Source organism: Callospermophilus lateralis, chromosome 11 (assembly GCF_048772815.1).
Source record: "Callospermophilus lateralis isolate mCalLat2 chromosome 11, mCalLat2.hap1, whole genome shotgun sequence".
NCBI classification, from domain to species: Eukaryota; Metazoa; Chordata; class Mammalia; order Rodentia; family Sciuridae; genus Callospermophilus; species Callospermophilus lateralis.
The window spans coordinates 14,168,692-14,283,523 of NC_135315.1; the positions used below are offsets into that span (position 1 = coordinate 14,168,692).

General features: G+C 35.3%; 1 protein-coding gene across 3 annotated transcripts; it reads left to right on the plus strand.

Annotated features, from left to right (window-relative positions):
* Window positions 1-6,329: 6,329 nt before the first annotated feature.
* On the plus strand, window positions 6,330-112,823 carry Smurf2 (SMAD specific E3 ubiquitin protein ligase 2). Of its 3 annotated transcripts, XM_077110498.1 has the most exons (21): window positions 6,527-6,603; window positions 15,243-15,338; window positions 15,419-15,601; window positions 47,696-47,734; window positions 54,465-54,573; window positions 60,232-60,365; window positions 63,132-63,197; window positions 65,978-66,062; window positions 68,452-68,535; window positions 71,688-71,890; window positions 74,420-74,504; window positions 80,407-80,565; window positions 90,483-90,678; window positions 92,132-92,235; window positions 101,123-101,237; window positions 103,173-103,351; window positions 104,506-104,643; window positions 107,478-107,598; window positions 110,430-110,631; window positions 111,848-111,923; window positions 112,258-112,823. In XM_077110498.1, the coding sequence occupies exons 3-21, from the start codon at window positions 15,583-15,585 to the stop codon at window positions 112,355-112,357; spliced, it is 2,214 nt and encodes a 737-aa protein (XP_076966613.1). In that variant the 5' UTR covers window positions 6,527-6,603; window positions 15,243-15,338; window positions 15,419-15,582; the 3' UTR covers window positions 112,358-112,823. The 3 variants fall into 3 exon arrangements, with proteins under 3 accessions (XP_076725838.1, XP_076966613.1, XP_076966614.1); XM_077110499.1 differs by lacking the exon at window positions 15,243-15,338 and having other exon boundaries at window positions 6,534-6,603; XM_076869723.1 differs by lacking the exons at window positions 15,243-15,338; window positions 15,419-15,601 and having other exon boundaries at window positions 6,330-6,603.
* Window positions 112,824-114,832: the final 2,009 nt, after the last annotated feature.

A 114,832-nucleotide genomic window follows, 5' to 3' on the forward strand; every position in this document is an offset into this window, starting at 1 on the left:
GGGATTCTAGTAGTGCTGCCTTTTAGTGAAAAAGTCCAAACCACAGGCTGGTTGCTGGTGGTTTGGACCTTATCTGGAGAAGAACAGGCAAGCCTGAAGAGGGAAGGGGTTCCAAATGGAGATAAAGTGAATGCAAAGAACAGGTCACACTAAAATTTGGAATCCCTTGGAGATGAAGTTTAATAAGTACACCTGGCCAGAAGTGCTGGCAGAGAATTTGTTCATGCCTCTGTATCTCCTTCAGGGTGAGGAAGCTTGTTTTCAGCTTCTCTCAGTCTGCTTTATCAGTCTCTTTGGAGAGAACCATTTCCTCTTTTATTGATCTATTTGAAAGGCCTTAAAAAGACTTCCTCGGTTGCTAACTCTATGCCCTCTCAACTCAGGTCCCACGGCTCAGTTTTCCAGGGGGATCCATCACACATTCCAAGGAGAGAAAAATCTGGTGTCAGGCATGATGGTGCATGCCTGTAATCCCAGCTACTCAGGAGGCTAAAGCAGAAGAGTAGCAAATTTGAGGTCAGGCTGGGCAGCTGAGGCAAGACCATGTCTCAAAATAGAAAATGAAAAAGGGATGGGGATGTAACTCAGTGGGAGACTATCCCCGAGTTCAATTCCCAGTACTGAAATTAGAGAAAAAGGAAAAAGGATCATCATCATGGTCACCACCATCATCATCTGTTTGACTTCTTGGTTAGCTATCCACCCTTAGCTCCATTGAGGTCAGGCTTGCCTATGACAAACATGGCTACCCAGACATGTCCCTGGTGGAAGGCAGTTGTTCTCAAAGTGGATTATCTGCACCAGCAATATTAGAAAGCAAATTCATGGGCCTCTTCCCAACCAAGTAAATGGGAACTTCTGGGGTTGGAATCCAGGATGTTATTTCAGAGTCATAGGTGAGGGCAGGTTTCCTTAGAAGGGGATGTGTGTAGGGACTGCCAGTTCAGAATGCCAAGATAGAGGGCAAGGAGATCTGTAGTGATGGAGCCCAGTTCTGCTGAGAGGTGGGGATCATAGAAGTGGCCCTAGAGAACAGCTCAGAATGTGACTTAATCCTAACTCTGTCAGAACGGGACTGTGTTGTCCATGACGGTTTTTATGAACCCAAATTTGAGTTCAAAAAAACTAGGACAGGCAGAGGCAGAGGATAAAATGAGTATAAAGGTGGGCGGGAAGGTTAGGTTGATGGCAGTAACTACGGGGGGTGCTGTTTTATCAGTTTCAAGCTCAATTGCAAGAAACTAGACCTAAGGTTAAATTAAGTTAAATCCATGATATTTTAAAAATGAAAAAAAAAATGTTGATTTTTACACAGTGGTATAAACTGCTGAGTGCCCAAGGCTTGCTTTTCCAATAGTGCATACACTGTATTAAATTTGAAATTGACACTATAAAAATAGCTTTACAGGAGTACCACTATTAACATAACCTTACCTCAGACAGACTTTTTATTGCTGGAGACAACTCTTCCATGTGAAAAAACATATTAATGGCTGGAGCAGAAGAAATACCAACTACAGATGGTAAGCATTTTCTTGCAAAGTCACATCAAATTTAACATTAGCTCTGGAAAACAGGAACATGTTTAAAACAAAAGATTTTAAGTAGTTGCATAACTGTGTAGATTTTCACCTATGGTCCAGGAGACCATCATAAAGAGTACCATTTTAAGTGCTTAGTAAAATACATTAATGAAAAAGTACAAAGCTTTTGCTCAAAAATTATATTTAATCATTGCTATTATAGCATTTTCATTGGAAGTTTCTACTAAATGGTATTTATGGAAAAAATTGATTTTATTGCTATGAAATAGGTGATGTTAGTATACTTGAGACAGATGCCTGAAATAATGATTTGATAAAAAGTATACAATTCTACCCCAGAGCAAATTAAGAGCCATAAGGGAGAGTTGGGGTTGTGGCTCAGTGGTAGAGTGCCCTTCTAGCATGCAGGAGGCACTGGGTTCAATCCTCAGCACCATATTAATGTAAAATAAAGATATTGTGTCCACCTAAAACTTAAAAATAAATATTTTTTAAAAAAGCCATAAGGGAATAAGATGCCTTTGAAAAGATTTTCTGCATTTCCCCATCCATTAAGGGTATGTACAGCCACAATTTATGTTCGAAGTGGATTTCTATTTTAGGGAGAAAGCGAAGGCTGAATTTCATAAGAATTCTAATTCCTCCTTTTCTAAAAAACACATCTAAACGTGTTGCTATGTTGAAGTGAGGTAGTACATTGAATGCTGAAATTTAATCTGATGAAGGTTGAGCTTTTCTTAATAGTGTAACTCAGGATACTGCGTTGACCCTGAGGAGCAGCATCACCTGAGAACTTGTTAGAAATGTAAATACCAGTGTTCAATTCTAGTCGGACCCCATCATGCCTTCCGCAGTGGGATGCACCAATCTGTTTAGCAAGCTCCTCAGGTGATTCTGATGCATGCTGAAGTTTGAGAACCACTGGAGTTAGTAGTCCCTAATTGGTTGTGGGTCAGAGTCCCCTATGAAGTTTTATAAGCACTCCTGAAACCAACTTCAAGAAATTCTGATTCAGAAGACCTGGGATGGGCTTAGGAACCTGTATTTTCAACACCAAATAATCTAAGGAGCTACTAAGCTTTTTAACCAAAAGCATTATTAGCTAAATTAAGTCTATGTCAATACAAGTTCTCCATCTCTCCCTCGTTCGCTATTTTTATTCCTTTCCTTCTTTTCCTTCCCCAAATTCTCTTCTACTAGTCTGAGCTTTAATTATTACTTTTTTCCATCACAGTATCTTTCAAGGCCTAGTATAGTGTTGTGGTACATAGAAAGAGCTCAAAAAGTATTGGATGAGGGCTGGGGTTTGTAGCTCAGTGGTAAAGTGCTTGCCTAGCATGAGTGAGGCCCTGGGTTTGATTCTCAGCACCATATAAAATCAAATAAACAAAAGTTAAATTCTTTAAAAAAAAGGTCTTGGATGATCTGGCTTGGTGGTACACATACATCTGTAATCCCAGCGGCTCTGGAGGCTGAAGCAGGCGTTCAAAGCCAGCCTCAGCAATTTAGTGAGGCCCTAAGCAACTCAGTGAGTTCCTGTTTCTAAATAAAATACAAAAAAAAAAAAAAGGGCTGGGGATGTGACTCAGTAGTTAAGTGCCCCTGGGTTCAATCCTTGGTACCAAAAAAAAAAAAAAAAAAAAAAAAGGTGAATGAATGAATCTCATAGAATTTATTGTAGAATGGCCCTATCTTCATGTTCAATGCTATTTTCCTTTTCTGAAAGATTTTTCTGCTTGAATGAATATAAGCAATATTATGTAAGATTCTCAACCCCCAGTTAATTTTCTTCTTTGTCCTTCTGAAGTTCCAGGTATCAATTGATAATTTCCTGCATATTTTCATTATAATGTACACTTTCAAAATATCTTAAAGGAGGGGGGGGACATATATATATGTGTTTTTTTTTCTTTTCTTTTTATTAGACATATTTATTCTTTTTTTGTTCTTTTTGGTTATACATCAATGTTTTTTGATATATTATACATACATGGAGTATAACTTCCTGTTCTTGTGGTTGTATGTGATGTGGAGTTACACTGGTCATGTATTCATTTTAGGAAAGTTATGTCTGATAGATTCTACTCTCACCCTGCTTAAAGTGGATCAAAGACCTAGGCATTAGACCAGAGACTCTGCACCTACCAGAAGAAAAAGTAGGCCCCAATCTTCATCATGTTGGCTTAGGAACTGACTTCCTCAACAAGACTTCTAAAGCGCAAGAAGTAAAATCAAGACTCAATAAATGGGATGGTATAAAATTAAAAATCTTCACAACAAAGGGAACAATCAAGAATGTGAAGAGAGCACCTACTGAATGGGAGAAAAATCTTTGCCAACTGTACCTCAGAGCATTAATCTCCAGGACATATAAATATATAAAAATTCATATAAATTTATAAATATATATGAATATATATATATGTGTGTGTGTGTGTGTGTGTGTGTGTGTGTTAGTTGGTTAGTTTAAAGGCTTCTGGCCCAAGCATCTCTGTAGTCTGGGCCTGTACTAGTTGAGGCCATTAAATTCATTGAATTAAGAGATGCATTCAAAATGACTTTCCTATTAGTACTATTCCACTTTGTCATTTGTCTTACTTTATTATAAACCTCTGATTACTTATTTTACATTAAATATTTTTTTAAATATTTATTTTTTAGTTGTAGTTGGACACAATACCTTTATTTTACTTATTCATTTTTATGTGGTGCTGAGGATCCAACCCAGGGTCCCACACATGCGAGGTGAGCGCTCTACCGCTGAGCCACAACCCCAACCCTCCATTAAATATTTAAAATCTGTCAAATAACATTTAACATGGTAAGAATAACAACAATAATAAAATGAACATCTTTTAAAAAGATTATTCCTGGTATATTGAATGATTTTAAAATATTATTCTTATCTGAATTTTTGTTTTAAACTATAGGTTTAAACTTACAAGCAAGTCTAAACAGAGTTCCTCCTTTGCATATTATGCCTGGATCCATTTCCCTGTACTGTCATTTATACATTTGAATGTACTACTTTAAATTTCACAACAAGCAGTCTTCTCCCAGGCTCCCTATCACCTAAAATACTAACTTATATTACCTAATACAAAGCTACAAATTATGTCAGTGGGTGTTTGGAACAAAGTGTGTGCCATAAGGCAAATGTGTATGTATTCATCAGTTTGCTAAGTTCATTGTCACTGTTTAGCCTCTTACATACTGAGAGCACCTATTGTTTAAATTGATTCTTGTATCATCAGATCTTCTGTAGTACAAGGAAGCATTTCTAAAGAACTGTGTTCACTGCTTTGCACATACTAGGTACTTAGCATTTATTGAATGAATTTCTAGCACTGTCCCTTATATTTTTAGTCTGACTTCTGGAACATTATATAATTTGAGGATCCCTTTAGTTGTAGGGGTGTCTCCAGACCGATGAAACGCTCTTGGAGGTAACTTCATCTGGAGAATGAAGTGACGTCCCTGATGAATTAAATGCAACAAATTACATTGATTAGAATTAAAATATATTAGACTTTATTAAACATTTTTCATTTCAGTAGGTATAACTGCCTTAAGCAAAGCTAACAAAGCACACATACACAAATTTCTCACGCTGTAGTTTTCATTGTAGTACTTTGGCACTACATACAACTTTTATTCTGATTTTAAACTGCATTGTACATAAACTCTTCATGTTACATGATGGTCCTAATTGCCATTTAAATGACTATAAAAAATCCATACAGTTGATGTAACTCACCATTAGGCTCTTTTCCCATCCCCTTTTTGTTATTAGCCAAAACTTTGCAAAGAATATTTTCTGTATTATTTGTCAAGAATAAATTCCTAGCAGTGCAATTACAGGGTCAAAGGGTAAGTCATATTTATTTTTATTTTTTTCGACTTTTTCCTCCCAAGATAACGAAACAAACAGTACTGTACAAAAAGCTTTTCACAAGTCTCTCTAAGGCTTATCTTATTAACAATCGTTTATGGTATTAGTATCATCTCCCTATCCTTGTGCTGCAGCTGGAAAAAGAACCTGGGCCGGAGAGTAACCTGATCTCGTCCACCAGGTGAGTCCAGGGTGGAGGAGGCAACTACAATACTAGGAGCAAAGCACTCCAGGGGATTTGCTGTAACACTGAGTATGGAATATAGTCCCTTCGCTCGCCTGAGAGACGATAAATTGGGAATGGGGGGTGGGGGTGGGCAACCGAGTCGGTTCTAACTTTGCTCGCCTTGGCCTCTTAGAGCACCCTGCACGCAAGTGGGCGTATAATAAATGCGGTCTTTTCTGCGCGGACACAAGCGCTCCTTAAACGGGCTGCACACAGTACCTCTAGGTGCCGCCAAGCTGCCGCAGTTTTGCGGCTTTGCGGGATCCTACGCTAAGCCCCGAGCCCGACCCAGGGCAGCAGCGCATTCGTTCCCCGCGGGCCCGCGCCCCGGGCACCCGGCGCGCGCCCGCGCCTCGCCCAGGCCCCGCCCCGCCAGCTCCGCCTCCTGTCTCCTCCCCGCCCCCCGAGCCGACGAGTGGTGGCGGCGGCGGCCCCAGGACCCGGTTCCCTCAGACAAGAGGGCGGGTGAAGGAGGAAGCGGCCGAGCCCCGGGTCCTGCTCCGGCGCGCCGAGCACCGCCTGCCTCAGCCGACTAGCCTCGTCGGCTCTGGGGTTCGCCGAGCCGGGTGGAGGGGAAAGGCCGCGGCGGCCGCGAGGCGGCGGCGGGGGCGCGGGCGGCGGCGGCGCGGCCGCGGCTGCCGCTTTGTTGTGCGGCCGGGGCCGGGGAAGGAGAAGTGGGAGGAGGGGGGAGCTCAGCGTCCCGCTCCCCCAGCGGCTCATGGCGACGACGCTCGGCACATCCGGGACCCTCCGGCCCAGGCGGCCGCGGCGCCGGCTGCTCGGGCCCCAGCCCCGGCCGCTGTGGTGACTCCGCCGCGCCTTGCCGTCGCCCCCGCCCCGCCCGCCGGCCCGGAGCGCCGCCGCCGCCGCCGCCCCCGCCGCCGGGGACATGTCTAACCCCGGAGGCCGGAGGAACGGGCCCGTCAAGCTGCGCCTGACAGGTGAGGGGGGCGGCGGGCGGCGGGGCAGCGGCGGGGTGGGCCAGCCGGCGGGGGGTGCCTGTGGCCTTGGGCAGGGCCAGGGTCGCGATCAATGGTGCTTCGGGGGTCGCAGCGTGGGAAGGCCTAGTTCAGGGAGAGTCGTGGGACGACCACTCGCACGGGTTTGGAAATTCTTGAAAAAGCCAGGAGGTCTTTTGTGGAGGGGAGGGGTACGCCGGGCCGAATCTCTGGCGGATCTGAGGTCGGGACGTCTGGGCGGAGGAGCTCGCCTCTCTCCCCCACCGCGACCGCGAGCAGCCCCTGGGCTGCTGCCCAGGTGGGGTCGTGAAGGGGATTATTGAATCCGGTTGCTGACTGCGCGCAGTAAACACTCCTTAAAGATGGAGTGCTTAACGGGAGGGTGTGTGTGTGTGTTCCCGGGTTGTTAACTTGGACACCCACTTATGCCCGCGTGCAAAACCTTGACTCTCTGCTGCCGGCCAGTGTGGCCAGTGCCACACACCTTAAACGCACGTCTAAGGAGAGGGAAGGAGACTGAGGTTGACTTTTTCCGGTGTGTCTGCCTGATCCCACAACTTGGGCTTATTGTACACTCTGTGTTTTGGAAGTGTTTGATTGTAGGGTAGCATGTTTTGGGTTGTTCCTTGTAGGCCGCAGAATGTGGCTCACAGTCTGACTTTAGATCTGCTGTAGAAACACTTTTTTTTTGCGGGGGGCGGGGGGTAACATTTCTAAGTATGTGCTCCATACAAACTTTCAAGCAAACTTTCTCTCATTCTCTCCCCTCTCCCCCTTCCCTTTTCTAAATGGAAAAGAATGTCCAGAGGGGTTTGCTAGATAGAAGACTATTCTTACAAAGTGTTTACAATTCCATGTGCATGAAATCTTTAACGTTACAGGTATGTTTTGTTTACGTTGCCGTTTTTAGTATTATATGAACTTGTCAGCTTCATTTTAAGGAAAAAAATTATTTGGTTTGAAAGTGTAATTGAAATCAGTGTAGTTACAGTAGTTTCATCATTTACCATTGATAAGTTGTCCCCGATTATGTTCGGATGTGTGTTGAGTAAATTTTCCTTAGAGGATTTGTGTGGATGTGCCCGAGTGTAAGAATAAACTGTAATTATGTTTGCCCACAGTAGACTTTGAGATTTATATGGACTAATTTTCTAGTTGAATACTCATGGCACATCCCGGTCCACTGGCTGAACTTTCTAGATAAAAACTTGCATTGAGTTTGGTATTTGAGAATTTGGTATTTGAGCTTGAATGTATGTTGCCTGCAATTAAAAAAAAAAAATTACTTTCTTTACAGTTTTGCTTTCTTTAGGGAATATTGCAAAGAATCATTAACTAAGTGGTTCTTAATAGAAACCCTAGGTTGGGGGATGCATGTCCTTACCTTCCTTTCAATTTCCTTACTTTGGGGAAGTCAGTGGAAACCTTTATAAGGGATCTTTGTTGCTTTAGTTTATCTGTTGTTGTTCTTATCAGGAGTCAGTTCTGTGCTAGCAGTCCTGGAAGGAATCTCTGAATCCTAGGTGTGCAAAAACTATTGAAACAGAATGTTGTCATTTATTTCCCTCTAGGCTATATACATACAGAGAAAATAAGGGAGAAAACAGGGATTTTGATTTTCTGCAGGTAATATGAGTTTTGAGGCTTTTAGTGTGATTCACTAGATCTTGAAGTATTTTTCTGTGGCTTCCTTACTGCATGTGATTCATTATAAAAAATTCATAAGCAAAGTTTGTTAGGAAAGATTACACTTAGTTTTGGGGGTGGGGAAAGGAAACATTGAACTAAATAGAATGATTTTGTATATTTAGATTTTTCTGAAGAATTTTAAATACAATTGTAAAACAGCCCACATACTCTTATAGTTTCTTAAAGCCATTGGGAATTTGCCTCTGAATAGTTTTAAAGTTTGACAAATATTAACAACACCCCCTCCCCCACCATGTCTTTTGGTTACATATGATGGAATTTCTCCTGTTTTGCCAGAAAAGTTATCTTATATTTTTTCAGTTTTGTTCATCATTTACAAATTAGATAGTATAGATTTTAACAAATAGATCTCAAGAACTGGATTCAATTAGCAGCTTTTTAGGACATAAACATTAAAGAGTTAGATGGAAAAGATTGTTTTGACTGACTGGATAAATGACAGGGCTGTGTTTGATGTTCATCCAGGAATTGGTCTGGAGCTGGTGCCCAACTTCTCAGTCCATCTTGAGGAGCCAAATAAAATATTTAACCTAGGCCTCATTTTATTTTATTTTTTTAAAAAGTTGATTCTTTGTTAAGACCTTAAGAAATGTTTGGCATACCTTTAGACGAAGCGTTTAACAGTTCATTTAGATCTGGGTTTCCTAATGGAAGGAAAAAAATTACCAAAAAAAAAAAACAAAAAAAAAAAAAACCCCAACCCAAAACAAAACAAAACCCTCAGAAAACAGCACATCCCACAGTGAATTTTGTTTGCTTTACAGTACATTTGGGTTGTAAGATGTTTTGAAATTATTATTCTGTGCTTTCAGTTCATACCATACTAATATTTAAATTTGTAGTGTGCCTTTTATTCCAAAGTGCTTTATGAACTCAATTATATCCTTAATGTATAATTGCTCATTTACTGAAAGGTGGTAACAATTCTTTATTTACTTTTTAGATGCTAACATATCTTGCAGGAACACACACACTCTGAAGGATAAGTATTTAAGTCACGATATCTCTGTCCACAATAGATAATAAGAGTTTTCCACATATTGTTCCTAAAACCACAATTAATTAATGAACTGTGGTATTTTTTTTTTTGGTGCTAAGAAAGTCAGGCTAATCCCAAATTTGAGCTTCCTTAGAACATTGATGGTTAAAATCTGATTTGGTCCATCAAATTACTTTTTTTTTTTTTTTTTTTTTTTAGGGGGAGAGAGAATTTCAATATTTACTTTTTAGTTTTCGGTGGACACAACATCTTTGTTTGTATGTGGTGCTGAGGCTTGAACCTGGGCCGCATGCATGCCAGGCGAGTGGGCTACCGCTTGAGCCACATCCCCTGCCCTCAAATTACTTCTTTATGACACATTAACACTTGATCATTAAAATGGTCTGTGTGGCAATACTATCAATTTTTGACTAGTATTTCTAGTGCAAATTGATTCTACAAAGTGTAATTGGTATAGAATGCTTATCTGATACAGGGTTTTCTTACAACAGTAAGAAATGGTTTGTATAGAAAGTACTCTTTATGTTTGCTTATAGTAAAAACAAAAAGGAGAGCATATATATATATTTTTAAATACCATATTGTTTTTAAAAAAACAAAGGCTGGAAAAAGCAGTTCAGTGTAATTTCTATTATTTTAAATTCTTAGATATGGAGAAATAGTAGGTTATTTCTCTAGAACATTTATTTGAGACTTTTTGTAAGTTTGATGTTTTTGTATGCTATTTCTCATCTTATTATCTTATAAAAATCTTGGTAGTAAGGTTAACTGGATCTATAAATTAAAGAAAATTAATTTTAAATTCCTACTTTATTCTGGTTAATGTTATTTAATTGTGTATTTTATTGATAACAAACCTTTAAAAATTACAACTTGATTGCACCTTGCAGGTTTCTGTACCCCATAATGACTTCTTTTAGGGGACATTAGTGATTGATTTGAAAGTCCCCAGTTCATATTATTTTCTTGGTTTCTGAGGAGGAAGCCAGTGTGGCTTTGCTCTTTCCTTTTCTCTTAAGTTCTCTCTTGTTGTCCTTTGGATAGGGAGCAGAACATGCCTAGGTGCTTCACACAGTTTGGGTTTCTTGGTGAGTGAAGTGTGTGTGTGAGTGTGTGTGTGTGTGTCTGTGTGTTTTAATCATGGCTTCTACTTTTTTCTGTTAGTTGACTATTATCGTCACAACATTTATTTAGCATATAATTCAATTTTCAAGGTAAATGAAAGGTCACACTTAAGGAACACAAATATTTTATTTTAGTCATTTTTGGTGAGAGCCTTTTAAAGATATAGTATTCCTACTTTTTAAAAATAGGCCATACTTAACAGACTGTAATGTTGTCCTTGTGATTCATTATTATGAATATAAATTGTTGTATAATTACAATAGGGCAGAGTGAGAATATCATCATGGTCTGTACTATTTGACCCTGGCTAAATATGATATGTTGTTTAACTTTGTGTTCTTACTGATTTTTCTCTCTTGACTTTTTTTTTTTTTTTTTGCTGTTACTTTCATGTTAGGAATCCTGGATCCTTGTAATACACTATTGTAATCAGCATTATTACATATTTATGACACAAATGTATTAAGTGCAAGACATTGTCATGTTCACATCTATTATCACTTTTTAATTCTCACAATAGCTCTGTGAAATAAGAGATTAAGTACATGTTAGAACCCAAATTATCTGTCTCTATAGAAAGGCTGTTTAAAATGAATTAAGAGTTGTGTGGATAAACAAAATAAATACATTACATTCATTTGGAATTACCTTCACCCCTTGCAGTTCTTTCTTACCTTTTAAGGTTCAACTCAAGGATTACCATTATCCCTAGAACTTTTCCTGACCTGTATTGACCCCTATGACTCTTAAGAAATTCTTTCTCCATTATCAAACCTAACTCCTGGTAGGCATTTATTGTAAATATGTACGCTGTAAAGTCCATGAAGGCAAGGTCCTTGTGTCAGCATGGATTATGAGCTTTTTAGTTTTTTATTGAATGAATGCAGAGATACAAGTAGTTCTGTATATAGTTGTACATGATTTGTTATGGCTAATGCACTGGATGTGAGTCATGAGATGAGGCTATTGACAAATTAGCCTATTTAGGATATTCCTATAGGTTTCCAAGAAGTTCGATTAAAAATAAAACTTATTTTAAGATGGTGGGAACCATTAAAGTATTAGAAGCTTTGGTATATTTTCTAATTAAAAACAGTCCGAGGGGCTGGGACTGTAGCTCAGTGGCAGAGTGCTTGCCTAGCATGTGTGAGGCACTGGGTTTGATCCTAAGTACCACATAAAAATAAGCAAATAAAGGCATTCTGTTAATCTACAACTAAAATAAATAAATAAATAAAATAATAAAATTAAAAAAAAAAGGTTTATTAAAAAAAAAAAAAACAGTCTGGGAATGACTCGGAGGATAGGATTCCAATAGGATCTGTGAAGACCGGCTCTAAGATAATCAGTTTAGGGGGTTTGATAGTGACTATTGTTCAGGTTTTTTTTTTTTTTTTTTGTTCTAACACTTCCAAATTTTGTTATTACAAATAATTTCTGTAAACATCTTGGTATAGATAACTTTAATTTTAAAAAAATTACTATGTTTTAGGATATTTCCAAAGAAAGTGTGTTTGTTACTGGGTTTAGGTGTATTGATATTTTTTAGGTTCTTGACTAAATTTTCTTTAGGCTGATTTCTAAAAGAGTTGTGCCTATTAGAGCAGTAATGAATGAATAGTGTCTTTAAAAACAAAACAAAAAAACTATCCCATCATAAGAATTGGCTTTTATTTTAAAAAGTCTTTGTTAGTTTGTTATTTATGTTTTATGTTAGTTTTATTATTTAAACGTTTACTTATGAAGTTGAATATTTTCTTCTGCTTACTAATTATATTTTTCATTGTTGAGTTGTTTGACCTTGTTCTAGGTATCTGTTAGGGACTTAGTGTTTTTCTTATTGATCTGCCTGAGACTTTAAAATATATTAATCTGTTGTCATATTTGATACAAACATCTCTATTGTACTCTTTGTCTTTTAATTTTGACTGTTTTTGGACATGCAGAAATTTGTTATTTTAGGAGTCAAATTTGTTCGACTTTTGTGAAGTTTTTTTTTTGTTATTTTTATTTTATTTGTTGTAATTGTTATTTTTATACTTAGGAAGTCCCATTTCTTTGAGAAACTTGGTATTTAAATTCATTTTATTTTAGTGTTTTTAAAAAATGGTGTAAGAAGCTAGGAGTGGTGATGCATGCCTAAAATTCCACTGAGGCAGGAGGATCGAAAGTTTAAGACCAGACTCAGTATTTTAGTGAGACTGTTTAAAAGTAAAGAGTAAAAAAAGGACTGGAAATGTAGCTTGGTGGCAGAGCATCCCTTAGTGTTCAATCCCCAGTAACTCCCCCCAAGAGATTTAAGAAACCATTTACCTTCAAATTGCCATTTTAGCCTGCTCATCAATATTTATTAACCAATTCTTCTTTTCCACAGTGTTTGTGATATTTATTTCAGTTTAATTACTGAGAGTCAAATCTGTCTCTTGATAATGCTATAGTGTTTTTATTATTATAGCATTATAATTTAATTTAATATTCTCACTGTGGCATAGGAGTGTAGGTCAGTCAGTGGTAGAGTGCATTTGTTTAGCATTCTGAGACCCTGGGTTTAAATTGCCAGCCCCCCAAACCCTCCCACAAAAAAATCCCATTAGGCCAAAATATTTTTTTTTTCACTAATTTGCTCTGTGTGTGTGTGTGTGTGTGTATGCATGCACACGCACACACGGGATACATGTGTTTTACCAGGAATAGAATCAGGAGCTCTACCACTGCCTCATCCCCTAAGTTGCCCCAGGCTGGCCTTGAATTTGAGCTCCTCCTGCCCCAGCTTCCTGAGTCTGGGATTATAGGCCTGTGGCACTGTGCCTGGCTCACTCATTTGCTTTTTGGTATAAATATGGAACTTTAAAGAGAAATTTTATTTGTATTATTATGAGAATTGCACTTTGTGAAAACAAGGTATTTAAGTGTACTTTGTTTTCTCACCCAAGAGACTGCTTTTTTAAATTTTATTTTATTTTTTTACATTTCTTCAAGATTTGATCCATTTTGATTAGGATAGTTTTATAATTTTCTTCTTGTATTTTAACTTAATTTCAGCTAACTTATATTTCTGGTACTTATTGTTATTTTCTAATCTTAGCTATAACTTGTACGTAGGAATGCAGTTACATGTTTTTTTGCTTTATTAGAGCAATTTTCCCAGGTAGACATTGAGCTTATTAATATTTCACTTGATGCTAGTTTTTCTAGTGATCAGTTTTTGGCATTTTATTTTTTAAATAATTTTCAGTTGTGATGGACACAATACCTTTATTTATTTTTTTATGTGTTGCTGCTGGTCGAACCCAGTGCCTCACACATGCTAGGCAAGTGCTCTATCACTGAGCTACAGCCCCAGCCAAGTTTTGGGTACATTTTACAATTGACCATAAATATCAAAAAATTTTTTTGCTGGCCATAGTAATGCATGCCTCGAACTTGCAATCTTCTAGCCTCAGCCCCCTGAGTAGCTGGGATTATAGGTTTGAGCCACATGCCCAGCTGATAATTTTTATTACAGTGCCATGAATGGAGAAATAGTGTATGTGAAAAATATAAGAAATCAGAATAAGCCTAGTTTGTGCCTTACATTTTTCTTTTTAAAATTTTTATTGCATACCTCAAATTTTCAAATTAGTTTTCATTTCTTACTGATGAATGTGGATTGCCGCAAGTTTGACTTTAATAAAGTTTACCTGTCTACCAGCCATCAGCCCCTTCAAATCAGTTTTGGAAAAGGTGGGATATAAAGAAAAACATATCTGTTATTACACATTATGCACATGTATTGAAACATCCCACTATACCCCATAAATATGTACAATTATTATGTGTCAATTAAAAAAGAGTAAATATCTAAAATGTGACCACAGAAAGGGTTGTTCTGTTAAATGTGGGTTGGATTATGAGTACTTACTGCTTTTGCTTATTTTTTTCTACAAGTCAAAAGAAAGAAAATTATATTAAAATCTAACTAGACTATTTTGGCGACTGCATTCCTGAGAACTGTCACAAAGCAGAAACCCATAATGGAGATTATATTTGTCTATCTTCCTTCCTTCCTGCCTTTCTTTCTTTCTTCTTTGTACATGATAGCAGAATGCATTTCAGTTCATAGTATACAAATGGAGCACAGTTTTCCATTTCTTTGCTTGTACACAAAATAGAGTCACACCATTCATGTCTTTATACATGTACCTAGGGTTGTATTTTCTCTGTAAGATATACTTGGTAATTTTGTGGAAGGCAGTCAGAATATTGTGGAAAGAGTATAGAATCTGGAGACAGAAAATTTGGGTTCACATCCTAATTATGCCACTTACAAGTTTTGTGCCCTGAAGCAAATCACGCATTTTCTCTGTGCCTGTGCCTTTAGTTATAAATGCATGTTTAAAGTGACAGTGTTATTTTAAAAATTTGCAAGATAAGAAATAGTGTATGTGAAAAATACTGTTTAATCTGTAAAGTTTTATATTAATGTATTTTGTTATTTTTGACCAAGATTGTGTTAAAATAAATCAGAGCCAATTTTCTATTTTATATGAGCAGATACAGATTACAGTGACTAATACAGATATTGATTTAAATGATATGCATTGCTGGTGGGACTGCAAATTGGTGCAACCACTCTGGAAAGCAGTAGGAGATTCTTTAGAAAACTTGGAATGGAATCACCATTGACCAAGTTTAAGTCTTTAGGCATATATCCTAAAGACTTAAAATCAGTATAGTGTAGTGATATGGCCACATCAGTGTTTATAGCAGCTCAATTCACAATACCTATGCTATGGAACCAACCTAGGTGCCCTTCAACAGATGAATGGATAAAGAAACTGGTGTATATACACATTGGAATATTACTCAGTCATAAAGAAGAATGAAATTATGGCATTTGCTGGTAAGTGGAGACTATTATGCTGAGTGAAATAAGCTAATCCTCAAAACCCAAAGATCATATATGTTCTCTCTGATATGCAGATGCTGACTCACAATTGGAGGGCTATGGAGCCGGAGGTTCATGGATTGGATGGGGAAATGGGGAACATGGCAATGGAAAAGACAGAATGAATTGGACAAAACTTTCCCGTGTTCGTATATGAATACATGATCAGTGTAACTCCACATCATGTATAACCACAAGAATGGGAAGTTATACTCCATGTATGTATAACATGTCAAAATACATTCTACTGACATGTGTAACTAAAAAAGAATAAATAAAAAAATTGAAAAAAATGATCTGTCTATTAAGATAGGCATAAAATATTTTGTGTACCTTGGAGTACCAGTGTATCGTAAGGTGTTTAAATAACTGTATTTGTGCTATTGTATGCAACCATTGTGTGAAGTATAAAAAAAAAAATGCTGGTGTTACTTAAAAATCATTTATGTATAAACTTTTTGGAATAAGAGTAGGATGCATGAAATATTTGAGAATACACGTTAATGCAGTGGTGATGATTATGTGCTGAAATAGTTATCTTTTTTTTTTATTTTTTTATTAGAGATTTCACCCAGGTGCGCTTTACCCCTGGGATACATTCCCAGTCCTTTTTTTTTTTTTTTTTTTTTTTTTTTTTTAATTTTGAGACAGTGTTTCACTAAATTGCTGAGGCTGGCCTGGAACTTGTGATCTTCTTGCCTTAGCCTCCTGAGTCCCTGGGATTTCAGGCATGTGTCACCACACCCAGCTAAATACTGTATCTTAAAGTACTCTAGCAGACAAACAATTGTACTTCTCTCTTCCTTCCCTCCCCAAATTTTTGTTAATAAGCAGACCTTTGGAGGATAGTTTTTAGATAATTTAGGATTGGGGATGGAGGCTGTAGATGGGACCTCTGTTTGGAGCAAGTATTTATGATTTGATTTATTTCCATGTAGTGGGGCTGGCACTTTCAAAAATAGCCTGTAGTTTCACCTCTTGCCAGTAGATGGAGATATTTCTGTGCAGGTAGGTAGATGTCAAGTTTGAGGAAGGCTTGTGAAACTGAAACCCAAGGTCTATATCAGTGTATTTGGGTTAAATTTAATTGAAGGATTAGAAACTGAAACATGACCCAAGCTTCTAATGAAAATCCATACTTCAGTATAGTTTTCTTACATAAAGTCTTTAAATACTACATGCTGTAAAAGGAGAAACAAAAATTATTTCATTCTATAAGAATTACAAACTAATTAATTCTACTTTTATTTTTGTATGATCCTTCATTATTGGGTTTTGAACTAACTTTTTTCTTCCAGTGAGGAATAAAACATGTTGGTTGGATTGGGAATTTTGTAAAGGAAGGATGGAAAAATCCTTAAAATTTAAGATAAGTAATGTGACATTCGATATATTCAAAATACTATCTCCACATAGTATTTGATACATAATGTATCCTCAGTAAATGTGAATTAAAGAGTGATGAAATTCATAGAGGCTTTCATTGTTGTTAAGACCTCACTTAAAACAAATAATAAGATTTTTCTTTGTGATATCATTGAATTAACTGACATCTATATCTTAGTAATTAATTTTGATGACATTAAGATATAACAATAGCGGACTGCCAGGAGCAATGATGCATGCCTGTGATTTCAGGGGCTCTGGAGGTTGAGGCAGGAGGATCAAGAGTTCAAAGCCAGTCTCAGCAATGGCTAGGGGCTCAGCAACTCAAGTGAGACTGTCTCTAAATAAAATACAAAATAGGGCTGGGGATGTGGCTCAGTAGTTCATATTCCCTGAGTTCAATCCCTGGTACCTCGCCCCCACAAAAGAAGACTGAGGAGTTCTTTTGTTAATATTTGATTTGATTAACAGAACTCCTTTACTATGCTCTTCAAATTTAGCTTCTTAACAAAATAAAGACCAGACTGATATCCACTAGACATACATCTGTAGAGTATCACCTAAAAAATTTCACTGGTATGAGTAGTCTGTCAATATTAGGAAGATGATTTAGTAATTTGATAATTATTTCAGAGCTCTGTGGGGTTTTTTGTTTTTGTTTGTGGTACTGAGGCTTGAATCTAGGACCTAGTGCATGCTAGGCAAATACTGTGCCACTGAGATACATCCCCTGTACTTTTAAAAATTTTATTTTGAAGCAGGGTCTTGCTAACTTGCCCAGGCTGGCCTTGAACTTGTGATCCTTCGGCTTCAGCCTTCCCAGTGTGCACCATCATTCTTGGCTAAGAACTCTGATTTTAAAGTGTTTGCTTTTTTGGGGCTGGGGTCGTAGCTCAGTGGAAGTGTGCTTGCCTAGCATGTGTGAGACACTGGGTTCAATATAAATAAAATAAAGGTACACTGACAAGTAAAAAAATATTTTAAAAATTTTTAATTTTTTGCTTTTAAAATTTCTCATTTCCTTACTATTCAGATCTTGTCTTTGTATTCTGAACTGGAAAAAGTGAGATGGACACCTTTAATTTGATAAAAAGGGTTTTAAAAACTTTTTTTTTTTTTTTTTTTTTTTAAAGAGAGAGTGTGAGAGGGGGAGAGAGAGAATTTTTTAATATTTATTTTTTAGTTTTCGGCGGACACAACATCTTTGTTTGTATGTGGTGCTGAGGATTGAACCCGGGCCACATGCATGCCAGGCGAGCCTGCTACCGCTTGAGCCACATCCCCAGCCCTTAAAAACTCTTATGAAGAAATTAATAATAGATTCTCAAGGGAATAGTTGGTACCAATTTTTAAAATTTAGGATAGGTACATCAAAAGTTCTTTGTAATAAAATTTGAATTCTTGTATAATTTAGTTTCCTATTTTCTAGTTGTTTTACACTTTTCTTATTTTTAGCTTATGTAGGAAACTGATATTTTTATTACTTTAAAATGAGGGTTTGATGATAGTTTAATTTCCTCTGATTTCTAGTTTAGTTGGCTCTTAATTCTGTTTTCCCTATCCATGAAGAAGACTTGGACTAGGGTAAAATTTGTTCATGTTTTCCTATTCATTCAGTAAACATTTGCTAAGAGTCTTACATGTATCTAACACCGAGGTTTAGGCCTGAGATTGGAAGAAGAGGTTAGGACAGTGATCTTGCTGTCAGAGAACTTGCAGTGAAAACAGACTGATGAGAGGACTTGATGGATGAAATAACTAAATAGTGTTACAGTTAGAAATATGTAGTGGGGTGAAATAAAAGAATGAAAGCTCATGGATATTTTTAGGGGGACTTTGTTTCTAATTTCTAAAAATTGAACAGTCTATCATATTTTCTACCCTCCTTTTTATAAAAGAAAGGTACATTGCTCATCTATCCCAAATGGGACATTGTCCTGTGGTAAGAGGGCCTTACAGGCCACCAGAGACAAATCCAAATATTAGTGAAGTAGGTTGAGAAGGCATGGCTCCAATGACTGGGTAACTTTTTTTTTGGGGGGGTGGTGGTGGTACTGGGGAAGGCACTTAGGGCCTCATGCTTGCTAGACAAGTACTCTACCACTGATCTGTACCCCCAAACATGGGTAACAGCTTTTCACATGACAATGGTAATTCCATTCTTTAATTTTCAACAGAATGGAAGAACTTAATCAAGTTGTTAGGGAAATCAAATGCCTTTATTTTCCAGAAAATTTTTAATAATTACAGATTTTTGTTATTTCTTGACATATGTAACTCAATTAAATTTTTTTTTTTTAAATTTCTTGACATATGTAAGTCAGTTAAATTTTTTTTTTTTTTTTTTAAAGCCAAGGATTGAACTCAGGGACACTTGACCACTGAGCCACATCCCTAGCCCTATTTTGTATTTAGAGACAGGGTCTCACTGAGTTGCTTAGTGCTAAATTACTAATGCTGGCCTTGAACTTGCAGTCCTCCTACCTCAGCCTTCTGAGATTCTGGGATTGCATGTGCCACCATGCCCAGCTTTATTAGTCTTTTTTAAAAAATAAACTTTAGGGCTGGAGTTGTAGTTCAGTGGTTAGAGTGCTTGTCTTGCATGTGTGAGGCACTGGGTTCTATCCTTAGTACCACATAAATATAAAAAATAAAGGTATTGTATCCATCTATAACTAAATATTTTAAAAAATAAACTTTAAATTTTAGAATTAAGATTTACAGAATGATTATGAAGTTACCACGGAAAATTCGTATATTTCCCATACTCAGTTTTTGCTCTTATTAATTAATCTTACATTAGTATTGTACATTTATCACAGTTAATGAACCAGTAAGGGTACACTGTTATTAACTGAAATCCATACATTAGTCAGATTATTTTTTCCCTATTTCTCATTGTTTTTATCCCTAATAGATTGGAACTTCTTGCAGGGCAGAAGTAAGTGTGTGTGTGTGTGTGTGTGTGTGTGTGTGTGTGTGTGTTGCATTTACCTGGTATATGAACACTTACTTCTTCCTCACTTGGTGAGAAAATTGTTTAGGGAGGTCATATATGAATTTTCCGAGTCCCATAGCAAGTTCATTTTGAATTGGTACTGGAGTCATATTTTGTCTTATCCAGTTTGCTAAGTACAAAGGTGGATTTATTGTGAAAAATAATGGATATTAATTTTTAGGACCCAATCTGAGGGTCTGGGAAGTACTCTAGCAATCTGTTTACATGGTCCTTTTTAAAATAATGTTTTCTTGGTGTAGAGTACATGCATAGAAAAAGTACAAAAATTTTAAGCATATGTAGTTTAGCATTTTTCAGAAGCTGAACACATTTATATAACCAGCATATAGATCAAGAAACAGAAAATTGCCAATATGTGATTACAGATTTTTGAAGTTTGCAAACTTACTTTAATCAGTCAGCTAAGATTGCTGTCTTTTTACTCCAACTTCCCCTCTGTTACACTTATCGTGTTGGGTGGCAGTGGAATGAATGGTTGTGGGCATTTTGGGATCTGACTGTGAGGAAAGTGATTTGGGAATACATTTGGTTGGGTTTTAGCAGGTTATATTTCTGTGGTTCACAGTCTGTCTATATTTAATCAGGGCATTGCTAGCCATCCCATATAGGGATGGTTTCTAAAAATACTACCTGTTTTGCTAACCCATTTGGTATTGTGGCATAAACCTGCAGAGCTAGAGGTAATATAGTGGTATGAATGTGTCTTATGTCATATGTCATTTGACACATGAAGTATAATGAGTACAGGGAAAATAAGGTTTTATACTAGTTGGTGGAAAATTTTTCCAGTTCTTATAGCTTTATTTGAAAAACACTTTTAAGAGTTTTCCCAAGTTTGACAATCCTAAAGTTTACAAAGCAGTACAGAAAATGACCCTTTGCTTAAAGAAACTTCTAAGCCATCAATTAACAACAAAAATGTGTTCAATTAGCCCAACATGGTATTGCACACATGTAATCCCAGTGGCTTGGGAGGCTGAGGCAGGAGGATCAAGAGTTCAGAGCCAGCCTCAGCAATTTATTGAGGCACTAAGTGAGACCCTGTCTCTAAATAAAGTACAAAATAGGGCTGGGGATGTGATCAGTGGTCAAGTGCCTCTGAGTTCAAGTGCCCCTTGTGCCACACCCCCCCCCAACAAAAAAAGTTTAACTATGCTAGATGAAAGACTGAATTATTTTTCTGTTCGCCCAATAGAAAATGACATAAAACTCATGAAAAATTATGGTACTGATATAAAGATTGACATATAAATCAGTGGAGTAGAACTGAGTACAGAAAGAAATTTGTACATCTGTGGTTGTTATGGTTTGAATTTTAAATGTCCTCCAGAAACTGATGTGTTGAAGACTTGGTCCTAACTTTGGCAGCAATGTTGAGAGGTGGGGCTTTTGGGAAGTGGTTGGATCATGAGGGGTATGACTTCATTAATGGATTAATTCAATGATAGCTTCCTAACTTAATGGGTGGGTAGCAGGTAGTGGTAGAAACTCCAGAGTTGGAATCCTAATTGGAGGAAGTAGGTCATTGGGGATGTGCCCTTGAAGGGTATAACTTGTCCCCAGCATCTTCTGTCTCTCTCAGCCACCATGAGGTAAGGATCTCTGCCATGTGCTGTCTGCCATGATGTTCTCCTTCACCACAGGTCTGTAGTGATGGGACTAGGTATCCATGGACTGAAACTTCTCAAACTATGAGCCAAAAACCTTGTTTATCTCAGGTATTTTGTCACAGTGATAGGAAGCTGGCTAACATGGTAGCTAGTTGATTTTTGATGAGGGTGCCCAGATTCAACGAAGAAAGATGACCTTTATCAATAGTGTTAGAATAACTAGATATTCCCTTATGCAAGAAAAATTGAATTCCTCCCTCATACCATATACAAAATTAACTCAAAATGGATTAAAGATAAAACATAAAAACTAAATCCATAAAACTCTTAGATGGGAATACAAGACCTTGGATAGGCAGTGATTTCTAAAAATCGACACTAAAAGTGCAAGCAGCCAAAGAACAAAATAGGTAATTGTGTTTCATCAAAATTAAAGATCTTATTCCTCAAAGGACACCATCAAGAAAGTGAAAAAACAATTTACAGAATGGGAGAAAATATTTGCAAATCATGTTTGATAAGTATCTATTATATAGAATATATAAAGAACTTTTACAGCTTAAAAATGAAAGGAAAAGCGATCCAATTAAAAAATGGCAAAGGATTTGAATAGATGTTTCTCCAAAGAAGATATTTCAGTGTCCAATAAATGTGAAAAGATGCTGAAATATTATAAACCTTAGCCAGGCTTGGTGGTTCATGCTGGAAATCCCAGCGGCTCAGGAGGCTAAGGCAAGAGATCCTGAGTTAAAAGTCAAGCTTCAGCAACTTAGTGAGACCCCATCTCTAAATAAAATACAAAAAAAGGGAGGCGGTGCTGGGAATGTGGCTCAGGGGTTAAGTGCCCCTGTGTTCAATCCCTGGTAGCAAAAACAAAACAACAACAACAAAAAACAAACAAACAACCCAAAAAGTACATATCCCCCCACACACCTCTTAGGAAAATGCAAATCATAATTACAAATCAGATAACTAGTTTATACTCACCAAAGTCTATAATAAAACTAGAGGCCATTATGTTAAGCAAAATAAATCAAACTCTGGTCAAGGAACAACTGTTTTCTCTCATGCAAAAATCTATAGAAGAAAAAGAAAGGTGGGGGCAGATCTCATGATAATCAAAGGGAGATCAACAAAGGAAAGGAACCCAGTGTTGGGAGGTGGGGTAGTGCTGGGGAGTGATACTGGCTAAATTATATTATTATATTTGTGCATATATGAATATGTAGCAATAAATCCTATCATTATGTACAACAAAATGCACTAGTAAAAATGTGAAAAAAAGGGGTTGGGGGTTATAGCTCAGCCATAGAGCGCTTGCCTTGCACATGTGAGGCACTGGGTTCAATCCTCAGCAACACATATAAATAAATAAATAAAGATGTTGTGTCCATCTTAAAAATCTTTAAAAAAATGTGAAAAAAGTCTACAATTAAAAAAAAAAAACCGGAAAATAAGTATTCTAACAGATGTGGAGAAATTGGAATCTTATGCATTATTAGTGGGAATGTAAAATGGTTCAACTACTGTAGTAAACAGTTTGGCAATTCCTCAGAAAGTTAACACAGAATTACCATCTGACTCATCAATTCCATTCCTAGGTATACATAGAGAATTGAAGACACATTCTCATAAAAACTTGTGCATTGTAGCTTTATTCATAAAAGCCAAAACAGATGGGTGGAAACAACCCATATATACAGTAACTGATGAATGGATTAAAAAAAGATGGCATATTTATGCAGTGGAATATTACTTAGCTGTTAGCAAGGAATATAGTACCAATATATGCTAAGCATGGATGGACCTGTTTGAAAGACGTCAGACACATGGGGTTCCACTTGGCAAATCCATAGAGACAGAAAGTAGATTTCTGGTTACCAGAGGATGGGGAGGGAGAGTGATTTATAATAGGTGGTATAGTTTTTTCTTGGGATAATAGGGATGTTCTGGAATTAGGTAATGGTGATGATGGTTCAGCATTGTGAATATATTAAAAGCTATTAAATTGTATAGTTTAAAATGGTGGATTTCATGTTTATATAACTTTAATCTCAAAACAAATTTCAAAAAGCCTGTAACAAAAATATGTTATTTTCTGGTTTTTATAATGTTTGTGATATTTGTCAGCTTATTAAAATTTGTGAGTTATTATCTTACTCTTAAGTTGAATATCTACTCTCATGCCTAATTCTGTATTATTAATAAAGTAGGGTCCTCATACTGTATAAATTCTAGTCTTCATATACCTGCATGTACCCCAGGATGTATATTAGGATCATATAAAATTGTTGAAGAACTTGTCTTATTTTTAAGCATGGGGGATTAAACCACCATGTTTGTTTGTGCTCTAACCCCAAACCCCATTTAATGAGATAAAGGGATTAAAAATAGTATGAAGATGGGCTGGGGATGTGGCTCAAGTGGTAGCACGCTCGCCTGGCATGCGTGCGGCCCGGGTTCGATCCTCAGCACCACATACAAAGATGTTGTATCCGCCGAGAACTAAAAAATAAACATTAAAAGAAAAATAGTATGAAGATACAGGAGCAGGCCAGATACTTGGGAGGCTTTGGTGGGAGAATCACTTGAGTCCATAAGTTCAAGACCAGCTTGGTCAACATAGCAAGACCCTTTCTCAATAACAAGAAAAACAAAACTGAGCTGGATGTGTGGCTCACACCTGTAATCCCAGCAGCTCATGAGGCTGAAGCAGGAGGATCATGAGTTCAAAGCCAGCCTCAGCAACTTAGTGAGACCCTGTCTCAAAATACAAGAGACCTGGGGTTGTGGCTCAGTGGCAGAGCGCTTGCCTGGCACACGTGAGGCACTGGGTTCAGTCCTCAGCACCACATTAAAAAAAAAAAAAGAAAGAAAGAAAAATAGAAAAAAGAACAGGAGACAGTAAATAAGTAATGTCAAAAAATTTCAAGAAATAATTACAGAAGGTTATTTAGCTGAGAAAATGGAATATAAAATATCCGTAGAGTAAGATATAAAGTCCTTACAGAATTCCAGCTAGTTCATATCACAAATCTCTAGAAAGACTGAAGAATTGGAGGCAGCAGTGTCTCTGAGGGTTGTAGGTGAGCTATGTGACTGAAAGCTAGAAGTGATTTAAAGTCTGTGAAAGGTTCTGTATATACCTCATCCAGGTCAGGCCAGTGACTGTTCTTCTCCCATCCTCAAAAAGCTCAAGACTTATTTTGTGGAGAAAGATAACCAAATGGATTCCAGACCCTAGAGATACTTGGCACTGTAGAAGTGGGAGGAAAAATGCTCACCTGAAAATGAGGAGACTGGCTACATCTTACATGGTGAAACTCTCAGCCACCTTGCACTCCAAGCCAAGTGTGTTTTTTAACCTTTATGAACATTTTTTTTTCCTGTAAAAAAAAAAAAAAATTGGACAGCCTCAGAAGAAACACTTCTGAAATTTGGAGTTTCCCACAGAAATAGCCAGGTCACCTTGCCATACACTCTGTAATGGAAGCCATCAGTTGCCAAGTGGGGAAGGAGAGGTCTTACCACCCAGACATTAATTAGACTTTTCACTTTCACATTAGAAATGGCATCAGCTTCTCAACAGCAGTACCAGAGGGAGGAAATGATGGAGCAATGTCTTCAAATTTCTGAGGGAAGATAATTTCTAGCCCAGAACCTAACCACATGTTTAGTCAAGGGTGAAGGCAGAATAAAGGCATTTTGGAACATGTCACATTTCAAGAAATTATTGCCAACTGTCCCTTCTTAGGAAGCTGTTGAAGGGGAATGCTAACCAAAAAGAGGGGCCATACTGTGGAAAAGGAATATAAGGGTGATTGGATTCTTGTATACAAAGGGAAAGATGGAGGCAAAGGGAAGCTTAGGGATAATAAACCTAAAGAACAAACTAATCCTGGTTAGGAGACTGGAAATCTATGCAAAGTCTTGTGTTTTTTCTTGGGAGGGAGTCTGCATTAGGATTCTTGTTTACAAATGGCTAAAACCCACTGTGTTGCCAGCAATGAACATTATCCATATTTTAGATAAGAAAAATTCATAGATAAGAGAAATAGTATATTGAAATTTTTTTGAAGTTGATTTGTTTTCTGGTGCTAGGAATAGAAACCAGGTCTTTGTGCATCTAGGCAAGAGCTATACTACTGAGCTATTGCTCCCCTCCACCATTTTTGAATTTGGAAGTCTTTTATTATTAGTGAACCTGATCACTTTTATTTACTGTTGGGAATTTTTCTTTCTTTTTATTGCTGAAATACTCTCTTATGGAACATTGAAACTTTGAGCTGGCTGAGATCCAGGAAATTACCTGAATCGGTGCTTTGTAAATCTTCAAGGCTCCAGGTGGTTTTTGTGAATCCCTTGGATTATGTGTAAAATTGTTTATGTGACTAGTTTCCCCCCTTGGGCATGGGGCTCAACTTTTTCATATTACAGAAAAGAAGCTCAGAGAAGTTAAGAGACTTACTCAAAAGTGGTCTCTTTAATCATGTTTTGATCGCATGCCACTCTTAGATCATGCCATCTTCAGATTCCTGAATTGGTGTGGTTTTGGTTACATGATCAACTTAAAATTTCTTGAACAATGTGTATTAATAACTAGGATCTAAGAACTAATAAGAGTTTCTTTATTTTGCTCTGGCGATAACTGGGAATTGAAGCCAGGGGTGCTCTTCACAAGCTATGTCCCCAGTCCTTTTTATTTTATTTTTTAATATTTTATTTTTTGGTTATAGTTGGACACAATACTTTTATTTTAAATATCTATTTTTTATGTGGTGCTGAGGATCGAACCCAGGGCCTTGCATGTGCTAGGTGAGCACTCTACTACTGAGCAACAACCCTAGCCCACCCTTTTTATTTTTTAAGATGGGATCTCACTAAGTTGCTGAAGCCAGCCTTGAACTTCAGTCCTCCTCCCTTAGCCTCCTGAGTAGCTGAGATTACAGGTGTATTACAGAGTAATATACTATGTTAAAAAATCTTTTGAAAAAATCACTAAAAATAGTCCTGAGCATTTTAGAGAATAAGATTTTTATTCTCTGTGAGGAAAAAATTGTGGAAAAAGTTATAGAAAAAATTTTACTTTAAAAATAATTTTTTCATTGTAGATGGACACAATAACTTTATTTTATTTATTTTTATGTCGTGCTGAAGTTTGAGCCCAGTGCCTTACACATGCTAGGCAAGTGCTCTTACTGAGCAAACAACTGCAGCCCCTTGAAAAATTCTTTGAATGTCTTTTTTTTTCTTCTTTTTTTGGTCAGTTATGGGGATTGAATTCAGGACCTTGTGCACACCAGGCAAGTGTTCTACCACAGAGCTATACCTTAGCCCTAGAAAGATTCTTTAAGTCTGCATCTCTGCCTATCTCTCTTCCTCCTTCCCGTGTACAAATTTTACATTAATTTTTGGAATTGTCAAAGAATGAGTGTCAGAGACAACTTTAGCATTGTTTAATCTATAAGGTTGATTTTTTTTCCCCTTGAAATATAAATCTTGTGTCCTAGTTACCTTAAATAATGTGTTTGGATATACATTACAAACTCTCAAGCTTTTAGTTAATTTTGGAGATGAAATTTAAGGACTACTAAATACCTTTTTGTAACTTGTCCCTTGAACTGTTACTGTGCATAGTGCTATGTTTTGTCTCTTCTGTTATAGAGACTGGAAACCTCTTGGGGACAGGGATTTAGTTTAAGGAATTTGTATCAAGTATATAAGGGAATTCTTCTTCTTTTTTTTTTTTGGTACTGGGGATCTAATCCAGGAGTGCTTTACCACTGAGTCTCATCCCCAGGACCCTGCCACCTTTTTTTTTTTTTTTTTTTGGTTTGAGACAGAGTCTCAGTAAGTTGCTGAGGCTGGCCTTGAATTTGTAATTCTCCTGCCTCAGACTCCTGAGTTGCTGGGATTATAGGATGTGCTACTGTGCTCAGCACATAAGGGGAATTCTAAGGTTCTTATTAAATAATTAAAGTTATTAGGATGTAGAGTTGTTTCTTACTACCTGTGGGGGATTGAGTCCAGGACTCTACGCAGATACTAAAATCCATGGATGCTCAAGTTCCTCATGTACAATGATGTACTATTTATGTGTAACCCTCACACATCCTCCCATCTATTGTAATCATCTATAGATTACTTGTAATAACTAATACAGTGTGAATGCTGTGTAAATAGTTTATTGTTTAGGGAATAATGGCAAGAAAAATTTATACATGTTCAATACAAATGCAGAGTTTTCTTCCTGAATGTTTTTATTTGTGGTTGGTTGAATCCTTGGAAGCAGAACCTGTTGAGATGGAAGGCTGATTGTATTTTAAAGATTGAAAGTTGTTTTTGTGAAGTTTTTTAAAAACCTGATTACAAAATAGTATACATACATTTTAGAAATTTTGAAAGTCACCATAAAGTGCTAGAAAAATAAATGACTACTGAAAGATAACCTTACATTTTGGAATATATTGAAACACTTTCTTTTTGAACAGGTCCTAGCTCAAAAATATACCTTAATAGGGAATTTTTTTTTTTTTTAAAGAGAGAGTGAGAGAGGAGAGTGAGAGAGGAGAGAGAGAGAATTTTAATATTTATTTCTTAGTTATTGGCGGATACAACATCTTTGTTTGCATGTGGTGCTGAGGATCGAACCCGGGCTGCACGCATGCCAGGCGAGCGCGCTACCGCTTGAGCCACATCCCCAGCCCCAATAGGGAATTTTTTAAAAAATATTTTTTAGTTGTCAATGGATCTTTTAATTAATTAATTAATTTATTTATATGTGGTGCTGAGGATCAGACTCATGCATATCAGATAAGCACTCTACCACTGAGCCACAACTCCAGTCCGGGAAATTTACTTTCTCTAAGTTTATAAGTGATTTATATTGATATGAAGTCAAGGAAAGTTTTGTTTTGTTTCCTATTTAAAAATTTTAAAAATTTGAGGGGAAAGATCAGAGTTACCCTGAGGTCGTGTTATTTGGCTTGAACTATGAAGAACAAGACTTGTGATTTATTCTGATAGTGTGATTGATTTGAAATGGCTTGAAGAAATCAGGTGTTACTCAGTTTTTATGTCTTTGGTACATAATTTTAAGTTTTTAAAGCTAAATATGTGTGACTAATTTAGCTTGTACCAAGGACTGTACAATGAAAAAAAATTAATTTCTTTCCTTTTTTTTATTTTAATGGACACAGTACCTTTATTTTATTTTTATGTGGTGCTAAGGATCGAACCCAGTGCCTCACACATGCTAGGCAAGTGCTATACCACTGAGCCACAACCTCAGCCCTCTCTCCTTTCTTAAATGTGGCCCCAGATGTAGTCAGTTACCAGTGCCTTCCCCTACCTTGTAAACTACCAAATACTTAAGTAGACGATGCTTTCTGGTTTTTATCTGCCTATCCATTCATTCCCTCTTCTTTTGGTAACTTTTGTCCTACTTTTCCTTTTGGAAATCTTTCCTGTCCTACTATTAGCACAAGTAATATTCATGGTCTCAGCTTACTTCTTAGAGCCAAGCTGTTCTAATCTCCAGTTGGAGAGAGAAGTGTAATCAACATTAAAAAGTAGAAAGTGCAAGGTTATATATAGTTATGTATGGTTATGTATGATAGGCTAAGGAGTCTGGATTTTAATCAGAAGGTAGGATTAGTGTAATGTGTCCAAGCAAGGGGTTTATAATTGCTCCACCTTTCCTCCACTGAGCCATGTTCCCAGGCCCCATTTCTATTATTTGTCTTTGAAATTTCTCTTGACCTATCCCTTTGTTTCCAGTCTTAACTCATTTTACTATGGTAATTCAGTCCTTTTGACTTCAGACTGAGATTGTTGCTGTAATTAACAAACCGGTGTTTTCTCTGGGCTACAGGAGAAAGGACTTATATATGGCATTCTGGACACCCCAGATCATTCTAATCATGTCCTCTCAGAAACTTTTAGTAGTTCCCTGTTGTTAAGAGGATCAGATTCAGGTTCCTTAACCTATCATTCAAACAGGCCATTCCAAAAATTAACCCCATTCTATCTTTTAAGTCTTCTTTTTTTTTTTCCCTTTATTTAATAGGTTCTAGCAAACTTGAAATGTTTCTTTTCACCCTCTCATATAATCCTACCCTTTTTGTTTTTAAATTTTGTGTGTTTCTTTTTTCTGGGTTGTCCTTTCTCTGCTTCTTCCTCATTCTTTGAGTTCAGTTAAAATTATACCTCCCTTGTGCAGGCTCTTCAAATAATTTAGAAGCTAACTTGAGCTCTTACCTCTGAAATCTCAGAAAAACTCTTTGTACTTAATAAAGTACTTGTCATATAATGCTTTCTGCTGTTTTTCTTAACTGCTAGATGATACAGCTTAATAGTGTTTATTTTTCCATACACAGTGCTTTCATATGATTGTGTGCTTGATAAATATTTTTTGTCCTGTTAATTGAACTTTCCTATTTTGAACTACATTTTGTACTTACTCTAAATGTTTTGGGAATTCAATTTAGTGCTGCATGTTTAACATTAATTTATTTGTAGCTATTTTGTTTCTAATCCATGGCATTTCAGATAAACTACAGAATTTTTCAAAAGGCAGGAAATACATCAAATATATAGTTCTAGAATTCCTCCAGAGTGTTTACATTATGTTTTTTTTTTAATATTTATATTTTAGTTGTAGTTGGACACAATACCTTTATTTTTTTATGTGGTGCTGGGGATCGAACCCAGGGTCTTACACATGCTAGGCTTGCGCTGTGCCGCTGAGCCACAGCCCTAGCCCCTGTTTTTTTTTTCCCCTAAGTGATTTAGTGACAAGCCACTTTACTTACTTATTTTATTTTTTAATTTTTTGTGGTGCTGGGGATTGAACCCATGGCCTTATGCATGCGAGGCAAGCACTCTACTAACTGAGCTATATCCCCAGCAGAGGGGGGGATGTGGCTCAAGCGGTAGCGTGCTCGCCTGGCATGCGTGCGGCCCTGGGCTGGATCCTCAGCACCACATACAAAGATGTTGATCCGCCAATAACTAAAAAATAAATCTTAACATTCTCTCTCTCTCTCTCTCTCTAAAAAAAAATTTTTCTTTGAAGTTGTATTTCCTCTGTTTCAGGGGACCCGGATCAACTTTCATATCAACTCCTTTTTTTTTTTTTTAGAGAGAGAGAGAGAATTTTTTTAATATTTATTTTTTAGTATTCGGCGGACACAACATCTTTGTTTGTATGTGGTGCTGAGGATCGAACCCGGGCTGCACCCATGCCAGGCGAGGGCCCTACCGCTTGAGCCACATCCCCAGCCCCTCATATCAACTCTTAATACCTGGGTATAGAGAAATCAGTTACTATCAATAGGGATTCCATCTTCTATTCTAATAATAAATTATACATCAATTTCGGTAGCTCCCTGTTGTTGCTGGAGATCAAACCCAGGGCCTCTTGTGAACTAAGCAAGTGCTTTTCCACTGAGCTACATCCCTATTCCCCTGTGTGTATTAATTGCCATATTTTGGGAAATTATGTACCTAAGTCATCTCACTTAATCTTCAAAGCAATGTGAAGTAGGTGGGTATGCATATGACATATCACAAGAAAATACTGATCTCAAAGAGGTTGAATAATTTGTTCAAGGGCTCACAGTGAGTTAGGTGTTGGGGGAGATGGAATTTGAACCCAACTGTGTTTTACTTCTGTCTCTAAGCTCTGTATTATAGTGTAGTCCTAAATTGTGTAGCTCTTTTTTAAAAGAATATTTATTTTTTTTAGTTGTAGTACCTTTATTTTTATTTATTTATCTCTATGTGGTGTTTAGGATCGAACCCAGGGCCCACTGCTGAGCCACAACCCCAGCCCCTGTTTAGCTCTTTTGACAGAAGTTTGGAGGCCTTTGAACACTTGGTTTTTATTTGTTTTTCCCCCTAAGCAGTTACTGTTTGTCTAATTCCCCCCACCCTTTTTTAAGGGCAGATGAAGTGTTTCTGACCTTTTTTAGAACCAGGTTTTAGGTCATATAGTCTGTGATTTTAATTAAGAGAGTTTTTTGTTTGTTTTTTCCTTTTTCCCTGTGTCTCTTTTTCACAGCTGCTTGTCAATTGGAGATTCATTTGATTTAATCTGCACATATCTGTGGGAGGGTTGAGGCTAAGAGTATGTTGGGGCATGCATGGTCAGTTATTAATCTTGTGTGGATTTCACAGGACACTTCAGCCAGTCTAACTTCAGACCTCTGAGCTGATGGAGAAGTAGAAACTTCTGGAGATTAAGAGCTTCGCCTTTTTTCCCTTTTATATATAGAGAGGCTTAGAATAATAGGATGGAATGGTTAATTGATGATGAGAGGCAGTGTATGATACTAAAGTGCTGATCCTCTCTAATCTTTAACTTCCTTCTGTAGAGTGAGAATGTATTAATCCAGAGAGATTAATGTGCTAACCCATATAAAGTACCTGAGAAGTAGAAAACACTCAATGAATGTTAGTTATTATTGTGCAGATACTTCTCATGTCCAGTAAAGAGTGTGTGATCATAAGGGCAGGAGTTGAATTTAGGGTGTTTTTGAGTTTCTCTGTTTTTTGTTTATTTTGTTTCACATTTTTTTTGGGGGGGAGGGAGGTGATTAAGTACATTTTGTGTTCTGAATGTATATCATAGGAGTCAGGCTGATTTTCAGATACCAGTTAAGACACATTCCTTATCTGTCCAGGTTTGATAAGGTTAATTCTAGAGCTGTTATCTGGTGCTATCAAGTACCCTTTTCCACTTCTTTTAGAATTTAAATATCCATGTGTCTCTCATGTTTAAAATTCCTGCCTTAGTAAATTTCCTTTAATTTCCACCATTCTTCTTTTCAGGTTGGACTTCTAGAAAAGAACAGCCTTGCTTTCCTTTCTGTGTTTTCACTTCTCATTTAAGCAGCTACTCAGATTTTGTCCATTACTCTTGTAATACTGTTCTTGGTGAGGATGCCGTTCTTAAGTGATTTAACAGACTTTTCTGATTTACTTGCTTTTTCAGGGACACCCAAGACCTAATTGAGTGCTGGTGAAAGTAGGGCCTCTGGGTGCATGTTGTAAGTTCTCCCAAGTCATACAGAGAAAGCCCTTAACTGGGACCTTTAAGAAGCCTGTAAAAGCAACTGTTCTCATCATCAGTTAAACTATTGAGAGGCAGACTCTGAGTAGCTCTTATAATTTTCTAACAACAGTTTAAAAAAATATTTGTGCTAATAAACTTGTTACAACTCTGAATGGACCATTATTTGTGACCCATTTCCCCTGCCATAGTTGTTCTAGTGGCTTTAAATATAAATTTTTAGGTTTGATAATATTAACAGACAGTTCTCTTGTTTTACTGCTCATATCTAACCTGTTGCACCAGTTTGGGTGTGGTGGTAGGAACTAATTTCTTGTGTTTTGGCCAGTAAGCACTCTGTATAGACTTACAGAGTAACTGGCTTTTCTTCTTTTGTGGATTTAATTCGAACAGGATCATATGTTTTTAGAAACTCCCAAAAGGCTGATAATCTCTCAAATGATTTTCTACTTCATGTAGGCAAGAAGACTTTGGAAGCAGCTTGTAAATAAATAAAACAACTTCTAGAATTTTTATTAACTGCTTCATCTGCTTTAACTTTATACTTCGTCTCCTTGGGGCACAAGCAGGTGCTTTTTTCTTCCATTCACCCCAGGTGACCAGCCTGTCATTTTATTGTCCTTTTATAAATCTACTCCATTTACTGAGGTCAGATTTATAACTAGTCTTCATATTGAGAGAGTTTCTGTATGTATGTAATTAAAACATAGGTAGTTTCATGTATCTTAGCATGTGACTTGTTTAATACAGCTCCTTCTGGGTACTTTTTTCACTTGTTTTTTGAGATTCCAAAAAACCCATAACACTTAGGGTTGTTTTCTTTGTTAAGTTTTCTCTATATCTTCCTCAGGGTTTAAGATTACTTTATTTGTTTCCTTTTTTATGTGGTGCTGAGGGTTGAACCCAGTGCCTCACACATGTGACGCAGGTACTCTGTCACTGAGCTATGGCCCCAGCCCCCAAATTCATTTTTTTTTTATAGATTTCAAGTCAAAACTACTGTCAATTCAGCTCTTTCTGTAGTTCTGAATAGGCTTTCCTTTGTTGAGGAAAGTTTGTTTACCTTTTTATTACTATGATTGATTCTCCTAGCTTTTGTTTTTCTTAGTTCTGTTTTTTAATTTGCTTTTTGTCTCCTTTTGCTGTATTATTCTTAAAATTTTGTTAACATAGTGTTCATTTTAACCTTTTTTTTTTTTTTTTTTTTTTTAGTATTGGTTTACCTGGTAGATTTTTCTTTCTACTGCAGTATTATTAAAAAGTCATCTTTGCTGGGCATGGTGGCGCATACCTGTAATCCCAGCAGTTTGGAGGCTGACGCAGGAGGATCTCAGGTTCAAAGCCAGCCTCTGCAAAAGCAAGATATTAAGGAACTCAGTGAGACCCTGTCTCTAAATAAAATACAAAAGAGGCTGGGGATGTGGCTCAGTGGTTGAATGTCCTTGAGTTCAATCCCCAGTATCCCTGCCAATGTTATCTTAAAGATTTTCCCCTTGGACATAAATCTTCATCTCTAAGATAGCTTCTCAGGATATCAGTTGGTTCCCCTGGAAATTTAATCTCTTTGGAAATTTAGGGTTTATCTTGGACTGGTTGTCCCTTTAATTCCAATGCAGTGATACTTGCTTTAACTTGCCTAAGAGTTCTTGTATAATCTTTACAATTTATAATTAGGTTTTGGCGAGAGGTGAAGTTGCCATAGCAGATGAGGGGAGCTCTGTTCTCTCTAGATTTTACTGATAAGTAAATAGCAAAATGTAGTGAAAACAGTTAATTCTGTTATATATTTTATATATCTTAAAATTTTATAGTTTATTATTATTTCTTGGTGGTACTCGGGGTTGAACCCAGATGACATCTCCCACTGAGTCACACTCCATCCCTTTTTTTGAGGGATTTTATTTTGAGACAGGGCCTTATTAAGTTGCCCAGGCTGGCCTTGAATTTGCAATCTCCTGCTTTAGCCTCAGGAGTCGCTGGAATCACTGACATATGTCACTATGTTCGGATTCAAAAAAATCACACATTTTAAATGTGTGAAATGTATTGTCAAGTACACCTAAAAATCATTTCAAAATTGTAGTGGAAATAGTATGAATTTTGAAGTAAGAAATTTGGATTTTAATCTTTTTTCTACTTGGTAGTTTTGAAGTTCTTAGTCTCAGTTTTCTTATAAGGAAAGTTATATCCACCTTATTCAATTGATGTGCTATTAAAAGTCCAGTTTATGTGAAAGATGGTACCTAGAAGATAGTGAGCATCTTATTTACTCACTAAAGTTTTTGTTTTCATCCTTAAGAAACAGACCTCAGACCATTAGAGTAGTGACATTCCAACATGCTGAGAACATAATTCATTTGGGTAAGAGATATTGAGTACTTGATACGTGTCAGGGACTGTGGTAGAAGAGATGTTAAGACATTATTTATAAGGTAGCTTACAGTATGGTATTTCACTATACTTTAGAGATAAACACAATATCCTGAGAAGACTAGGAAAGGAAAATCTAATTTGACCAGGTTAGTAGAGATCTGAGTTAAGATCACTTTCTGAGTAGAGGTTAAACGATGATTGTGCTCAGTTTTTAAGGATTAATAGGATTTATTCAGGTATATAAGCTGAGGAATAATGAAGAGGCATTTTGCATTGAAGGAAAATGATAAGTGAAAGGTACTTGTGGAGGAAATAGTGTGAGATTGTATTGGACATCAGGGACCATATCATAAAGTCCCATGTGTGTTTAGGTGTGTTGGAAAGCCTTGAGGGTATTTACGCAAGCAGGTGAAACAGTCTTGAGTTCTGTGTTAGAAAACTTACTGTAAAGGTACATGGATGATGAATACAGATTAACTTTCAGGTTTTCTTGATGACTGTGTGGATTGATGATGCTGTTAAATTTGAGGGGAAAAAGGAAAGATGAGTTAATATTTAATAATGGGGAGAACCTTAGAAATAGTTATTGAAGGGAAAAAGACTTATTAGAGAGCAAAAATTGAGCACCCAATAAAGTAGTTTTACTGCCCAGCAGGGAACCTGATCTGACAGAGTAGTTTCTGGGAGAGAGAAATGGAGTAGGTCTTTTAAAACTAAACAACCACAAAATGTCCCTGTTCCCTTTTTGGAAAGCAAAATCTCTGCATGTTTTGATAGGCTGGTGATACATATATATTTGTTGACCAGATAAGCAGTGGCTTGTGTATGTGTCTTAATTGAATGTGCCCATGACAAAATTATAGGGTGTAGCTAATTGCCAGTGCATAGACTAACCAGGAATTAAATAAATTAAGCTCAGTACCTCTGTGCTAAGAGAAAACAGTGGTTACTTCTTATTTGAATTAACTCACCAGCATAATACTGTAACATAATCTTTTTAAAAAAGGAACAGATGATTCTGTTTTCTGATAGTTTGTATAGGAGCTGTCTTTATCTGTCCTTAACTTGATCTGGGGTTATGGGGCAAGTTCTGTGTTTCTTGGGGTCATTTACTTTTGAAGGCCTTTTAAGACTCAGTAAGAAGATCCTTTAAGGGCATAGAAATCCACTGTTCCAGACTGGTAGCTTGCTTTAACATAAACCCATGTATGGGCCTCTTGAAGCTTGCCTGTTGTAGCCACTGAGAGGGGGACCTGAAATGAGCCTCTTAAGTGCAGTCCTTTCCAGTGAGGAAAGTTAGCTACTTTGGGGCCATAATACTGAGTGTATCAGGTTTGGAATGATGGTATAGCCATTAATGTTACTGACAAAATTTAGGCTAGGAAAACTAGGGTACTCTGAAACTTCAGAGATAATATCAACAGTAGGGTGTCTGTTTTAAGAGGATGTTATAAAGTTTCTGTTTAACTCTTCCAGTGAAATAAATTCTCCAATGATTTAACAGAAAAATAGGGACTCCCCATGTGTGTTAAGCAATGAACCTACTTCAGTGCCTGCATGTGCAGTAGTTACACTATGTCTTGTATGAGGAATGTCTCTGTCATTTTTAAGATTAAATCATATTCAACAACAATATTAAACCAGAGTTGACAAAAGGGGGAATTTTGGTGTGGGGGGGAGAGAGACAGAGAGAGAGAGAGAGAGAGAGAGAGAGTGAGCGCGCGAGAAGGAGGAAGAGAGAGAGAGAGAGAGAGAGAGAGAGAGAGAAACTTTTACTGGGGAAAACAAAAAATTCTGTGGAAAATCCCACCCAATGAAGATTAAGGGGGGCAGCATCCCAAGGTCAGGGTCGACAATTGGGTCCTTGGGGTAGTGGCCAGACAGACCTCTGCACGGACAAGCCCTCGGACCTAGAGAAGGGTGGGGAAAACACTGACACTGCTGTGCCTAAGCGCCTCTCTGCCCAGCCAGGGAGGTAACTCAAATCACGTTCGAGGATGGCCTGCCACAATTCTCCTCTTCACCATGCAAGGAAACAGCAAGAGTTCTATATTTGTAGAGTTCCTTGACTTGCCTTTTAGTAGTGACTTGTCTGCAATCCAGGAAGAAGGCTCTCTCTAGACATTTAATCTTACTGGCACCTGATCTTGGATTTTCCATCTTCTAGAACTTATTTCCATATAAATAAGTGTTTGTTGTTTAAGTTAATAGACTGTACTATTTGTTTTGGCAGCCCAAGCTAAGATAAACTTCTTGTCAAACTTAGACTCCTTTATTTCTTTCTTAAGGTACTTGCAGCCTGAGTGAATTTCTTTAGAAATTTTAGAGTAGGAAGAATGACAGTTAATATTTATTGAGTATTATGTAGAAGGTGCAAAATGTTTTATGTGTTTCAGTTTGTTTAATCTTTAAAACAACACTGTGAGGTGATACTTAGTGTCCTCATTTTATCCTCATTTTCAGATGAGGGTCTCTGAAGCAAAGTGACATTAAGTAGTTTTCAGGGCATTCTGATCCTCAGTGTTTATGGTGCTTATAGTATAAGTCATACTGTCTCAAAAAAAAAAAAAAAAAGAGAGGTAAAGAAAAAGGAGGGAAAGGGAAATTGCTTGGAAATGAAAGGAGACCCTCATTGTTATGCAAAATTACATATAAGAGTTTGTGAGGGGAATGGGAAAAAAATAAGAAGAGAAATGAATTACAGTAGATGGGGTAGAGAGAGAAGATGGGAGGGGAGGGGAGGGGGGATAGTAGAGGATAGGAAAGGTAGCAGAACAGTTACTATTATGGTATTATGTAAAAATGTGGATGTGTAACCGATGTGATTCTGAAATCTTTGTAATGTTTTGAATAAAAAAAAAAAAAAAGAAAATACAAATGTAAAAAAAAAAATAAAAAAAAAAATAAAATAAAAGAAACCAGGAAAAAAAAAAAAAAAAAAAAAAAGAAAAAGGAGGAAAACTTGGGTGTGGCCCAGAAAGTGATATAGATCTTTCCCTACATATAAACTAAGTATTTAGGCTTCATGGAAAGGGCTAAATACTTGAATCTTAAAATACAATCTTCCTTCCCTTGGTATGTGGCTTCTTTTACTGTTTGGCTTAATTTAGGTATTCTCTTTCAACTTCTTGGACAACCATCAGTTAGGAGTGGGTCCGTTTGATTTATTGTTTTCTTTTCTCTTTATTTTTTCTTTTCTGAGACACAGGCTGGCCTCCAAACTTGCTATTGTCATGCCTTAGCCTTTGGAGTCTGAAATTACAGGCTGGGCTGAGTGGGTCTTTTTGAATGAAGGTGTCCCTTGAAGGAGGTGGTGACTGAGTCTCAATTAGGATCATGTTTGGTCTGCAAACAGCATAGGAGATGCTTAAAACATTGTGAATTTGTAAATGGAAGATGGTACCTTTATGAAAATATTCATTCACAAGTTGGAGAAAATATTTCACAGAACTATGGATTTAAGATATATAGCTAAAATACTTTCAGATAGGTTTTCAAAACATAGCTTCTGTAATGCGTTTGCTATGTGCAAGGTATCAATAGAGTACACACTATGTATTTATCTCATGTTGAATGTGCTGTTTGGCTTAAGTTTAACCTGTGAATCAGATCTTTATTATTATGCCAGTTGAAAGACATGTTAAAATTCTGATACTGTAAGGAAACATTGTTACTATGGCGAGAACAAATAATATCTGCATTTATTATGCCAAAGTAGATTATTATTTTTGTATTGAAAAAGTTCAACTTGCACTTAATTAAAAAAAATCATTTGTATACCCTTGTCTTGTTTTATTCATTAAAAAAAAAAAAAAAAGAACAATTGTGCTAAGCATGGTGGTGCATGCCTGTAATCCTTGCTATTTGGGAGGCTGAGTCAGGAGGATGGCAAGTTTGAGGCCAGCCTGGGCAACTTAGTGAGATTCTGTCTTAAAATAAAAAAATAAAAACAAAACAAAAGAAGGACTGGAGTATAGTCAGAGGACAAGTATTTCTAGGTTCATTGCCTAGCATCCCCACACTCCACACAATTTTTTTTTTTTTTTTTTGACTGGAGATTTAACCCAGAGGCAGTTTACCACTGAACTACATTTCCAGCCCTTTTTATTTTTTAGTGTGAGACAGCTAAGTTGCTCAGGGCCTAAGTTGCTGAGACTGGCCTTGAACTTGTAATCCTCCTGTCTCAGCCTATAGGCATGTGCTTCCGTGCCTGGCATCCCCACCCGGCCTCTCCCAATTAAAAAAAAAAATTAAAAATAAAAACCAAACTTGTTTGGGAAGTTTTTTGTTGTTGTTTTTTTTTAAATCCCAAATCTCCATGTTTATTGAAATTTAAAAAAATTAAAAGGTTGATGTGAGTGGTTTAAAAAGGTCCTTTTAAATTTAAATCAGAACCAATTTTGCCTTTGGTGAAATGTTTAAATGGTGATATTACTTGTTTATTTTTGTCAGGTTTAACCTCATTATGAAAGAACTTGTTTTTAATATGTCATTTAACATACCAATTATATTAAATATCTGCCAGGTACTAAGTTAAACTTAGGAGGCCTAGTTTATTCTGCAACATGCATGAAAGAAATTGCTAAAATTCCTTGATTAAATGTAGTGGTAAAAAAAAAATGTAGCTGTAACATGACATTTAGCTAAATAAAGCATGGCTATTGTGATTATAGAGGTAAATTGCTATATGTATTGAAAGAGTAGAATTACTGATTTTTTGGAGAAGGTCCTTCTGTAACCTAGGTTTCAATAAACAATTTTATGAACCTTGGTCACCAATAATTGCTTTAACCTAAGTAGGATCCTGTAAGAAGGAAGATCAGACTTGGGAGAGTATGCTTCATTCATATGGTGATTAAGACTTTGGGTTTTATTAGACTACTTGAGTTGGAATTTCAACTGTGTCACTTATAGTATAATGTTTTAATAAATCTGTGTCTGACTCTCAGTTTCTTCATCCTAAGAAATATAGATACTAACTTCACAAATGACTGATACACACTTGCACATAGTAACTATTTGATAAATATTATCCAGTGTCTTTATATTCCCTGTTAAAATTGTATTTTATTAAATGTACTATTTAAATAGACATTTTCTAAAAGCATATAAGAAAATATTTTTCGTGAAAATTTTTTTTTGGAATTGGAGATTGAACCCAGGGATACTTTACCACTGAGCTACAGCCCCAGTCCTTTTTATTTGTTTTTAAAAATTTATTTATTTATTTTGATTAGGTATATATGACAGCAGAATGCATTTTGATTGATTTGTACACAGTTGCAGCACAATTTTTCATTTCTCTGATTGTATACGATGTAGCCACTTACCATATATGTGGTCATATGGTAATAATGTCCATCACATTCCACCATCTTTCCTGCCCCCATAGCCTACTCCCCTCCACTCCCTCCCCCTTGCCCAATCAGTGTTTCCCTATTTTCCTGAAAGCCCCCATCCCCAGCATCACTTTTCAGAGAGAACATTTGGTCTTTGGGTTTTGGTGAATGGCTTACTTTGCTTAGCATGATATTCTCTAGCTCCATCTATTTACCTGCAAATGCCATAATTTTATTCTCTTTTAATGTGGAGTAATATTCCATTGTGTATGTGTACCACAGTTTCTTTATCCATTCATCTGTTGAAGGGCATCTAGTTTGCTTCCACAGTTTAGCTATTGTGAATTGAGCTGCTATAAACATTGATGTGGCTGCGTTACTATAGTATGCTGATTTTAAGTCCTTTGGGTATAGATCAAAGAGTGGGATAGCTGGGACAAATGGTGTTTCCATTCAAGTTTTCTAAGGAATCTCCATATTGCTTTCCAGAATAATTACACCAATTTGCAGTCCCACTAGCAATGTATAAATGTGCCTTTTCCCCTATGTCCTTACCAACACTTATTGTTGCTTGTATTCTTGATAGCTGCCATTCTGACTGGAGTGAAATAAAATCTTAAAGTACTTTTGATATTCATTTCTGTAATTACTAGAGATGTTGAAAATTTATTCATGTATTTGTTGATTGATTGTATATCTTCTTCCGAAAAGTGTCTGTTTAGTACCTTAGCCCATTTATTGATTGGGTTGTTTGTTTTTTGGTGTTGAGTGTTTTTTTTTTTTTTTTTAAATATTTTAGTTGTAGTTGGACACAATATCTTTATTTCACTTATTTATTTTTATGTGGTGCTGAGGATCGAACCCAGGGTCTTGCATGTGTGAGGCGAGTGCTCTACTGCTGAGCCACAACCCCAGCCCTGGTGTTAAGTTTTTTGAGTTCTGTATATATCCTGGACAGTGTAGTGCTTTACCTGACGTACATGTGGCAAAAATTTACTCCCAAAATGTAGGCTCTCTCTTCACCTCATTAATTGTTTTCTTTTGCTGAGAAGAAGCTTTTTAGTTTGTGAATCCATCCCATTTATTAATTCTTGATTTTATTTCTTATACTTTAGGAGTCTTGTTAAGGAAGTTGGGGCCTAATCTGACGTGATAAAGATTTGGGCCTACTATTTATTTAAAAAAAAATTTTTTTTTTAGTTGTAGATGGACATATACCTTTATTTATTTTTATGTGGTGCTGAGGATCGAACCTAGTGCCCACACATGCTAGGCAAGCGTTTTACCACTGAGCTACAACTCCAGCCCCTTATTTTTTATTTTGAAAGAGAGTCTTGCCAAGTTGTTGAGGGTCTCATTACGTTATTGAGTCTGGCCTAGAGTAAAATTCTCTTGCCTCAGCCTTCTAAGTTGCTAGACTTAGCGGTATGTGCCACTGCACTCAGCTACTTGTGAATATTTTTACATAATTTCTAATGGCTGTCTAATAGTATTTCAACATGCCATGATTTACTTAGTGGCTTCATTATTGTTAGGCTCATAAGGTTGTATCTGATATTAATGCTCACTGCAACATTTTTTTTTTTTAAACACTGAATCGCTCACTTTTATTTTATTTTATTTTTTTAAGAGAGAGAGAGGGAGGGAATTTTAATATTTATTTTTTAGTTTCCGGCGGACACAACATCTTTCTTTGTATGTGGTGCTGAGGATCGAACCCGGGCCGCAAGCACGCCAGGCGAGCGCTACCGCTTGAGCCACATCCCCAGCCCTGCAACATTTTATAATAATTCTTTTATTTGTGAATCTTTGTGTAGTGTATCTGTGGTACAGATACACTAAAACATGTAAAAATTATATTGTCTCTAAGTTTTCTGTAGAACTCAAATTTCATTTTTATTTCATGTTGGGGTTGAAGTAGAGGTTGTTTCTTGGAACAGAAAGATCTAACTTGTTGTATGGATGATCAGAAAAGGTGCATCTTAGAATATATTTGTAAATCACTGGGGTAACTTGCTGAAATTCATATTGAAGTGTTATTCTGAATTTCAGTTTTATTTTTTCAATGATAATATAAGTTCAAAGAACATCCAGAGAAATATGGAGATGTTTACTCTATTAAAAAATAGTCTATACAACTTTTGAGTTGCAGAAACAGTGTTATACAATCTCTTTTTGTGGGGCAAAGGAAAATAGGATGTCTGAGCTCCCCCTCTTTCTTTTTTCCTTTCTCTCAGGCAGTCTCATTCCAATCAGCAATGTAATTGGAATGCAGCTCCATTCTGGAGGAGGAAGGGAAATTTTTGGCAAGGAGATGCTGTGCAGTTGGGAGCTTTATTCACATTAAGTACAGACAGTCATTCATTATGAATCTAGCTCAATAAAAAAACAGCATAGAATTTTATTCCTACAGCTGGAATTTACTCTGTTCTTATTACCTGGTGTTTTGCATGTAGATAATTCCTTTTTCATGCCCCCCCCAAAAAAAAAGAAAGAAATTGTTGACTTAATTTAAATGATAATATTTATTGTCAACTGTACTTCTGCAGATGGTTTTATTGCTGCCTCAAATAAAATACACAAAAGAGATTTTACAAAATTATTAAACGTTTCTTGAGGAAAACAAAACAACCAAAGGTATTCATGACAAAATATTTGAATTGTAGCTGACCTGTGAGTTCTAAGGGCAAAGGATCATGTCTTATTTATCTTTGTAGCTAAGGAATCTATTCTAGTACATGGCACAAAGTGAATGTTCAGGAAATATTGAACGAAAAAAATGTAGGAAGCACTCTACCACTGAGTCATAACCTCAGCCCTCTTTTTTATGTTTCTTTAAGAAGACAAATAAAAATAAAGTTAAGAAATGTAGGAAGTATCCCCTTCTCATTAAGCATCTCAAGATGATTATTGCTGTATTCATGTGAAATAAACATTATCCGTATACTTTAGCATAGCTTATCTTAATTTATTCTTAATCATTTCAAATCATTTATCTAAGAATGGGCAAGTGGGCTAAATACAACAAGATAGGTTTTGGGAATGTAGACTTAAGAGTGAAAAATACTTTGAAGGAAGATAATAACATGATCAAAGTAGTATTATAAATTTAATGTACTGTGCATCTACAGATGGTTTGAGACATTGTCCCTAGTGAATTCTGTAGCTGGTGAGGCATTGTGTTCGATCCTCAGCACCACATAAAATGAATAAATGAAATAAAGATATTGTCTCCATCTACAACTAAAAAGTATTTTAAAAAATGAAAGAAACATAAAAAAGAAATAAAACCTCCTCCAGACTGCCACTCCTCCTGAGCCTCAGAACTCCCTTAGTATTACTTTTGATTATTAAAAAAAGTCTATGTACATTCCTCAGAATAATCTCATACACATTCTTAATTGAAAATTCATTATTGTGAAGTAATCAGGAGTTGTCATATTGAAATTCATAAATTTTTTGAGCATTTCACTAAACTCCTATAATTGGTACTTATATGGATGAAAGGCCACAGAGCTGTTGGTGTAGTCTCTGAGATAAATCCCCAGGAAACCAAAACAGTTCAGTAAAATCTGTAATGTGTGAAAATAGTTTATTTATACAAATAAATAAAATTACCAGTTCTTAGATCATGTTTGGTAATCTTCTTTTTAAAAATTACAAATAAGAGTGTTTGCTTCCAGGGCATAAAATAATTATGCAAAACTGGCTGGAGCTGATGAGAATCCAGCATTAAGGATAGCAGTTTGACAATTTTGATAATTTAATATTTTAAACTAAGTCTTGTTTCTTTTAGGACCCTGATGTTATCTTTCCTAGTCTCTTAATTAATAAAATACAATTTCTCTTCACAAACTTTCAAACTTGTTTTAATGTTCATTTTAATTTTTTAATTGCCCTTAACAGCATCTGATTTGTGATTTTCAAAAGAAGGTATTAAACATGACCTGAAAGTGTGTTTAAAATAGATTTCATAAGTCAAAATCATGATTATATCAGAATTGGTAATTTATCCGCTATATAGTTTAAAAAATATCCTGTTTAATGAAACTATTTTTGAGTTATTTTGGAGTCAGTTTCATTCATTCTGTAGATACTGAGTGCTCATTAGATGCCAGATAAAAAGAGATAAGGGAGACATGATTTGTACAATATGGAGTTTGCTATCGCCATAGTTATAAAGAAAAATTTAAACTTAAAAAATTATAATGAAATGTGAAAAGTGCTTGTCATAAGTATGGGGAAAATACAAGTCTGTCAAGGGTTAAGAGAAACATGCTGTAAAAGATTTCCTTCCCTTTTTGAGACTTAAAAGATGAGCAGGTGAAGAAGCCTGGCGGAATGTTTTTGAGACAGTGGAAATGGCATCTCAGGGCTGTGGTCATGTGAGAAATGGGAGTGCCTCTGAGAAAGTGAAAGTTTAGTATGGCTGGATTTTATACTTGGGGATTTGATGGGGAGTTTTGATGAAAAAAAATGAGGACAAAGTGGTAATAGAAGCCAGAGCTTTTTTTTTTTTTTTTTTCCCTTATATTTATTTATTTTTATGTGGTGCTAAGGATTGAGCTCAGGGCCCTGAATGTGTGAGGCCAGTGCCACGAAGCTAGAGCTTTTGAAGGGCATTGAAGCCAATATAATTTTGGGTCAGAAGACCATTCTTTAAGGATGGGAGGAAGGGAAATGGGTGAGAGCACATTTTTAGAAAGATCACTTTGGGTCAAGTATGTATAACTGGTGGGGGTGAGCCTTGAGGCAGGAGACTTAATTAGGAGGCTATGGCAATTTTCTAGACACTAGTTGATAGTGACCTTGAACTAAGGTGCTGTGGTACTTGTTCTAGAGAGAAGTGGACAGATGAGGGATATGTCAGAGAGAGAATTGATTAGAATTGGTAATTGCCAAGAGATGGGGGAGAGAGAGGAATAGTGAAGGTTGCTGTGTCAGTTTCTGACTTGGGCAAAAGAGAGGAAAGCAAGGCTGTTTATTGAATGAAACTGGAGGGAGGAGCAGGTTTGGGGGCAGAGGAGGATGGTGATTTCATTTGTGAACATATTTAGTTTTGTGGACTTGAAGTTCAGGATATAGCTAAGATTTTGGTTTTGAGATTGAGGTATCATTAAAACCATAGAGTAAAGGAGTAAAGACTCAGGAGAATATATGGAAAAGTGACTCTTCAAAATTATATTTCTTTTTTTTAATATTTATTTATGTATGTATCTTTTTTAGTTTTAGTGAATACATTAGTTTGTTTTTATGTAGTACTGAGGATCGAACCTAGTGCCTCATGCATGCTAGGCGAGCACTCTACCGCTGAGCCACCATCCCAGCCCTTCAAAATTATATTTCTAGAAGGAGGAAGAGTGTTATCAATTTGTGAATTCTCTTCCAGGAAAGTTAGGAGTTCCTTTTCCTAGAAAAATACACATACTGATAGCAATTTACATATAATTACAAAGTTTACCAAAAAATGGGCATCTGTAATCCTCGGGTTATGGAGTAAAAAGAGAGGACCTGGGACAAAACCCTAAAGAACCTCAACTTTTATGGATGGAATATAAGAAGATCTGGCAAGGAAGACTTAGAATGAGTTTTATGCACTATATGAATGTGCTTTTAAACAGAACAAAAAGAGAGCTTCCAGAAGAGAGAGTAGTCAATAATGGTAAATGCCTCTGAGGGTCCGGCGTGATAAGGAATGGAAATATCCTTTAGATGGATTTAATAATTAGGTCCCTAAGCCTTTGGAGAAAAGCATTTTGTGATGAGGGAATAAGACAAATTAAGTGGATTGAGGTGTTGGAATGAGGTAAAGAAGTAAAATCAAAGTGTAGACAGTTCTTTTGAAGAAGTATCATAAGAAAGGGAACAGGTTGCTAGAGGGAAACTTGCTTAAGACTTGAATAAATTTAAATGCTGACAAGTGGAGGCAAGGTAGATGTGCGAGGTGGCACTCGAGGTCCCTGAGAACATGGTAGAGTGTATATGAGATCTAGAGACCGGAGAGTGGGCATTGTAAGTGAAAGGGGGGAAAAAAGTATGAAAAGAGTAAGTTTGTGACAAGAAATTAGAGAAATTTTCATTTTTAAAAAATTTCTTTAAAATAGGAATTGAAATGGTTTCACTTAATGAATTATGGGATGGGTCGTAGCTTAGAAAAATCATTGCCTCATTAATATCAAGGATTATAATTTTGGATTTGAATGTATGTTTATATGATGATAAAAATTTGGGGAGAGATTCTTTTGAATCCAGTTTGTAATTTGGTATGTCTTAGGTATAGCTCTGGTTTCCATGATTTTTTGTTTTTAAAAACTTTTTAAAAACATGGTCTGAGATTCTGACAAGTAAATCATTGTGCTTACTTGCTATTTCATTTATTTACTGATAACATCTGTTTTCGAAATAATATTATTTATTTATTTAGAGAATTTTAATATTTTATTTTTTTTAGTTTTTGGCAGACACAACATCTTTGTTTGTATGTGGTGCTGAGGATTGAGCCAGGGCCGCACGCATTCCAGGCGAGCGCGCTACTGCTTGAGCCACATCCCCAGCCCCAAAATAATATTATTTATATTTCTAAAGTGATTGCTTAAATTTAGACTTTTCCCCAAGTTTATTTTGTCAAATGAGTTTTATACTCTAAACTTCCAGTAATTATAATTAATGAAACAGATCACTAAAACTGCAAATAGAAGTGGATACAAATTAGCCGTACATTACATATATATTGTATAGATTTAATTAAGAATATATGAAAATGGACCTTTTTCTCTAATGAAGTTGATTTAAAGACATGTAAGTTTATGGCTCTATATAACTAGCAATTTTTAATTTGAAATATAATTTATATACTGTAAAATTTATCCTTGTAAAGTGTTCAATTCAATATACTTTTAATATACTCATGTACTTCTATTTAAGTAATACTTTAATGCAAGAAAATTCAGAATTGTGATCTCTAGCTTTAATATACTAATTTTAAATTTTAAAAGATTAGGCCCATCATGTTATTGAGCTGATGATTTAGGGGATGGTAATTTATTTCTCCTACAAAGTTTCTGTGGCATTTTGATAGTAACAACATGTTATTTTTAAAATGTCATGTTTGTCTTGTGTATGATCCTCTTAAATGTAAAATTATTTTATCCTTAAAATAGATATGACAACCTGAATTTATGTATATTTCCCTTAGAATTATTTTTCTCATTGCCATTGGATTTTTTTAATAGGTCTTGATGAAGATAGGAATTGGATCTTGATTAAAAATATCAGATTTATACATTTCTTGCCCTCAGCTGTTACTGGTGATCATTGCTAAAGTTGCAACCATTGCTGTTCAGCTGTCTTTTGTTTGTTAGTCTTTAATGAAAGTTTGTGGTCATATTTCATACAAGCACTGCAGTAAGGGTTTAATTATCCACTGTTGTTTTCAGTGTTTTAAAATGAAACAGTGCAATCTTACCATTTTATTTTAATTTTTCCCATGTATTTTTTTGTTTCCTTTACAGTACTCTGTGCAAAAAACTTGGTGAAAAAGGATTTTTTCCGTAAGTAAATTAACTTTAAATATAAATCTTGCATATCTTTTGTAAATTTTTTTAGGTAATATTTTCAGAATTGCCTAGTTTAGGAATTTCTCTATTCAGAGATATACTCAGTGTTTTTTTAAGATTAAATTATTTATTTATTCTAATTTGTTATATATGTCGGCAGAATGCAATTCATTTCATATTATGCATATAGAGCTTAATTTTTCAAGTCTCTGGTTGTACACAAAGTATTTTCAAACCATTCTTGTCTTCACTCAAGTACTTAGGGTAATGATGTCTAACTAATTTCATGTCTTTCCTACCCCCATGTCTCCTCCCTTCCCCTCCCTCCCCTTTCCCCTATCTAAAGTTCCTCCATTCTTCCCATGCTCCCCCCCCCCCAACCCATTACCATTATAAGTCAGCATCCTCATATCAAATAAAATATTTGGCCTTTGGTTTTTTTGGGATTGCTTACTTCTCTTAGTATTATATTCTCCAACTCCATCCATTTACCTGAAAATGCCAAGATTTTATTCTCCTTTAATGCTGAGTAATATTCCATTGAGTATATTCACCAGAGTTTCCCTATCCATACATCTACCGCCTCTGGGTTGGTTCCACAATTTAGCTATTGTGAATTGTGCTGCTATAAACACTGATGTGGCTGTATCCCTGTAGTATGCTGTTTTAAGTCCTTTGGATGTAAACTGAGGAGTGGGATAGCTGGATCAAATGGTGGTTCCATTCCCAGTTTTTCAAGGAATCTCCATACTGCTTTCCAGATTGGCTGCACCAATTTGCAGTCCCACCAGCAATGTATGAGTGTGCCTTTTCTCCCCATATCCTCATCAACAATTATTGTTGTTTTATACTCAGTGTTATTTTATGAATGCTTTGGTTCAAAGCCATTAAGCATCACATTTTTCTAGGGGATTTTGTGCTTTTTACCCTTAATCCCTTTCCTTTTATTTACCCTTACAGATATTTATATGAATGTGTGTATATGCAGATGTGTGTAATACATGTGAAAGTTGTGCATATTACTAGGTTTTTAGAAAATTTTTAAGAAAATATTTTTTGAATACTTTTTTCTTTTTTCACATTTTGTAGGGAATTTTACCAATAAATTTTAGAATTTAATGGGAGGTTAAAAAAAAGTTATTGAGCCTTCTTAGAATTTACAGAGTTGTAGGAATGAAATCTGTCACATTTGATTGTAGATTGTAGATGTGCTTATGTGTAGTGAATTAACTATGAATATGGCAAACAAGTGGTTGTAAAATTTTTTGTGGCTTTCTTTAGGGTTAAGTTTTGTGAGAGAGGATTGGGAAGTACCTTTTTTGTGTGAAAAATCTTACCCTTGTAATTTCATGCTTTACAATAGTTATTATTGAGTAAAAATGACACAATTTTTAGTAAAAATGTCTTACTCAACAGAATTTTATATGTAAAATATTTGAAATTAGAAACAGAAGCAATTCATTAGATTTTAAAATTTAAGGCCTGTCACTCAGGAAAAACACGCTGTGTGTACAGATTTGGTATGGTATAATTTTCAGGTGTTTGAGTGTTTTTTTTTTTTTTTTTTAAAAAAAGCTCCTGATATGTTTTTTTTTTTTTTTTTTTTTTTTGGTACCAGGGATTGAAAACTGGGGTACTTAACCACTGAGTGACATCCCTGACCATCTTTTTTATGTTTTTTATTTTGAGACAGGATCTCACTAAATTGCTGAGGCTGACTCTGAACTTGGGATCCTTCTTCCTCAGCCTCCTGAGCTGCTGGGATTACAGGCGTGCCCACTGTGTTTTAAAATTATACTTACTTTATTCCACATGGAATAAAATTCCTAGAGTAGAACCTGAATTGAGGTTTTAAAAATAACAATCTATAAAGTTACATCTTTTCATGTGCCTTTGTGTTTACATGGGAAAGCCATTTAATAGAATAATTTGAAACATAGGAAGAAAATTGCAAGCAGTCTTTAATTCAGATACCATGAGCTCTTGATCATACAAGATGTCACAGCAAGGGGAGAGCTCAGCGGCCATAGAACTCCCCGTCTCTCCTTGCGGCCACCAGTTTATAATTTATCATGCTGCAATCAATGACCCACTTCCTCCTTGATACTAATAACCTAATAACCAAGGTGAGCTTTTTTTCTTAACTTTCCTTAAGGTTGATCTGATAGGATTTATCCTAGTAAAACTGCAGAGCAGCAGATAAGATTAGATAGGCTGGTGATAAGGAGAAAAGGGATGAAGTGAGGGAGCACTCTTACAGCTACTTCTGTACCTTCTAGGACATCTGCTATGGCTTGAAGATAAAACCTTCAATGTTGTCTCTCAACCTTCCTTTTCAGATTCATTTCCTTCCGCCATAGTCCCAAGGCATGGCTTCTTCAATAAAATGTCCAGATAGTTTTCCTTGAAAATCTAGAGGAATCTTACTTCAATTCTTTGTAAGCCTCTGAGAATTGAGTGCAATCCTTTATGGGACCTTCCTTAAGTTGTAGTTGAAAGAAAGAAGGCTGTCTTCCTTATTCATTAGTGTAGGCAGTAAAAATGATAATTTTAAAAGTGTGAACCTGGGCCTGGGGTTGTAGCTCAGTGGTAGAGTGCTTGCCTAGCATATGTGAGGCACTGGATTCAATCCTCAGCACCACATAAAAATAAGTAATTAAATAAAACAAAGGTATTGTGTCCATTTATAGCTAAAAATAATAATAATTTAAGAAAAAAGAGTGAGATTTGCTATAGGGATAATAAGATCAGGGAAAACTGTGATTATTTTTAAAACTCAGAATGGGAGATACCTAATGGCGGGGGAAGGGAAACAGGAGAGCTTATCTTAGGCCTTCAGAAAGGAGTCAGCCAGGGGAGGAAATATCTTGCAGATTCACACTGACCATGGTTCTAGATCTCTGCTGTGATAGATTCACACCTGTATTTTGGGATATTTTTGACCTCTTTATAAGTTGAGACTTGTCCACATTAATTTCAGAGAAAATTGAGTTTGTAAATTTTTAAATTTGAATATATGATTGATCAGAAGCAGTTATTATTTTTAAATTTTTTTTTAGTTGTAGTTGGACACAATATCTTTATTTATTTTTATGTGGTGCTGAGAATCGAACCCAGTGCCTCACACGTGCTCTACCACTGAGCTTCAGCCCCAGCCCAGAATGCAGTTATTATTAATAGTAAAACATAGGTAAGTTTTGCTTGTGATTTAGTTTAAATTGTGTTCAATGAGAAAAGTAAATTTTACTATGGAAAATAACTATGGAGTGAGGAAATAGATAAATATTTTTTTACTATGTTGAAAAAAATTCTGCCATGTATTGTCTTTTGTAAAGTAATTTGCATGTGAGATACCAGTTGTTCCAAGGCTTAATAACTGTTAATTACCTTGCTAGCAAAGTTTTGTTAACTCATATTTTGAAACTGTTTTCCAGATCATTGTCTCTTAAAAAAAAAAATACTCCCCCCTTTCCCCAAAATTTCAGCAGGAAAATTTTCAACCATGAGGAAACATGTAAATTCTACTACTGTTAGTTTTATCATGTATCTATCCATATGTCCATTATCTATTTTCTTTAGAGATATTGTCTTTGTTTTCTCTTTCTCTCTCTCTCTCTCTCACCAGGGATTGAACCCAGGGGCGCTTAACCACTGAGCCACATCCAGTCCTTTTTTATTTTATTTAGAGACAGGGTTTTGCTGAGTTGCTTAGCACCTCACTTTTATTGAGGCTGGCTTTGAACTCCTATCCTCCTGCCTCAGCCTCTCAAGCTGCTGGGATTACAGGCGTGCATCACTGTGCCTGGCTATTTTTTTCTCTTTTTAATGCAACATTCAAAAAATATTTTTGTGTAAGATGATGTATTAAAATATTTTATAGAAGCCAAATCAAAGTCATTCAGAAGCAAGATGTGTTCGTTAAATGTTTTCTTTTTGTCTTTATTCTATCAAAAATAAAGTTTTGTTTCTTTTGGAAAGAAATCCAATTTTAAGTTAAAATACTTATTTCAGGGCTAGAGGTGTACTCAGAGGTAGATTGCTTGCCTAGCATGTATGAGGCATTGGGTTCGACCCTCAGCACCATATAAAAATAAAAATAAATAGTCTTGCTTCTCTAGAACAACTGCATATATATATATATATATATCATTATTCTTTCCATTCACTGAGTACATTTGTGTAGTAAGGAGGTTCTTGAAATTATGGGGAGAACTGAGAAGTTTTTAAAATGCAGAAAACACTTTAGCCACTTTATATTTACCACTAGAGGTCTCACTAGTGTCAGAAAACTTGATCACTTTTGTCCACATTAGAGTAAGTTTACTCTCAAATTTTTGTAGAATAACAATCAGGTTGAAACCCAGGTGTTTTTTTTTTTCTTTTTTTTTCTTGTTTTTTTTTGTGTGTGTGTGTGTCTAGAGCTTATATTTTGGTTTGTTGTGTCATTTAACAAAAGAAAAACAAAGGCACCCGGGACTCAGACTTTTCTATTTCATTAAGGATATGGATGCCACACCTGGAGGTTTGTGTGGAAATAGTTATTTCTCTTAATCCTAAATTCTCTAACTAATTAAATAACACCCAAAGGAAAAGCCAGAAATGTGATTTTTGTTTGCTTTTGTTTCCATACGTGCATACATTTATATGTTTACTTAGTAGAATCAAGAGAACAAGTTAGAGTGGACTCTTCCCAGAAAATACTTAATTGCTATTGAAGGAAGAGGTAAAAATATTCTTCCATTAAACACTTTTACAAATGGTTAGGTATTACTGAAATAATATGAATAGGATTAAACTTTAAAAGTAATATAATTAAATAGATTTAATATCCTAACTTAAGTTTTTTTAAAACTTAATGCTTAAAGTTTGGTTTTTCCCTTGTTTATTTGAAGGTGACAGATCATGGAGAACTGGATAAAGTGATTTTTTTCTTTTTGGGGGGCAGGGGTGGGGTACTGAGATGAAACCCAGGAGTACTTAACCATTGAGCAACATCCCCAGCCCTTTTTAATATTTTATTTAGAGACAGGATCTTGCTGAGTTGCTAAATGCCTCTCTAAGTTGCTGAAGCTGGCTTTGAACTCACGATCGTCTTGCCTCAGCCTCCTGAGCTTCTGGGATCACAGGTGTGAGCCACTGTGCCCAGCTTTGGATAACTGATTTCTGTCTGTCTATGAATCTTGAAAAATTAGATCTTAACTTAAAAAATTACTGTAGATCTTGAGATGCAAAATTTTTCCAGTTATCAACACCTACTAGCATTTTGTTCTAGTGTTTTCAGCCTTTTTCATGAAGAAGTCTGCTCTCACTATATCTAATGTCTAAATTGTCATTTTTGTTTCTTAAATGCTTTTAGTTCCTCCTCTGATTTTCTTCTTTTTGTCGAAAGCACCACTGACTGTTTTTGTGGTGACATCTTTAACACTAGTTTCTTATTAATAGAGTAGGTCTTTTAACTGTCATTTCCTATCCCTTTTCATGTGATTTCCCTAATTCCAGGCTTCTCATCCTGCTGTAGGATTATATAACAACTTCCCAGAAATCTCTGGGCCTATGATCTTTCCTTTCCCTAGTCTACCCTGAATACTACTAACAGAAAAATATGACTGTATTTACAGCCATGCTCAAGAACTTGTAGCCTTGCTGATAAGCTAAATTATTCCAAACCTATTTTCTGACTTTTAAGCTTCTCTTACTAGTTCAGTCTTATCTCTCCAAATAATACTTACTTTTAGCACAAATACCTTGTTTAGATTTCTCTAAGCCCTTTAAATATTATTATACCCTCCTTGGCATTCTTTATTTACTATTTAAATAATAAAGCCCTATCACCCTTTATATACTATTTGAAGTTGAACTGTCCTCCTGGTTTCCTGAGCTCTTACTTGTTGTACTTATTGTTTAAACATGTGGTAAATGGGAAGTATAGTGGTTGAGAGCAAGTATTCAAAAGCCAGCCTGCATATGTATGGGTTTAGAATCTAAACTTCAGACTCTGAAGTTTAGCACACTTATTACTGTGGGCTAGTTAACGAATCCTTTGGTGCTTCAGTTTCTTTATCAGTAAAATAGGGATAATAACAGTATCTACCTCATAGGGTTATTATGAGGATTAAGGATATATATAAAGCATTTAGAATATTACCTGATATAGTATTATAAGTGTTTGCTATTTTAATCAGTACAGCCAAACACTTGTTTTTGTTATGTTTTATATATCCATTATGACAGTAAGCTCCTTTATGGCAGATTTTACCCTTCTTGTTTAGTCTGTAATTGCTCATGGTTAGTTATCCAGTAAAATTTGTTGGTTAATTTGATTATCTGTAGCCCATGTTCTTGTGTGAAAACCTATATTTAAAGAACTCTAAGGAGCTACCAAGGGAGCCATTTGGAAAGGGTGAGCCATGAACCTTCCTGAGGTCAAAGGGCTGGTAATAGTCCTTGGAAACTTCCACATTATGAGGTAAACTCTATACTTTGGTACTTTAATTGAGAATGTTTTGAGGCAGGAACAAGAAAAAATATACTTTTGGTATTTGATGTGGAAGTGACTTTAAGTGGCTTAAAGTAGGCCACTTTCATCTGTAGCTGAATGTTAAACTTTTGAAAAATAATGGAATAATCTTTTGTTTTGTAGCAAATGGTAATTTTTATGTAATTAATCTTTTATCTTACATGGTAAAATATTCTTTAAAACACTAATCTTCCTCTTTCTTCACAGGCCTTCCTGATCCATTTGCTAAAGTGGTGGTTGATGGATCTGGGCAATGCCATTCTACAGATACTGTGAAGAATACACTCGATCCAAAGTGGAATCAGCATTATGACCTGTAGGTTTAAATGATTAACTTGAAATAAAATACAGAATTAATATTATATGAAAAGAATCATAGAAAATTGTCTGAGTTAGAAAAGGTATAATTTGGTGTTCACAGGAAAGGTACAAAACCCAGTTCCTGGAAAGGTGCTTTGGCCTATTAATACCTGGTTTTGAAAGATGCAGTACCCCTAAAAAGCCTGTGAAGAATAAAATGGCCAGGCATAGTGGCCTATAATATTAGCTACTAGGGATACTGAGGCAGGAACATTGCAAGTTTGAGGTCAGCCTCAGTAATTTAGTGAGATGTTCAGCAACACAATGAGATCCTGTGTCAGAGTTTAAAAAAATAAATAAAAACAATGGGGATATAGCTCACTGGTAAAGCATGCCTGGATTCAATCCCCAGTACCAACAAAAAAAAAGGAAAACTGGCTCATAATATAGAACCTCCCCCATTTTCAATGAAATAAAAGTATTAATTTACTCTATGCCAATTAAAAGTATAGAATTAGGAATCAGAATTGCTTCTCTGGGTGTCTACTTTAAATTATATTTTAATCATAGTATATTCACCTTTTAAAAAAGGCACATGGTACTGTAAGGTTTTTAGTGGAAAACAGTATTCTCGGTCCCATTCTCATTCCCGATTCTCAAACTAACTGCTTTAATGAGTTTGGATGTTTATTCTGATATTTTCTTCTATTTCAAAATATTTTATAGCATCTCCATTTTTTTTTTTTTTTTGTTTCTGGTTTTAGATTTTTTTTTTTTTTTTAGAGAGAATTTTTTTTTAAAAAACATTTATTTTTCAGTTTTCGGTGGACACATATCTTTATTTTTTTATTTTATGTGGTGCCGAGGATCGAACCCAGCGCCCCCCACATGCCAGGCGAGCGCATTACCGCTTGAGCCACAACCCCAGCCCTGGTTTTAGATGTTTTAAGATTTCCTACCTGAGAAGATGATTAAGCTTTTAAAACTAATACCACTCATCCCCACTCCCATAATGATACTCATTTGCCCCTTCCTTTCTCTTAGCTCTGTAGTAATATGAACCTTTGTAGTTAAATCATTGTTCTGTGATTACATGAATATGATTATGTAAATATTCAGAGCTGTATCACATGGTGTACAAGAATTATTTTTTCTGTCTTGACCACTTTTGTTTCTGAAGTTAATAGTTATCTCTTTCATTTGTCTTGTTTTCTGTCTCATTAATTAATTCCCAAATTCTGCTATGGAAGTAAATATCCTCACCATACATTCAGTCCTATTAGATATTCCATTGGATTTTTCTTCTTGGAGATATCCTTCCAGGGCCCTCTGTCCTTTTACTCTAATCTGGTTTGGTAGTTCTCTAAGAATTGCCTTGCAGTTGTCCTGGGATTTGCCTTTGTCATTATGTCAGGAATTGCCTTTGTTTCTTCTAGCTCCAGTGACTTCCTCTGTTTTGCTTACTCCCCTGTTTTGGTGAAGTCTATCTTCCACTGTCATTTTGAGAGTGCAAAAATAAAAAAAATTTTTTGAGATGTGATCTAATAATATATTTTGCCTTTTTACCTGATAGTTTGGGTATAGACTGTAAGGTCAGATATAACTTTTTTTTTTTTTTTTAAGAGAGAGAGGGAATTTTTTTTAAACATTTAATTTTAGTTTTCGGCGGACACAGCATCTTTGTTTGTATGTGGTGCTGAGGATCGAACCCGGGCCGCACGCATGCCAGGCGAGCGTGCTACCGCTTGAGCCACATCCCCAGCCCCAGATATAACTTTTGTTCCAAATTTCAAATTCATTACTCCATTATCTTTAAGGTCTAGATTAGCATCAATAGAAATATGTGAGCCACAAGTGGGAATTCATCTGTAATTTTAAATTTTCCAGTAGCCATATTGAAAAACAAAAGCAGAAGAAATTAAGCATAATATATTTTATTTAATTTCAGTGTCTAAAATATTGACATTTTGACATACACTCAATATAAAATATTGAGCTATCATATCATATATTGTCTTTGAAATCAGAGGTTTATTTTCTCTCTACCTAACATCCCACTTCAGTTTGGTCTAACCACATTTGAAATATTCACTAATCCCATGTGGCTGGAATAGCATGGGTTTTGGATTAGTACAAGTTTAGATTATTGCTAATGGCATCCTAATTTTGGTCTTTTGTGATTATTGTGTTTTTTTTTTTTTAACATTTAGTTTTTAGTTAGACACAGTATCATCTTTATTTTGTTTATTTATTTTTATGTGGTGCTGAGAATTGAACCAAGGGCCTTGAGACATGCTAGGCGAGCGCTCTACTGCTGAGCCACAACCCAGCCCTGATTATTGTTTTTCATATGAAAAATTTTAGGGCATTTTCTCTATTCCTCTGTTGCTAATGCTTATTATTTTTCTTAAAAAATTATAGTGATCTTAGTGGGTATGAATTGATAACTTCATTGTGATTTTAACTAACAATGTTGAGCATTTTTTTTTTTTTTTTTTTTTTTGGTATTGGCAATTGAACCCAGGGATACTTTACCACTGAGCTACATTCTTACATCATCAGCCCTTTTATTTTTCATTTTGAGACAGGGTCTTGATGAGTTACATAGGGCCTTACTAAGTTGAGAGGCTAGAGTTGAACTTGGGATTCTCCTACCTCAGCTTCCTAAATTGCTGGGATTACAGGTGTGAAGCCACTGTGCCCCACTGCAATATTGAGCAACTTTTCATGTACTTCTTAGATTCCTTTCTGTGTGTGTGTGCATGTGTGTGTGTGCTGGGGATTGAACCCAAGACCTTGCACATATCAGGTAAGCACCTCACCAGTGAGCCACATCCCCAGCCCTAGATTTCATCTTGCTTGTTTCCAAGATACACCTTGAAAGGGAAAAGATCAAGGAAATGCTTAGAATCATTTTGCAAAATCTTTACCTTAAATTGGCTAAGTTTACAAATTCTGATAATTATATTTTAGCCAAAAATCTTTAATGTAGATATCATATTTTGGTCTATATGATAATGTTATGTTTTCATATAGAAGTATCCCTCATGACAGAATGTCCTGAGGCTTATTTATAAATCATATATTTTTCGAAGAAGTTTTAGTAGAACCTAATAGAAGCCTCTGTTTAACTTTCAGTTATAAAATGATTGACTTTTATGTGCTATATGTTATATTGAATGAAGTTTCCTTAAATTGAGAACAGATACTTCACTAGGTGTAAAAAAATTATTATAGTTCTGATTCATTTCTGGCTCAGGATATTTGGACAGAATGTTTGAGACATGTACACTTAAGCAATATAGTACAATTAATAATTTTTAGTAATTCATAGTTTGACTATTTTCCAGAAGGTCTATAATTACCAAATGTGTATTACAGCTTAATGTAGAGATTTCCAATCTTTTCACATCATAGTGTACATAAAACCTAAATAGAATTTCTCAAAAGAAGAAACACAAATGGCCAACAAATATGTGAAAAAATGTTCAGCATCTTTAGCAATCAGGGGAATGCAAATCAAGACTACACAAAAATTTCATCTTAACTCCAATCAGAGTGGCAATTATCAAGAACACATATAATAGTAAATGCTTGTGAAGATGTGTTGAAAAAGATACACTGATACATTGTTGTTGAGACTCAAATTAGTACAGCTACTCTGGAAAACAGTGTGGAAATTCCTTAAAAACTAGAAATGGAACCACCATATGACCCAGCTATCCTCCTCCTTTGTATTTGTCCAAAAGAACTATAGTCAGCATACTGCAGTGATATAGCCACTTCAGTGTTTATTGCAGCACAATTCACTGTAGCCAAATTATGGAATCAGCCCAGATGTCTGTCAATAGATGAATGGATCAAGAAAATGTGGTATAATGGAGTTTTACTCAGCCATAAAGAATGAAATGATGGCATTTGCTGGTAAATGAATAGAAATGGAGAACATCATGCTAAGTGAATTAAGCCTGACTCAGAAAATCAGGGAATGTATTCTCCTATATGTAGAAGCTAGAGCAAAATATGGGAAAGAAGGTTGGCCAGGGGAATTAGATATCATAAATGTATAGGGAAGATCAGTGGAGTAGAAGGTAGAGAATGAGGAGGGAGGAAGAGAAAGGGAAGGAAATATGGAATGAATTTAATAAAATCATGTTACATGCATATATAAAGGTAACAAAGGGCATTTTGCCTTTATGCATATTTAGAAAGTACCAATCAAAATTAAATAAGCAGCTAAAGGAAGACCAGTAGAGTAGAGGAAGGAGAATAGGGGGAGGGAGAAGGAGAGGATCAACCAGGGTGGGGAGAAAGGGGATTGAAATAAAATTCCTTGCATGTATGATTTTGTCAAAATGAACTCAACTACTATGTATAATGCTTTAATTTTAAAAAACTCCAAAACTTAAAAATTTTTTTTTTTTTAAATTTCTGATACCTTTAAAATCGGTATTTCAGCATATGTACAGTTCAGGCCAGCTAGTTGGGAAACTGATTTAACATGTTTTTTTTTTTTTTTTAATGTTTGGTTTGAGGTGATTTATTTGTTTAATGCTTGATCCTGGTTCTGGAATTTTGACGTAGCATGCAGTAGATACATACCAAGATATATGTTATAGATGTGTTGGGAAATTGGTGTTTGTGTCTTGATTGATATTTTAGTTCATATCTTTTCATTTGTAAGCATTGGAGGCCAAATTCAAATTGACTTCATTTTTAGAAAAGAAATGATTGGTTTGTATAATTAAGAACCCTGGGTGGACATTCTTTAGGTATAGCTGGATCCAAGGACTCAAGTATGCCTTCCATGTTCTTATTTAAAAGTTTTAGCCCTCATTTAAGTGGTTTATACTTTTTTATATAGTAAGTAATTTTTTTTAAACTAAATGATACTTTTATGATCAAGGTTGCTGGACCAAAAATTTGACATCTTAGAGTCTTGAAATGAAGTTAGTTTATACTGATATAATTATGTTATATGTTTTTGCATGGGTTGATTCCATGTTAACAATTGGCTGTGGTGGAGCTTTTATGTAATTGCAGACATATGCATAGACAAGAACAGTAACGCTTTTCCCTGCTCTGCTTGTCTGCAGGCAGTAAAGTGAAATCTACAAGAGTCCTGCTCGCTCAAGGCCTGCATACAGGGAAGAAGCAGGGGAAAAGCGTTACAAACAGCTTTTGTTCTACAACATTTAAAAATATAACAGGTAGGTCAGATTTTTGGTCTGTCAGCCTTGACAATGTCCCTTGAAAGTGAAGTAAGTCTCTGAGGTCATGTGATTGAACTATATTTTAAGAGTAACCAATAGAAGTACTTTTTAGGATTTTTGTTCTTAGAAAGAAATAATTGTTATAAACTCCCTTGTTACTAGACACTAGCTGCAAGAGCTTTTATTTTTTATTTTATTTTTTTAAACTAACAAGCATTGTTGCCCATGCTGAGAGTAGCAGGTATGACAAGGATATATTAAAGATTATTTCTATATATTTTAAGATTTTTAAAAATTTAAATTCAGACCTGGAGATTGATTGAAATCAAAACATATTTTGCATGACCTAGCTAGCCATACTTTGAAATATATTTGTAACTTCAGAATATAAAAAGGACAAAAGATAAATTTTATACCACTTGTAACTACCAAGTTACCTATGTAGCCATCTTATTTTTTAGGTATATTGGAAAGTCTGATTCAGTTACAATCAGTGTATGGAATCACAAGAAGATCCATAAAAAACAAGGTGCTGGATTTCTTGGTTGTGTTCGTCTTCTTTCCAATGCTATCAACCGCCTCAAAGACACTGGTTGTGAGTAGATACTAGTGATTTTTGAATTTAAAAATGTTATTAATTTATTATTATGTTATTTTAATTGTTACAGTGATTTTAATTATATTATGTTATAGGGGTTCAGAGATCTAACTTCTGTATGTCTGAAACATTGGTGAAAATTCCTGGTCTGTATTTATTTTGTGAACTTCAGAAGGATGAAAAGAAAGGTGTTAAAAGAACATATGCCTTTTTAAATTTCTTAGCATCTTTTTCTGGTTTTGGTGGATCTGTGAGATGAAATTCAGTTTTTATTTAGGTGATTGGAGTGTTTAAGGTGGCAGTTAAGGGAGAATTTTTAGTAGATAAGATTGTTATATAAAACTGCTGAACAAAATTGAAAGTTAAAGAAAGATAAGACATTATTTTGAGTACAACATAGTTGTATTAACTACTTAACTATAAATTAGGTTTAGTTTATCATCAGCCTGGCCTTTAGGAGATTATACCAAAATCAGGATGTTAGAAGTTATATCCATAACAGATGGACAGATTGATTTTTAACAAGTGTAATTCATGTAATTGACAAAGCTGAGAGTGGCATGTATGATAAAGATATATTAAAAATTATTTCTATATTTTTGTAATGTCTTCCCATTGGGACATAGATGGAAATATGTTTTTCTTTCTTTTTTTAATATTTATTTTTTGGTGTAGATGTACACAACACAATGTCTTTATTTAAAAAACAAAAAACAAAAAACAAAAAACAATGTCTTTATTTTTATGTGGTGCTGAGGATCGAACCCAGGTCCCGCCCGTGCTAGGTGAGCGCTCCACCGCTGAGCCACAATCCCAGCCTGGAAATATCTTTTTCAACAGATTTTTTTGTTGTTGTTTCTACAAAATTCTTTTTTATACAATATAAAAAAATATTGTTATTATCATGAAATTTTGGCCCAGATGCCTGTACTAATAAACTCATAAAATTTAACTAAGGAACTTAAATTTAAAAAACAGTAAATATAGCATTGAATATATATTAAGAGATGAACTCTTTTAATGGACTGCAATACCACAGCCCAGATTTACAAATGTTCACTTGTTAAGAAAAAGGGAGAAAATAGAACTAGAAATTCTGAATCACAGGAATTTAAAGGAATCTGAAAAATCCTTAAATTTCTGGGTTAACAGGGTGATGACCAACAGGAAAGAGAGATTGGGTTTGGAAAAGGTCTATATGTAAAAACAAACGTTTATTTCCCAATCCAGCAGGCAAACGTAAAACTTACAGACCAAATGTCTGGCATTATCCCTTGTTCAGGTTACACAATGTTTATTGAACCTTGGTGATACAAAGATGAAAAAGGCATGGATCTTGTTGACTGAGAAGTAAAAGCAAAAGCCTCTGACAAAGGGTGTATGCCACATTGGAAGAACTGAATAGGAGAAGAGGGAACATGCTCTGCAGACATCCACTGTATAGCCAACCCAGTAGCATCATTTATTTTGCAGAGGGAAAAAACATTTGTGTTTTTGTCTGGATAGCCAGCAGTTGTAGTTGGGGTACAGAATTTTCTTTGTGCTGCTTGTAAATGTTTTACAGCATTAATTTATTTGAGCTTTTTGATATGTAGTAATAGTATCAACTATTTTTTTTTTTTTTAAACCGGGATTGAACTCTGGGGGCACTAACCACTGAGCAACACCACTGGCCTTGTTTTCCATTTTATTAGAGACAGGGCCTCACTGAGTTGCTTAGTGCCTTGCTAAATTGCAGAGATTGGCTTTGAACTCGTGATCCTCCTGCCTCTGCCTCCTAAGTCGCTGGGATTACAGGCGTGTGCCATGGGCTAGTATCAGCCATTTTTAAGCACCAGATGTAGTGTTCTTCCAGATTGAATTGGAGGATACAAAGACTAAGATATGGTCTCCTCCTTTTACCAATTCATGATTATTTAAGAAGCAAGTTTTAAAATAACTTAGCTATATGTGTTATAATCAAAGTAAAACCAACATGCTAATGGGTGACATTGTTCCTTAGAGGGCCAGGTAAAAGTTGCATTTGTTTTACAATAGAGGCACTGAAGAGAATAAATTTGTTGCCCGTAAATGATTAGTGGCAGAACTAAATCAAACCCAGATCTTAAGTTTTCCTTTGGCTTCTTACTAATATTTATTGTGTGTATGTGTCATTTGGAATGGTTGCATAAAAATAATAATAATAATGTCAACTAACATTTATTGAACACTTACATGCCAGATATTGTACTGAGATTTGTAATTATCTCATTTAATCCTTAAAAAATCTAAGGTAAGGGGCTGGGATTATGGTTCAGAGGTAGAGCGCTCGCCTCACACATGCAAGGCCCTGGGTTCCATCCTCAGCACCACATAAAAATAAATAAATAAATAAAGTTATAAAAAAAAAATCTAAGGCAAGTTTTATCATATATCAGAAAACCAAGGCTCAGGTTGTTTAAGACCAACAGCTATTAAGATGTAAGCCACAACTAAAACTGAAGTAGTCTGAAAGCTTTGAAAAGAAAAAACTACCTATTGACAATGTAATACACCACTGTTGTTGTGATTTTTGAAGTCCTAATTACCAACACTTGTTGAGATATTTATACTAATTATATATACAGCTAAGAGTATTTTAAAGTTTGTTTTATAATTAAAACATGATTAATTCCTTAAGTGATCTGATTTCTAATGGATTATGTAAATTGTCACTTAATAGATGTTAGAATTTCTAATACCAGTTAATTAAAATTTTTTCTTGTTGTTGTTGATTTGAAATAGATCAGAGGTTGGATCTATGCAAACTTGGGCCAAATGACAATGATACAGTTAGAGGACAGATAGTAGGTAAGTGTACAATTAAAATTTATGTGAATTTTGACCTCATTCAGAATATAATAATTCAAATATATAATTCAAAATATAATAAATTCTAATTCAAAATATAATAAATACAGCTTCACTGTATTGGCATTAATTAAAGATGAGTCATGAAAAATGCTACAATATATACAGAATCCAGGTTAACTTAATTTAAAAAAAATCTTAATATAAAAAAAATTTGTGCCAAATGCTAGAGAAAATGCAGAGAAAACTGGATCATTTGTGCTTTTTGGGGTAAATATAAAATAATACAGCCACTCTGGAAGACAGTTTGGCAGCTTCTTAAAATAAAATTTTCAGTAAATCATTAAAAAAAAAAATTGTAGTTTCTAGTGTTGTTATTTTGTTTCTTTAAGCCAGGAATTCTTTCAAAGTACTCAAATATGGTAGAGCACTGGGGTAAACTTGGGAGATGGTTATTAAAGTTTTCTGAAAATTCTTGAACTAGTTTTTGAGTAATATTGAACTTTTTAAATTTAATGCTTTGTTTAATATTGAATGCTTTACAGTTTTGAAAATGGTGCTAAAAAAATAGAATGAACAATAGCAGTGTAACACTAAATGGAAATAAGGGTAAAATTCCACCTGAGTCATAAGGCACTCAGTTAGAAATGGGCTAATAGACTGTCTTAAGTTGTCCTAGAGAAAAAGGCTTTATACAATATTTCTGGAGACTTTTCTTAAGAATTTGTATACTGAATGCCTATTGCGGAGCTGCCTCTTTGGCCTCCCTGGAGAAGACACAAGCACACAAAGCACCAGAAGACAAGACCCAAGCACTGATGTGCAGGAAGCCCTATGTGCAGTGGGCATGGGGCTAATCCTTGATGCAATCACATGGAAACCATATGAAATAGAAGGAGGCTACTTAATATGAAGTTGTAAACCTGCAGAGTTTAATAAATTGATTGCAAGTTAAAACAACAACAACAACAACAAAAAAAAAAAGAATTGGTATACTGAGATTTGATGAAGATGCACAGTGTAGTAGGACACTGAGGAAGGCACTTTTGAAGCTTCTTTAATTAAAAGAAGAAAATGCAATTGGAATCTTATACTTCTTGATAGAGCAGAATTTAGACTAAACTGATTTTATTATGAGTCTGCCAGAAAGGTTTTAGTTCCTGAGTATTTGGAAGACTTCATTTTACAAGGCAATGCATTAGTTTCATAGTTGGGGAACTGCCACAGTAGCCACATAACAAAGCTCTTTTGGGGCTTATCCCAAGGAAGTATTTGCATTACAGAATTATTGACAATGCTTGTCATTCTTTAATTGAGAAAGGTGTAAAAAACATGTCAAAAATAAATCCTGGGGGCTGGGGATGTGGCTCAAGCGGTAACGCGCTCACCTGGCATGTGCAGGGGCGCTGGGTTCGATCCTCAGCACCACATACAAATAAAGAGATGTTGTGTCCGCCAAAAACTGAAAAAAAAAATTTTTTTTTTTTAAATTCTTTTTCTCTCTCTCTAAAAAAAAAATCGTGGCATACAGTCCTTTTACATGCAATAGCTTCTACTGTATTTGATTTGATACATGCAATAGCTTCTACTGTATTTGATTTGATGTTAGGTAATGCTTGCCAACTAATATCTAGGAGTAACAAAATCATTTTACTGGGTATAAATTTACATTTATAAAAATAGGATACTTTGTTTTACATTAGAAATACTGGAGTATACTACATAGAAAACAAATGTTTTAATCCCCCACTCCGCCCCCCCAGTACTGGGGATTGAACCCAGGAGTCCTCTACCTCTTGGCTACATCCTCATCTTTTTGAGACTGGGTCTCATTAAGTTGCCCTAGCAGATCTTTTTTTTTTTTTTTTTTTTAAGAGAGAGAGGTAGAGAGAGAGAATTTTTTAATATTTATTTTTTAGTTATCGGCGGGCACAACATCTTTGTTTGTATGTGGTGCTGAGGATCGAACCCGGGCCGGGCGAGCGTGCTACCGCTTGAGCCACATCCCCAGTCCCAGCAGATCTTGAATTTGAAATTCTCCTGCTTCAATCTCCCCAGTAGCTGAGATTATGTGAAAATAAACTACAGATTTTACTAAGGTATTAAAAAAAGCTAAGCCAGATGCCTTCTAAAGATAGATATTTTAGATTGTAATAGTTCTTTCTATGAATCTTAGTAATGTTTCTGTTGTTTAATAGTAGGGCATCAAACGTTTTACTGTGTGTGTGTGTGTGTCTCTCTCTCTCTCTCTTTCAACCTTAGGTTGGTAAGTATTTTGTCCAAGGTTTCAGTGCCAAACTAGTTGATAGAGCCCACTCTACAGTTCATATGTCCTGTTTATAGTGATGGTATTACAATTCTCTAGAGTAATAGGATGACATATTGTTAAAACTCACAGAGTGTAAGGACTGGCTTATTGCCAAATTTGGGGTATTTTTAAAAGATGGTCAGATTATCAAGAATTAAACCCAAATGAATGTGAGCTTTTCTAACCTCTTTATACATGAGTATACCATTAATGTGTTGTGTCTCTTAAGTCCAATAGTGACCTTGGATTGCCCCATTACAATAAATCAGACTTTTCTCCATGAACATGAGAAAGTGTAGAAAACCTTAATATTTTTTAACATTACTCTTAAAGAGCAAAATTATGTGAAAATAAACTACAGATTTTACTAAGGTATTAAAAAAAGCCAAGCTAGATGCCTTCAAAGATAGATATTTTAGATTGTAATAGTTTTTTCTATGAATCTTAGTAATGTTTCTATTGTTTACAATAGTAAGTCTTCAGTCCAGAGACCGAATAGGCACAGGAGGACAAGTTGTGGACTGCAGTCGTTTGTTTGATAATGATTTACCAGATGGGTAAGCTGATATCACTAAAATCATTAGAGAAATATATAAAGATTATCTGTAAAATAATAAAGTCGATATTTACTATATGCTTTAGAAATTTGCTTGATCAATTTCATAATGAAGGTTTTCTTTCTAATTGGAAAATTAGAAGGATCTTGTCATAACAAATTTATAAAATAAGCTATGAGTTTGGTCTGTTAAACTCGATTTTTTTATTAAAAAAGTTTTGACAAAGAAGCAAGTGAAAATATTTTGCTAAATATAACTCTTCTACACATATTATCTATTAAAGGAAAAACTTTTTTTGCTTGATTAAATTATTCCAAAGAGACCATGCAGGTACTAAATTTGAAACATTGCTCTATTTAGAGGGTTGGAAAAGATAATTTGGGTAATAGTAATTATGACAAAGTAGCATTTATTGAATATGTATGGATCAAATACTGTTATAAGCACTTTATAAACATTACATCATTTAATTCTTAAAACATCTTGGAAGGTAGTGTAGAACATACAATTCTGGTGTTTGATCACTTGGGTTCCAGTCCTTACTCTTCTGTTTATTGGCTTTATGACCTTAATTGATTTATTTAACTTCTGTAAGCTTCAGTTTATAATTATTTATTTTTTAAGAAGGATGATTGATAATAGGTCATACCCTATAAATTGTTGAGAAAATTAAATGAAATCATTTACTTAAAGCACTTTAGTATCTTGCATATAGTGTTTAATTTTAGCTACTATTGTTTCTGTTATTACTATTATTGCCACTCTTTCATTTTACATATAAAAAAACTCAGGCTCAGAGAAGTAAAGTAACTTGTCTAAGCTCACATAGTAATGGCAGAGCTGGAGCACAAACCTAAGTTTTAATTCCTAAGCTCTTGATCTTTATCACTACTCTTTATCTATTTAAAAAAAATATTTTTAGTTGTAGATGCACACAACACCTTTATTTTATATATTCATTTTTTATGTTGTGCTGAGGATGGATCCCAGTGCCTCACAGGTGCTAGGCGAGTGCTCTGCCACTGAGCCCCAGCCCCAGCCCTATCACTACTCTTTATCTTTGATACTAATTTTGTCTTTAATTTTTTTTAACTTTCAAAGTATTTTTAGTTAACTTTAAAGAAGTGTAATTTACATACAATAAATTGGATCCATTTGAAGTATATAATTGGTTTTGTTTCAATTCAAATTATTTTTGATGGATTTTTTTTTTTCTACCTGGGATTAAACTCGGGGACATTCAACCACTGAGCTACTTTGTTGTTCCCCAGCCCTTTGTTATATTTTATTTAGAGATAGGGTCTTGCTGAGTTGCTTAGTGCCTCACTGAGTTGCTGAGGCTGGCTTTACACTTGCTATCCTCCTGCCTCAGCCTCCCCAGCTGCTGGGATTATAGGCGTGTTCCATCTCACCCAACTTTTGACAGAAATGTTTACATCTAAGCTGTGGTATTTGCTCAATTTATTTAAACTATTAAAAATTGCTATAATTAACTCTGTTTATAGACCACTTCAGCTTTTTGATATGTTTGTTAAGTCTTTCCTGGATGTGAGGTAGAATATGATACTTTTGAAGGGGAGGTTTAGATTGAAATCATTAATTAATATTGAGAGATTATAGCAATATGGGCAATAAAGTTCATTAGTCTAACTTGCCCATGACTATTATACTATGGTGGGGGGAGGAACCCCTAACATCTTTTTCATTTTCTGCTAAAAAGTTAATCTCCCCAAAACTCTGCTAATATTTTGGTGAAAATATTACGTATCTGTAGTCCTTTGCCTTTTTCATTATATGATTTGCAATAAAAAGTTGAGGGATAAGTGGCATTCTTGATTTTTTAAAAAATTAGTTTGGTAGAGTGCTTGACTCACATGCACAAGGCCCTAGGTTCAATTCCCAGCACCATCAAAAAAAAAAAAAAAAAAATTAGTTTGGATAGATTGCTTTGAAAGCTTTTTAAATATATGCTTTTTGAAATTTGACTTTAAAAAATTGAGAGTGATTTTTCTTTTTAGGCCACCTGGATTCCAATGCTTAGTTTTGTGCTTACTAGCTACATTAATTTATGGTTAAACATTTTTAATAGTGCCATTTTTCACGAAATTAGTATAATTTGAGTGTTACATCATTGAAAATTCTCACTGTAGCTGATGGAAAGATATTTGTCACATCTCAGTGTAAATATTTTAGAAGCTCAGCATTTCATAAAATATATCATGTAGTTCTAAAGTAAATTGAAGAAAAAATCTTTATTCTGTGATTTGATCCTTCCATTTGGTCTGATTTGTGATAGTAGATAACCTTTGTGATCACAGTGAAAATCTTCAGTGTCCTAGTTTCCTATTAAATCCTATTAATGCCTTATCTTTCAATATTTTTATTTAAGCTGGGAAGAAAGGCGAACTGCCTCTGGAAGAATTCAGTATCTTAACCACATAACAAGAACTACACAATGGGAACGCCCAACACGGTAAGAACATATAGATATTTCTGATAGTTTTTGCAAGTCACTTTCTTGAACTTCCTTTCTTTTTATCTCTCATCTTTACTAGATTGTTTTCGTAGATTTTAGAGCAGATATTTGCTATCATTTCTAAAAAGTAATCATCGGGGGCTGGGGTTGTGGCTCAGTGGTGGTGTGCTTGCCTTGCATGCATGGGGCACTGGCTTCGATCCTCAGTACCACATAAATTGATAAAGTGAAGGTATTGTGTCCATCTACAACTAAAAAAAAAAAAAAAAGTAAATCATCAACAGTTGGATGCAGTGGTACACGCCTGTAATCTCAGCGGCTTGTGAAGCCCAGGCAGGAGGATCTTGAGTTCAAAGCCAGCCTCAGCATTGCGGCCCTAAGCAACTCACGAGACAGTCTATAATATAAAAAAAAGAGCTGGGTTCTGGATCCCTGGTACCCACCCCCCAAATAGTAATAATCATCAAGAAAGATTATTTGACCGATCATCCTGGTATTGGAGCGCCAGGGCCTATGGTATTACTTAATAAACATTAATTGATCTGGGCATGGTGGTCTATGCCTATAATCCCAGCAACTCAGGAGGCTGGGGCAGGAGGATTATAGGTTTGAGGCCAGCCTCAGCAAATAAGCAAGGCTCTAAACAACTTAGTGAGACCCTGACTCAAAAAATAAAAAGGGCTAGGGATGTGACTCAGTGGTAAAGTATCTCTGGGTTCAATTCCCCAGTACCAATATATATCTTTATTAATTGATCACTTGAATAAATTGAATAATCATTTTATTTCTGGGTATCTGTGGGGTTTTTTTTTTTTTTTTTGAGCTTGTGGTTACATCTGTTATTGAATGGTCATTATAAAATACGTGTACAGGGTCTCTATTCTTTCAGTCACATAAAGAGGTCATATTATATCAAGTCCAAGTAAGGTCTGTGATCAAGATAAGAACACTATGGAGGGGCACCTATCTTAGAGTGGGTGATGAGGAGCTGGTTGAAGTTGCAAAGGAAAACTGTGAAGGAGGTGACTCTAAACCTTGAAGAATGGTAGACATATAGTCCCTTTTTTATGGAGCTTAATTTATAAAGACATCAGGGTGCAAGCTCATTTTTGAGAACTATAAAGACATGCTTTTAAAGTAACTGAAAATGAATAGGGTAAGTGACTTAGTTCTCCTTGCCCACTTTAAAAAAAATATTTTTAGTTGTAGGTGGACATAATATCTTTATTTATTTATTTTTATGTGGCGCTAAGGATTGACCCCAGTGGCTCACATGTGCAAGGCAAGCACTCTACCACTGAACCACAACACTAGCCCACCTTTTCCTCTTTTTTTAAAAAAATTTATTTCTTACATACATGACAATAGTGGAGTGCATTACATTCATAATTATCCATTCGCCTTTTCCGATTTTAAAAAGCAAAATCAGGGGGCTGGGATGTGCAGCTCATGCGGTAGCGCGCTCGCCTGGCATGGGTGCGGCCCGGGTTTGATCCTCAGCACCACATACAAACAAAGATGTTGTGTCCGCCAAAAACTAAAAATAAATAAATAAATAAATTAATTTAAAAAAAGCAAAATCAAAGCTTATTTGTCATCTCTGTTCAGTGTTTTGTTTGCTTTTTTTCTTCTGCTGGGCAGGACTGGCACCAGGAATAGATTATCGAATGCTTTTCATTAGCTTTACCTCTTTTACTTATTGGGAATTAATTGATTAGCTCATTGGAATCATAAAATTTCTCTATTACATTGTAATTGTCAAGTGAAGCTTAGTTTATGTTGCCTTTTTTAAAGATGTTGCATTTGTAGCATAAACTGTCAAGGATTTTATTGAAGTTGAAAAACATATTTATTGTAAGTGAGCATAAGTGAATGGGTGTGTGTGTCAGTGTTTAAATGAAGCCTATTTCCTTCTAATTCATTTAGTTGATAGAATTAATTTCCACATGTATAAAATGTTGGTTCTTATAAATGTTATTGTAAAAATGAATTCTTGAATATTTTGTTTTGGAAGACTTCCAATAAGTCTGAAAGCTCCTTGATAGAGACAAATAGCTTCTTTCCTTTATTCATTCAATAGGTATTTATTGAGCTACTTGTACTAACCCAACAAGCACTAGATGATAGTAGGGAATAAAATCAGCAGACTACCCACCCCCCTTTTCAATAAATATTCTAGTGGGGGAATATGAACAAAAAAAGATTGTAAAAAATGAAAAATAGCAGAGATAACTGCTGTGTTGAGGAACTAAGGCAAGGTATGGATGTTCCTCAACTTGATTGGATAATATCTGATAAACCCATTGTAAGTTAAAAATACCTTAAGTCAGAAATTCATTGAATATACTTAACATACCACACGCAACATAGTGTACTGTAGACTATCTGTCATTTACTTTTGTGATCATATGCCTGACTGGCAGCTGCAGTTCCCTGCCAAATGTCTAGCATTTTGAGAGTATGCTATGTGTATTACTTGCTAGCCCAGGAAAAGATAAAAATTTGAAGTACTATTGCTATAAACATTGGTTGCTTTTGCACTATTGTAAAGTAAAAAAAATCATAAGGTGAACTATCATAGGTTGGGTTCTGTCTGGACTATCAAATGACTGGATGACTTCTTTAGAAGATTGGAAAGACCTCTTAAGGAGGCATCAAGTGTAAATTATGATTTGAATGATAAAAAAGAACCAAGCCCAGGGATAATAGGAGAAATGAGTATTTTAGGTGGAACGAAAAGGTACTGTTTTTGAGGACTAAAGGTAAAATGACTTTTGAGAAGTTCAAGGAACAGAAAGAGTATTAGTTTGGTTGAAGCTAAGTTGGGAGGGAGAATGGTGGGAAATCAGGTCTGAGAGGTCGGTTATATTACGTCAAGTTAGGCTTTGTAATCCAGTATTCAAATCTATAAATATCTGGACTTTATATAAAAAGCAATTAAAACCAATATTTAAATATAAAATTGGCATGCTAATCACTTGCATTTCTCTGGCGCCTAAAGCTTTCAGGCTTGCTTTTGCCAGAGTTCTTAAATCATTATGTTTGTATCAGTCATTCCATTTTCTTATGTGATAAGTGATTGTTACTGTAGAGAACTCTACTTTTGATATCTAAATTGATAACTTTGTTTCCTTGTTACTTTTCAATAGACCGGCATCTGAATATTCTAGTCCTGGCAGACCTCTTAGCTGCTTTGTTGATGAGAATACTCCAATTAGTGGAACAAATGGTGCAACATGTGGACAGTCTTCAGATCCCAGGCTGGCAGAGAGGAGAGTCAGGTCTCAACGACATAGAAATTATATGAGCAGGACACATTTACACACTCCTCCAGACCTACCAGAAGGCTATGGTATGACTACTAGCAAAGGAAAAATAAAATGTGGCTTACTAATTTTAGTTTCTAAGAACAAAAATTAACTTAAAAATTTATTAATCTGGGCTTAGAGATTCTGCATGAAAATAAAAGCAAATATAAAACCTCCCAACTTTGAAAAATCTTTCAAGTGTTAGAAGACTACCTAACCAATGTTTGACTAATTACTTTAGCTTTTATGCTCTTTTAAAATTAAATGTGACTAATACCTTATCACAAGGTATTGTGAGAAACCTGAATCATAGTGAGACAACTCTGCAAGTAGGCACTATATAAAGGTATGGTAGCATTATTATTGATAAAGGTCATCTGAAGTTAGACATACAGTGTGGTTTTTGGTTTTGGATAAACATATTTAGGAATAGTTTCAAAGGCGTATTTCTTATGGTGTTTATTGTTCTTTGTTATCTATAATTATAGTGATTTAGTCACTTTTTTGTATAAGATGATTTTACTCTTAGGTAATTTGCTGGAATTATAGAATTTCATGTGGAAGATAATGTGAATCTTCTAATTGAATACAGACTTTCTAAATCACTCCTTGCAAACGCTAACATTTTATGAACTTGACTGGCATCGCTTGCTTGCTAAAAAGCTAACTAAATTTTTGCCCTGTTAGCACTGACTGTAGATAAATTATTTTGGGCTGATGGTGACACCTAATGACCAACATTGGGAATTGCCTGATCTAAGTTTTCTTATTTTTAGTTGAGTTATTTAAAAAACTATTCTGCAAATTCATGATTCTAATTTTATTTTAAAACATATTTTATAGGAGGCAGCAACTTGGGAAGTGTGAGGCAGGAGGATTGCAAGTGCAAAGTCAGCTTCAACAACTTGCAACTTAGTGAGACTCTGTCTCAAAATAAAAAATAAAAAAGGGCTGGGGATTTGGCTCAGTAGTATAAAGTGCCCTATGTTCAATCCCTGGTACCAAAAAACAACAACAAATAACATATTTTAGCTCTTTTTTTTTTTTTTTGCTTTTGGCACTGGGAATTGAAGCCAGTTGTTCTTTACCACTGAACCACATCCAATGCCCTTTTTATTTTTATTTCGAGACAGGGTCTCACTAAGTACATAAGGCCTCATTAGGTTTCTGAGATTGGCCTTGAACTTGTAATCCTCCACCTCAGCCTCCCAAGTCACTGGGATTATAAGCATACACCATTGTGCAGGGCCATTTTTAGCTCTATAATTTGGAAAAGAAAAAAACTGTCCACTAACTGTGCTATGCCTCAGAGAATACTTTAGAGTATGTGAAACAGACAAACCTCAGTTCACATCCTAGCTTTGCCATGTTACACTGAGCATAGTATTTAGCCTCTGTGAACATATGGGGAACGTAATAGTACCAATAGTGTAGGTTTATTGCATGAATAAATGATATTTTATGTGAAGTATCTGAAAGAGTGGCATAGAAAGTGCTCAATAAAATTTAGCTGTTATTGTCAATGTATAGATCTTAAAATAAAGTATCTTTTGCCATTTATCTTTGAAATTATAAGGCAAGCTATTTGGAATAGGAGTAGTTATACTTTTATAATATTGTGTGATCTCTAGGTTAAAAAAAAATTTTGTACAACTAAAACAGAAATAAGGTTGATACCAAGGCTGAAATTATTACTGTCATCTGTAACTGAATTTAAACATTTTTATGTTTAAAATTTTTTAAAGTTTGCAATTTAAGTTTATTGACTTAATTAGAAGCTTATAAATAAATTTCTGCTAATAAATATTAACAATGGTTTTGTTGTATATTGAATTTTTAAAAACTTTAAAAAAATATTTATTTTTTTAGTCGTAGTTAGACACAATACATTTATTTATTTTTTAATGTGGTGCTGAGGATCGAACCCAGGGCCTCGCATGTGCTAGGCAAGCGCTCTACCACTGAGCCACAATCCCAGCCCTTTACCTGTTTGTGATTTTATAATGTGTTCATTGTAGCTCATCTTTTGTGTGTGTCTGTTTTAGCCTAAATATAGTTGAAAGAATACATTTCTGGCCCAGCATGGTGGTGTATGTCTTTAATCTCAGCAACTCAGAGGCTGAGGAGGAGGGTCATAAGTTTGAGGCTAGCCTTAGCAACATAGGCCCTAAGCAACTTAGTGAGACTCTATCACAAAATAAAACATAAAAAGGGCTGGGGATTGGCTCAGTGGTTAAGTGCTCCTGAGTTCAGTCTCTAGTTCCAAAAAAAGAGATCACTTCTTTACCTTTTGACTTGTTTACTTATTGGTGTTGTGACAGTCTTAATTTCTATTTTCCATTACAATTCCACTACATTATAAGTTTAGTTAGGTTTTAGGTATCAGGTCTATAACTTTCATATAATTGTTTCTAGGAAACAGAAAAAGTGATTTGTGAAGCTGGTTTTCATAATGAAATAGACTGGTAATTTGGAAATTTTTCCCTATTAGTATGTCATCCCAGAGTATGTAAAAGTATTTGATTTGGACATTCTGAATTTTGTTCTTCTTATTAGTTTTCTTTATTTTACAGAACAGAGGACAACGCAACAAGGTCAGGTATATTTCTTACACACTCAAACTGGTGTGAGCACATGGCATGATCCAAGAGTACCTAGGTAAGAATATATTTTAAGTACTCTTATACAATGAATATACATCTTACTTTGGGTTTCTTGCAGTTTTTAAAAAAGATATTTAACTTTTAAAAATAGTTTATACATATGTTTGACTCTGACAGTCATTTGAGTTTGACATTCAGTAGAAAGTCTTACCTGTTTCTCTGAAGTCTCACCAGTTCCCCCTACCAGTGTCCAGTCCCCTTTTCTGATCCCTTTAAAAAAAAGTGAGACAGCTGAGCATTGTGGCATAAGCAATCTCACCTATTCCCTTTTTTTGGTACCAGGGATTGAACTCAGGGGCACTCAACAACTGAGCCACATCCCCAGCCCTATTTTGTATTTTATTTAGAGACAGGGTCTCACTGAGTTGTTTAGCGCTTCACTTTTGCTGAGGCTGGCTTTGAATTTTTGATCTTCCTGCCTCAGCCTCCCGAGCTGCTGGGATTACAGGCATGCACCACTGCCCCCAGTTTGCAATCTCATTTTAAATGAGGTAGGAGGATCAAGTTCAATTCCAGTCTCAATAATTTAACAAGGCCCTGTTTTGGGGAAAAGGAAACAAAAAGAGGTGGGGCAGGGCTGGGGATGTAGCTCAGTGGTAAAACACCACTGTGTTCAATCCCAAGTATCCAAAAAAAAAGGCAAGCCAAAACATGGGCTAAAACATTGCGTTTAAAATAGGTAGAGATTAAAGATGGTGGAATGAGATGGACATCATTACCCTAAGTACATGTGTGAAGACATGAATGGTGTGACTCTACTTTGTGTACAACCAGAGACGTGAAAAATTGTGCTCTTTATGTGTACTATGAATTGAAATGCATTCTCCTGTCATGTATAACAAATTAGAAAAAATAAATTAATTTTTAAAAAGATGGGAAAAAATAGGTAGGAGATGATAAGTTTTATTTCTGGTCAGGCTTTTTTATTAAGTTAAAAAATTTTAATCTCGTACAAATTATTCAGTGATCTTCTATGTGTTCCTTAATAGTTTCATTTTGTTGCAGAAAAGAAAACAAGTGGCTGAGCATGGTGGCACACACTTATAATCCCAATTCTGTAGACTGAGACAGGATCATGGCAAGTTCAAGGCCAGCCTCTGCAATTTAGTGAGACCTTCTCTTGATATAAAAAATAAAGGGTTGGGGATATAACTCAGTGGTAGAACACTTGCCGAGCATGCACAAGGCCCCGAGTTCGACCTCCAGTACTGCAAATAAACAAACTAAAAAGAGCTGAGGATCTAGTTTAGTTGTAGAGCTCCCCTGGCTTCTATCCCCAGTACTAGAAAAAGAATAAAGAAAACAGCTTAGGTTAATTCCAATTCCATTTTATTTAAAAATTAAAACTTATACATTTGAACTGTAGGCATTGCATTTGTTAACCAAAATATCAGTTGTATTCTGACTTCAAGAAGATGGAATGATATACAAATCAATTTAATAATTAGTATAATTTTAAATACATTCTGGTACTAAATATTGAGTTTTTCAAACATTTAGGTTTTTTTTTTTTTCTTTTCCTTTTTTTTTTTTTTTGAAACTGGGGATTGAACCCAGAGGCACTTTACCACTGAGATAAGTCCCTAGACCTTTTTATATTTTATTTTGAGACATGGTCCCCCTGAGTTGCCCAGGCTGTCCTTGAATTTGCAATTCTTCCTCAGCTTTCCCAGTAGACCTGGGATTATAGGCATGCTTCACTGCTAGCTTGTGTTATTTTCTTTTATTTTTAAATATTTATTTATTTTTTTTAGTTATAGGTAGACACAATGTCTTTATTTTATATTTATGTGGTGCTGAGCATCGAACCTGGTGCCTCACGCATGCTAGGCGAGCGCTTTACCTCTGAGCCACAATCCCAGCCCAGCTTGAGTTATTTTCTAATGAGCATGTACAAAGTACCAAGTAGTGCAGCCTGATTTGCCAAAAAGCTTTGAATTCAAAATTAAGTTCTAAATCAACTTTCGGTGGTACATGTGTACCTTTGTAAAGTGAGGATGTTTTGTATATCAACCCCCTCAACATAAAAAAACCCAGGGAGTGTCAAGAGAACGTTCCTTCCTAAAGCTGACTCAGACTTCTGTCTGTAACTGAATCAAAAAACAGATGTGACTAGCTGATGTTGGGTTGCCCTGATACCTGCTATTTATTTATAAATAAAACGATTATAATGAAAATATTTGATTATATAATTTAATTAGACTCTTTTGAGGGTGGCAGCCAGCAAAATATGCTATCACTAATCACTGTATCAAGTTGCCATTTCTTGGTGGTATAAATGTTAAATTTTAACTAGTAGTAGAGAGAGAATTTTGAATCTTATAAGTTAAGCTTGGGAAAAAAATTTAAGGTCCTAACTTTTAGAAATCAGAATTTGTTAAATTATGAAAGGAAGTGTTTGGATTCTGTTTATCAAATTGAAGATAAATAATGAGCTTTTCTTTAAAATTATTTATAGTCATTGGTAAGACGTATATAGAAGAAAAATGATTTTGCGGTAGCGAGAAAGATAAACTTGAATTATCATTTAAAGATATCCATACACTTAAATTTATCTGAGAAGTCCCATTTTATTATGCTTTGCATTTCTGTTTAAAGTAATGATTAAGGCCTAATTATTCATTTTATTGCATATTGGCTATAGTTTTGAAGTTCAGATTCATTTATTGATTGTATCAAGGATTAACCCAGGGGTGTTCTACCAGTGATCCACATCCCCAGCCCTTTTTATTTTGAGACAGAGTATCACTGAGTTGCTTAGGGCCTTGCTAAATCATTGAGTCTAGCTTTGAACTTGTAATTCTCCTGCCTCAGCCTCCTGAGTTGTTGAGATTACAGGCATGCACCACTGTGCCTGGCTCAGATTTGTATTTTTACGGCTGCATAACATTCCATTTTTCTGTAATCAGTTCCCAGTTGGACATAAAAATTATTTTCAGTTTTTTACGTTTTTAGTCAGTCCTCTCCCATGTATGACTGTAGATCAATAAAATTCTAAATAAAATAATATAAAATTAGTTTCTACATTATATCAATAGAATTCTCATTCTTTGATTTCTATCATTGTTTTTTACTTCTAAAAGTTCCATTTAAGAAAATATCACCATTTATTTTTATTTTTAAAAAATTTTTTCTTTTTTAGTTGTAAATGAACCTTTATTTTATGTATTTATATATAGTGCTGAGGATCAAACCCAGGGCCTCACACATGCTAGGCGGGTGCTCCACCACCAAGCCACAATCCAGCCCCTTCATTTATTTTTTAATAATGTTTCATTGATAGTTCATTTTTTAATGGTACCTTTTAATTTTTTAAAAAACTGCATATCATCGCTGTTCTCTTTTGGTTTCTGACAGTGCTTGGGGATCTGATTCTGGTTTATTGTTTCTCCTGACTTTAACAGTGTTGTTCTTTTCTGAAGAGTTTGGTGATTTTAGATTGTGAATTTATTATTTGATCTTGATTAGTTGGGGTTCTCGAGACCTGAAGTAGAATTTTAGGTAGTTTACCTGGAATTACCTCATTATTTTGAGATCTCAGTTTTTGGGGGAAGTTATTAGTTTCCTTTCCCAACCTTGCTGATGGCCTTTCTCTCTCCACACTGGCCACTCAGGTACCAGCTCCACCTTCATTTTCCTCCCTCCCTTCCCTCTTTTTCTCCCTCCCTCCCTACCTCTTTTAGTAGGATTCTTGGAGCTTTCCCTTGCTTCTTTTGTGACTAGCTATGTCTTCAAATATTATGTTTCCCTTTAAACTTTAGTTGTTTTGTAGTAGGAGGATATCTCTCTCTCTCTCTCTCTCTCTCTCTCTCTCTCTCTCATATTGGGGATTGAACCCATGGTGCTCAACTACTGATCCACATCCCAGCCCTTTTTATATTTTATTTAGAGACAGGGTCTCACTAAGTTGCTTAAGGCCTTGCTGATTTGCTGAGGCTGTCTCTGAACTCACCATCCTCCTCCCTCAGCATCCTGAGCCCTGGAGGAGGTCAGGAGAATCCTCTTGGAGCACCTCTAAACAAAAGTCAAAGTCATCATTTCAACAAATCTATGAGGGCCCATATGTGCCCATCATCATGTTTCACCCAGAACAAGCTGTTACTTGAGGGGCGGGGGGCGGAAATCTTTGTCTAGTTTAACTTTTAAAACGTGATTTTGAAGAATCTTATCAGCACAATTATGTTCTAGTCTAAATTTACATTAGACACGCTGCTTTTATCTTTTCAAGCCCCCTTCCCCCAAGCCCCTAAAAGACCACAAAAGGCAAACAGTTTTAGTGTCTAGATGCTTGAGCTTTCTTGGTCACTTTCAAAGAGTGGCAGTTCCTTAGCATTTACAGGTAATTCCAGTAGCCTGAAGTGGTTCACTTGGGCTTGAAATGACCTGAGCATATTACTCATTGTTACATGAGGCTTTAGTGGGGTCGTGGAAGACAGTGACTTCATTGTCCCAGAAGATGATGACAGTAAGTTTGGGATCTGCACTCTGAAAGATTTTTGTTCTAACAGTGTAGAGGACAGGATTTTATAGTCCTTATTGCTGGTTTCATTATGAATAACCCAAGGGAAGCAATGTCTAGTGTCAGGTATAGGACATGCCTACTCTGAGCATATTAACTTCCTTGCACCTTAATGTGTTTAATAACTTGAGGCTCCTTATCTTATTCTTTAAGGTCCTATAAATCCTTGTTTATATATAATAGTATTTTAAGTGTGTGCAATATAATAACTGTGGCCTTTGGTTCATTAAAATGCATTAACTGGGCTGGGGTTGTGGCTCAGTGGTAGAGTGCTTGCCTAGCATATGCAAGGCACTGGGTTCAATTCTCAGAACCACATAAAAACATAAATAAAGATATTGTATCCATATATAGCTTTAAAAAAAAAAGTCTATTAACTGCCTGTAATCCCAGCGGCTTGGGAGGCTAAGGCAGGAGCATTGAGAGTTGAAAGCCAGAGTCAACAAAAGCTGAGGTGCTAAGCAACTCAGTGAGACCCTGTCTCTAAATAAAATACAAAATAGGGCTGGGGATGTGGCTTGGGAGTGCCCCTGAGTTCAATCTCTGGTACCCCCACCCCCTCCCCCCCAAAAGTTTATTAGCTTTTTTCATTGCAGCAGTAGTAAGCCTTAGTGTTTGTTCTTTTGGTATATCAAACAGGTTCTTTATTCACAAGTTCACAGACTTCAAAAGTCAAAATGAACTAGTTATCCTTTAAAAAAAAAAGCTGTGATTATTTTCAAGATCATAATTTCTTCTTCTTCTTTTTTTTTGTATTTGGGATTTAACTCAGAACTGCTTTACCACTGAGCCTTTTTATTTATTTTTTTTATTTTGAGACAGGGTTTCATTAAGTTGTGTAGGGCCTTGATAAGTTGCTAGCCTTGAACTTGTGATAGGATCATAATTTCAAAAACATTTCCAGTTTTGCTTTGTTGAAGAGCTTAAAATTACTCATGGAATAGACATTATTTACACATATTTTTGATGTAGTAAAGAAAGAAATAGTTGGGAAATTTTAGAAAACATTTAATTCCTTTTATCACTGATACTTGTAACACAGTATTTTCTGTCAAACAAATATTGAAGTATAGTTTATGTTGGCAACTGTTGTGATTACTTTTATATTAATTTAAAATCTGTGTTACATTAAAGTCGAGAAACTAACCTACTAAAAATGTAGGCTTTGTGATAAGTTCTTCTGAGCTGTTTATGGATTGGATTTTGAACATGCAAGTTTGTTAAACCACTGGGAATTAAAAGATTCCAGCTCAACATCTCAAGTTTCTGAAACAATACATTTTCTCAGACTTCATGGAATTGTTGTATGTCATTTACACTTGCTTGGCTCAGCAGGCACAGCAATGAGGTATTTTTTACTTTATATTTGTTTTTGCAGGGATCTTAGCAACATCAATTGTGAAGAGCTTGGTCCTTTGCCTCCTGGATGGGAGATCCGTAATACTGCAACAGGCAGAGTTTATTTCGTTGACCATAACAACAGAACAACACAATTTACAGATCCTCGACTCTCTGCCAACTTGCATTTAGTTTTAAAGTAAGTTTTTTGAAACAATACATATAAAAATACCTGCTGGAACAAGAGGAAATTGATGGATACTTTCTATAATAAATGTGAAAGAATGTCTCCTCTCTTCAATTTATGAGTTATTTTTACTGATCAAATTTTATGTAAGAGTGTGACAGAGTTTACTCAGACATATGAGTATTTTAATTCTACTATGCTTCAGTAGGAACTGATCTTGAAATGTTTGGTAAAGGTATGTATTGAAAGTACTCAAGTTGAGGGGCTAGGGATGTGGCTCAAGTGGTAGCGCACTCGCCTAGCATGTGTGAGGCACTGGGTTCGATTCTCAGCACCACATAAAAACAAAATAAAGATATTGTGACCACCTAAAACTTAAAAAAAAGAAAAGAAAAGAAAGTACTCAAGTGAGAGGGTGTTTTTTCCTGATAGGCAGTAGCTTGACAGAAGTTGAGGCTGAACAGTGTATTTTTGTGTTGCTGTTGCAACAAAACTGCTGTTAGTGGCTTTTCAATAGCTTTTATTATTTGTGAAGTGTTGTTCTTTTGCTTTATATATATTAGCAATATTTTTCCCGACAAATTCCTTGAGGTAGTTACTGCCATTTATATGTATAAGGAAACTGAAATCTAGAGGTTGACTTTCTGTATGTTGCCAGGCAGTAAGTGGCCATGTCCAGATTCATACCGAACATCCTGGCTTTAGTTGGCTGTTAACTATGTTATTGAGCATTATTTGTAGGTGTTATTTGTATCTTTGCTTTTCTTTTTTCTTTAGCTGTCTAGTTTTTTCCTAACTTTGTTAGTTCCTACGTTGTCTTCTGAGGAAGGGGAGGGGTAAATAAAGAGAGAAAAGGAAACTTCATTACTAAGCAAAGCACCAAAGTATCTTTTTCAACAATTTTGATGAAACTGTTGTGTGTGTGTGTATGAGTGGGGAAAGGGAGAGAGAGAGAGACCGACTCCACGTCTGAGCTACATCTCCAGCCCCGGCAAAAACACTTTGACAATAGTATATCAACAAGGTTCTTGGCCTTAGACTTTGAAGAACAAGGTTCTCTCTGACTCCAGAATAACTTACTCTATCATGTCTAAAAAATATTACATGGTCTGTCTTCCTCATTCCTAACATACATCGTAAGTACTCAAAAGTCAAGTACTTATGAAGAATGTTAAAATTTTAAAACAAACTGTACAAGTTGGCACACTCTTGTAACCACTGCTTGGGAGGCTGAGGCAAAAGAATTGAAAGTTTGAAACCAGCCTAGGCAGCATAGCAAGCCCCTATCTCATAATAAAAGTGTTTTGAAAGGTTCGGAATGTAGCTTTGTGGTAAAGCATTTGCCTAGCAAGTATGAGACCCTGGGTTTTATGCCCAGTAACCAGTCCACCCCTCTTCCCACCTTCAAGTAGTTAAATAACTCAGAATGGAAAATATCTTTGATTCATTAATTTTTTTGGAGCTGGGTTTCATAAAGCAAAACATTTAAATGAGAGGTATCTAGCAGTTGTTTACGAGAACAGAATGAAGCATTTAAAATATCTATGGTTCCTTCATTTAAATGTATACAGTTATCTTAGCAGTCTCATTATGTCAATAGATCTTACTTTATTGTGGATAGAAGATTCTAAAATTTTGGTTACAAATTCACGAGTATTTGGCAGGTTTACAGTTTGTAAGCACTTGAAGAAATACTGAGAAGTATGGATGTGCAATCTACCCTTTGAATAACACTGCTCTGGGGCACTTGCCTAGTGGTTGAATTACAATATCATAGAGTATTTTTTTCTCCCATTCTAATATGGAAGCACAATTTTTCTAGAGTCTTTTACCAGCATTTTATGAGTTCCTGTTGCTTGGGAACCTTACTAGTATTTGGTATTTGCTTACTAATGCTTTGTAATTATAATTTGCCAGCATTTTCCTAATTTTTAACGAGATTTAACACCTTCTCATATGTTTATTGGCTGCTTGGATTTCTTTTCTTTTTTTGGTAGAGGTCCTCTTTACATCTTTTGACCATGGACTAATCAGATCGAACAGTTTTTTGTTGGCCTGTTGATCAGTTGTATGACATTTCATATAAATAGTTTACATCCTTTACTTACTTTTCTAATATGCCCTTTAAATTTTAAAATTTGAAGTGTAGATGAATTTTTGATGCATTTATAGTTTTTTTCTTTACTGGGTAAGTCTTTAATCTGTTGGGACTTTTTCCTTTGTGTGTGGATTTAAGTGGCATATGGGAGTAACTAACTGGGATTTGGGGGAGATGATAAGGAATACATGAGATGTTGACATTCTCTATAGAGAGCTTTGTTTTGTTTTAGTATTATCATTATTTGTTACCTTCCTGCTTCCCCTACCCCACTGGACCCTGAATTACTTAAGAAGAGTGCCCATATTCTCTACATTTTTCCTTCTTTAGTATGTAACATACCCAAGTTTTTGGTAGATGTGTATTTATTGAAAACTCAGAATTCTGGCTCTTTTGGAGGCCCAGAAAAGCCTCAGGAGGTACTCTATTCTATTTTCTGTCCTCAGAATCACCTCTTTAGGTAGTAGGAGTTTGGAGTTTGACTTGATGTTGCCAGTGAACATTTCAGTAGAATAGTTATAGGTATTCTGTCTTGTGAGTAGTTAGTTGTATCAAATAACTGAATTAAAATTAGTGTTCTGAAGGAAGGACTAGATGGGATGATTAGAAATGTCGGTTGCCTTTTCTGTTTGAGTAAATTATAGGAGATAATTTGAAGAACAATTGACTGCTTTTCTGATGATTATTATTTTTACAATTCTGTTTAGAAAGTAGCATTAATATCATTAACATTTGCCTTTGTCTTATCTCCAAGTTTTATGGTCATTCCCAGTAGATAGTTCTCAAGTGAATTTTTTCTCTTTGCACTGGGGTGGCACTGAGAGACCGTTGGTCATTGAGCTACATTCCTAGTTAAATTGCTGAGGCTGGCCTTAAACTTCTAATTTTCTTCCTGAGCCTCCTGAATCACTGGGATTCCAAGCAGGCACCATTTCGCCTGTCCTGAAATTTTGTGTGTGTGTGTATGGTGTGTGTATCAAAGTATTGCTCCTCCCTTTAATATCTTTGACTTATTATTCTGTGAAAAAGCTTAAACATTTGTGTATCTGTTTGTTTGTTGTATTTTTTTTTAAAAATATTTTTTAGTTATAGATGGACTCAATATCTTTATTTTGTTTATCCATTTTTATATGGTGCTGAGGATTGAACCCAGTGCCTCACACGTGCGAGGCAAGCGCTCTGCCACTGAGCCACAACCCAAGCCCCTCATTTTGTTTTTTAAGAAGGACAGAATTTCAGAACTACAATTGACAGAGTGTCATCTGTAAAGTCTCCAACCTGATAAATCTTCTCTGAGGTTTATAGTCATGTTATATTAGAACAAATATATAAAAATTATTCACAGCATTTAAATTTCTATCAGAAGTTAACTTAGAAGTGATAAAAGAGTTAGTTTTTATTCAGATATAAAATGTAAAATAAAATTTGTATGTACAAGTGAGTTTATCATGATGAGGTAAAGGAAACAATTTTAACCTAGATTATAGTTTTAAAAAGGATATTCAGCTGGGAGCAGTTACGCATGTCTATAATACTAAGTGGCTCGGGAGGCTGAGGCAGGAGGATCATGAATTCAAATGTCAGCCACAGTGACTTAGCCAGGCCATAAGCAACTCAATGAGACCCTGTTTCTAAATAAAATACAAAAAAGGGCTGCGGATGTGGTTCAGTGGTTAAGTACCCTTGAGTTCAATCCCTAGTACACCCTCCTCTCACATCATAAGGCATCAGTTTTAAAATTTAACTGTTGTTACATTAATCCTTGTATATCTTAGGATATGTTGGATAGAAGACTCTTTTTTTTTTTTTTTTTACGTTGATGCTTTATTTCTATTTTAAAAGACTTTGGGGATGTGTTTTAAATGTGTGTTAAAGATAAGTACCCTTTTGGGCTGGGGATGTGGCTCAAGCGGTAGCACGCTCGCCTGGCATGAGTGCGGCCCAGGTTCAATCCTCAGCACCACATACAAAGATGTTGTGTCCGCCAATAACTAAAAGAAATAAATATTAAAAAATTCTCTCTCTCTTCTCTCTTAAAAAAAAAAAAAGATAAGTACCCTTTCTATGATTGTATTGCTATCAGTTCTCACTTCCTAAATGCTGAAACAGGCAACACACACACAAACAAAACCTAATTAAAAATAAAAATCATCTAAAAATATTTATGAAAGTTATATAACAATAAAATATGTACTAGAAATATGTACTAGGCCTAGGTGCAGTGGCACATGCCTGTAATCCCAGCAACTTGGGAGACTGAGGCAGGAGGAATCACAAGTTTAAAGCTAGCCTTAGCCTTTTAACTAAGCTTTAAGCAATTTAGTGAGACCCTGTCTCAAAATTAAAAAAAAAAAAAAAAAAAAAAGGCCTAGGGATGTGCCTCAGTGATTAAGCACCACTGGGTTCAACCCCTGGTATTAAAAAAAAAAAAAAAAAAAAAAAAAAAAAGTCTGGGTTAAAGGAATTTTGAATCTAAATCTTTGATCTGTCAAATATATTGTTCTCTTACTTCGTAGTCTTATTGTTTTCTGTCTGAAATTTTTTCTTTTTTCCAAAAAATCTTATTGGAGTATTGCTGTTGCTATTAGGCTAATTATGAATTGGTGAAAGTAGTTTAACCTTTAGTTTGAATTGTAGGAGAAGCTATGATGTATGGATTTTATTGTTATATAACTTTCATAAATATTTTTAGATGATTTTGATTTTTAATTAGGTTTTGTTTGTGTGTGTGTGTGTGTGCCTATTTCAACATTTAGGAAGTGAGAACTGATTGCAGTCAATCATAGAAAGGGTACTTATCTGAGCTAGAAAATAATGTAGTGGAGCAAGTTATGTTTTAGAAAGGACTCTCCTATTCAAACTAAGAAGAACTGGTAATTAAAGTTTTGAAAGGAAGTGATAAGAAAAGTTACCTCTTAGAAATATGTACTGGGCCTATTATATATAAAATGTTTATGAGAATATTATTTAAGTTCTTTCTTATATAGTACTTTAATCTCTCCCTCCTTAACTCCCAAGCCCTTCCTGAAATACTATTGTTGTTATTTTTTTTTAATATTATGAAGATTATGCAGTACCTGTGAGGCCTCAGCACATACTCTGTCAGTGATGGCACAGTGTTGATAAACTATTGCAAAATGTTGTCATTGGGATTCAGTAAATAACTTGGCAAAGGACATATTCTTCTAAGAAATAATTTAAAATCTTTTTTTTTTTAAATTTTCCTCCTTCAAGCAAACTTTATAGATTTTTAAACCCAGTAACTATATTGTTACAGTTCTGATGATTAGCATTCATTCTGCATAGTGTGCTCTGAGCACTGTGTCATCCTTATTGTAACTCTATGTTGTCTCCCTCTCACCAATGAGAAAAATGGAGCCTCAGTTACATAAGTTGTCTAGAGATATATAAAAAGCGTGAGAGCTGGGATTTGAATTCAACTAGTTTGACTGTAGAGAGGTATTTTTTTCTTCCCCTTTTTTCTCTTCCTGTTTTTATTTTATTTTTTTAATAGTTGTAGATGGATACAATACCTTTATTTTATTTATTTATCTTTATGTGGTGCTGAGGACCAAATCCAGGGCCCCACATGTGCTAGGCAAGTCCTCTACCACTGAGCTACAACCCCAGCCCCCCTGTTTTTATTCTTTTAACAGTAATTATTTCCTTTCCTTTGATTGGCATTGCAGGAAGTTATTACTATAAAGGAAGCTTTTCACTTTTTCTTTTTAAAGATCACTATGGGCAAGGACTTTACAATTTGAGTCTTCTTTGCATGTCAGGTTCACTTATTTTAAGAAAATTGTTTGATTTCCTAATTAAGTCACTAGGCATTGTTAGACATCTTGAAGGATAGAGGATTGACACCTGCAGTGTTTCTTTCCTAGCACAGACATTAGTCTTTACATAACTGCCTTTTGCACCCTCGTACAGTTTGAAGAAACAGACTGCTTTATTGGGTAATTGAATTTTTATTTTCCCTGTGTGTATGAGAAATAATAGCTTCTGGTGGCTGAATCTGAGATTATTTACTGTTTCAGTTTTAAGCCTTTTCTATTTGCAGGTCTTCAGTCTTTCACACAAGGCTTTGTGAATGAGCTTGCTGTCTCTGGATTTAAAAAAAAAACAGCTTTTTTTTTTATTGGTTGTTCAAAACATTACAAAGCTCTTGACATATCATATTTCATACATTAGATTCAAGTGGGTTATGAACTCCCATTTTTACCCCAAATACAGATTGCAGAATGTGGATGTGTAACCGATGTGATTCTGCAAAAAAACAGCTTTGCTGGGCGCAGTGGTGCATGCCTGTAATCCCAGCGGCTTGGGAGGCTGAGGCAGGAGGATCAAGAGTTAAAAGCCAGCCTCAGCAATATCGAGGCACTAAGCAATTCAGTGAGACCCTGTCTCTAAATAAAATACAAAATAGGGCTGGAGATGTGGCTCAGTTGTTGAGTACCCCTGAGTTCAATCCCCAGTACCAAAAAAAAAAAGACTCCAGCTTTATTGAAATATAATTGACATACAGTCAACTGTAAATTTTTATACAATTTAACATGTTATATACCCAAGAAACTATCATCACATGAAAGTGAACATATTCATCCTTCAAAAGTTTCCTCATGCCAATTTGTAATTTCTTTTCCTCTCCCTCCCTATGCTGCTTTCACCTTGTATTAGTTTCCCAGGGTTACTGCAACAAAATACACAAGTTGGGTGAACAAAGAAATTCATTCCCTCACAGTTCTGGAGGGAAGTCCAGACTGGAGGAGTCAGCTGGGTTGGTTCCTTCTGGAAGATCTGAGGGAATCTGTTCCATGCCCCCTTCTAGCTTCTGGTGGTTTCTGGAAAGAAACATTGGTGTTCCTTGACTTGTAGACATTTCACTCTGATGTTTGCCTTCAGTCATCTTATAGGTTTATTTTCATTGTATCTACATCCAAATTTCCCCTCTCTTATAAGGATGCCAGTTGGATTTAGGACCAACCCAATGCATTGTTATCTTGTCTTAACTTGATTATATCTGCAAAAACCCTATTTCCAAATAAGGTCACATTCACAGGTCTGAAGAGTTGAGACTTCAACATGTTTTGGGAGGGGACAACCCACAACACTACCTTTTGGATATTAGATAAATCGAATCTTAACAGTATATTTGTTTGATTTCTTTTCTTTTACCCAAAATAATTTTGGGCTTCATCTCTCTTACATATATAGTTCATTTCTTTTTAGTGTTACAATGGAATATCATCTGCGCTGTTTCCAGTGTTTGGCTATAAAAGATAAAGGTCTTTATGTACCTGTTTTTGTATGAATATATGCTCTCATTTCTCTTGAGTAGAAAAGTACCTAGGAGTAAAAAGGCTAAATCATATGGTAGATTTATGTATAATTTTCAAAGAAAGTGCCTGATCACTTTTCAAAGTATTGTTCCATTTTACATTCCCACCAGCAATGCATGAGGTGTTGCTGTGTATCCTTACTAACTCTTGGTATGATTAACCTTGTTAGTTTTAGACATTCTAATTGGTATGTAGTGGTATCTCATTCTGGTTTTAGTGTACATCTCTGTAATGACAAATGATGTTGAGCATCTTTCATGTGTTTCTTTGCCATCCATGTATCTCCTTTGGGGAAATCTTTGTCTTCTACTCCCTCATTTGAGCTGTTTAGTTTATTTTTTTTTAAAGATATTTTTAGTTGTAGACGGACACAATACCTTTATTTTGTTTATTTTAGTTTTATGTGGTACTGGGGATCAAACCCAGGGCCTCACACATGCTAGGCAAGTATTCTACCACTGAGCTTACAACCCCAGCCCCCTTGAGCTGTTTAGTTTTTATTATTGAGTTTTTGAGAGTTCTTGGATATTTACACGTCAGATATATGCTTTCCAAAGATTTTCTTCTAGTCTATGATTCGTCTTTTCATTTTCTTGTTGGTGCATTTTTAAAAACAGAAATTTTCTTTAAAATTTTTTAGTTTAATTTATTCACTTGTTGTGTGATATCTAAGAAATCATAGCCTAACACAGGTTATAAATATATTTTCCTCTGTTTACAAGTTTTAAGGTTTTAGATTTTACACTGAGGTCTATGATCCATTTTGAGTTAGTTTTTGTATCTGATATGAAATATACCCAAGTTTTCCCCAACCCATCCTATAGTACTGGGACTTAAACCCAGGGCCTCACATACACCAAACAGTTCTTTACCACTGGGCCATGTCCCTAGTCCCCCAAGTTAATTTGTTAAAAATCGGATTATATAATTTTTATGGAATACTTAAAAAAATATTTTGTTTTAGTCATAGTTGGACATAATACCTTTATTTTATTTTATGTGTTGCTGAGAATCAAACCCAGCGTCCCCGCACAAGCTAGACAAGCGCTCTACTGCTGAGCCACAACTCTAGCCCGAGGGAATACTTTTTATTTATTTAGTGTGTGTGTATGTGTGTGTGTGTGTGTATGTGTAATAACACCTTTATTATTATGTTTAGAATAATAGTTAATACTGACATTTTCAAAAATGCTGTTTGTATGGTTATGTTTTAGACATGAAATTTGGCCTGGTGTGAGAATCACTATATGTAAAGTAAATTAGGATGACCTGCTAACAAATTGAGTTATTTTCATGTATTTATATTTCATGTAACATGAAATATAAATAATATAAATAATATTTATATATTTATTTATAAATATATAAATATAATGGTACATTACTACCATTACTCTTTCCTTTAGGTTAAGAGAGATTATTTTCTTATCTATTGCATGTAAAATTAATTTTAAACTCCATCTTTGTCCCTCGGTGTCTGCATAAATATCAGTAATAAATTATAACTTTATTTTCTGACAAACTTTTGGAATTAACTACTTCATTATATTATAGAGTCTTTTTTAAAAATCTCAAGTGCAACTTAGAATATTTTGTGTCAGGAGAATAAAAACATATGTAGGTAAAGTGTCTCTTAAAATTATTATTATTATTATTATTATTATTATGTACTTGGAACATTATTTTCATGTTGTGGTATTATATGTGTAGTTAGACGTCACTTCAGCCAACAGTGAATTTTCTTAGTGTCTCTGAAATTTATTTATATTTATTTTACCACATATACACACAGAGAAATAGTCATTTTTTTTTTTAAATATTTATTTATTTTTTTAGTTATCGGCAGACACAACATCTTTGTTGGTATGTGGTGCTGAGGATCGAACCCGGGCCGCATGCATGCCAGACGAGCGCACTACCGCTCGAGCCACGTCCCCAGACCAGAAATAGTCATTTTTATAAAGTACTTAGACTTATTTGTAAAGTGCTTATTTCTCTGTGACAATAACTTAAACATGATCTCCCAAATTGTTGTAGTATAGATTATAACAGATAAAGGAGGAAGAGTTTCTGCCATGCTGCCAATTTAAACTTTTGTTTGGCTCTTCCAGAAAGACAGACTCAAGATAGCAAGCAGTGGTGGCATCTGCCTGAATTTTAAAATGAGTGATGGAAAAATGTAGAGGAAAATGGAAATGGTATTTGAAAAATTTGTTCCCAGCAGCAGTATAAAGCTTTGTGGATAAAACTTCATTATCTAATTCTTTATCAGTTCATGTGGATGATAAGAAATAAACTTTGGAACTGGTTTATTGTTGCCCCCCTCCCCCCCAAAAAATTAGGCTGACCATATGTCCTGTCCTAATAAGGCTTGGCAAATGATACAGCTAGATTTGATTTACAGTTTGATGGTATTTGATATTTTAAATGTATAATAGCAATCTTTTTAATTTAAAATACTTTCATAATAACATTTCTGTTACTTCCAGTCGGCAGAACCAGTTGAAAGACCAACAGCAACAGCAAGTGGTTTCATTATGCCCTGATGAGACAGAGTGTCTGACAGTGCCAAGGTACAAGCGAGACCTGGTTCAGAAACTGAAAGTCTTGCGGCAAGAACTTTCCCAACAACAGCCTCAGGCTGGCCACTGCCGCATTGAGGTTTCCAGGGAAGAGATTTTTGAGGTAAACTTGGAAATCTTTTTTTTTCGACAAGTCTTATTTTAAAATAGAGGAGAATTAAATTTAGTCTTTTATTCTCCCTTTACGAAGAATACTTTTTTGGGATTCATATCCCTCTCAAATGGAAGCATTCTCATTTATATTTTTTAATTGTGGGAAGTAAAGGCAGTAATATTGGAGATACTCAGTATGTGATATAGGCATTAAATGGAATGAAGAGTGCCACATATTCCCCTTAGTTCAATTTGGTCTCTGCATTGCAAATTCTTATTTATTAGTGAATTCTATTTTTCTTAATTAATCAAATAAATTTTTTTTTTTTTGGAACTGAGAATTGAACCCAGGAACACTTATACACTGAGTCACATCTTCAGACCCTTTTTGTATTTTATTAGATACAGGTTCTCACTAAGTTGCTGAGGCTGGCTTTGAACTCGTGATCCTCCTGCTTCAGCTTCCTGAGCAGCTGGGATTACAGGCATGCACCACCACACCTGACCTGTTAGTGAATCTTATTTATTTATTTTTAAATTTTTTTTTTTTTTTTGTAGTTGTAGATGGACAGAATGCCTTTATTTTATTTCTTTATTTTTATGTGGTGCTGAAGATTGAACCAAGTGCCTCACCCATGCTAGGCAAGTGCTCTCCCACTGAGCTACAGCCCTAGCCTGTGTTAGTATAGATTATAACAGAAAAAGGCCCCAAGTATTATCTATCCCTTGCTTTCTGATTCTTCTGAAAGTCAAGGGACTCTAATTTAAAAATAATTATTTTGTCTGATTACTGTTGGACTACTTCTTTAATTTATTGAAAATCTTTCTGTTATATACATTTATCCTTGGATTATGGTCCTAATGCCAGCTTCAAAATTCTTGTCATAATACGCGGTAGAGGCCAAAGGTAGGGGTTTCCCATTCATTAGAGGATTCTTGTTCAAAAGACATTTGGAACCTGATAACCCTTTTCCTAAATTAGGATGCATTTTTTACTTTCAGAGCAGTTCTGACCTTGTTTGTAGTCTACTATTCATATTTTAAAATGATATAAGGCTGTCTATGTAATGAAGACCACTTTATGATTGCTGATTTTCTTTTGGAACTTTGTTTTTCTTACCCTTACTTTACTGGTGCCTGTAATCTAAGATTAGTTCAACCAACTTTTAAAAAAATCTGCTCTTCTACCAAATTCTCTTTTGATTGTGAGTGGAAACATTACTAGTACCTAGTAGGGTTTTCATACAATATTTATCAAATAAATTGCTTTCAGAAGGATTAAGCTATATATCTATCTTGCTTTTCAAAATCCTGTGTGTTTTAAAATATTTGGAATTTATTTATTGATTTAATGGACAAATTTCACTTTATTTAAATTGTGTTTTGTGAGTGAGATGAGAGGGAGAGTTTAATAGGTTAAAAACACCTAATAATAATATATATATATATATTTTTTTTTTCAGGAGTCATATCGACAGGTCATGAAAATGAGACCAAAAGATCTCTGGAAGAGATTAATGATAAAATTTCGTGGAGAAGAAGGCCTTGATTATGGAGGGGTTGCCAGGTAAAGACTTGCTTGTCAGTTAATGATATGTGGATCTTTATACTTACAAATTTAAGACACTTCCTGTGATATAGCTTTGTCATGGAGATTTATTTTCTAGTATTATATTCCCTAATGTTTGCAAAACAGGGAAAATTCTGTAGATATATTCATGAGGTTAGGACAGTGAGACTTTTCCTGAAAATAGCTGCAACCCTTCATGGACTGTTGGTAGGACTAGCTGGCCCTGTGTTTTCATCATTTCTCTTCCTTAGCATTTATTATTTCCTCTGCTTTACATTGTCAGGAATAATCTCGAGACATTAATGATGTATTACCTAAATTACTGTTTCCTTTTTCTTCCATTGCCAGTTTTTTTTTACCCTGCTAAATAATTGTGTGTATGGCAGGTCTAATGATGGTCCTTGGAATGTTTCAGTATAGAAGTTATAATGTTTCTGTTGCATTCATAATTACACATTTAATTACCATTTGATTTATTTCTTTTTTTTTTATTGGTTGTTCAAAACATTACAAAGCTCTTGACATATCATATTTCATACATTAGATTCAAGTGGGTTATGAACTCCCATTTTTACCCCAAATACAGAATGCAGAATCACATCGGTTACACATCCACATTTTTACATAATGCCCTATTAGTAACTGTTGTATTCTGCTACCTTTCCTATCCTCTACTATCCCCCCTCCCCTCCCCTCCCCTCCCATCTTCTCCCTCTACCCCATCTACTGTAATTCATTTCTCTCCTTGCTTATTTTCCCATTCCCCTCACAACCTCTTATATGTAATTTTGTATAACAAACAATGAGGGTCTCCCTCCATTTCCATGCAATTTCCCTTTTCTCTCCCTTTCCCTCCCACCTCATGTGTCTGTTTAATGTTAATCTTTTCTTCCTGCTCTTCCTCCCTGCTCTGTTCTTAGTTGCTCTCATTATATCAAAGAAGACATTTGGTATATGTTTTTTAGGGATTGGCTAGCTTCACTAAGCATAATCTGCTCTAGTGCCATCCATTTCCCTGCAAATTCCATGATTTTGTCATTTTTTAGTGCTGCGTAATACTCCATGGTGTGTAAATGCCACATTTTTTTTTTTATCCATTCATCTATTGAAGGGCATCTGGGTTGGTTCCACAGCCTAGCTATTGTGAATTGTGCTGCTATGAACATCGATGTGGCAGTATTCCTGTAGTACGCTCTTTTAAGGTCTTCAGGGAATAGTCCGAGAAGGGCAATAGCTGGGTCAAATGATGGTTCCATTCCCAGCTTTCCCAGGAATCTCCATACTGCTTTCCAAATTGGCCGCACCAATTTGCAGTCCCACCAGCAATGTACAAGAGTACCCTTTTCCCCACATCCTCGCCAGCACTTGTTGTTGTTTGACTTCATAATGGCTGCCAATCTTACTGGAGTGAGATGGTATCTTAGGGTGGTTTTGATTTGCATTTCTCTGACTGCTAGAGATGGTGAGCATTTTTTCATGTACTTGTTGACTGATTGTATGTCCTCCTCTGAGAAGTGTCTGTTCAGGTCCTTGGCCCATTTGTTGATTGGGTTATTTGTTATCTTATTGTCTAATTTTTTGAGTTCTTTGTATACTCTGGATATTAGGGCTCTATCTGAAGTGTGAGGAGTAGAAATTTGTTCCCATGATGTAGGCTCCCTATTTACCTCTCTTATTGTTTCTCTTGCTGAGAAAAAACTTTTTAGTTTAAATAAGTCCCATTTGTTGATTCTTGTTATTAACTCTTGTGCTATGGGTGTCCTATTAAGGAATTTGGAGCCCAACTCCACAATATGTAGATCGGAGCCAACTTTTTCTTCTATCAGACGCCATGTCTCTGATTTGATATCAAGCTCCTTGATCCATTTTGAGTTAACTTTTGTGCATGGCGAGAGGAGGGGATTCAGTTTCATTTTGTTGCATATGGATTTCCAGTTTTCCCAGCACCATTTGTTGAAGATGCTATCCTTCCTCCATTGCATGCTTTTAGCCCCTTTATCAAATATAAGATAGTTGTAACTTTGTGGATTAGTCTCTGTGTCCTCTGTTCTGTACCATTGGTCCACCCGCCTGTTTTGGTACCAGTACCATGCTGTTTTTGTTACTATTGCTCTGTAATATAGTTTGAAATCTGGTATCGCTATACCTCCTGATTCACACTTCCTGCTTAGAATTGCTTTTGCTATTCTGGGTCTTTTATTTTTCCATATGAATTTCATGATTGCTTTATCTATTTCTACAAGAAATGCCATTGGGATTTTGATTGGCATTGCATTAAACCTATAGAGAACTTTTGGTAATATCGTCATTTTGATGATGTTAGTTCTGCCTATCCATGAACAGGGTATATTTTTCCATCTTCTAAGATCTTCTACTTCTCTTTTTAGGGTTCTGTAGTTTTCATTGTATAAATCTTTCACCTCTTTTGTTAGGTTGATTCCCAACTATTTTATTTTTTTTTTAGGATATTGTGAATGGAGTGTTTTTCCTCATTTTCATTTCAGAAGTTTTGTCGCTGATATACAGAAATGCCTTTGATTTATGCGTGTTGATTTTATATCCTGCCACTTTGCTGAATTCATTTATTAGTTCTAGTAGTTTTTTTGTAGACCCTTTTGTGTCTGTTAAATATATTATCATGTCATCCGCAAATAGTGATAATTTAAGTTCTTCTTTTCCTATTTTTATGCCTTTAATTTCTTTCGTCTGTCTAATTGCTCTGGCCAGTGTTTCGAGAACTATATTGAATAGACATGGTAATAGAGGGCATCCCTGTCTTGTTCCAGATTTTAGAGGGAATGCCTTCAATTTTTCTCCATTCAGAATGATGCTAGCCTGAGGCTTAGCATAGAAAGCTTTTACAATGTCAAGGTAAGTTCCTGTTATCCCTAGTTTTTCTAATGTTTTGGACATAAAGGGATGCTGTACTTGTCGAATGCTTTTTCTGCGTCTATCGAGATGATCATATGGTTCTTACCTTTAAGTCTATTGATGTGGTGAATAACATTTATTGATTTCCGTATATTGAACCATCCTTGCATCCCAGGGATGAATCCTACTTGATCATGGTGCACAATTTTCTTGATGTGCCTTTGTATCCGATTCGCCAGAATTTTCTTGAGGATTTTTGCATCTATGTTCATTAGAGATATTGGTCTGTAGTTTTCTTTCTTTGAGGTGTCTTTGTCTGATTTTGGAATCAGGGTGATGTTGGCCTCATAGAATGAATTTGGAAGAGCTCCCTCTTTTTCTATTTCCTGAAATAACTTGAAAAGTATTGGTATTAATCCTTCTTTAAAGGTTTTGTAAAACTTCGCTGTATACCCATCCGGTCCTGGGCTTTTCTTGGTTGGTAGTCTTTTGATTGCTTCTTCTATTTCATCCATTGATATTGGTCTGTTCAAATTGTGTGTATCCTCCTGACTCAGTCTGGGAAAATCATATGACTTAAGAAATTTATCGATGTCTTCACTATCTTCTATTTTATTGGAATATAGGTTTTCAAAATAATTTCTAATTGTCTTCTGTATTTCTGTAGCAACTGTTGTGATATTGCCTTTTTCATCCCGTATGTTAGTAATTTGAGTTCTTTCTCTTCTTCTCTTCGGTAGCATGGGTAAGGGTCTGTCGATCTTATTTATTTTTTCTAAGAACCAACTTTTAGTTTTGTTAATTTTTTCAATAGTTTCTTTTGTTTCAATTTCGTTGATTTCCGCTCTGATTTTAATTATTTCTTGCCTTCTGCTACATTTGCTGTTGTTTTGCTCTTCCTTTTCTAGGGCTTTGAGATGAAGTGTGAGCTCATTTATTTGTTGGTTTTTCTTTTTTTTGAGGAATGACCTCCAGGTGATGAATTTCCCTCTTAAAACTGCTTTCATTGTGTCCCATAGATTCCGATATGTTCTGTCTGTATTTTTATTTATCTCTAAGAATTTTTTGATTTCCTCCTTTATGTCTTCTGTAACCCATTGATCATTCAGTAACGTATTATTCATTTTCTATGTGATGTAGGATTTTTCCTTCCTTCTTTTATCATTGATTTCCACTTTCATTCCATTATGATCAGATAAAATGCATGGTATTATCTCCACCTCTTTATATTTACTGAGGGTTGCCCTATGGCATAATATATGGTCTATTTTTGAGAAGGATCCATGTGCTGCTGAGAAAAAAGTATATCCACTTGATGATGGTTGATATATTCTATATTTGTCAGTTAAGTCTAGGTTATTGATTGTGATATTGAGTTCTATAATTTCTTTATTCAACTTTTGTTTGGAGGATCTGTTCAATGGTGAGAGAGGTGTGTTGAAGTTACCCATAATTATTGTGTTGTGGTCTATTTGATTCTTGAACTTGTGGAGAATTTGTTTTATGAACATCGCTGCACCATTATTTGGTGCAAAAATATTGATAATTGTTATGTCTTGTTGGTGAATGTTTCTTTTAACAGTATATAATGTCCTTCCTTATCCCTTTTGATTAACTTAGTCTTGAAGTCGATTTTATTCGATAGGAGGATGGCCACCCCTGCTTGCTTACGGGGACTGTGTGCGTGGTATATTTTTTCCCAACCTTTCACCTTCAGCCTGTGTATGTCTTTTCCAATCAGATGTGTCTCCGGAGGCAGCATATTGTTGGATTTGTTTTTTTTTAATCCATGTTACCAGCCTATGTCGCTTTATTGGAGAGTTTAAGCCATTAACGTTTAGAGTTACTATTGATATATGGTTTGTACTTCCAGCCATGTTTGATTATTTATCTTTTTTTTTTTTTTTTTTTTAGTTTGTTTCTCCATGATTAGCTTCCCCCCCGCCCTCTGTCTTTACCGAGGCACTCCCCACTAATGGTTTTGGTTATTGTTTTTCATTTCTTCCTCGTGTAGTGTTTTGCTCAAGACGCTTTGCAATGCTGGTTTTCTGGCTGCAAATTCTTTTAGCTTTTGTTTATCATGAAAGATTTTTATTTTGTTGTCGTACCTGAAGCTTAATTTTGCTGGATACAGAATTTTTGGTTGGCATCCATTGTCTTTCAGTGTTTGAAATATGTTGTTCCAGGATCTTCTCGCTTTCAGCGTCTGTGATGAAAAATCCGTTGTTAACCTTGTTGGTTTACCCCTGAATGTAATCTGCCTCCTTTCTCGTGTAGCTTTTAATATTTTCTCTTTGTTCTGTATATTGGATATCTTCATAACAAATGTGTCTTGGTGTTGGTCTACTGTGATTTTGTATTCTCGGTGTCCTGTATGCATCTACAATTTGTATATCCGTTTCCTTTTCTATTTCTGGAAAGTTTTCTGCAATTATTTCATTCAGCAGGTTACTCATTCCCTTGGTTTGAATCTCTATACCTTCCTCTATCCTGATGACTCATAAGTTTGGTTTTTTAATGTTATCTCTTGGATGTTTTTCTCGTGATTTTTTACCAGCCTTTCTGAGTTGGCTAGACTCTTTTCAAGATGATATATTTTGTCTTCATTATCTGACGTTCTGGCTTCTACTTGCTCCACTCTGTTAGTGATACTCTCATTTGAGTTTTTAATTTGGTTTATAATTTCCTTCATTTCTAGAATTATTGTTTGATTTTTTTATTATCTCTATCTCCTGATAAAGATGCTTAACTTCTTCTTTTATCTGTTTATGTAATTCATTTTCAATGTGTTCTTTCACTGTTTGAATTTGCTGTCTCGTATCCTCTTTAAGGTTCCATTCCATCTGTCTAAGGTATTCCTTGAGTTCTTTATATGACCATTTTTCTGATGACTCTAGGTCCTCCTGAATATTTAGGCTGTCCTGCATTGTTTGTACTCCTTTTCTTCCTTGCTTTTTCATGCTGCTCATGTTACTTCTTGTTCTGTTTGACTGCTGAGTTACTGTTTACTCTTATAAATTTATTTGACGCTTGGGAGGAAAGATATTAGAAGGGAAGGGAAGTAGTCACTAAAGAGAATGAGAGTAAGCAGGTAGAATTCAAGGAAGGGGGAATAAGAAAATTGAAAAGAAAAGAAAAGACAAAAGAAAAATAGAAAATAAAAAAAATTTTTTTTTAAAATAATAATAAAAAAATGAAAATTAAAAAAATAATAATAAAATAATTTTTAAAAAATTAAAAAAAAATTTAAACAACAACAAATGAAAATGAAAAAAAAACCCAAATTAAAAAAAATTAATAAATGCAGTCTTAGAGTTTGATTAACTTCTCTTCCAGTAGGTGGAGCTGTGCCCACTGGGCCAAGCTTCTCCTCTCAATAGGCTGGAACCAATCACTGTGCAGCAGCTCCTCCTCCCAGACTGGGCGGGTCTCCAATCCTGAGTGCCTAGGGCCTTCTCTTGTGTTTAGTCACTTCCCCACTTTTCCTCAAGCCAGGCCCCGCTCACTGGTGTCGCTCACCACAATACTGGCTACACGCCAGATCTGCTGCTCCTGGGAGCCCTGTTTTCATGAATGCCTGGGCACACTCTCCCTGTTTGCCATTCCCTCAGACCCTAAGTTTGTAGAGCTTGGGGCTGAGAACCCCCAGCGAATTTGCTTGCCCTCCGGTACCCACGCCCCCGGTAGCGGGTGCAAGAGACCTCGGTTGTCAGCACTGGTGGGAGCAGTAGCCAAGAGTTCCGGGCCGCAAGTCCCGCGCCACTCCTGATTCCCTCAGTCTGGCTGTCCCGCTCACGGGATAGCTGGGAGGGGCCCTTAAGGTTTCCCCGCTGTGTGGAGAGGGATGGCTAGGGGATTACACACCTGTCTCCGTTGGTTTCAATGAAGTTATCTCCTCCGCCGCCACCATTTGATTTATTTCTGATGGCATATATACTATTAGAATTTTTTTCCACGTGTGAAAATTCACTTTATGTATATGTAGGAGAAACAATAGAAATGTTGAAAGGACTATCAAAATAATTCTGTTTCCTTATTCTAAAGCCAACCTACATTAAATAGTGCTTCCACTAAGTCCTATAGCTGTTATTTAATATCACTTGTGTTCATTTGTAGACTTATCTTCATTCTGTCACCTATGGCAAATGGTTAATTTCTTTTAATATTTTCTAAAAATGTTCTCTTGCACATCATATTTAGGACTTAGTAGTTTTTGTGGAATTATGATTTACTCATAAATAGAATTCATATGTTTGTAGGAAAACAATATATGCTAGTGGTATCTATGTGTATAGAATAGTAGTCTTTTATAAAAATCCTTTCTTAACCTTATATACTGTCAAGATTATGGCAAAATAAATGGGATTGGTAGTGAATGGCTTTTTCTGAACTTTATTCTGTAGTAGAACACCCAAATAGTTTAGTTCTTCTCTTATACATATTCTAAAAACTTGAGCAAACAAAACGAAAATTGGGATTTTCTTTGACAAAAACATAGATTCACATGCAAGGTATATCAGTGAGTATTGTGTTGTTGGGATGCTGCATATATGGAGACTTCACTTCTTTTTTTTTATCTCTGTGGTAATTTTTCAAGTGTTATATCATGATAGTAATTTGATTTAGACTATCACATTATTGAATTTTGAAATTTTTTCCTTTAATTGGGAATTCTACCCCATTTGCTAAAAATGTGTCATTTTAAGCTACTTAATTCATAATGTCAAAACATACCATTTTAAATAATTTTCTGTAACTCAGGAATAAGAATTGGGATTAGAACTGTCTCTCTGAAGTTCTAGACTAGTGATTTTATTTCATTTCCACCAAGATGAGTGACAAGCATTCATTTATTCTTTGAAAACTATCAAGGATTTATTAAGTTTGGGACAGTAATACTACTTATTGTGAAGTTTTTGAAAACGTTGATGTAGAACACTGGATATGAAGAAGTAATGTGAATCATAACCAGAGAATGCAGACTGGCCCTTGTATTCACACCTATGCCAAGTGCCTTGGAATTTCTGATTTCTTATATTCTTATCATGGTATGCTTTAGGCTGCATTCGATAAAATATGATTAAATCGATGATGAATTTTTCTTACTAAAACAATATCATCAACAAAACACTCCACTGTCCAAAAGTAAAAGTAAATTAATGTTATATATCCATATAAACTTGTATAAACCTGCCACAATGGGAGTGAATTAGGATAGTCTACATGACATGGATGCTTTGAAATAAAACCATGTTTTCCCCTTCATTTTGTATTTATCATGGATTACAAATTTACTTAGCATTTAAAGTAGCAGACTATGGGGCTGTAGCATTTCATGAGTAGCTGAACTGCTAGGTAACGTGTTTATACTCTCTGATGCTAAAATGTATTAAAATTGCCCAAAATTACCTGTGTAACTCTATATCATGTACAACCAGACAAATAAGAAGTTATACTCCATGTATGTATGATGTGTCAAAATCCATTCTACTGTCATGTATAACTAATTAGAACAAATTTTAAAACTGTAAAAAAAAAAAATTAATTTAAAAAAATTGCCCAAAATTGAGTGAGCAGAGACTTAAGTATAACTACAGTTAGTTCTTTGTTTTCTTTTTTTCTGGGTACGGGGATTGAACTCAGGAGCACTCAACCACTGAGCCACTTCCCCAGCCCTATTTTGTATTTTATTTAGAGACAGGGTCTCACTGAGTTGCATAGTGCCTTGCTTTTTCTGGGGCTGGCTTTGAACTCAGGATCCTCCTGCCTTAAGCTGTGCTTACACTCTCTGATGCTAAAATGTAATAAAATTGCCCAAAATTACCTGTGTAAGTGTACATCATATACAATCAGACAAATGAGAAGCATTTATGTATGAGGTTTACAGGGTGTGCCACTACACCTGGCTGTTTTCCTTTCTTAATTAAAGAAAAATATTTGCTAAAATGTTGAATGGTATATCAATAAACATTATCGATTAACAAAAAAATTTTTGTCATATCTTGTTTTCTAGGGAATGGTTGTATCTCCTGTCACATGAAATGTTGAATCCATACTATGGCCTCTTCCAGTACTCAAGAGATGACATCTATACATTGCAGATCAACCCTGATTCTGCAGTGAATCCGGTATGATTTATAGTTGTAATGATGTGAATTGGGACCTATAGTGCTTGTTTATCTCTAAATATCAAGTGAAGTTTATTACATTGATTGATTGATTGTGGTACTAGGGATTGAACCCAAGTGTACTCTACCAATGAGCTACCTCCTCATTCCTTTTTATTCTTTTTAATTTTTAACAGCATCTCACTGAATTTCTGAGATTGGCCCAGAATTTAGGATCCTTCTGTCTCAGCCTCATGAGTAGTTGGGATTATAGGCCTGGCTCAATATAGTTTATATTCCATGCCTGGCTCAATATAGTTTATTATAATAGAAATTACTTGTTTATGTCCTAGTCATGCTCTTTGACTCAGTAATTCTTCTAAAAATTTTTCTCAGGTGAATGATTATGGATATATACAACAATTTAAGCACAGGGCTGTTTATTATTTATAATAGCCCTAGTTGAAAACAATAGTTATCCATAAGATTGGTGAAGATGTGGGGAAAAAGGTATACTCAATACATTGCTGGTGGGACTGCAAATTGGTGCAACCACTATGGAAAGCAGTATGAAGATTCTTTAAAAAACTTGGAATGGAACCACCATTTGATTGTTTTCCCACTCCTTGGTATATACCCAAAGGACTTAAAATCAGCTACAGTGATGCAGATACATCATTGTTTACAGCAGCTGTATTCACAATAGTTAAGCTATGGAACCAACCTAGGTACCCTTCAGAAGATGAATGGATATAGAAAGTGTGGTGTATATATACACAATGGAATATTACTCAACCATAAAAAATAATGACTTTATGACTTTTGCTGGTAAATGGTTAGATCTGAAGACTATCATGCTAAGTGAAATAAGCCAGTTCCCAAAAACCAAATGCTGAATATTTTGTCTGATATAAGGATGCTAACACACAGTGAGGGTGGGGGGAGAATAGAAGTTCATTGGATTAGACAAAGGGGAATGAAGGGAAGGGAGGGTAGATAGGAATAGGAAAGACAATAGAATGGGTCGGACATAACTTTCCTATGTCCGTCTATGAATACATGACCAGTGAAACTCCATATCATGTACAGTCACAAGAATGGGATTCTAATTAGAATCAGTTATACTCCATGTATGTATAATGTGTCAAAATACAGTCTACTGTCATGTATATCAAAGAAGAACAAAAAAAGAAAAAACAGTTATCCATAAGAAGGAAGAAATGGTTAACAACACAGATTCTGGGATTAGAAGACATGGAATCATATCCTATTCTCATCGTTTACTTAGCTTTGTGATATGGGTGAGCTCATTAACTTAAGCCTCAATTTTTTAATTACTAAAAATAATAAGTATGGTTCATGTCTCAGAGAAGAGTGTGAGAGTTAAGTGGGACCTTGTACATTGCGAAATTAGTATAGTGCTATACTTTTTAAAAATATACTCTTTTTAGTTGTTGATGGACTTTATTTATTTATTTATTTATGGTGCTGAGAATCTAACCCAGTGCCTCACAGATGCTAGTGCCTCACAAAAGTGCTCTACCACTGAGGCATAACCCCAGCTAGTGCTATACTTTTTAAACCCTATTATACATTATTATGAACTTAGGAAGAGAACCTATCTACAAGCAATTAAGTGAAGCTGCAGTGGGACTATAATTTGGACTGATTTCTAAAAGAGAAATTTTACAAAGTACCTTTACCCTCTGAGAGAGGCATCAACTGTAACACGTTATTTTTTAATGATGTATAAAAACTTGTGTGTGCCCTACAGAAACATTCCTGAGTGTTATTGAGCTTTGATGTGACAATCTGTTCCATTTAAATAGTCACGGAGTACAAATTTGATATTTATCAAAAAATCTTAATGCCTACTTAAATATTTACTTTTTATTTAAAAACTTCTTTGATAGTTTCTAGCTTGAGTATTTATATAAACTTTTTTTTCAATTTCAGGAACATTTATCATATTTCCACTTTGTTGGACGAATAATGGGAATGGCTGTGTTTCATGGACATTATATTGATGGTGGTTTTACATTGCCTTTTTATAAACAGTTGCTTGGAAAGTCAATTACTTTGGATGACATGGAGTTGGTTGATCCAGATCTTCATAACAGTTTGGTGTGGATACTGTAGGTGGAATCTTATATCTGTTTATTATAGCTAGAATATGAGCTTTAAAAAAGAATCATTTCAAAACTATTTATTTTAAAACTTAAAAAAATATGTGCTGAAAACATATTAAATGTAGTTACATGAATAATAGGCTCACATAAGACTTTCCCCCTTTCTGCTGCTTCCTATACATTTCAAATTCCTTAAAGTTAGCAGGTGTTATTACTTTAAAAAGGAAAAAATTCTGGTACAGATTGAGTATCCTTTATCCAGAATGTTTGGAACTGGCATTGCTTTCAGATTTTGGATTTGTTTTAGATTTTGAAATATTTGTCTATACTTAAGATATTTTTGTGGTGGGGGGGGACCCAAGTCTGAATACAAAATTCATTTATGTTTTTGGAATACCTTATCTACATTGCCTACAAGTAATTTTGTACTTATATTTTAGTGTGCCTATGTTTTTACTTTGACCCTCCCATGAGGTCAGGTGTGGAATTTTCCACTTGGGGCATCATGTTGGCACTGAAAATGTTTTGGATTTTGGAACTTATGGGATTTAGGATTTTTAAATTAGGGATACTCAATTTATATTACTATTTATATATACAGTACTGTGTGTATTGATTTCCTCAATGTGGTAAAGTTCTGTTCCTGTTTTGCATGTGGTAGAATAGCAAATTTCTGAATCCATTGTTTTTTAATGAAGTGCTGATTGTTGGAATCATAAATAAGAACTAATTCTATTTAGGTTAATAAATAATTTAGGAAGATATGCTGGTAGTACTTACTTTTATGAAATAAACAGATTACTTTCTCTGGATTACTGAGGTCAGTGAAGGAGGTTCCCAGATTCCCTAAGGCCTTTTATCTAAATGTCAAAATATAACTGAACTTTTCTTACATTGTGGTCCTAGCAAAGTTCAGCTTTGATCAAGGTTATTTCTCATTACTAAGGAAGTGAAATGTTACTTGTATTTATATTAAAGCTTTTTTACTTTTCTGCCCAAGAAGAGTATGTGGTAGTATAAAAAGTAGAAGATGAATCTGACCTTATATTTATCATATCATAAAACTATCTTAGTTTTATCTGTCTCACCAGTTAATAAACTTATAGGATTGATGTTTTAGGTTTCCCAGTTATGTATCTTTTTCTCTGTTTCCTGTCCAGTGAAAATGATATTACAGGTGTTTTGGACCATACTTTCTGTGTTGAACATAACGCATATGGTGAAATTATTCAGCATGAACTCAAACCAAATGGCAAGAGTATCCCTGTTAATGAAGAAAATAAAAAAGAATATGTCAGGTAAACATTTATCTGTTCTCAAGATTGAGAATTTTTGTAATGTTCTAGAATGTCAGTATGGACAAACATTAAGTAGTTTTATTCCTATAAAATATGCTTTCATAGAATTTAGTGACTTAAAAACAGTCACTGTTGTTTTTCACAATTCCAGGGGTCAGTAATTTGGGCGAAGAATAATGGGGATGGTACATTGATGTTCCACAAAAAGTCAGCTGGACTAAAGGGCCAAGGTGGCCTCTTCATTCTTACAAATGAGAACTCAGCTAGGATGGCTCAAATGGCTGTGGGCTGGCAGGAACAACTCTTATCTGAGGGCATTGTCTGGGGCCTCATTGCCACTAGGCTCCTTGGTACTCCCTTTATAGCATCAAAGATCTCTATCTCTCTTCCAGCAAAACAGTCAGATTTCTTGGGGGTGGCTGGCTTTCCAGAGCACAAAAGCAGAAGCTTCCAGATCTTTTTAAAAACTAGCATGGCACTGTCAACATGACATCTGCTGTATTGTTTTGGTTGAAGTGAGTCACAGGCCAGCCCAGGTTCATTGGGGAGGAGGGGTTGCACATAGGTGGGAATGCCAGAGACTGGGAGCATCAAAGCTATGTGTAGTATAGCTATTTCAGGGAACTTTGTGTTGTATTCCTAGCACTTTGCCTATTTATAAATGAGTACCTAGTGAGTTTGAGGGAGAAATATAAGAAAATGTTGTTCATGTTTTATAAAATACAAATTGAGGAATTTTGAAATTGGTTTAATACTTACTATGGTAACTAAAGTCTTCTAAATATAAAACTGGATCAGATTTAGGAGTTTCAAGCTTCATATGTACACAGAAACATGAATACTATTGCTATTTTGTATATATTATTATCCCCAAATCTGTTTTTTTTTTTTTTTTTTTTTGACACAATACCTTTATATGTGGTGCTGAGGATTGAACCCAGGGCCTTGCATGTGCTAGGTGAGCGCACTACCACTGAGCCACAACCCCAGCCCCTATCCCCAAATCTTATTAGCTAAAATTTTCCTTCTTTCAAAATGAGACCTCTCAGTTTCATACACTGTTGGTGGGATTTTGGGAAAGCAGTTTGATACAGCTACCAAAGTGAACTTGCATATATGCCCTTTCACTGGCAGTTCTGTTTTGGGGACTCTCTTACAGAAACACACATCTAATTAAAAAAATATGAATAAGGATGTTCAGTTAAAGAATGCTTATAGAAAAATTAACTACCAAAATGTTTTTAGAGTAAAATGATTATACATTCAGTATAATATTATGTGGATGTTTAAGAAGAGAGATTGTATAAGCTATAAGATTTAAGAAGCAAGTTCTAGAAGAATTACCTAGGGACAAAATTGTGTTGTTGTTTTTTTTTTAATTATATGGCTGTATAATTATTTGGTTCTATACCAAATATAGTATTTGCTAGGAGGAGGGAGCAAAGGTGGGGTCCTGAAAATAGGGAGGGTAAAGAGGGCAGAAGAATGGACTTTCAGGTTTCACTTGGTCTCCATGGTTAATGTTTGATTTTTTCTTTATATTGGTGATTGCTCTGTTACATTTCTGATAAAAACTGTAAGAATGGCTGAGAATTTCTCTCATCCCTGCTGCATTGTCAGTCTAGGATCCAGTGTGTCCTCAGTTTTTAGATTTACTTTCTCCAGGGCTTATGTGTTTTATCAACACAATAATAAATCCTATGCAACTGTAGGAGTGAGATAAACAAGGACAAGAGTTATATGGTTTTGCTGCCCCTTTAAACCAACAAACAGATCCTCCAGACAATGTAATATTAAGTAATTATTTATTAATTAGAGAAATAGTCATCCAAGTTTGGAAAAGGAAATGTTGATAACAAATTTGACAGAAAAGTAGTACTGATGTGTTAGATTGAGAGGTTTCCTGAGTAGACAGGTAAATGAAAGCAATTTATTTTTAAATGACAAACTCCAGTCAGAGCACAGGTTATACAATTGATGTATAGTTTAGTGCTTTTTGGGAGTGGGGGCAGGGAGGGGGTAAAATGACATCTTCCAGAGTTTTTACAGCTTCCAGTGAACAATGAATATTTATTCAGAAAGTGCTATTGGCTTTAGTTTCTTCTCATTTTGGATATGAAGATTCCCTACCTCCTTTTCCCCAATAGTCCTGCCCTAGATATAAACAGAAGACCCAGCAACACATTCTGATAACATTTTCAAATACAGCCAGAAAAAATGGTCATCTTTTGAGTCAGTGGGCTATTTTTTTCTGGTTTGTTGGAATGTGTTATAAGAAAGAAATTTTTATCAAGTTTGTTTGTGTATGCTTGCTGGAGATTAAACTCAGGGCCACGTGCATGTTAAGAAGCACGTGCTCTACCACAGGTGTATACCCTCAGCCAATAGGAGTTGAACCTCAGACTATCTGAGCTCTAGTAGACTTCTAGTTTACTAGTAGTTTCTCTGATTTGAAGAATTGCTTCATTGATATTGCTTTTATTTGTGGAAGTTTACATTTTATCAAGATTGAACTGCCTCACAGCTTGGGATCCATTTATCCCCATTAGTTTGAGTTTTTTTAAAAAAAAACTTTAGAAAAAATTCTTATTTTAAAAAATTATTTTCTAACTGTTGATGGATCTTTTTATTTATTTGTATGCGGTGCTGAGAATCGAACCCAGTGTCTCACACATGCTAGGCAAGCGCTCTGCCACTGAACCACAACCTCAGCCCTAGAATAAATTCTTGATGCTAGTTGTTTATAAAGTACAGTGTTGCTGAAGAAGTGATTCACATTAATTACCAAATCTAAATATATCTGATCATATGAAACCCCTGCCTGATGTTTATAGGCTCTATGTGAACTGGAGATTTTTGCGAGGCATTGAGGCTCAGTTCCTGGCTCTGCAGAAAGGGTTTAATGAAGTGATTCCCCAGCACCTATTGAAGACATTTGATGAGAAAGAGTTAGAGGTCAGTACATCCATGTCATGACATCATCTAGCGTGATAAGATTAGCAGATATTTTGTTTCTTAGTTTTTAGAGGTAAGTTGTGTTTCTAATGCTTTGAAAGTTTATTTTTTATTTTTTTAATTTTTTTATTAGTTACACATGACAGTACAGTGATCTTGACAATTCATACATTTGAATCAAATGTGGTATAATTTCTCATTTTTCTGATTGTACAGGTTGTAGAATCACATTGTCATACAGTCACTTATATACATACAGCAATAATAATGTCTATTTTATTCTGCTGCCCTTCCTATCCCCCCTTCCCCCGCCCCTCCATCACTTCTCTCTACCCAATCTAATGTGACACACTTCTCCCCACCCCACAACATCATACATATATTCTGTATAACGATGAGGGTCTCCTTCCATCTTCCATGCAATTCCCCTTCTCCCTTCTTTTCCCTCCCACCTCTCTTCCCTGTTTAGTGGTAATCTTCTTCTCATGGTTTTCCTCCCTGCTTTGAAAGTTTTATGGTTCAATGCTTTGAGAATTCTTATTCACCGGAAGTCTTTTATGCTTGGAATATCTTTGAGTAAGCTTACATTAGGAACATTTTTTCTTTTTCTCCTGTTTTGGTATTGGGAATTGAACCCAGAGAAGTACTTTACCACTGAGCCACAATCCCTAGCACTTATTCTTTTTTTTTTTAATATTTATTTTTTAGTTTTAAGTGGACACAATATCTTTATATTTATGTGGTGCTAAGGATCGAACTTAGCTTGCTAGGTGAGCACTTTACCATTCAGCCACAACCCCAGCCTTCCCAGCACTTCTTATTTTTTATTTTGACACAGGGTCTTACAAAGTTCCTTAGGGGATTGCTGAATTGCTGAGACTAGCCTTGAATTTGAGATTTTCCTGCCTCAACCTCCTGGGATTATAGGCATACACCATTATGCCTGGCACAATGTGAACATTCTTAATTTCCTTATTGTCCTTTCTTCTCTTAAACAGACTTCATGTCTTATGTGTACATTCTTCCAATTTTTTTTCTGTTCCATGATTTAGTGGTTATCGATTTAACTAAGTAAAGCCTTGTCAACTATCATATTGAACTTTATTTGGATAAAGGTCTAAGCTCAGTTGTATTTGTACTAAACTTTGCTAGAAAACATTTAGTAGACAGATCATTAGAGGAAATAAATAAAACACTTAGGAAAACTGTACAGTATCTAATCACCTTTAGACCTTTAGAAACATTCATATACCAACAGTAGCTATATTCAACAGTTAAAAGTTTGTTTCTGATTAAAGCTAGTCTTTATAGTACCTCAGATGTGGTTAAAGATGGTTAACGTCTTTTAATAGTCACCTTTAATGATTAACATCTTTAATAGGTTAAAGTTTAACAATCTGGTTAAAGTTATAATAAACATCTTTAACAAACACATCTGAAGTTTTTTCTGAACTACTTTGAAAAATTAATGAGATTTTATTCTGCCAAAGGTTCCAAATTTATTTAGTGATTAGGGATAGCATAAATATTTGAAGTCTACAACTATCTTAAAACATGTATTCATTAATATCAGCGTCCTAACTAAATGCTGTTTGCAAATAAATCTAAAAAGGTTCGTTTGTCTTAGTGCTATCTCCATTCCTTCTGCAACTTATTATTCATAGTAATATGGCCAGAAGGAGGTGATCAGGAAGGGAGGGGACACATAGCAGCAGGAGGGGCACTAAAGTTGAGATACAGGACCTTTTCATCTGTTTATGAAACAAATGAGTTTTCTTTAGAGGAGTGGAAATTAGAAAGCAAAGAATTTGGAAGGTGTCTTTTGCATTCTGAATGCATCCATAATCCTTTTAGGGTAACCTTTCCCCAGTGACTTAGATTCAGTAATCTTTTAGAATCCTATACAAACTTTGTTGGAGATCTTGTTCAATAGGGTTGGGATTTACTTATAGTTTCAACTACTAATGAAATTGTTTAGACTTTTTAGAGTTACACTGGATTAATAGGATTAATTATAATCTAGGATACACAAGTTACATTGTGTTTTATATTATATACTTTCATAATTCACCATTATAAACGTGTTAGATTAATAAGATGAGTTAGTCTTGGATCCTAAAGAGATGTATTAGTAGTGCTCAAATGATTTTGATATAGTTCATCTGTACTAACCCTGCATTAGGATGCTAAGCAGAGTTCTATAGCAATGTGTTCATGTATTTCATATTTTAATATAATTTTAAGAATGTTAAGCAAGTTGTGTTAATCCCTTATTCAAGACAACATTTCATGAGTTGCTGTGTACTGTGAGTCACTTTCATGGAATGTGGTGGTGTAGATGTAACTGTCATTTTACAGCAGAGGAAACTGTTGGCTGATGGAATTGAAATGCCCCAAATCACAAAGCTAATAGTGTTGAAACTAATAGAATGTTATGTGGGTCTGTGGAAGGCACAAATAAACTGTATGTGTCTCAATTTCTGTCCTTTTTTAAAAAAATGCAATTCTGTTATAAAACTGTGTAATTTTCACAATTCTTTTGTCTTGTTGAGTCCATCACAGTGGTGATTTTCAGATCCTGGAGAGGGAATCTACAGTGAGTAGATACCTTTGTTGGTTTTAAAATATAGATCCTGTCACCCAGATGCAAAGAATTAAAACCTCTGAGCATAGGATTTGGTGTATATATTTTGGAATGTTTTATCATGTGCACCTTTGATTAAGAGGCACCAAATGAGAACTAAAACCACAAATCTTAAGTTCTATTTTGAAGAATTTTTGGTGTGGCTTTGGTTTCTAGTGGCTCATCTACTTGTGCAATATTTTAACAGCTCATTATTTGTGGACTTGGAAAAATAGATGTCAATGACTGGAAGGTAAACACCCGGTTAAAACACTGTACACCAGACAGCAATGTCGTTAAGTGGTTCTGGAAAGCTGTGGAGTTTTTTGATGAAGAGCGACGAGCACGATTGCTTCAGTTTGTGACAGGATCATCTAGAGTGCCTCTTCAGGGCTTCAAAGCACTACAAGGTAAAAAGAGGGGAGACTGGCACAGCTTCTCTAAGCTTCTTGTAAGCTTGTGGAGGTGGGGATGGCAATATTTAGTTTGTACAGATATTTTACAAACCATGTGCTTATAAACAGATTCTCTTTTCACTCTATTTCTTATCTGTAATACATACCATGAAATCTTCTTCCTTCCTTCTTTTGTTCCCCTCCTAAGAGCCTTTTCTGCCGGGTTCTCTGTGATTGTAGTGAGTGCTAGACTGGACTATTCATGATGATGCTCTGCCTTTTGTTTTCTGGTTGCTTGCTTATACTTCTGTTGCACATTCCTGTAGTGGAAGTTGTTCATTTCATGTTCACATTTCAACCTGGCAAAATATTTACCTCCCTGCATGCCTCTTCCCTCTACTCTTTATTTTAATAGAAACAGGCAGTTTGGGCATGGAAGCCATCTGTTTGGTCAGAGCACTTCAATTATTGCATGGCCTCAGACCATTGATGTATAACAATATTCCATTTTTTTAAGAATTGTTTTCTGAGGAATAAGCTGTTTAATTTTGGATGAGTTGGTAATATTGCTAGTGACTATGGTACTTCACTGTGCTTTCCTTACCTCTTAAGCTCTTCATTTTAAAAGCTGCCGGTACTGGTACTGAGGGAGGATATATAAAGCAAGACTGGTACATAATGTCAGTGCCAGGCACAGTGCATACCTTGAAATTCCACAGACAAAGTTGTGTCCTTTGAGTTGTGTTTATTTTCCCTGTTTGGAGAACTCAAAATTGTATTCCTTCTCCATATATTTATATGGGGCATCTGTGTTAAAATTGTATATGATAAACTACTAATCTGCTCTTAGCCCATTTTGAGTCATGAAATCTAAATTTGCATTAGGTTGTCATTTTTTTAAAAAATTTGTGCATATGTATTTTATCTTGAATTTACCCAGTTACTTTTTTTTCCTCATTCTTTGGAATATTGATCTATAAAAGAAGTTTGACAAAAGGATTCAGTTCAGCACTTTTTCCAAAAATGAAATGCTAGCATATTAAGGCGAACAGCCTTACCCAAACCAATTTAAAAACTCAGATTCTTTTTCTGCTGCCCCCGAGGTAGCATGTGTGGATTTATAGCATTCTCCTATCCCTACATCCTGTGGCTTATGTACCAGTTTTAATCTAAGATTTTAGAGATGGAGACATATACCCACGGTGATTTGACCCATTTTTTTCCTTTGCAGGTGCTGCAGGCCCACGCCTCTTTACCATCCACCAGATCGATGCCTGTACTAACAACCTGCCAAAAGCCCATACCTGGTATGTTGTTTTTGTAACTTTCCTCCCTGTCCTGTGTAGGTGTGTGTTTGTTCCTAACAGACTTGATTTTTCATTTGTTGTTTTTACCAGTAAATTGACACTTAAAAGGAATGAAAAATAACTCAAATTAAGTAATTTAAAAGAATATTATTCAGAAGTTGGTAATCTTTAAAGTATAGATTACTAATCCCAAATTAGTAATCTATACTTTAAAGAAATACAGCCTTTTAACATTCTGAGTGACATAAAGATTGACATGGTTGTATTCGTAGTACACATTTAGTATATAGATCATTTAAATGAACTCTATAATATCTGATTTACTTATTCACAGCTTCAATCGAATAGACATTCCGCCCTATGAAAGCTATGAAAAGCTCTATGAAAAGCTGCTAACAGCCATTGAAGAAACATGTGGATTTGCTGTGGAATGATGAACTTCAAGGACTTACCCAGACTCTATTTATACCCCTGACTGACAGCCTCCCTTCAGCAGAGTTTAAAGAATGCTGAAATACAGGAAAACGCCCTACCCCCCTTTTAAATTTTAGGACACTGTGAGGGGAAAGGACAATTTTGAAATTCCTTTTCAAGGAAAAAAAAGTCTTTATGCTTTGCCATGAGGACACATTCAGCTGCTATTAAAATTAATATCTTGAACCTTACAGAATGCTGACTTTTCCTGCATTTCCAGAGTTAGGCAGTATTCTACACTTAAAGACTACTACTATTTTTATAAAAGGTAATCTATTCAGAACGCTTCACAGATTTCAAGTTTTTCGTACATCAAGACAACTTCAGCAGTCGGTACAAGTCACATTTCATTTTGATTGAATACATGATTTTGAACAGCTCCTGTACTTGCTCTTTGTAAAAATAAATAAATAAAGTTATTTTGAATTATTCTACCTTTGTAAACAATTGGCTAAAAAAATCATTATCTCTGAGAAATTAAGCCATTTACATGTTTAATCATGTTTTTCTATAGAGCATTATATTTTGCATTATGTGGTTCAACCTAGCCTATGTGGGTTGTTTTTATATTTTTCAAGCATGGATTTCCTGGAAATACAGCTATATAATTTTGGTTATCAAATTCATAATACAACCATTTAGTCTAAACTTAGTAGTTTATTTCTTATCTAAGATATGTTCAGGGGTTCCTGTTTTTAAGAAGACTTTAAAAAAAAACTGATGTTTTTATCTTGAATCAATATGATCAGGAGTTTTCGGAATTACTTTTCACCTTAAATTGAAATACTGCATTTTTATAGTTTCTCAGAGCATGTGGAAGGGATAGGATTTTCATTCTTTTGCTGGGTCAGCTTGTCTTTAGTATATATACTACTCTTATAAACCAAAGCCTCTAATAAGTGCACCTAATTTATATTTTAATTACAGTGTAAGTGTCTATCAAGTAAACCATGCTGGAGCTTAGTTTAGCTGCTTATAACTTCAATTAACTAAAATTATCAAGAATGAAAATTTTCTTCTAAATATTATGTAGCAAGCTTTACTCTGGGTACAAATTACTTTAAAACGGAAGAATTAATTTTGGAAGTAAAGGAATCCCAGATCCCTAAGTGTTAAAAATTTGCATCTGACTTTCAAGGTGTGTGTCATGTCATTCAATCCAGAAGGCAACCAAAACTCTGGGGTGAGAGATTGGAAAAATCTGAAATCACAGGTGGATTTCTAAATTCAGCCAACAAAAATTATATACCTTCTGTTTTTAAAAACATTGATGTGATATTTTGGACAACTTTTGGATTTTGCAGTTTAAATATCAAGTGAAAAGAACATTTATGTTCTGGTTCATGTAATATAGTGGGTTCCAGTCTGTGTTTTTGAAGCCAAAGGGTTCCTCAGAGGTGCCTGATGAGTGATGGTTTAGAAAGGGAGGGAAAGCCTAGCCTATCCTTATCCCTTCCCCCTTCACCCAAAGCAGCTTCTATTTTTCTTTTATATATTGGAATTCTAAGTAAGCTTTCCTGGGGTGTGTTGGTATTGGGGGGGGGTGGGGAAATGAGTAGGATAAAACAAGTGGAGACTTTGCTGCTTTAAAAACAGTTTTCTGAGTATTTTAATGTATTTTATTTGGCCAAATTTGACTGCTACAAAAACTAGTCATAATAACTGTGCAGCAGTAATGTGCAGCTATGCCAACCTTTCTTCCCACTGTTTTTCCTACTGCATTCTTAGTACTGAAGAAAATCTTGAAATGTACAGAAATGCTATTTGATTATCAGTAATTTTTAGCTTTTGTGAAAGTACATTAGTTACAGGTCCATCTCTTTTCTATAAAGCACGAGTGCAGTTTGTAGTTGTGCCTACTCTTATAATATTTCAGTAAAAAGTAAATACACGATGAATACTTTCTAGAATTCATAACTGACAGGGATGCCGTAATAATAAAATGATATTAACAGTTTTCATGTACAGTATAAAGAAGGCAGAGGTGGGCGTGTGGTGCTCACTTGTAATTCCAGTTACTTGGGAGGCTGAGGCAGGACGATCACAAATTTGAGGTCAGCCTCAGCAAATTACTGAGACCCCCATCTCAAAAATCAAAAGGAGCTAGGGATCTAGCTTAGTAGTAGAATACCCCTGGGCTCAATCCCCAGTACCACACATACACACAAATAAATAAATATGAATAAGTAAAAATTAAACAGGCAAATGTCATCTCTTTTTGAGTGCCTTTTAACTTTATAATAATGACTTAATAGAACTTAAAGAGAGAAATTATCCTGCATCATATGTCTATGGTACCACCAACATAATAAATGAAAACATGATTTAGATTTCAATTTCAAAATTACATTAACTGATTACTTCCAAATGGGTGCTAATCAAACAAAAACACGCAGTGTGTCATTGAAACTTGGATTTGCACCTCATGTTTAATG

Excerpts from the sequence above, each read along its gene's own strand:
- Smurf2 (XM_076869723.1), top strand. The coding sequence starts at position 6,552 with ATGTCTAACCCCGGAGGCCGGAGGAACGGGCCCGTCAAGCTGCGCCTG. Across the intron at positions 80,566-90,482 it reads AACTTGCATTTAGTTTTAAA|TCGGCAGAACCAGTTGAAAG; the intron begins GTAAGTTTTTTG and ends TGTTACTTCCAG. Across the intron at positions 104,644-107,477 it reads AATAAAAAAGAATATGTCAG|GCTCTATGTGAACTGGAGAT; the intron begins GTAAACATTTAT and ends TGATGTTTATAG.